At 36.1% G+C, this 144,179-nt stretch overlaps 5 protein-coding genes and 1 pseudogene across 11 annotated transcripts; 1 reads left to right on the forward strand and 5 right to left on the reverse strand.

Moving 5' to 3' along the window:
• The first annotated feature begins 4,254 nt into the window (after positions 1–4,254).
• Positions 4,255–13,559, forward strand: LOC115985602 (annotated as a pseudogene).
• A 3,590-nt stretch (positions 13,560–17,149) lies between these two features.
• Positions 17,150–19,492, reverse strand: LOC115987006. The gene is made up of 3 exons (XM_031110444.1): positions 19,001–19,492; positions 18,402–18,525; positions 17,150–17,445 (listed from the first exon to the last, which is right to left on the reverse strand). Exons 1-2 carry the CDS (start codon positions 19,355–19,357, stop codon positions 18,415–18,417), a joined length of 468 nt encoding a protein of 155 aa, XP_030966304.1. The 5' UTR covers positions 19,358–19,492; the 3' UTR covers positions 17,150–17,445; positions 18,402–18,414.
• A 6,179-nt stretch (positions 19,493–25,671) lies between these two features.
• LOC115985180 lies at positions 25,672–79,369 on the reverse strand. Of its 7 annotated transcripts, none has more exons than XM_031108143.1 (48): positions 79,256–79,369; positions 78,849–79,016; positions 77,739–77,825; positions 76,564–76,676; positions 76,237–76,330; positions 72,881–72,918; positions 72,717–72,785; positions 71,833–71,894; positions 70,916–71,123; positions 68,044–68,112; positions 67,860–67,939; positions 66,245–66,394; positions 64,493–64,556; positions 63,736–63,837; positions 63,356–63,553; positions 62,803–62,930; positions 61,055–61,205; positions 59,171–59,266; positions 58,925–59,026; positions 54,988–55,046; positions 54,738–54,840; positions 53,033–53,206; positions 52,762–52,878; positions 49,216–49,496; positions 47,360–48,942; positions 46,073–47,256; positions 44,873–45,001; positions 44,629–44,784; positions 43,443–44,015; positions 43,243–43,314; positions 42,674–43,135; positions 42,362–42,545; positions 41,510–42,272; positions 41,303–41,419; positions 39,943–40,216; positions 39,334–39,447; positions 39,162–39,245; positions 37,349–37,399; positions 37,084–37,263; positions 36,682–37,007; positions 36,228–36,602; positions 36,064–36,127; positions 32,773–32,919; positions 29,915–30,019; positions 29,730–29,840; positions 29,539–29,643; positions 27,184–27,253; positions 25,672–27,002 (listed from the first exon to the last, which is right to left on the reverse strand). In XM_031108143.1, the coding sequence occupies exons 2-48, from the start codon at positions 78,943–78,945 to the stop codon at positions 26,308–26,310; spliced, it is 10,566 nt and encodes a 3,521-aa protein (XP_030964003.1). In that variant the 5' UTR covers positions 78,946–79,016; positions 79,256–79,369; the 3' UTR covers positions 25,672–26,307. The 7 variants fall into 7 exon arrangements, with proteins under 7 accessions (XP_030964003.1, XP_030964002.1, XP_030964004.1 ...); XM_031108142.1 differs by having other exon boundaries at positions 39,943–40,219; XM_031108144.1 differs by lacking the exon at positions 77,739–77,825 and having other exon boundaries at positions 39,943–40,219; positions 79,256–79,353.
• Positions 79,370–119,060: 39,691 nt separating this feature from the next.
• On the reverse strand, positions 119,061–120,034 carry LOC115988119 (50S ribosomal protein L7/L12-like). The gene has a single exon (XM_031111762.1). It carries the CDS (start codon positions 119,390–119,392, stop codon positions 119,078–119,080), a length of 315 nt encoding a protein of 104 aa, XP_030967622.1. The 5' UTR covers positions 119,393–120,034; the 3' UTR covers positions 119,061–119,077.
• A 7,740-nt stretch (positions 120,035–127,774) lies between these two features.
• LOC115985603 lies at positions 127,775–128,723 on the reverse strand. The gene is made up of 2 exons (XM_031108531.1): positions 128,496–128,723; positions 127,775–128,423 (listed from the first exon to the last, which is right to left on the reverse strand). Exons 1-2 carry the CDS (start codon positions 128,721–128,723, stop codon positions 127,896–127,898), a joined length of 756 nt encoding a protein of 251 aa, XP_030964391.1. The 3' UTR covers positions 127,775–127,895.
• A 4,908-nt stretch (positions 128,724–133,631) lies between these two features.
• Positions 133,632–137,229, reverse strand: LOC115987180 (zinc transporter 8-like). The gene is made up of 3 exons (XM_031110680.1): positions 136,493–137,229; positions 135,144–135,293; positions 133,632–134,202 (listed from the first exon to the last, which is right to left on the reverse strand). The coding sequence occupies exons 1-3, from the start codon at positions 137,099–137,101 to the stop codon at positions 133,897–133,899; spliced, it is 1,065 nt and encodes a 354-aa protein (XP_030966540.1). The 5' UTR covers positions 137,102–137,229; the 3' UTR covers positions 133,632–133,896.
• Positions 137,230–144,179: the final 6,950 nt, after the last annotated feature.

Raw genomic sequence — 144,179 nt, forward strand, 5'->3', positions numbered from 1 at the left:
GAACCAAGTATTTAAAAAAAAAAAAAAAAACTTTAATTAACAAACCAACGTTAGCGTGCATGTTATTAAAGAGAAGTTAAAATTTTTAAATTTGATAGTAAAGCAGTTTCTTAGGAGTAAAACATAGGAGAGTGGAATTCAAACAATTTGTTAGGAGTAAAATGTGGGAGTGGAATTCAAACGTGTTAAGGCTTATTTTTTATTTTTTTTTGAATTTGAAAAATAAAGAAGGGTCGGCTAGAGTTTTTTTTTTTTCAAAATAGAGACGTGGTAGATAATTTTTTTGATACAACGTGGCTTTTTTCATTAGGTTTTTTGTTTTCAATTTTTATCAATTTAAGATTTTAAACCATTTCTTATGATTTAGAGATAAAGATAAGTTTATTAAATTAAGGATATTTCATTAGGGTTTTTTTTTTTTTTTTAACTGAACGTGAGGTTTTTTCTAAGAATAAAATATTAGAAATTTTACTATTTAGTTGTGTTTTTTTTTTTTACTCAACGTGAGGTTTTTTTTAAGAATATAATATTAGAAACATGTGTTAGAATAAGTGGGTTAGTAGAAGTGTTCCTATTTTGTAGGTAATGTTTTGTCAAATTTATCTAAAATTTAGGACTCTTTAAATTGATAATTTTACATGTCTAACCCTACTATTTTACGTGTCCATTCCAATGACTCCTCAATGCAATCCAAAAAGTTTGTGCATACGTGAACCTAAGAGAGATAAAAGAATTAGGGAACCAAGTATCATTTTTTTTTTTTAAACTTTAATTAACAAACCAACGTTAGCATGCATGTTATTAAAGAGAAGTTAAAAATTTTTAAATTTGATAGTAAAGCAGTTTCTTAGGAGTAAAACATGGGAGAGTGGAATTCAAACAATTTGTTAGGAGTAAAATGTGGGAGTGGAATTCAAACATGTTAAGGTTTTTTTTCTTTTTTCTATTTTTTTTTTTTTGAATTTGAAAAAAAAAAGGGTCGGCCAGAGTTTTTTTTTTTTATTTTTATTTTTTACAAAATGTAGGATTTTTTTTTTTCAAAATAGAAACGTGGTAGATAATTTTTTTGATACAACGTGGCTTTTTTTGTTTTCAATCACCACCAACATTTCAAAATTAAATTTTTAAAAAAAAAGAAAAGAAAAAAAAAAGAGAGTTAACGTGATACATATATATAAAAAAAATAAAAAAATAAAAAAAAGTAGAACTCAAGGTTGCTACATACCTAAATAAAAAAATTTAACGCCAAAAACATATACATTCAGTCACCACCAACATTTCAAAATTACATTTAAAAAAAAAAAAAGGATAGTTAACGTGATACATTAAAAAAAAATGTAGAACTCAAGGTTGCTACATACCTAAATAAAAAAATTTAACGCCAAAAACATATACAATGATGGTAAAATATATATATATATATATATATATATATGAAGAAGGAAAAAAAAAAAGAAGTGAAGTGAGGAAGGAGAAGGAAATAGTAATTGATCATTTATATGAAACTATTTTTATTTCAATTCAAATTTTTTAAATAAAATGTAAACAAAGGCTATTAAAGGAGATAAGGGAAGTCATACTGTTTAACTGTTTACGAATGATTTTGAATGCTTCTTTTGTAGCATACGGCAGCCCTGTCTTTAGATCACAATACCTACAACATGAAATGACAATTCATTAAGAAGTGCAATGGTAGAGTATATGAAGGAACCATTTATTTCAAAATTACATTTTAAAAAAAGAAGAAAGAAAAAAAAAAATTTAACGTGATACATATAAGAAAAAAAAAAGTAGAACTTAAAGAAAGTCAATCATAAACAAAAGAAAAGAAAATAAAGAGGAACTTGCAAAAAATAGAACCTGAAAATTTGTTGAAGCCTCTGACAGTAAATGTCTTTAATCTGAAGGAAAAGGAAGGAGGATGTAGAGCTAAACTAAATGTCTTCAATCTGGAAAAAAAAAAAAAATGAGAGAGAGAGAAAGTGAGATAGAAACTGCAAAGTGTACGTGAATTTGTGGTTTTAAAATGTAGGAGTTTTAATTTACATATCTATCCCCGGTAGTTGAAAACTTGTAAGTGGGTATGATGAGGGTATCTTAGGCATGAAAAATGTGGAATCCAAACAGGGGAAGCCCCTTAAATAGTAGTATAGATAATATTAGAAACATGTGTTAGAATAAGTGGGTTAGTAGAAGTGTTCCTATTTTGTAGGTAATGTTTTGTCAAATTTATCTAAAATTTAGGACTCTTTAAATTGATAATTTTACATGTCTAACCCTACTATTTTACATGTCCATTCCAATGACTCCTCAATGCAATCCAAAAAGTTTGTGCATACGTGAACCTAAGCTCTATAAAAGAATTAGGGTTAAACCAAGTATTTATTTTATTTTATTTTTAAAAAAAAACTTTAATTAACAAACCATCGTTAGCATGCATGTTATTAAAGATAATAGTTTAAGTTTGTTAGAGTTTGTGTTTGATTTAAATTTTGATAAGATCATTTTTCATGAAAATCCTATTAAAATTGTTCAGAATAAAGATACATATCTAACTCCCTACAAAATAGGACAACTTTCTGTTAGTTTTCAAAGCAAACCCACCTCATGTTCTCTCTCTCTCTCTCTCTTCTTTTTTCTCTTTTCCTTTTTTCTTTTATCCAGATTTATTTATTTATTTTTTTTAAACTTCACTTTCCTTACTCACGTTTAAAATTATTCAGTCACCACCAACATTTCAAAATTAAATTTAAAAAAAAAAAAGAAGAGAGAGTTAACATGATACATATATATTAAAAAAAAAAAAAAAAAGTAGAACTCAAGGTTGCTACATACCTAAAACAGATACATTCAATCACCACCAACATTTCAAAATTACATTTTTTTTAAAAAAAAAAGAAAAAAAAAAAGGATAGTTAACGTGATACATTAAAAAAAAAAATGTAGAACTCAAGGTTGCTACATACCTAAATAAAAAAATTTAACGCCAAAAACATATACTATGATGGTAAAAAAAAAAAATTATGAAGAAGGAAAAAAAAAAAAAAAGTGAAGTGAGGAAGGAGAAGGAAATAGTAATTGATCATTTATATGAAACTATATTTATTTCAGTTCAAATTTTTTAAATAAAATGTAAATAAAGGCTATTAAAGGAAGTAAGGGAAGCCACACTGTTTAACTGTTTACGAATGATTTTGAATGCTTCTTTTGTAGCATAAGGCAGCCCTGTCTTTGGATCACAATACCTACAACATGAAATGACAATTCATTAAGAATTACAATGGTAGAGTATATGAAGGAACCATTTATTTCAAAATTACATTTAAAAAAAAAAGAAGAAAAAAAAAAGAGTTAACGTGATACATATAAGAAAAAAAAAAGTAGAACTTAAAGAAAGTCAATCATAAACAAAAGAAAAGAAAATAAAGAGGAATTTGCAAAAAATAGAACCTGAAAATTTGTTGAAATCTCTGACAGTAAATGTCTTTAATCTAAAGAAAAAGAAAGGAGGATGTAGAGCTAAACTAAATGTCTTCAATCTAAAGAAAAATGAGAGAGAGAAAATGAGATAGAAACTGCAAAGCGTACGTAAGTTTGTGGTTTTAAAGTGTAGAAGTTTTAATTTACATATCTATCCCCGGTAGTTGAAAACTTGTAAGTGAGTATGATGAGGGTATCTTAGGTATAAAAAACGTAGAATCCAAATAGGGGAAGCCCCTTAAATAGTAGTATAGATACCAAGCCCAACTTGTGATACGATTAGCTTTTATTTGGATATATATCTTGCTTTTGTTAAGATTATTGATGAGAATTAGCTATAACTTGTTCTACATTGTCCAAAAATTAAAAAAAAAAAACTCTAGTCATCTATGTTTATTGCTTCCTCTATTGGATGATAGGATAAGTGTAATTTGATGGAATTGTTGATAAATTCACCGATCATGTCCCATGTCTTAGCTGGTTGATAAATTTTCTTCATCGTAAAGGACCAAAAGAGACTGAAGTGAACCGGATTGGACCAAATATACCAAAGAAGACCAAATTGGATTGAAATGGACCGAAATGAACTGAAGTGGACTGCTGTGGACCGATATGAACCAAGTGGACCGAATTTGATGGAAATGGACCAAAGTAGACCGATTAGAATAAGATAAAGTGCTGTTGGGTGAAGCTAACGGCAACGGCAAAAACACATAGGATAGGATCACAGAAGATTCAGATTTGAATTTGGGTTTGAGATTGAGATTGAGAACAATGGCAACGACGACCTTCATAGGAACAACGCCATCCTGGATTAGTATAATTCCTGAGGTTGCTTCTGCTGTCTTGTTTTTTTCACAAACGCTTTCGCAGTAGCAGAAGCAGCAGGAGTTTCTCAATCTCGGCAGAGGACAAGTAGCCCGTGTGCGTTTTGCTCCTTCGCCAACAGGGAACCTCCACGTGGGTGGAGCTCGAACTGCGCTCTTCAATTACTTGTTCGCAAAGGTGGCAAATTTGTGTTGAGAATTGAAGATACTGACTTGGAGAGATCCACTAAACAATCTGAGGATGCCCTCTTGCGAGATCTCTCTTGGCTCGGTCTTCACTGGGATGAAGGTACGTACCCCCTTTTAACACTTATTCGCTTGTTACATCTATGCTACTTTTATTACTAATCATTCATTTCTATTCTATTCTTCATTATAGTTTTTAAGCAATGCTAGAAAGATAAATACTTCGCCCATGTCTGTGCATAGTGTCATATATTTTGTTTAGGGTCTGAGGGTTGCGGTAGAGTAATGGTAATTATAAAATTTAGTTACTCTATTATGAATGTCATAATACATTAGATGGCCCTGAAATTCTGAGACTAATAACCTGTAGTTGTTGTTGTTGTTGTTGTTGCGGCTGTAGTTATTTTTATTATACACTAATCACAATTTGTCACCTTAACAATTGTGAAAAAAGGTGAATTTTTATTTTATTTTTTTTTGTCTCACAAGACTTAATTGTATTTATTTGTTTATCTTGCACACATTCTTGGCTATGATAGACAGTTGGATACTGAGATGGAGTTGGAGTTGAGCGATAATTCTCTACTCATAATTAGCATTGCTTGTTTTCATTTGGTTTTTATACAATTCTATCTGTGTTTTTGACTTGCCGGCTTCTATATTAAATTATATGTAGTAGAACATTGATGCAAAAAAGTGAATGAATTGATTAAGATATAAACTCTTAGTAATACTGTGTTTATACTTTGAAGGTCCTGGTGTTGGTGGAGACTATGGTCCATACCGGCAATCTGAAAGAAACTCTCTGTACAAGCAACATGCTGAGAAACTTTTAGACTCTGGTTATGTTTATCGTTGCTTTTGTTCCAACGGGGTAGTCGGCATTAAACTTTGAAGCTTGTGTTGGTATTACTTATGAGTTATGACATTGGAGTAATGAAAAAGTTGTTTTTGATGAAAAAATGAACTTGTAATCATCATTAATAAAGACTTACTGTTGATAAGTTACTCATATTTTCTATAATGTATAGCATGGCTAAAATCTTGATTTTCATTCTTAGCTCTCTCTCTCCTTCACTCACATTGGTTGAGAGCATAAACCTTTTTTTCCCCCCTTCATTATGCTGTTTCAGCAAAGCTAGTACCTTTTGGTTTTAATTGTCAGGTAGTCATTTATTTGGACTACAAGCCTTATTAGCACAATCTTTTTGCGTTCTGGAATGCATCTTTTTTGGTTTTTAGTAGTTTCCATCTTCTATCTCAACTTATCCTTTCGTTCAAAGTTTAGGGGGTTTTGTGAAAATCTATTTTCTACTTATAGGATCTTATCATTATTTTCTTCAGGAACTGGAAAAAATGAAGGAGATTGCAAAACTAAAGCAGCTGCCTCCTGTATACACTGGGAAGTGGGCAACTGCTACTGATGAAGAAGTACAAGAGGAGCTGGCAAAGGGAACCCCTTATACATATCGGTTTCGTGTGCCAAAGGATGGGAGTTTGAAAATTAATGACCTTATTCGAGGCGAAGTTAGTTCTTTACATTTTTTGGGCTCCCTGTAGTCTTCTTATATTACAATTTTTTTTTTTTTTTTTCATTTTCCATTTTCTTTGGGGCTTTTCAAATTATCAGATGGCTTTTGCACTGCCAGCCATCAACTTTAAGTAAATAATCTAGTGGATGTATCTAATAAAATAATGTTAAATCAAGTTGTGTAGGATGTTAACTTTGTTTGATAGTGAAATAAAGGTTAGTTGGAACTTGGACACACTTGGAGATTTTGTAATTATGAGGAGCAATGGGCAACCTGTTTACAATTTTTGTGTCACAGTTGATGATGCTACCATGGCTATATCACATGTTATAAGGTATTACGTTCAACCTCCTTAAAATTAAGGGAAATTTGCTATTTACTTGTCATTAAACGTAGCAAGTTTACCATCTCTAATTTTTAATTTTTCTTTACCTTGATCATGGTCCATGTTATGTTAAGACATCATATTCTTTCAAAACTTGCATTTTCAGGGCAGAGGAACATTTACCAAATACTTTAAGGCAAGCACTGATATATAAGGTACTGTTTAAAAATCTGAACCTTTTTCCTGCTTTTCCATGCTTTTTGGGTATTTTGTTTTTTAACAACAGAGAAAAACTAATTGTGGTCTCTATACATTATTCTACTACAAGCTCTGGGATTCTCAATGCCTTATTTTGCACATGTTTCCTTAATTCTTGCACCTGATCGGAGTAAGCTGTCAAAACGGCATGGTGCAACTTCTGTGGGTCAGGTAATTAATCTTTATTGCTTGAATTTGTACTTCATGCAGAAGTTGGGGTATGAGTTGTTCTTGTGCTCTCCTTTTTGGTCATTAGCCTTTTCTTGTTAGCCTATATTTTTTTAAGGATAAACATTTCCAGCTTTACTACCATCTAACAGTTCAGGGAGATGGGGTATCTACCCCAAGCAATGGTGAACTACTTTGCACTTTTAGGTTGGGGAGATGGCACTGAAAATGAATTTTTCACCCTTGAGCAACTTGGTTAGTGATTTTGAATCCTCTCTCTCTCTCTCTCGAACCATGCTGATAGGCTCATGTGGATAAAAAAAATCTAAAATTTTTGCTTGTGCATTTATTTTTCTTTTGATCAATTTCATACCTGAATATCTTTTTGCAATTTACAGTGGAAAAATTCTCAATTGGTCGTGTCAACAAAGGTGGTGCTATTTTTGATTCTACTAAGTTAAGGTAAATATGGCTTTTCAGTTATCATATGCTGAGAAAACCTATTTGTTTGTTACGCCCAGCAAGCAGTCCCTTTGACTTGAAGATGTAGAGTTTCAAAAATGTTATGCAACGGATTTATCAAAAAAACAAAAAGAAGTTACGCAGTGGTATGTTTGTTTACATTTTCTGATGGTTGCATATTTTGTGTAATATTCCAAATTTCAAATTTTTATTTCCACGATTTGATTTTGATCGTTTCTCGATAATTTGGGCTGCCTATCACTAAAACAAAAGATGGTTTATTATATTTTTGAATGAGCGAGACTATTTCTAAATTGTGGATGTATTGGAGGTTAACTGTCTAATAGTGTGCAAGTTATTATTGTGTATAGTAGCTGCCTAATAGGTTCTCGTATATGTTCAAATTAAAGGTGGATGAATGGTCAGCATTTAGGAGCACTACCATCAGAGGAGTTGACCAAGCTTGTTGGTGAGCGCTGGAAAAGCACTGGTATCCTCACAGAGTCGGAGGGGACATTTATCCTAGTAAGACTTTTTAGTATTAAAATCTTTTGATTGCATTGAATTATAATTATAAACTTCAAGTTAGAGAATTTCTTTTTTCTGTGTAGATTTAAGTTGATCTTATAATCCTTGGTGTTAACGTATATTATGATTGGGCTTTAGGCCCAACTAGGTTACTTGTATAGCACACTTGTACTTGTACTACACTTTACTTGTACTGCACACATATGCCTCCTATATAAAGGCACTGATGTATATTCTTTGATTTGAGAAATACAATTCAATTACATTCAGTATTTCTAACATGGTATCAGAGTCATTGCTCTAACCTTCTTATGTCTTGCAGTCCTGTCTTTGTTGGTATTTTCCGCTGCCTCGACTTCTTCGATCAGTAAACCTTTTCTGTGCCCTTAGAGGTGCCAAGGTTGAATCTTCACCGTCAGAAGCTCGATCACCGCCACTAAGATCATTGCCTCCGTCAGGTCTTCCACATCGGACCTCCGATTAAGACATAAGAAATATCAAGGTGTAGATTTTCAACCGATCTACAAATAACCGCCGGAATCATCATCATCTGACCTCTCACGCGCCGCCACGCGCCGGTCAAAGATTCGGCTGCTTTTCCACGCGCCATCTGTGCTGCTCCGATCATCACACCGCCGCATTCATCAGAATCGTCTTGCTCCGATCTACATCACCGGCGAAGAATCGGCATCATCAGTCGTCCCACGCGCCCTCACACGCCGACAGAAGATTCGGCGAAGATTGACCACGCGCCTCACGCGCCCCACGCGCCGCTGGTCACCTGCTGACGTCATCGCTGACGTCATCTCTGCCACGTCATCATCTACGTCAACCCTAGCTGACGTCATCCGACAACGTCATCTTGCTGACGTCATCACTGGAGTTGACCGTTGACCGTTGACTTTTTTTCCCCCGAGTTGACTTTTTGCAGAACAGGTGCTCCTTACCCAGTTTTTCCCGTAGATTTCATTTTTGCAGTCTATTTTTGCATATTTTGCTTCAAAATGAAGAATAAGGACAAGTCTTCTTCCTTTTGCAACAATCGTCGCCGACAATCCAACAAACGTTTTTGCAATTTTTGCAAACGTTTTGGTCATAATATTGAGACTTGCTATCATCGCAACAAATCAGCTGTGTCAATTTCTGCTGCTAATGTTGCTAACACTGAGAGTGACTAACCAATGGCTCCTGTCTTTGCACAGTCTCAGTCTTCTGGATCCACTTTTACCATTTCCAGAAATGACCTTATAAACATCATCGCTAATGTCATTCGTATGGTTGGTAATGCATCTTATTCCTCTTCTCTCTCAGCTTTATCTGGTATGTCTCCTACCTCTTGGCTTATGGATTCTGCTTGTTGCAATCACATGACACCTCATTCGTCTTTATTTTCTGAACTTAAACCTGCACCACACCCTCTTAATATTCGCACAGCAAATGGTTCCACAATGTCTGGTCATAATATAGGCTCTGTTTCGACCTCTAACCTCTCGGTTCCTGGAGTCTTTAATGTTCCTGACCTTTCTTACAATTTATTTTCTGTGGGACAATTAGCTGAATTGGGTTATCGCATTATCTTTGATTATTCTGGGTGTATTGTGCAGGATCCAAGGACGGGACAGGAGCTTGGGACCGGTCCCAGAGTTGGGCGTATGTTTCCCGTGGACAACCTTCGTCTTCTACTTGTTGCTCTTGTTTCTGTTGCTGCAGCTACCGTAGTTTCTTCTGTTCCTTCCCTTGCACTTTGGCATGCTCGACTTGGTCACGCATCTTCCTCTCGGGTACAACAATTGGCTTCTAGAGGTTTGTTAGGTTCAGTGTCTACCGAAAATTTTGATTGTGTCTCATGTCAATTAGGAAAACAACCAGCTTTGCCTTTCAATACTAGTGAATCAATAACAACTGATATCTTTGACCTTATTCATTCTGATGTTTGGGGGCCTTCCTCTGTCTCTAGTATTGGTGGGTCTCGATATTTTGTTGTCTTTGTTGATGATTACTCTCGCTATAGTTGGATTTTTAATATGAAACATTGTTCTGAATTATTGCAAGTATATTCTAATTTTGCAAAAATGGTTGAAACTCAGTTTTCCAAACGCATCAAAATTTTTCGATCTGATAATGCTCTTGAGTACACTCAATATGCTTTCCAAACTGTTTTGCATTCCTATGGCACTGTTCATCAACTAACTTGTCCAGGTACCTCTCAGTAAAATGGTAGAGTCGAACGAAAACTTCGTCATATTCTTGACACTGTTCGTGCTCTCCTTCTCTCTGCCAAAGTCCCTGCTTCTTTTTGGGGTGAAGCTGCTCTTCATGCTGTTCACACTATTAATCGCATTCCAAGTCCTGTTATCCAAAATCAAACTCCATATGAGCGCCTTTTTGGGTCACCTCCAGACTATCACCACATTCGCTCCTTCGGTTCTGCTTGTTTCGTTCTTCTTCAACCACATGAGCATAACAAACTTGAGCCTCGGTCAAGGCTTTGCTGTTTTCTTGGCTATGGCGAAACTCAAAAAGGGTATCGGTGTTATGATCCTGTCTCTCATCGTCTTCGTATTTCCCGTAATGTTGTCTTTTGGGAACATCGCCTCTTTGTCGAGCTCTCTCACTTCCGTGCCTCCCTATCTTCCTCCTCTGTTTTAGATCTCTTTCCAGATGAGGCACCTGTTCCTTCTGTAGCTGATCCTGATCCTCCTGTGGTTGCTCCTGATTCTCTTGTAGACTTCTCTGTCCAACCACCAAATACCACTGATCCCTTTCCTAGTTCACCCTTTAATGAACAGGTGGAAGATGAACAGGTTGAAGACGAGCTACCCAACCCCAACCTTGAGCTTGGGTCCCCTGCTCCTGCTCCGCCTGAAGATCTTGCACAAGACATTCCACCTTGTCACTCAACTCGGGTAAGATCTATTCCTGCACATTTACTTGACTATCATTGTTACACTGCTCTTGCTACACTACAAGAGCCTCACACCTATCGTGAGGCTTTCACTGACCCTTTATGGCAGATTGCAATGAAAGAAGAACTTGATGCATTATCTAAAAACCATACTTGGGACTTGGTGACACTCCTCCCCGGGAAATCTGTGGTTGGTTGTAAGTGGATCTACAAGATTAAGACTCGCTCTGATGGGTCCATTGAGCGCTACAAATCTCGTCTTGTTGCAAAAGGTTTTACACAGGAGTATGGGATTGATTATGAAGAGACTTTTGCTCCGGTTGCTCGTATCTCATCTGTCCGTGCCCTCTTAGCTGTTGCTGCTGCCAGTAAATGGGATCTTTTTCAGATGGATGTCAAAAATGCATTCCTTAATGGGGATTTAAGTGAAGAAGTTTATATGCAACCTCCTCCTAGTCTCTCCGTTGACTCAAACAAGGTTTGTTACCTTCGTCGTGCTCTTTATGGCCTTAAACAAGCTCCACGGGCTTGGTTCGCCAAATTCAACTCTACCATCTCTCGCTTGGGTTACATGGCCAGTCATTATGATTTTGCTTTATTTCTTCGTCGCACTGACAAAGGCACTATTTTACTTCTCCTGTACGTGGATGATATGATCATCACTAGTGATGACCTCAGTGGCATTCAAGAACTCAAGGATTTTCTCAGTCAGCAATTTGAGATGAAAGATCTTGGACATCTCAGCTACTTCTTGGGTCTTGAAATCACTCATTCTACAAATGAACTTTATATTACTCAAACCAAGTATGCTTCTGAACTCTTGTCTCGAGTTGGACTCACTGATAGCAAGATTGTTGACACTCCAGTTGAGCTTAATGCGCATCTGACTCCCTCAGGGGGGAAACCATTGTCTAATCCTTCTCTTTACAGACGATTGGTTGGCAGCTTAGTTTATCTCACAGTTACTCGTCCAGACATCTCCTATGCTGTTCATCAGGTGAGCCAGTATCTGTCTGCTCCACGATCAACTCACTATGTTGCTGTTCTGTGCATTCTTCGGTACCTGAAGGGCACCCTCTTCCATGGCCTTTTCTACTCAGCTCAGTCTCCTCTTGTACTCCGTGCATTCTCTGATGCTGATTGGGCAGGAGATCCCACTGATCGCAGGTCCACTACAGGTTATTGCTTTCTCCTTGGTTCTTCTTTGATTTCTTGGTGAAGTAAGAAACAAACTTTTGTGACCCGCTCCAGTACTGAAGTAGAATATCGTGCCCTTGCTGATACCACATCTGAGCTCCTTTGGTTACGATGGCTTCTTAAGGATTTAGGTGTTTCAACATCCTCTGCTACTCCCCTTTATTGTGACAACCGGAGTGCCATTTATATTGCTCATAATGATGTCTTCCATGAACGGACTAAACACATCGAGATTGATTGTCATTTTATCCGTTATCATCTTGTCCATGGTGCTCTCCAGCTTTTCTCCATCTCCTCCAAAGATCAACTTGCAGATATCTTCACCAAGTCACTTCCTAAGGGACGCACTCGTGATTTAGTTGACAACCTCAAGTTGGTCTCACATCCACCTTGAGTTTGAGGGGGGCTGTTAACGTATATTATGATTAGGCTTTAGGCCCAACTAGGTTACTTGTATAGCACACTTGTACTTGTACTACACTTTACTTGTACTGCACACATATGCCTGCTATATAAAGGCACTGATGTATATTCTTTGATTTGAGAAATACAATTCAATTACATTCAGTATTTCTAACACTTGGCATTGTTGTGGATTATACTGTTATTTAAATTAAGTATGGGATTATGTGGTCTGCTGCAGAAAGACAGGTTACTGTAGATAATTTATTTCATTTTGGTTTTATGATGTTTTAATATCCTATAATCAAGCAAAGCAAGCATGTTGTAATAGTTGAAACATAATTATGTATTATAGGAAGCGGTTCAGCTGCTTAAGGATGGAATTGACTTGGTAACAGATGCAGACAAAGCACTCTCAAACTTGCTATCTTATCCTTTACCTGACACTTTAAACAGGTTATATACCTTGCACTTAATTCTGTTGTTTTATGTTGTCATATGTCATCATTTTTTCGGCCTGATAAACTCTTTCTTATTTTCTTAGTTGAATACACATTGTGTCATCTATAAATACGCTTTTCTACTGGATTTTATTTCACTTAATTATTGCTATAAGTACCGTTTGGGAGAATGTTAACTGTAATAAAAAAAAATGCTTCAGAATAGTTTGGCCCCTAAAAACACCACCATATCTAATAACAAATTCTTTTGCTCTCTGCAGTCCTGAAGCTAAACCTGTCTTAGAAGATAAGCTTTCCGAATTTTCAGCCGACCTCATAGCTGCCTATGACAGTGGTGAACTCCTGGGTGCTCTTGAAGAAGGGCACGCTGGCTGGCAGAAGTGGGTGAAGAACTTTGGCAAATCGCTAAAGCGCAAGGTGGTCTTTAATTAGAGAGCGATATGTTTATTTCACTTAACAGTATCTGGCCTTGAACTGAAAATCTGTCTACTTTCATCCTTATCACAGGGGAATCACTCTTCATGCCTCTGCGAGTGTTGCTGACAGGAAAACTCCATGGCCCAGATATGGGTGCCAGCGTGCTTTTACTCCATAGAGCTGAAACCTGTGGTGTTGTTGCTCCAGAAGCTGGGTTTGTGACATTGAATGAGAGGTTTAAAATGCTGAGGCAACTTGACTGGGAAGCATTAATAAAGGATCAGTCTCCTTTGTAATCTGCTGCTGCTATATCAAACTGAGAATTCACAGTTTTGACCGGCTATTTCTAACAATTAGTTCATCCATATATTTTTTCAGAATGTATTTTTTTTTTCTCCTGTTGTCAAGAGCAGTTGATTTGATTATGAAGGTTCCATCTTTAGTTTACTATCTACAATTTTATAATGTTATGAATGCAATAAGTCTCCTTTCTTTGGATTGGTCGCAGAGCATCTATTTTCTGTCATTTAAACGCATGGAATGGTTATGGATTTGAATCAGCAATATCAATCCTTAACCCTCAATGAAAGATGGCTCTAGGCAATTCTGTATGTAAGCATGAAAGCGATGACAAAGATATGAGGACTAGGTGTTGAAACTAATGATTCTGCAATAGATAAGTTTGATTTGATAGGAATTGGAATGTGAAATGTTGATACCTATGCGGCAATATCATTACCCTTTCTTAGTTCCAATTCCATATCTTTTGAATTTGAGTTAAAAGAACAAATACAAATCTGTCTTTTTAAGAAAAGAAAAATTGGTAGTTGGTGTGTTGTTTTGTTTGTAACATAATAACTAATTAAATAAAATCAGTATTACTAAGACATCTTTAGCAAACTAGCTACCAATCTGGAATGGATGTTGTTTATTCTGGCGTAGTCCATGTCATTGACCTTCCAACCGCCAGTTGGGTAGGTGCTATAGTTACCAAGTCATTTTTGTCAGACTGGGACGTGACTTGATGCATAGATGACAGTCCACCGGTTCCAATCACATTCATGATTGGAGGGTGTTTTTGACCACAAGCTTAGCTTTGCATTTGCATCGCAGACCATACGTTTATTTTGTAGTAGAAGACAGAAGATGATAGTCTTAATTCTAGAACACTCATGATGTGGTGTGTTGGCCATTAACACTCCACTCAGATTATTCTCTTTTGAATGGAATGGAATGGAATAATAACTCTTCTTTTCTTCTTCTTCTTCATTGTTTTGGAATTGGAGCCAGGCCTCAAACATGTCTCTAGTAGCTTCTATTCAGGATCATGCCTACCTAACGAAACAGGTAGAGCAAGTTTTATTTGATCTCAGAGTAGACAAAAAATCCGATTCTGCTTCACTTCCCTAATTGTTACTACCTGTCTTCCCTATGAGAGATCAATTGTTCATGTTCAAGGTTGAAACTTGAGATTGCCAATCTCATTTAGATCATTATGGTTAAGGGTTCAAAAGTTGAATTAAGACTTGAGATTTCAGACAAGGAGAAGAAAAAGAAAAATAATTGTGGTGATGGTTTTAGACAAGGTGTAAACAAGTCAAGTCGAGTATTAAAATTTCAAGCTTATTCATCTAGTTTTATTTCAAATGCGAGTTGAGATCAAACTTACCAAACAATATTACATATTCAACTTTGATTTATTTTCTTGTAGAACAAGCTCGACAAGAAAATGAACTCAAACTTGTTTATGAGTTACTTGATTAACTTATTTTTTTCTCATAAAAAATAAAACCATAACTATATTTTTTTACCCCATTCACAAATCTATGAATGTTTTTACTAAAAATAGATAGTTGATATTATCAATAAACTACAAATAGTAATTTAATATCAAATGGACATATTTACACACTCACACAATCCAATCCTCATTTTATATAATTAAGAAAAATTTTTAAACAATATCCATATAAAAATGCAATATTATATAAATTTGTTAAATTGAGCCCTATGTGCACAAACACATTATTTTATTTAAATTTTAATGTTTAAACTCATTTGCTAAACAAACAAAATTCTTTTTGATAAACAAAAATAACCTTTATCCCTCATGTTCATTTCATATATATCTAGTCTGATAATAAATTAACGCAATTTTCGGGTTCAGAGTCGTAGACCGCCAAACATATAAACAAATGAATTCAGAAGAATCAAAGAAAGGAAAATGAGTAGATGAAGAAGAATTAAAACGTACAGACAGAAAGACAGAACTAGAATCAAGATCAAGAATGTGGTTCCACTTTTGTAGACTTGTGGTGCATGTCTATGGAACAACTCGAATTGGGCTGCATCATCATCGGTATTAGCCGAGGCAAAGCCTAAGAAACTAGAAAATAATAAGAATGATTGCAAGAACCAAAGGAGGGACATGCTGAAAATGGAATGATTGAGAAAGACAGCAATGTTCAGTTTTGATTTAGCAGTATTTACGGGAACTTTTACATTTGGTGACATTAATGTCTTAGGCAATTAACAACTTTTAGGTTTTATTCTTTGACGGTCACAAATTATTTTAAAAATATTGATGTGACAAATTTTTACTAGTTTTATTATGGCTCTATAACTAACATCATTTTTTTATTTGTCAATAATTATTTGAAAAATGCTAAAATCACATTAGCAGTTTATAAAAATATTGTAAAATAGTTTATGTTTGTAGCATTACTCGTTTTTTTGCAGATCCTACATTCCTTGAAATTTATGGGTTGTGATCTGGTGCAATAGTGAGGGAATCCCTCTCACAACATTTTAACTTTTTCAAATTTTAAACTTTTTTTAACTCTCAATCTTTTTTATTTTTACATGTTAACTTTTTTGATCTAATGGTTAATGTCAAAATTCAACTTTTTAAACTTTTGATTTGAACCATTAAAAAGGTATTGGATGGTGCTATGCTATTACACCGAATCTCAATCCAAAATTTATGACGACTAAGTCCCTCAAGACAAATCAAATGATTTGGCAAAGTTTGTTTGAAAATCTATTCGGTCTGGGCTGGAACATTTTGGGATTTTAACAACACTTTTATAAAAAAATAAAAAAATAAGGACTTTAACAACACTTGATTGTATAAATAGCCAAATATAGATTTAACAAGACATGTATAAATAGCCAAATATAGATTTAACAAGACATGTTTGTTTTTTTATTTTTATAAAATACTCAACTAGACATGATGAAACATTTTCTCAAACAAAAATATCGGTAATATTATGTATTTGAAATTACATCTTATACTTGATCATTTTAAACCAACATATTAATAAAATTGAAATATATACATCAAGTGGGAAAAATTATCATGTCATACGTACTCTATATAAGTCATTTAAATAAGTTCGAAGATCCAAATTTTCTATCTTGATCGACGACATTGTTGAAATCCAAATCATTCTTTTTTTAAACACTTTTATCCAAATCAACCATTTATGAATTTTCACAGATTTTCACATTAATGTTTTTAAATTGAAATTGTATTAATCATGAGAGAAATTAAAGTTACCCGGTACACCATATGCTACTGGAAAACTAAATTAGTTGTAATGCATTGAATAATATGAATGGAATTTTCTAAAAGGAAGAAGTAATGAACATTTTACTACAAAGTATTTGGTGAAGCATAAAGCAGCTAGAAAGAGATAAAATTTTTTCCTTATTTACTTACTTATTTGGTCTCAAGTGTGTGTGTGTGTCTTTTTCTGTTCTTTTCCTTTCTTTTCTAATTGTAAGTATTGTTAATGCCTATTGTTAGTTGTGTTGTGATATTTGATCCAGCTTAGATTTTAATTAGCTTTTTTCTTGAAAATTTTAGTTGTAATTATTTCATATTATCAACTGCCAACAATCATATATGACAATTCATGGAAGATAACTTGATAAAAATGCTTGGAAGGCATGCAGATGCTGTTTTTACATAAAATAACAAAATTGACATCACCCCGAAAAAAAAAATTAACTATGTACTCACAAAATTCACGTCTTACATCAAATAAAGAACGACGAAAGATAAATTGCCCAATTGAGACACATAATATACATGGCAAAACCCAGTAAATGATGGGGCACATAAATTTGTCAAATTATGGGGCTTGCTGAGTCTATTGGCTCTAAGGGTTATAGAGCATCCAACTCTCCTTCAAACCCTGCTCTTCACCAGTCTTTTCATGTTGCTCTCTTGTATGTGCAATTACGGAAATCCCAACAGCAAATCCAACCCTTATTTATGCATTGAGACCATCTGCCAAGAAGGAAAGGCAAAGTCAAATTATAGAGATTGCTAGTTTATATTTCAAAATGAATAATCCAAGCTAGTTCAGGAAAAAGCCATAGTTGAGAGTATTGCTGCATGACAACAACATAAGTGACAGAAGATGAATTATGCAGATAGGTTTTGTTGCACAAACTGGTAATACCAAGCAACGAAAGATGAGAAATGGAAAACACAATAACAAGTAGAGAAAGAAGTGTTTAATTCATTTAGAAAATGAGATTCATTACAACCTTTGAATTTTGTGTGCTGCTCTTAGCATGCACATGCCGATGTGGAGGTAACTAACTAATAATGCAACTAACCTATAACAGATATTAGTTACAAATCCAGATATTTAACTAAGCTAACAACCCATAGAACCGACATGCTTTCAATAAGCTCACGTAGTAATAGCTAAAAAAATGGCAGCTTTCACCTTATTAAAATATAAAATGGCAGCTCAAGTCATGCTTTGTCATTGTTTTAAAACGAATCCAACACAAGTACAAGCATCGCATTCAAAAAAGTCTACTTCCATATTTTCTCCACATTTTATGGCTCTTGGAAATTATTAAAGCTAAACTGCGAACAATAAATGTCAGCTTGGTTTCTTCATTTCAAAAAATATAATAATTAAATGGCAGCATGCTTTCTGTTTATGTTTTTCATTTAATGATCATAAATATTTTCACCTACCAAATTCTTTGAAATTAAATTCAACAAAGAGAGTGAACAACCATGGCCACAAAACAAAGCACATTGAGAATATTCTTGCAAGAATGGAAGGAAAAGTCCCCATGAATAAGTAAACACATGCCATACATGTTGAAAACAGAACAACATAGGAAATGACACAAAGTTCACACAAAAAGGCTTTGGTTAGGTATTTTCACAAACAATTGGTAGGCAGATTACAAACGAAGTGACACAACAAGAAAACGTACCAATTAATAATCTTCAAATATTTTCGCTCATCAAATAGGTATAGAGCTTCACATGGGCCGTGGGATCTTTCCTCGTTTTCTTGAAATTTTTAGAGCCAGCTTTCAGTGCCTTAGTCCAACAAGCCTGTAATAAAAAAATGTAAAATATAATAAGAATACTGGTTCTAAATCTTATATGTTTCCCCAAAGGAATTCAAACAGGAGACATAATATATTCGTATTACAGAATCTACAGAGCATGTTCGTCTGTCCTGTTTTCAGACAGAGGACAAGAACAAACAAGAATGATGGGTTTGAATGCCAACAAATAAACAATGTATTCATTTATCAAATAATCATTCCCTAATAAAAATTAATTCCTAAATTTTGTCTCTCAAATGGGTTTATTAATTTCAGGTTAATAATCTCAAACTTGTTCAGATTGAAAAATATAAATAAATAAAACCCTAGAAAAAAAAAAATATATATATATATATATATATATAAAAGTATTTATTTTTTTTCTCTCAAAAGAGTTTATTAATTTCAGGTTTTTTTGCTAACCCTAAACATAAATAAAAAATAAAAAATTCTCAAGAAATAAACAGAAATAGAAATACCTTTGTGGTGGGTTTGAGAGGAGATGGGTAGAACTCAGAAGCCTTGGTTTTGATGTTGTTGTTGTTGTTGTGTTTGGCCTTGGACTTCACAAGATTGGCAGCAACTTTGAGTTTCTTCTTGATGTTAGAAGTGACTTTGTTGATCTTGCTTTTGCTGCCAAGTGATTGTCTCTTTGGTGTCACGAAACCAAAGTATTCAAAATCCAAATCTATGGCACTGTGAAGCCGAGGGACCAAAGGGGACCAGATTGAACTCTGAGACTGAGAGTAGTTGAAGTCGAAAGCAGAAGACTTGTCAGGAAGAAGCTCTTTTGACATCAATGGATCCATGTAGTACACCACTTTAGTAATGCCCATATGAAGCTACACCTTCACTCCTCTTTCTTCTTCTGCTTTGGATCTTTCTGTGATATTTTGTTTACGTTGTTGATGATTGAAAGCTAATAATAAACCTTTTTTTGTGGGTTTCCTTTGTGCGTTCGGTTTGTTTATATAGTAGAGGACATAAGCGTGGAAAGGAGGGCAAGTCTCAGAAATTGTAACCGTTGATTTTGAAATTATGAGGCATTGTTTCTCGATTTTACCCCGTACTTGTCTGTCTGTCAATCTATGCTACTTTTCCTGTTTGGGTCGTTTTTTTTTCTCCTAAAATACGCTTATTTTTCTAAGTTTAAATAAAGGCAAAACTCAAAGGAAAATTAATAATTTATAAAATTACATCTTTTAATTTTTGCTAAAATATTGTCCTATAAAATTGAGAATTGAAAAGTTCCAATAACCCACCGTTCCCATCAAAAAATAATTCCACAAAAAAAGAAAAAAAAAACATTCCCACAATCCAGGGACGGATCTACATTGGGGCCTTATATATATATTTGACTATCCTCCTCTAAAATATTTAGATATTGACCTATAAGAAAATAAATAAATAAATAAAATTCATACCCCTTTAAAAACAAAAACAAAAACAAAATAAATAAATAAATATGGACTAAACAAAAACCGCACACAAAATAAGAAACACTTATTTTGTATGTTATACTTTATTAATGTGTTTTATAATATGGAATGTTTAAGAAACACTTATTTTATATGTAGTATTTTGTTGAATATGAAATAGATGTTAGTTTTTATTTTCATAAATTTTTTTTTTTTTTTTTCGTTTTAAGCTTTGCCCCCCAGGTATGAATCTTGGTTCCGTCCCTGCCACAATCCCAATTCCCGCTACCCATCTTTTGAAGAAAAAAAAAAAAAAACCCACATATAATTCAAAACATACAGCCAATCAGGTATTCAATCTTACCACCTTCACAGTTTCAAAAAAAAAGAAATCTTACCACCTTCACCTCTCTCAAAAAATAAAAACTCAAATCCATCCACAAATTTTTTATGGGCATGGTGTATATGGTTTTATTGTTTTTTTTTTAATTTTTTTTAATGAGATTAGAATTTGATGGATAAATTTTGCCAATTGGATCAGAAATAATAATAAAAAGTCTAAATTTAGAGTTTTTTTTTTTTTTTTCTTCTTCTCAAAGAGGTGGGTTAAAACTTTAAAACGTTTCTTAATTTTAAGGTAGTGGGGTTGTGTTTTAGCAATTAGAGGAAGAGTTTTTTCAAAAAAGTAGGTAACTATGTAACTGCAGGGTTAATGGAAGACAGTTTTTTTACTCCTTTTTAGGAAGTGGGGACAGTTCCTAAAAACACTACATATAAGACCATGTTAATTCTACTTCTTACCAAAAACATAAACCGTTCCTATCAAAAAAAGAAAAGAAAAGAAAAGACTTAACTGTTCTTCTGCATCTACATCTTTCAGTGACAATTGAGACAAAGTGTGTGTGTGTTTGTATCAAAAATAAGAATGGCTGGTGAAGAAGAGGGTCCTGCAATCAGTATCGATCTCGGGACGATGTACTCATGCGCGGCAGTGTGGCAACGTGATCGCGTGGAGATAATAACCAACGAGTAGGGCAACAGAATGATGCCTTCCTGTGTTGCCTTCACTAACAATGAGTGCTTGATAGGTGATGCTGCCAAGAACCAAGTTGCTAGGAGTTCTACCAACTCCATCTTTGGTACTCTTCTCCATACATTTTATTCTTTTTTTTTTTTTTTTTTGGTTGAAATAGAAGTAACATACATGTGTATGAATTAAAGAAGCAAATTGAAAGTATGACTTCAAATATAGAAGATTACGTGTTACAGACTCTAACTAATTTATTGAGAATTCATGTTGTTGTTAGATTTTCCACTGCATCCTACTCATCAACTTGACAAAATTGACTTAAATCATTTTTTAAAATATTTTATTTTATGTTGGCTTGATTTTTTTTTTGGTTTTTGTTTTTGTTTTTAGCCTTGACATATACTATTTCTGCATATGATATGTGGTCTGACTGCATGAGAAAATAACAATGAAATCAACTTGACAAAATTTACTAAACTAAAATTTTTTGTGGATTGATGAGTTAGGTTGGGTTGAATTTTTTGTTTGTTTGTTTGTTTTGTTTTTAGCCTTGACATATACTACTACATATGATATGTGTTTTGACTGCATGAGAAAAGAAAAATGAAATTAACTTGACTAAATTTACTTAACTCAATATTTTTGTGGATTAATAATGGGATAAGTTGGGTTGATTTTTTTTTTTTTAGCCTTGACATATACTGCTTTGTGTTTTGGTTGCATGATAGAAGAAAAATGAAACATTGGTTAATTTTTTATTCTCATCCACCAATATAAGAATATATTTATACACACTTTTTACATTTTCCATTATAATGCATTTGTGGGTGAAATAATTTTTTCATCATACCCCTAGATTTTTTGTGATTGAAAAATGTAATAATCTCAAATTATAATGGATGCAAATTATTAAATTTTGAAAGAGATTAAATAGTACTCTACCGTTAATCCACCCTCTCACAAATCACGATTAGGTAACTCTCTTTCCTCTCATGCTCTCTTACTTTTACTTTCATTTTCAGTTTGTGTGGGTTCTTTTCTTTTTTTTAGCAAATAGGCCCAGGTAGAAACAAGGATCCTAGGTCCAATTCTTATTGTTTTAAGGGACTGGGCTTGGTTCACCGCAACTAATTGGGCTGATTTTGAACCAGGTGGTGCATAGAGCATGAATCCTACAACACATACATGCTAACAGACAAGAAATATATGCATTGAACAAACAAGAAACAGCAAAGGAATGAAATGGTAAAGAAAGAACACAAAATAAAGTGTTAGGGATCCTTAAAATAATGTAAAGTACTTTGTTATTTTCTTGATTGTGTAATACACTCTGCTCACTAGGACGTGTTACAAGGTCCAAATAAGTTCAAAAATCACAAACTTAGATAACTCTTCAGGCCCCTAAGGCTTGCAAAGTTTAAATCTCTTTGAATCCAAGTGTGTTCTCTAGTGGTTGTTTGAGGATATCGGACAGTATTTCCCTCTCTTTTTCTCTCTTTTTTTGGATTCTGATAGAGTTTTCTCAATGATTTTACTCTAATTCCTTGTTTCTGAATGTCTTTCACCATTGGTTACTTCCCCTTTTATAGTGCCATCCTAAGGTTTCCACACTCTCCCACTAACCCATTTCTTCAAAGCAACTATATGTTTACTATTTTTTTTTTTAAATATAAAAGCAAGTTCAACAACCCCACGTTGCTGGTTTTTTTTTTTTTTTTTTTCTTTAATAAAAAATACCCTCACATTTATCTTCCTATAAATTTTTTTTTTTAAATCCTCAAGTTTATCCAAAAACAAAAACTAAATAGATATATATGTTTATCTTCCAATCAATTTTAAAAAAAAAAATCCTCAAGTTTATCAAAAAAAAAAAAAAAACCTAAATAGATACTAGTCTTTGAGCATGCGCATGAAAAACTAAATAGATACTAGCCTCTAAGCACGCGCTCATGCGCATACTTAAAGACTCTTCTATTTTTTTGGATAAAGATTAATAATTTGCATCTATTATAATTTGGGATTACTACATTTTTCAATCACAAAAAATCTAGGGGTATGATAAAACGCATAATACTTATCACACCACAAACACATAATACTCATCACATCACAAACGCATAATTTTGTAACTAGCCTCTGAGCACACACTCATGAGCGTGCTTAAAGGCTCTTCTATTTTTTTTTGTAAAGGTTAATAATTTGCATCTATTATAATTTCGGATTACTACATTTTTCAATCAAAAAAAATCTAGGAGTGTGATGAAACACATAATACTCATAACACCACAAACGCATAATATTCATCACATCATAAACGCATAAATTTTGTAAGTGAGCGCGTGTTCAGATGCTTTTCTATTTTTTTGGTAAATGTTAATAATTTGAATCTATTATAATTTGAGATTAATACATTTTCCAATCACAAAATATCTAGAGGTGTGATAAAAAAATACCTAGAAATGTGATGAGTATTATATGTTTGTAGATGAAATCTGTTTTCATCACACTCCCAAGTATTTTGTGATTAGAAAATGTAGTAATCTCAAATTATAATGGATTCAAATTATTAACATTTACCAAAAAAATAAAAAAGCCTCTGAGCACGCGCGTGAGCTCATGCTCAGAGGCTAGTTTCCTTTAAAAAAAAATCATTCTCACATTTATCTTCCTATCAATTTTTTTTAAAACATCCTCAAGTTTATACAAAAAAATAAATAAATAAATACTAGTCTCTGGGCATGCGCATGAAAAACTAAATAGATACTAGCCTTTGAGGATGCACTCATGCACGTGCTTAAAGGCTATTCTATTTTTTGGGTAAAATTTAATAATTTGCATCTATTATAATTTGGGATTACTATATTTTTCAATCACAAAAAAATCTAGGGGTGTGATGAAATGCATAATACTCATCACACCATAAACACATTATACTCATCACATCACAAATGCATAATTTTGTAACTAGCCTCTGAGCACACGCGTGAGGCTTTTCTATTTTGTTTGGTAAAGGTTAATAATTTGAATCCATTATAATTTGGGATTACTACATTTTCCAATCACAAAATATCTAGGGGTGTGATGAAAAAAAATACCTAGAGGTGTGATGAGTATTATATGCTTGTAGATGAAATCTTTTTTTATAACACTCCTAGATATTTTGTGATTGGAAAATGTAATAATCTCAAATTATAATAGATTCAAATTATTAACATTTACCAAAAAAATAGAAGAGCCTTTGAGCACGTGCATGAGCGCATGCTTAGAGGCTAGTTATAATTACTCATTTTGGTCCACAGTCTCAGGGTCTGTTTGGATACCGCTTATTACTGAAAATTGAAAACTGAAAACACTGTAGCAAAATAATTTTAAATGTGTAAATAGTATCGTGAGACCCAGTTTTAACTTAACATTTGCGTTTTTTCATACTTGCGGGTCCCATGAACAGTGCATGGGACCCACCCACAGAAAAAACGGCAAACGCAATTTTTTTTTTCCTTTTCAATGCAATCCAAACTCAACCTCGGAGTCCACAAATGCTAAAATTTGGGCTCCCAAGTCCATAGTTTTGTATTGGGCCCCAAAACAATTATTAAAGTCTCTTTGGGACTAGACGCGGTAAAACTAGCAAGTTCGGATCAAAATTAGCTCATTTTACATGGGTTAGAAATGGGTTGGTTGACCCATATTTTTCATATTAATTTTTTTTCTTTTTATATTTTGAATGACGTTTTAAAATTTTGATTTTTTTTATATAAAAAAATAACAATCACATGTATTATATTTATCAATTGATTTTAAGTTGTACATTGTAAAGCCTACAACAGATGTGTAAACCAATCGGGATACTAGAACTTATAATGACTCGTTTATTGGTCTACAAACAAGCCAAATTTAGCCAGAAGACCAAGTATGAAAATCCACCCCATGGCCATTAAGAAGAGGAATGTTTGTCAAACAAATACCTTCAAAAACCTCTAACCCATCTTCAATTGTGTTCCTTTATGGTCCATTTGGTTTGAGGAGTAGAGTAAAATAGAGTTGGCCGAATATTAGCATAATTTCGAGCCAACTTTACTCTACTCCTCTTTGCACTCGCTTCCTCTCCTTCAATCTAAATAGGTCTTTAATGAGAATTTAGGATGAATCAACATTTTAGCCTCATCAGATCAAATTTCAAAAATCAAATCAAGAGAGAAAATTTATGATGATTAAAATAAATGGCTTAAATTTCTCATGGAATAAATACCAAATCAAAAAATCAAATTTGAATTTATATTCTAAGGAGATAAAAAAGGACCAAGAAAAAATAGGTTCACATCATGTACTGGCCAAAATCACCATAGCAACTAAATTTAGCAAAATGGATCGGAATGGACAAAGGAACTAGATGCACTAAAGTTTAGACTAAGATAGAAGAGGGGTAATTCATACCCATTAACTAACAAAAAAGGAAATTTTCAACTATTCTAAACAAAGAGGAAAGAAATTGCTAACTTTGAAATATAATTAAGAGGATTACAAAGATTTAAATCATTTGAATAAAAGCAAATCACATAATTTAAGAAAATAATTTGATTCAATATTAAAAGAGTAAGAATCACACAAACTCTATTTAAATTATGTATATTTTTTTCTATAAATCCTCTAATTGAATTTATTTAATAAAACTTAGTAAATAAATATGTATCATGTATAAATATTGATCTGTTAAACTTTCTTGTGTATTACATGGATTACTAACTACTTTACATGTATACAAGGGTAAAAAATTACCCAAAGTTTAAAATGATGCTGTACATAACTGTTAAAAGAAAAAAGGGAGCCACTATACATAATGTACACAACACAGGTTACACGCATTTTACATGAGAACATATGACCCAAGTTTATCTAAAAAAGCATTACTTAAGCCAATGAGCTCAAGCTTAGATATCACGTCAGTCCAAGGGAGATGTGGTGTGTTTAGTGCAATTGGGGGTGTTTAATTACCAATCAGCAAAAAATAGGCCCCAAAGGAACTTTTTTTTAATAGGTGCTCCCTCGCTCACTTTGTATGGGGGGCCAACGCAAGGGTGGAACTAGGTGCCAGGCCTTGTGATGAATCCAATCCTTCAGTGCAGAAAATAAATTCCAGTTTTCAGCTATTTGAAATTACCTTGATGCAGGAGATGCCCCTAGCCCAACCTCACTCTTTCCTAAGTTCAATTGTTGTCAACAATATCTGTAACAAGTTTTCTGCATCTTCCTTGCTTGCTAGGCAAGGGCGGTAGCAGGAGCCAGGCATTGTGATGAATCCAATCCTTCAAATCAGTAAAAAATGTACTCCACTTTTATGCTACTTGATATTTCCTTGATGCAGGAGATGCCCATAGCCCCAGCCCCGCTCTTTCCCAAGTTCAATTGTAGACAGCAATATTTGTAACAAACTTTCTGCATCTTCCTTGCTTGCCAATTCCAAGTTTGTCTGGAAGAGTGGGAGAGTAGTAGGATTGCTCCATCGCACTGTCCTTGTACCCACGCCTTTTCTGGGATGATGTTGGTTTTGCCTCTGTATGGTATCTGGACTGCTTCCAACAATATGTACCACTTCTTGATCCGAATCAGCATGTATAACACTCTCCAAACCAATTTCCGATTCTATCACCCATTCTGGATCAGCAGAAATGCCTCGAAATTCAGGCTTACCCAACTCCACCAAACTAGGGCAACTAACAATCAATACAAATCTCTCTGTGATGATGACAAATTTACCAGCTTGTTTAAGTGCTTTGCACATGACTAAGACCTCATCCTTGAGCTTTAAATCATTATCAGCCTCCACAAGTACTGATGTTCCAACTGCTTCTTCCCAAGAGTAAGGTCTTAGAGGAAGTTCCCTGCTTAGAGGCCTTGGAAGACGGGCCCTAAAGCGCTGCGATCCCATTTGGTATAGCCTACTTCTATTTCTGATACTCTGTGCAGTTTTTCCAGTAACTTCAAGGATACTAGCTGCTGGTTTCGCCAAAAGTCCTGTGACTCCCAATGCTATACCTGCACCAAGGGATATGAGCAAGAAAGCACAGTCAATAGCTATGCAAACACCACTAACCATCTCTGCATCTTAAGTGACAATGTTCGTGTTGCTGATCCCTTAAACGCTCATAATTTTGAGGGAAATTATACTGATCATAATGAGACGTATACAATTTACAGCATCCTAGTAGTTCATTACCTGAGAGGACACCAGGAAGGCCATGTTTCTCAGCTCCTTTAATTGGTGACTGGAGAAGACCAGTGAGTCCCTGGAATTAAACAGGTTACACAATTCAACACATTAAAACATAAATAATAGAGTGCATATAATTTCCCTTCAAAAGAGAAGCATGATAACACATGTTTTCAAGTTATGCTTCAAAAGAGAAGCACGATAACACATGTTTCCAATCAAAATATTTTCTAACTGAATTTTTTTTATATCTATATTCTATAACATTATCTTCAGTGAGTTAATTATTGATAACAGAACCTCCCATCATATCAATGATTTGCTAGGCGTATTGTAATTATAAGAAATCTCTTGGTTTATTTACTTGTAATGGAAATCATAGAACAATAATATCAATGGACTAGCTACATGAATCACTTTTAATACAGGAAGATGGACAGATTGATTGGTCTAGATGAAGAGGAAAAAAAAAGGATTGAACTTATACATGAATGAGAACTTCATTTGATTAGTTTAATAAATTATTAATATTATTATTATTATTATTTTATATATATATATATATATATTTTTGGTAAAGTAAACAGGCCAGAACTAATCTTTCATTCAAAAATGGAATAAAAAATTCCTCAGTTAGAAGAAGCCCTCTTCTGGGAAAAAAAGTGATTTTTTTTCTGCAATTTTGGTAAACCATATGCATCAAAAAAAAAAAAAATTAACTTTAAGCCACTAAACAAAATGAAAGTGCAAATCAAATAAATAAGTAGGGAATCAAATGGATTTTCAAAATATTAATCCAATACAAGTTTACTATGTAGTTTAATATTACCATCGAAATACACCAAGTATAACCTGATCTAACTAACTTAATACCAATCTGAACAAGCAAATAGAACTTATGTCTGTACTAGACAGTAAGAACACCTATAAAAATATAGTTATCAATTATATTGTGTATATTTGTTAGGTCTTCTTTATATACAAATAAGCCACGTTGCAATTTTTTATAGTCAAAATTTTACTTTTAGTTCCCAAAGAATGACTTTTAGACACTAGATAGACCTTAATTACAGACTATGAGACTTTTTGCTTAACTCATAACATGACCATATTGAAACAATTTTAAAACTATAATGTAAACATTTATAGACCTAAAACTTCAGAGTTTAACATGAAAACAATATCAAATTCTTGGGTTTATTATATAATTCCCAAATTTTATTGCTTATTCACTGATTTTTATGAACAAATGTAGATATTACATGAACAATTTGAACTCCTATTATAACTCTTTTATCACTTTTAAAAGGTAAAAGTAATTTCTTTTTATTTTGTATTTTTTTTTCTCTTTGATCAAAATTTAGCTTCTTTATTTTCCCTTTTTTACCACCCATGTTTTCCATTTATTGCTCTTAAAACTTAAGAGACATAAAAATATGATAAAATACAAAAAAAAATCTTTCTATTACTTTAAATAATTTTTATTTTAGAATTTAAAAGAGATAATAGCCATTAATAATATAATAAAATAAAATTGTCAAAAGGGAATTCAAAAAGAAAGGTATGTGCAACTTAATTTTTCATAGTAGTTCTGAGTCGGAGATGCAACCCTAGCCCTCAACTGATAGGTGGATGCATGATTTTTTGAAATCATGTAAGTAAATGAATAAACAAAAAAAATAAACACCTATAAACAAACAACTAAAAAAAAGAAAAATAACTTCATTTTTGAATGATTCAATTGTCACAACAAATGGGGGAGTGGGATTTGAATCATGGTTCTTCTTGTAAAAGAGCACATGCAATGCCATTGAGTTACAAGGCTCTTGGGGGAAAGAAGTAGAGGAGAGAAGTAACTATTAACTATCAATTGAGCAATTTATGAACTATATAATGATTTTCACTATTTTTAAGTTTATATGCAATAGCCACTCATTTATTGAAAACATTACTAGCTGTTTGAATTCTACCCATAGGTTTGGAACACATCATTCTAGTTTCATCTTGTTAGAATTATGATTAAAATTACCACTTTCTAATAGCTGAAATTTTTGAGACAATTGGAATTTATCATTGTATTATATCAAGTGGTCTTGAAGCATTGTCTTCTCTCTGCTTCCCGTTTAAAAAGTTAAATTCCCATGAGTTGGGCCCCATGTCTTAAGGGGGAGTTCAACGATTAAATTTTACTATTTCCCAACCGTTTAAAGTTTTGGTACAATTGGTAATTTATCGCATCTAATTTGAAACTCAACTTTTGTGAAACGTATAAATTTGTCCCATACAATGCACCAACGGATCCACTTCTATAAACATCTAGGAGGCTCTTACAATGAGAACTACTAAATATGACTGACATACCTCTAAGACTTCATTTATCACACCTTTACTTTGTGAAGCTGCACTCATCTGTTGCTTTTCCATACTTGAAACAGCTTGGTCATCGAAGGTCAATGCAACAATACCCTACAAGCAGAAATTCAGTTCATATTTAAATATATATAGAAACTGATCTCTGAAACCATTCAAATGCTTATGATGAAAATAGATACCTTGTGTGCAGCTTTACTGAACTGAGTGGCGGCGTCACTTATAGCATAGACTGTGTTACTTAAAAGACTAGTGCTGCCTTGTGCCATGCCAGTAATAAGTCCAGTAGGGCTCTGCCAATAGAAAAAACTAGTTTTCAGAGAGCTGATAAAAGGAGCAAGCTTTGGCCATCTAATAAACTATGTACCTGCAAAACACTCCTGGCCGGCATTGATAAGAAATCCCTCAGGCCAAGCCCCAAACTCCTAGCAAATCCCATTGGATTACCAATAACACCAGCGGAACCAAACACCTGCAAATAAAAAGAAACAAGGAGCATGAGAAGAGTGTGGCACAATGTTCATTCTAGAGACTCAAATAAACTAGAAGACTAAGGAGAGGCAATTCAAATTTAAAGGCTCCATCTGTTTCACAGAAGACAAGGAGATGATTTTTATAACATAATGTAAAGAGTATGTGGTTAAATGATTAAATTTATCATATCCCAATTGCTTAAGTTTTTGGAAAAATTGGTAATTTAACATGGTATTAGAACAGGAGATCCTAAGTTCAATCTCAATTTTCTCCACTTTACCTCCCATTTAGAATCCCCCATATTGAGTCTTACCTATTAAAAGTGAGTGTGAGCCCACGTGTAAGGCGGAGTGTTAAAAATATGTGGTTAAATAATTAAATTTACCTATCCCAATCGGTAATTTAACACAACAATTATGTTCATGGTTGCTAAACATTCCCTGACGTATAGCTCATTTACATCCTTCCACCCACGTTATGAATGGCCCAATCAGCCACATTAGCTGATGTAAAGTTAATTTGCTATATATATATGAATTCTACTATTGATATACATAAAAATGATCACATCTTCATTCCACGATATATCCAATCTCATAGTGAAACTTTCATACTCAGTTTATTCTTCAACTAAACAATTTTCATATAAACTGCATCTCAGTTGCTTGTAATTTCTACCCACAAAGTCATGAGTCATATCAGTCTTAATGTCATCTCAACATCTAACAGTAGCATGATGTGATTGTTGATATTTTATGAAACAAGCTCCCTTTTCCCTATTCAACCTTCAAAAAAATAGCAGGTTATAAACAATACCACCTGAACAAATTCCCTATGTGATGCAGCCATGGAAAAAGAGATTTAGTTGCTGTTTGCATAGAATTTTGGTAATACAGGGTTTTTTTGGTGAGAGACCCTTGTTCGTTGTCCGATGGATATGAGATGAGTGGATTAATAGGTTGCATCAAAGCAGTACAGTGTTAATTGTGTATTTATTTGGAGTTTTTATTTTACAAGGTATGGTTACTTTTGTGAGAACGGTATGTAATTTTTTTTTGCTAAGCAATTTAAGGGTATTTGGTAATTGAGTCAAATATAGAATTTCTTAGGATTTTATAGGCATCTAGGGTTTATTTTCTTGAAGTCCAAGTTAGTATTTGTTTGCCTTTATTACATTTTTGCCATGTGAGGCCCTGTACGACGTTCGATGGATATGACATCTGCATTGTTTAATAGAATGCATCAAAGTGGCATAGGGTCAAATGAGTATTTATTTTACAAGTTAAGTTTATTTTTGTTCGTAATTGAGTCAACTCTATTTTTTTAATTACTAGGCAAATTAGAAAGTCCTTCTAGCAGATTGTGGAAGAAGTCAAAGATTCTTACAAATATGTCCAAGTTCAAGAAAATTGGAGTTGATTAATATAATGGTGAGCGTTTGAGTATTGAGGTATATTGGCCATAGTATGTTTTCTTCTCTCTCTTCTTCTTTGGCACACTTAGTACTGTCATGGTATACACAATCCCTGAACACAGAAAACTTTCTCTTTTCTTTCATCCTTTACAGCCCAAATCAGATCCATTTTCCTATATCCTCTGTGAAACCTGCAAACCCTAAATTTGTCACACCCTTGTGACAGCAGCAACCAACCTTAAACACGCTAATTTGCTACTGCCAGGAAATTTCCAACAAACAGTTTTTTCTTTTCCCCTAAAGCCATAACCCACCAACTATTGTCACATAAGACATCCCTAAAATGAAAAGATAAAGGTTAATATCGGTATCAAAGTCTCTACTCTCTTATGATTTTGAAAACCACACCTCTACTCACTTGTCAATTTTGAATATCTCCAATGAGTAGAGGCGAGATTTTCAAAATCACGAGGGAGTAGAGGCTCTGATAGTTTTCAAAGAGAAATATAAATTCCACAATAACACTCTTAAGCATAGCTTGTAACTATGAATCTCAATGCAACGTGACTAATAATAGGAATATCAAATGCTATTAAAGAATGAAAATAAATTATCAAAATAATCCCAACCTTAAATCTAAGAAATTGCAACTAATAACCTCTTAAAATATATCCTTCAACCTTAAATTGTATATATCAAGTGAAATCTAAATGGAAGAAATCAGAAAGGACAACAAAAGTCCACAGTAGTTTACAGCTATAGGAGCATGGACAATACCTCCTGTATTTTATATAAATAGTTATTTCCACTGCATTGCTAATGGAAGTCAGTGTTTTAGCTAATCTAATATGAAAAAGTTTACATACTTAGCCAATTTAAATATTAAAAATTATTAACAATTAATGTATCATTAGAGTCAAAAAGAAAATAGAAGCAGGCATTAAATACTGTCCCACAGTTGGTGGAAAGAGAATATTTGGGCCAAAAGCAGTAGAGGTTGAATACATACTTTGTCCCACATGCGTTAAAGAAAAATCTCATTTATTTGATTCTAGAAAATTCTAGGAATTTAAAAAACAAATTAAATCAGGAAAAAACTTAAAAAGAAAAAATACACAGCAAGGGTTGCAACAAAGTTTGAAGCATGCATATAGAAACAATTTCCAAGCTGGACATACAGTCATTTATGCTCTTAATTACCCTGGATTCTTCTCACTCATTGCCTTAATGAACAAAGCTATTTTTTAACTTATCAATCATGAATAAAGAAATGAAAATAATTAAGAAAACCAAATTGTAATAAAAATGAGCCGGCTAGATAACTACAGAAAATTTACCTTATACATCTCATGAAGAAGTTGCCGAGTGTAATGCCGGATGAGGATCTCCTCAATGGATTCCCAGCTAGCCATGTGATGTACAATGGTCAATTGCTTCAGATGAATACGTGCTCCCTCAACATCAGCAAGGGCCATAATACCTCTCTGTCATTAATTATTACCAAAAATATTTATTAAAATAATGATTAAATTCACAATTTCTAACACCTTAAGTTTTCAGGAAATTTTTAGTTATCATGATATCAGAGCAAGTGGTCATGAGTTCAAACTCTATCTTCACTTTACCTGCTATTTAAAAACTTAAAAAACACATGTTGGTTCCCACTTAATAGGTGAGAGTTTTGGCCTACATGTGAAGGAAAATGTTTATAATGATTAACCTTTTCCTAACTGCTTAAGCTTTTAAGACAAGGGGTAGTTTCTCAGTATCCATGATTAACATGGATAGCAATGTAGATATATAATCCAAAGAAATCATGGCCATAAATGAAAGAAAATAGACTATTTAAAACCCGTGGCAACACTAGATTTTAGCTTTTGTGAGAAATTTTATTAAAAAATAATGACAATAAAGCGACAAGATTTAATGATCATAGATTTAAAATACCAAAGCAATTAGAGACAAGGTTTCTGACATATGAGTTATTAATTCATATCAAGGAAGCTTTTTACTTTCAAGTAGAAACAAACATGGACAGATAAAGGGCGCAACTAACATTCTCTCAGCCATGGTACATAGCTAATGCACCGATTATTGTTCGGACGGATAAGCCCAATTTTTATTAGGATTGATGACATAAAAGTGTTTTCCCATCCATCTTGCCAACATATTTGCTTTCCCATCTTTGCTAACTACCTCACCAAGTCTGAGCCTGTGCATTTTCAAAGTCTTTTGCCACTGGCCCCAAGAGTAATAGTCGCTGTGCTGGTCTCAGACCATGAAGAATCTATTCTACAACTAATTTCGCTAAAGAGGTAGGGAAATTGTCTGTGTGAAAGAGAGTACAGTAGCTTACATGGCAGACCAACCAATTACCACAACGAACACCACAATGGCAGACCAACCAATTACCATAATGAACACCACCATGGCAGGTTGCTTGGTTGCTATAGGAAATTCCATTCTGCCCTTCCTCTCACAGCATCTCTGATTTCTTCCTTCCCTACATTATGGATATTTCTGTTTTTTTTCCCCTTCCTGGTAAATATTCATTAATGAAACAAAAAATTTAAAAAAATTTAAGGGTGGTGAAAAGTAAGGATGGCTGCTTAATCTGACTAAAATGGTGATTATGGGAAGTTGCAATACTATAAGGTTTGTAAAGAGAGTACAAGGGGCAGAGTTGAAATCCAGGAATTGAAGTGTTGAAGTGAAAATTTGAAGTCTCTGGTTTGCTGTTGTAACAGAGTAAATCTTTATTCTCCTTCTGTGTTGTTTAGTTGGCAGCCTTTAGGCTCAAGTGGTCTATCATCTATGGTGTTTTGTACTGATATTCAATCAATAAAACTGGCTGAATTATAAATTTCTTTTTCATAATAAGATATCCCTTCTATATAAGATAAAACAACCACAGTTCCTTATCACCTTAGCCTCATTTCCCATTGCCATCATCGACATCTCATCTATCTTTTACCTGGAAGAGTTTGTGGAAGCCAAAAGTTCAAACAAAGGTTAGCTTTTCCCTTTGGACAGCAGCTTTGGGAAAAAATCTCACTACAGATAAACTTCGAAAGCGGAGATTAGTTGTAATAGACTGGTGCCACATGTGCAGGAGGGAAAATCTTCACTATTTAGGGTTTATTGGATCATGCCAAAAGGTGTTATGGAGCTCTTACAAGTTGGAAAGGCAAGTTGGCCTACTTTGTCAAGCTATCTCCAATTTGAGGCAGGGGGTGGATCTAGAGTGGAGTTTTAGCAGGGTCGATGGTGCAGTAATAATTCTCTGGCTATGTGCTATCTTGATTTATTCAGTATTTTCCGTGAGAAGGAGGCAAGTGTGTCAGATCTTATGCAATCCACTAATGGGAGATACTCTTTTGGGATGTCAATTTCACAAGAGCCATGCAGGATTGGGAGTTGGAGTCTTAGTCAAATTTCATGGATGTGCTTATGGTGTATCAGTATAAGGAAGTGGGTGATAGATTTATTTGGAGTTTGCTGGGTGATGCTAAAGACTGTTGATGAGTTGTTAGCTTGTTGGCTAGGTTGTTTTCGGCATCATTGGAATGGTCAATTGTGGATTGCTACCTTGCATTGCTTGATGTGATGTATATGGAGGGAGAGGAACAATCGGAATTTCGAGGACAGAGAGAACTATTTTTTTTTTTTTTTTTTTTTTTTTTTTTTTTTATAAGTAACTAAAATTTAATTAAAAAATAAAACAGACCCAAGTACACTATAAATGTACTATGGGGCAATACAGTCAAGAACCCAAACTACAATAGTCAAACAAAACATGTAAGGAAAAGCATGAACATGTTTGTAAGGCTAAACTCGCTTAAGCAAATTATGAAAGAAAAAAGACCATCTCAAGAATATATTGTTCACATCACTCTAAATTCTAGCATTTTATTCCCAATAAATACACCACATTAAGCAATGTGGCACAAACCTCCAAATAGCTATATTGTGATGCCAATTGAACTTGCCCTACCATGAAGCTAACAACTCAATGACCCTTTGCAGCATAACCCAATGGAATTCAAACAAGTTGAACACACAGTCCACAAATCATACACTATAGGGCAATGAAGAAGAAGATGGTCCACAGAGAAAACTACGCCTGAACTCAAATTATTTTTCTTAAGGACTTTGTTGGATTGGATGTCAACTTTATGGTCTGTTAGTGTTTTGACAGATTCATGTAATTTGCATGTTTGTTTGTATGGTCCCCAATTGTATACTCCCCGCATACTCGGGTGATTCTCTTTTTTTTTTTATAGCAATAAAAATTACATTACTTATCCCAAAAATTACATTACTTCTATGTGTATTCATTATGACGTCTAAACATAGACCAAAGCTGACTCCATGCGTCCTTTCTACAAGTAGGAACTTTTTACTTTTTGACAGAGTTGACACCTATATGCTCTCTACACTCCTTTAAGTAGCTGAACTCTACATGATCTTTAGTTTTTTTAACCTACCTTCCTAGTACATATCATGTTCATTAAATCTCACAGTTCTATGCTGGCTGTAAACATACTGTAATCCCCTTCTATTTTAGCTTGGAAAAAAAATAAATAGCATATCTTAACATCATTTTTCAGAGAAAATATGCTACTTACATGGATAAGAGATTCTCCTGATGTAAGAACCCCATTTCTGAGCATCCACGGAGAGCTGGAAAAACTGTTGAGGAGATATTTATCATAATAATGCTCAAGTAATAGAGTTAAAGATAAACAAGATCTTGCAAGTGCATTCCTACTGTGAGGGATAACAGATTCACCTTAAGGTCAACTTGATGGGAGCCACATCAAACACTTCAACATATATTTTCTGCTGTCTTCTGGCCAAAAGGTATATATGCTGCCAAGGAGCTCCGATTGGAACCACTGAAGGTAGTGATAGGCTACCTCCATTCTTTTCATTGAAGGCAGGTACATTCACTGAAAGAATTAGGTCCTCCCTTCCATTCAAATACTCACATGTCTGAACCTGGCCTGTGGATTCCATTACCACACCCATATCATTGATATGAGAATGCAGTAACGGATCTGATAATGGCATGATCCTAAATTGGAACCTTGAATAAACATTTTTGAAGAAGTCAAACAAACTTAATATCACTTCTTGCTCAAGTTCAAGGCGGAATTCTGCCACTCTGCAAGCATTAAACAGTACAAAATAAGCACTGACAGTATTAAACTCTGAAAAATGTACTAATTACAGAAAATAGACACCTTAAGCTTATATATTCAAAAGAAACCAATGAAATATCTTTCTTCCTCCACTTTGACACAGCTAGGTAGAATACAGGTTCACAAGAGTTGTCAGATGCCATTGGGAAAAATCTTTCAGTTCTTGTTTTTGCACTCTTATCCTTGGTTCTTATTTGGCTGGCTGAGCTGTATCTGTATTCATGATCAAAGGACAACATAACGGGATATGGGGTAGTGCGCAGCTGGTTGTCTATTTGCAATGATGAGATTTGAATGGAAAGCTTCTGTTGATCCAAACTCTGAAGCAGATCAATTGTTAAGTTTTTCACACATGCAAAAAGTAACTCCTGCAAAAGAGTAAAATGATTAATAGAGTTTAAAACAGTACCGTGGAAAATGGGAAGACAATATAATTCCATATACCTGTGGGTAAGAATTAATCAAGGAGATACCAATATGTGGAATAACAACAGATATTTTTTCCTTGTAATCAATAAGCTTGTCTTGTTTCTGAGCATGTTTCCCTTTTTCTCTTAAGTGATATGCACTTGAATTCTTCATGTCATTCAATATGTGGAAACTTGAATCAATGACGCAGAGGACCTGCAGCAGCAAAAAAGAAATCATTAAACTATCAAAATAAAACACCAAATATGTTACTGCATGTACCAAACTAATAGAAATGCACCTTGGTTGCTCCTTCAGCATTGACTGATAATCGCAATGTTCTCTCAGGCTTCTGCAGAAAAAAGGTAGTGTAAGCCACCAATGAAATGATGTATAGAAATTATGCTTATAAGGTGGACTATAATTACAAAATTAACGGGAACTATGGTCCACAATATGATGACACATTGTTTCACCATGAATTGAGCATAAGAAAATTAGTTCATGCTATAACTACTTACATATACTATGCTAAGATGCAAATAGAGCTAGTTTCAATTCCACCTCATTAAGAAATCAGTAAAATAATAAAAGATGTTTAAAATTTATAAGGCTGCTATCATTTCATCGAAAAATTCCATGGATCTCTATAGTTAAAGTGAACCCGTTTTCTTTCTCCTTCCTAAGACAAGCTTTTCTTCTAGAACATCCAAGGAAGCAATGGGAGTGAATATGTTAGGTATATTTCTGTTCACTCATCCATCCATTTCTATGACATCCAAATATGATTAAAATATCCAAGAAGTTCTCCATCCCTCTATGATCTAAAAGATATTAAGCACGGACACAAATTCGGGCTTGGGTACAGGACATGACAATTTTTGTAAAATTAGGACACAAGTACGACGGGGATACATATAGTAATTAATTATTAATTTAAAAAAAAATATAGTTAAGCATTTCTTTTTTCATATAATGTTAAAACACATATCAATTTAAGAGCAATAAAGGACGATAAAGTGAATTCATGACTAATATATGATGTTTAAAAATTAGAATACAACCAAGAATAAGATCTAAAAGAGTATACAAAAGATAACAAGATAAGTTTTTTGATAAGTAAAAGATAACTAGATAAGTGTCCCTCACATTTCCCGTAAATTTTCAACAAAAAAAAAAAAAAAAGCACAGGTGCAAAAGTGTCCCAAGCATGTCTCCTGTCAGACATGGGTATGGTTTCTAGTCTAAAATAATTAGGTGATAGCCATATAAATAAATAAATAAACTCACACTCAATTTTTGCTCTTTTTCCCTTTTCATAGCATAAGATTTTCCTTGCAACTCTGGTGAAAACTTGATTAAATGCAGTGTCATTAAAGTATTGTGGTAATGTTCTTTCTCTTTTCATACAACATTCAAGATATGAACAGAACTTTATGCACAATTTTTTTTCCTTTTTTATAATTATTATTTTGCCTCTAGGACCAAAAAAAATCAAGATGGAAGAGCAGAAAAACAAGAAATGACAACAACAAACTCTCAATATTTAGGTAACTACAACACCCGAACTCTCTCTATCTCATTTAGTACAAGTATTCTGCATCCATATCTATATCTCAATCTATACATACGTGTGTGCATGAGAGAGGGTGAGAGAGAGAGAGAGAGATTGTTGACATTATAGTCCTAAGTTTCTTTTCATATCTTTGGACTTTCTTTTATATGAATAACGTACTTTATTGAAGAAAAGAGACAATGTATACAGGGAGTATGCTAGAGACCACCATAATCATGTGTAGAGTACAATGATCAATGAAATCCAAAAGAGACGTAGAAGAAAATGAACTCAACGAAGACAGCCAACCAAACAAGTAAGAAAAAAACAACTTTGAAATTAAATATATGAATCAAAATATAAAACAAAATTAAGACCTTCAAGAAAGAGTATTCCATTTTCATTAAAATGATCTAGTGAATTAAAGAAAAGGATCAGTTTAGAAACTTAAAACGTGCAAAGTTAATGCAAGCAAAAAAAATTTAACATACCAACTTTTCGCAAACCATCAAGTTGACTATTTTAAGTAGAATAATGGATGAGATTTCCAAAATTATACCTCAGAGGTTGAAGGCAAATACACAGGCATGTAGTCTTTGACATCATCAAGAGCATATGACCCAAGAACCCGTTCTCCAAGTACCTTATAGATCCAAAAACACCAAATAAACTTTCCTCAGTAAACATCAGAAAGAACCCATCATTTTAAACAAAAAACCAAGAAGGATTACCTCTACAGTCAAACGATGTGGGTAGCAGGGTTCATCCCATGCATAAGGGCAAGATGTGTAAGAGTGGACAATAGTCTCAAAGGTTTCACATTTTTGCTGGTAGATCCGTAGCCTCTACAAAAGTGGCAAGCAGCTCACAAAATTTAGTCAATCAAGCTTTCAACATCAAGAATGTATATGTACAGAGAATAAAAAATTAAGACCACGCATTTTTTAATTTGACTGATGGATTCAAGCTACATGTAAAAGACCAAAGAAAGCGCCACTTCAAACCAGATAACTATCAATTACTAATGCAAAGAATACACAATAAGGGCCTAATGTTAAAAATACACAATAAGGGCAACACATTAGGCCAATGAGCTTTAGCTAAAAGGGCACTTCCTTCTATGATAAGAATGAGTGGAGGGTGACATCATGTATTGAAAATCCATTAGGTGCATAACTTACCATTCAAAAAAGAAGGGAACTTGGTGTGTAAAACAACAAGAGGCCACTCAAAAACAAGATCACAAGAATAGTAACAAAATGAACTCCAAATTAACCATTAAACCTATTAAGGGATAGCATGTAGTCTAGTGAATATATTAATTGAACAAGGGCACCAACCTCCTTTGAGAAATTATCAATTCTGTATGGCATATACCCTGTATCATCATCTGATAAGAGAATCAAGTTTGTCCCAGAATTTCCATGCAGGCTTCCAACTACCTTTTCATCTTGAATGGAAACATCTGCATTCTGCACTTCAACTCGTACCATATTTAATGCATTGGAAACATAATTCCGTAATTTTACTTGAGTGTCACCAAGATGATCTGGCAAAAAACTGCCTGACCATTGCCATCCAGGTTCATTATAACGAATGGAAACCAGTAACTCCCTGCTACAAGTAGAAATGTAAACTAACAGGGACAGTATAAAAATAAGGAAAAAATATAGATGGAAGATATACCTCCAAGTAATGGGAAAAATAATAGAACAAAATGGCTAGAAACATTCATTCAGATTATGAAATTAAGTATCAATATTGACACTAGTAGAACCAACCAAGTTCATTCAACTTGAATTTTACAATCTAATTTGTTATTTTTTCAAGCACATACTTGTCCAACTCTCTCACCTTTTAAGAATCCCTCATGTGATAGCCAAGGTTGCACAAATTCATTAGGATATATGGGGGAAAAAATATTTCGGACAAAAAGAACGGCACAAAGGATTCTAGTCACTGTTATTAAAGTGTGCCTAGGTGCATATGAGCATGCAGCATAGAAGGACATATGTAGAACCTCACAAAGCTCCTTCAAACAGGCTAGGGTAAGCACAAAAGTACAGGCTTCTTTGAAGTACTTCACACCCAAATTGCTAATGAGCTTTAGCTCAAATGGCAGCTCCCCTTGAATTTGAAAGAAAATGGTGAAGTATGAGGTCCTGGGTTCAAAACCCATTGGATGCGTTTAAAGTACCAAAAATGAACAAATAATTATTCCATATCCATATTGGCTGAATAAAACCATATCAAAGCACTATGCACCACATATTACATACAACAATAACAACAACCAAACCATAGTCTCGAAATTTTGAGGCCGGCTATGGATCCTAAAAGCTAGGACACATGTATTCTTTTTTGTCATTTTATTCTATTCTATTCGAAATCATACTCTCTGTTACCTCCTTAAATGACATTTCCTTTTTTTACTACTACTATTAATGTTATTTTTCTTCCACCACCATTTTCTATTCCTTTCCTTGAATCAAATCACTCTTACTTGCTGGTGCATATGCATCACGTGTGAAAAAATAAAACTAAAACAATAGGACTTGATAAAAAAATAAATATAATCAAACCATGATATAGAGATGAATTCTTGTGACCAATATGCATAAGAATCACTGAAATATGCATTTCATATATGGATATGTGATTGAAAATCTGTACATGTAAGCAAATATAAACGTGAAAAACCTGGTTGTATCTGTCCAATGAAGATGAGCATGTTCTCCTACACCCAGCTGGAAAACAAAATCAGTTCCCTTCTGCTTATAACATAAGTCCTTGCTGCATGCATTACTGATGACATATCTGCCAAAGTAAGGAGTATTAAAAAGACTAAGAGACAGGACTAAAGGAATTAAAAAACAGTGTTTGCTGTAGTTCTGCTAATTTTTTCACCTAGGCTGGAAAGTAATGGCATTTGTCCTCCCAGCAATCGGTCCAGCAACTGCACTAGATGTCACAGATATCATGGATGCAGAATTTGATGATGATTTAGGAACAAGAATGGTAGTTGAACCACTTGGTGGAACGAGATAAAAAGGGCTTGACCATGAAGAAAGTGGCATGCTTTCTGAAACACATTCGGGCAAGCACCTACTTACTCTAACCATAACATCATTTGTAGAGGAAATAGGTCTAGGACAATACATGCATGCCTTAACCCTTCCAAGCTCATGTCCTTCAGAGTTGGAATTCCTTGAAGCCAACGGACTGCTTGAACTCAAGCTGTTCTTTGAACCATTTAAAAATGCTTTCTGACTGTCTAAATCAGTTATGTCTGAATGCTTGTGAGAATTTGTGATGGATTTAGATGAAATCAAGGGTTTGCTTAGAAATCTCGCAGAGTACAAATTTACATTCTCCCTAGTTGAGACAACAAGATTTTCAAGGGAAGAAGTCCTTAAACTGGGTGGAGGTTTAGCATGTGAATCAAGGCTAGAAGACAGCAGACTCAGACCATCTTTTTTTCCCACTAGTTGTTCATCCAAATCATAACAGGAAGGAATCATGCAGCCCACTCCGTTCATTTCATCAGAAGATTCTGAAATCATGAACGGAAAACCAGTGCAATTATATAACAGAAAGGGAACATAAATGAAGAGTTCCTTGGCAGCGGAGAATGCATCGATCCTTTTTTCCACTGTGACATGTATTGGACCTAGAATAAGGCAACACAATTACTATTAACAGATTTATCACACATAAAACACGTTGAATAGCAAATTTAATAGTACATATATCAACTACCATTTGACAAATCTGCATAAAAGGTCACGGTTTCAGACAGTGAAAACTTGGTCCCACTGAACTTAGCCATTGCACAGAATTTTTCAGTACGAGGGAACCTCAAATCTGATGGTTTAAATCCTTGCATATGGATTTCCAGACCCAGGTCATGTGAAGGATCAATATGATGAAAGGAAGTTTCCACCTGTTAAAGATTAGGACACAAAATTTCTTAGTAATTATATGCTCAATAAAACTAAAGAAAATAAAAGGCAGTACAGGACTCCATACTCAAATTAAGATACATCAGCTACAAGATATTACATCACAAACCTCTGAAAGAATTGCAGTACGAGTAACCCCACCACTTTCTATTCTCAATGAGACTGACTCAGGAAGGTAGTTGTTCACCACTAATGGAGTAGTCAGGGTCAGTTGGTGAACAAACCGCTTCTTTGACTCATCCAAATTATGCAATATTTGACCACGACTTTCAAAAGACTTCTTTAAAGTACCCTCATGCAGAGAACCACTCTTCCTTGGTCGACTAGATGAATGCAAACTGATATTTCTAACTGACATGCAACAGCGAAATGGATCACCACTTGCTTGAGGTGAATAGCAAACAAAGGATTTAAGAAATCCAATTTTGCTCTCCTGTGAGAGTAGACTTGAGAGGTTATAATATTCACTCCACAAATATAAATTTCCAATTGGGCGCCAACTCATGCGACCAGCTTCAGCCAAATGTAAAGGTAGCGGTAACTCCTGACCGGGATATATTGGGTCTAATATCTGAAAAAGGAGAATGCATATTAAGTTTTGTAACCCACTGCAACACAGACAAGAATAGGTACCTTAGATTAATTACAGGAGTAAATAATTTTTTTTCTTGTTCATACCTTTGGGGATACGCCAAATGGAATATCAAATCGCAGCTCCAATGGCACTGAAGTTGCATTTGAAAGTACAACCTAAGTATATTAACTATGACTTAGCGAGAAAGACATATATGGGGGGAAAAATGAAAAAGCAATACAGGAAATGTAAGGGAACCTCATTAGCATTAAAAACTAAAACAAATATTGGACTCTGTACTTACTGTTGAGTATAATTTTATTAATTTGCAATAGCGCTGCACTGAAACATCAATCACAACTGGAACAACAAAACCACTGCTGGTATATGTTCCATTATCTTCAGTGTCATCATTGTATGCCTTAGAAAAATCAACCTCAAAACAGGTAAGTCCCACAAAATCCATTGAAATAGGAACAGAAGGCACAGATGTTCCATCAAGTTGAATGGTAATAAAATGATGAGCAACCCCATTTGATTTCTGCTCATTAAGTCTATCAGAAGAATGGGCTGTCCTATAACGAGAAAGTTGTTCTTCAGGAGTTTCCTTAATATAAATAGGAACAGAACAACCTGGAAGCACATGATTTCCATCTCTCACTTCTGAGACATCAAACTCACCACAACCATCCAGCCCTTGATAAACATGATATTTTAGTGGCACAGAAGTCAAATTTTGAAGTATATAAGGAGCATATCTCCCATCAGACATATATTTAGTAATTGGAGAATTTAAGAGTTTCTGGCTTTCAGGATGATCATATGGTTCTATCAGATCCCAAGCATCATTAATCATCTCAATTGTCCTGGAAAGACACTGCAAGAGAACACCCAAAAAAAAAAAAAAGTTACTTAGCAACAGATTTTATGAAAATAATAAGAACCAACAAGGTGAAGCTGCACAAAAGAGAAGAAACGAAAGGTTAATGTTTTTCTTTTTTTTTAAAAAATAGCATCTAGTTGTGCCTGAACCATTAAAAGAATTAGAGACAAGATCAAATGATGCATCTACTTCTACAACCACTATTCATCATACCCAATTCCCAAGGCTCTAACATCTATAGGGTCTGGAGAGGTGGTTGGTAGGCACCTTACCCCTCCGCAACCACTGTTACTACTCGAATTTATTATTGCACATAAGATGCCACCTAGAATTTAAATGCAGCATTGTGTTTCTCAAATGCATTTAAGGGAGTTGAACATGTTTCATCAATATTAAGGCCAACAAATTAAAAATAGTCATTGATAGAAAAACCACAATTTTTCTGTGCCAATGTCTGATAAGACTGCATATATTTTCATTCAATCACCTTCAAAATTATATATATAAGATTAAAATGACATTTATATTGTCAAAATGTACACTTGAAAAATTCTTTTAGGTAGAGAGATGATCTTGGAAGCAAATGAAATAATAAATCATAATATACCTCAATAAGGGATTCCGTAAAGTTCAAGTTAAGCTGCCCTATCGATTTCAATTGGATATCTGTCATTATGAAGCTGTTCAGCAAAGCACTCATCTCATTCTTTCTAATCACAACCATCTGAAATTGCCAAGGCTCAATAAAGGGTTCCCACAACACCTGCAACCATTGTAAGCAGATAAATCAGCAATGAGCATATCATTCATACTGGAAAAATTAAGAGATACTGATCCCAGTGAACATATACCTTGTGAATGTTATTGTAGTTCACTTGAAATTCAGCTGTGACTGAACCCTCAATGTTGTTTTCAGTCACTTTAGCACGCAAGGTGATGTTCCTCAAAAGAATTTCCATCAAAGGTCCACTACAACTCCACTACATGGAAAGCAACATGAAGTACAAAGGGTAAGAGCCAACTCCTTTACATCAGGTGATCAATAAAACATAAATTAAATGCCAAATAAAGAACAAATCCAATGTCCATATACAATGAAATTTAAGAATGGGACTGAATAAAAGCAAGCAATATTGATAATCAGTTACCAAGGAAAAAACTAGTAAAAACAACCAAATAGAACCAGAAATACAGCTCCCAAGTAGCATACCCCTTGATGGCACAAGTTGTTGAACAGGCTAAATTAGAGAATAATGTTAAAATAATTACACAAGTGAGATAAATCAGAGCATACAATGAACCTTGGTCGCACGGAAACTTTTCTTTATGTAAGTAATAAATTTTATTCGAAGAAAACACAAATAATTAGTATGCAGAAGGATTATAATTCATCCCCTCATCAAGTTACACCAGAAAAATTATAATAGCAATGAAATCCAAGAAAGAATCACAATGCGAATTTCCAAAAGCATGCAACCAGTCATACAGAGTGTAAAACAAAAATGCTTTTCAGCAAGTTCCCATTTAGATCTGAATCATTCAAAATATAATTATTCCTATCACACTGTATTTTCCACATAATTGCAATACATACATACATTTTATATATATATATATATATAATGTATATAACACTTCTATCAAATTTAAAGATAATCCTTCTTAGTCTATAGACAAAATTAGTAGATTTACAATAAGGTATTTTAAAGAATTTCACTAATCCCTCTTTTCAAAGGTTCGATGGCTTTAGAGAAAACTTGATGTAAATCAAAACACCAACATATTGACAGAGAATTCTTTGAAAGATTCTACCAATATATTTGTCTCACTAAACCATATTAGAATTTTGAAAAGTTAGCTCTAAAACTCATCTCCACCATCTGCTAGAAAAAATTGACTCTGTATAGAAGATAAAATTCATTGCAGAGTTCACTGCATAAACACAAGGTTAAAAAAATTTCTTTGCACAACTCTATCTCCATCTCTCACGATTGAGTAAATGCATATACAAAAATTTTAAATAAGTAGTCATAAAGGCCAGGCCAACATACCCTTCCATCACTTAGCAGAAGTGAAACCTTCCTTAAATTGGCCTTAAAATCAATCTGACCAAACCCAAATTCAGAAGACTCTACTTCAGGAACATTGAAACATGCACTGTGAAGGAAGTAGAACACACGATGTGAAAGCCACACATCTGAACGATCGCAATGAATCTCCACTTCAACATTCATGAGTTCCATCTGATTATTACTAATCTGAACCTCCACATCAACCTGATATATCTGGAAAAGAGGCCAAGATGGAACACTCTTTTCCTCACATATAACAATCATGCCACTCAATTTTTCCAAGTTGGAGTTAAATTTTATATTTCTGCCTTCTAAAAATAATCTAATACTTTTAATACACAAACTCACAGCAATAAATTTACAGTCTTTTTCTCTAAGGACATTATATGAAACATTCTGAGGTGCATTCTTGTAATCGTTGTCCAGTTGAAGTTGCTGGCATGCTTCTTTGCTGACCAAAACAGGGAAGTAAAATGTAATGCCAACATCTTCAGACCTCACAATCAGAGTAACAGCATCCCGCTTCATGTTCACTGATGAAAACTGAGTTGACATGTTTGCAGAATGAAGAGAATTCGGAGAAACATCAACTGACACATTTTTTGATGGATCCAAAGGTATTGTTTTGGTCAGTTGTCCAGCATAAGAATTGATAAGGTCAACAAGCTTAACCAAGTCAACCAAATGTAGCCAAATATCAAGAGAAGGAAGAGAAACACAAAACTCATTTTCTTCATGAATTGACTCAGAAAAAGAAATGTCAAGAACAGATGCGGATGAGCATGTGGATGAGCATTGTGCTAATAAGATAGAATTAGGCAAAGAATATAACTCCAAGGAAGAGAAAGTAACTCCCAAGCTTAAGAGTTTGTCATCTTTCAATGATGCAGAGCATGAAAATTGCACTTCAGCCTTAGCAACCATTTCCGTTGAATCTTTTCCACAGTGATGCAAGTTTATTAACATTGAATTAACATAACACTGAACTTCTGTGAATATCGTGCTTGACCCAACAGATGGAACTGCACTAATCTCTTTTAAAAACTTCCTTGACTGAAGAAACTGTAGAACATCAGATTTGAATTCTTTTGATTGATCAAGTACAGTGGAAAACTGATCAATAACATCCTGTACAGCCTCAAATCCATTAAAAAAGTGACCATCTGTTAACAAAGAGAAGGCATGCATTAATTCATAGATGAAACATGACAAGATAAATTATTTTGATTCTAGTAATAAGTGACCCATGAAAGATAAAGCTCCTACCATCAGCCATAATTTGACAGTCTCGGATCCTTGTCATGACACATGTGATTGAGGGAGAGCTTCTACAAAGGGATTCACTCTCACAAGGTATTGTAACCCAAACATCAGCACTTAGGGGTGCAACTAAACTAACATAAACAGAGTCAGTATCTTGATCAAACATTGAGCAACCATGTCCATCATCCTTGAACAATACAAATGATAGGAACAAATCCTGTCCGAAGACATTTAAACAGTGATTTCTTCTCGCAAGTTTATGCACTGGTACCAAATATTCATGAGGGATTTCCTTCAATGCATCATCTGAAATTCTCTCATGGATGAAACTACAGTATAGTTGTCGAATTTCAACCTTCAGAAACTGACACTCATTGCTTTCCACAGGCAAAATCAAAGTGGAGTCCAGTATCTCAAACTTATATATAAAGGAATCCTCATTTGCATGATTAATGTACTCGTGGCCATCAGTGACAGGTTGATCATTTGAATTTGAATTCCAATCAGACAATGCAAAGTAACCTATTATTATGGCCAAATATTCAGCCGGTAAAATGCAATGTACATGCTGAATGCTGATGCTTACTTCAAAGTGAGAACTCAAATATTTATTCTTTCCTTTCCTCACACGTATGTTCAAAATCGGAGATAGATTTGGTAATGAGGGGCCCCATAAAAACTCACGAAATGTTTTTGTCCACCAAGATGAGGTGAGAATCAATCCCTCTATAGAGCATAATATATCCATAGAATCTTCAGTAATAAAGAGTGAAGATTTAGAGAATGGTACTGTAATTGTTCCAACAACGCACAAGGAATCATGAAAATGCACTCTGATTTGACGGAGATGCAAATCTATAAGAAATTGATCACCGACACCAGGGGTCCCACACACACGAATTGCTTCTGTACCAGACGTGGATAATAATTTTGGAGAATGAAATAGTTTAGATCCCTCCTTTATACTGAACTTTGGACTTCTTATTTTTCTGTCCCTTAGATTCAGATATTTTCTCCACTCATAATTGGGATAAAGAAGTGAATTCTCAAGGCTAGCAAGAGAACCAGAGTTGCAAATAGTGACAAATGGGAAGTGATCTAAAGGTATACTCGCATATTCGGAGGACCCAGTTTCAAAAAAGTTGGAAAAACCAAACCTTTGAAACTCAAAACCAGATGCAGTATTTGGAACTTCAGTATCCACCGTGGGGCTATAGGTACTGTCAGAAGATGTACCATATATAGACAGTCTATCAAAAAATCCAGTCAGCAATCCAATTACATATGGGTAGCAGTGGACATCAGCATCATTGAAGTGAAGTGTAAACTTGTGGCAAACCAAATCTGTTCTAAGAGATTCATAATGTAAAATAAAGCATTCTTCAGCAGACAAATTTATGTCAGTATAACTATCACCTCTATCATTAAGACCAATATCAGTGTCATGCTGATACATAGAATTAGTAGAAGATGCATTCCCACATGAGTACAGAACATGGCTCTCTCCTTCCCCTCTCAATGGATAGGTTGTGATGTTCAATGCCTTCATACAGATCCAGCACTGCTCAATTTTCCCAAGAGCATACCTGCAATTTCACAACAGAGCATGAACTTCATTTTTTCTGGGCAAATTTAATCTAAAGCAACAACTAAAGAAAAGCCTCTAAAAAGACATTATTTATCCCCCCCCCCCCCCCCCCCCAAAAAAAAAAGCCTCTAACCATCACACTGCAAGTTTCAATAATCAATTTAAAGCCACACGAAAAAAAAAAAGGAATTAAAGTACATAAAGTTGTGGTTTCAAGAGTACACCTATGGAGGTACACAAACAAGTATTCAGAAACACAAAATCCACTTACCACAAATCCAAATCTTTTAGAGCAAGCATGAGTGCAGAACTGTTATCTCCATTATTTGCAAGATCAATTTCTAGACAGACCAACTCCAAATTCGCACTGATAGATAAACCAAAAACCGGATTCCTCCATTCATTTGATGTGATACCATGTGGATCAAGAGTTTCTGATGATGCAGATTCAGACTTCGAATGCAGAGTACCTAGATGTGCAATCAATTCCAGAACTGCACCATATATTGATGGAGACAAGTGTGCATGAAATGAGGGTACAATAATATAAACCTGCAATCAGAACAACTAAACCTGAGAAATTAAATTCTACTTGTCCTAAATGTAAGTATATAGAAGCATGGATATAAACAGATACACAAACACAAGAATATACATACAAACAAACAAGCCGTCAGTAGCAACTCAACTCTGTGGCTTCAATTCTGAAAGATCTGAGTACCACAAAGAAATTGCAATCCAGCACCTCCCACATCTTCCATTAAAAAAAGATACAAAGCCAACTGCTACATCCCAGTTTTCTATATAATACACATACTTTGAAAATTCAACCAATTATACTGAGTCTTCTTACCTCTTTAAAGTTTAATCCCCCCCCCCCCCTTCTCTCTCTCTCTCTCTCTCACATGCCAAAACAAACACTCAAATAAAGCTTCATAGCCTCTAAAAATTTAGAAAAAATATTCTCTCCCCCTATTGAATAAAAACCATTATATCATAAAAATAAATGACTAATACCTAACTTTAATAGCACTTGACCTCCTTGGGCTTTGATAACTAAGCCCAAACTAAATAAGTAACCTCACCAAAAAAAAAAAAAAATTATATAAGTAAGAAGAAGATACATTAATGACACTACTATATGCACTACTATATGCAGAAAAATTACATAGTAGTCAAATACAAAAAGAAGAAAGTAAAAACAGAAAACTAATTACAAAAATGAAGAGAACTAATGAACAAAGGAATGGAGACACAAGATGTGAGTCTCCAAGCCCGAGACCAATCAAAATAGTAACCACTGAAAGAAGTGAGCAACTGGTCTCCCAAACTATCCACATCCTTAAATGTACGCCTATTCTGTTCCCTCCATATGCACCACATCAGGCACAATGGTACTAAGTTCCAAATATCTGACGAGTGTTTCCCCAACCAAAGAGAAGATCAATCACCGTTTTTGGTATGACCCAAGAAATCCTAAAAGATTGAAAGACAAAGCACTATAACTGATGAGCCTTCTCACAATGAATCAATAAATCATCACCAGTATCTTATTCCGAGCCGCAGTCCAAAAAAAAAAAAAAAGAAGAAGAAACTCAACCTAGGTGCCTTCACTCCCCAACAGAGGCCTCTTTATCAATGGCTATCTCATACAAAACCGGGAATGTCACTCGAAGAGGTTGATCCCCACACCAAAAATCATGACATAATCTCACTCTATTTCCCACCCTAATCTCAAACCGAGTATTTTAACAAAAATCCCCCAACCCATACGAATACCTCTCCACAAACCACAACCTTAAACACCCTTGCCAACTAAGAGGTACATCCCCCCACTCTTCCCCAAACTTCATAGCTACCACCCTCCCCCAAAGGCAATTCTCCTCAACCCCAAAGAGCTATAGCCATTTACCTAATAGGCCATTATTAAAGGTAGTCAATTTCCTTATCCCCAAACCACCGTTGGCCATAAGGGCGCACACTTTACCCCATCCTACCAAATGTTGCTTTGATTCACCCCCATACCTTCCCAAAGGAAGTCCCTCTGTATTTTTTCAATCTTGTTGGCCACACTAGTAGGAATGTAAAGAGTGATAAGTAGTAAGCTTTTCTGAAAATACTCAAACCGTTTGTGTCGTAGACAAGAATTCTGAAATTTTCATTTGTGAAAATACTCAAACTAATGAACCGTTTGAGTGAAAATTTCGAAAGAGTTTATCTGTTTGTGTCAGACTAGAATTCTCCACCAATCTATGGTGTCTATGTTGATGATGGTGATTTAGAGATGAGTACTTTAATGCATTTTAAAGAAACTATTCAAGAAAGTGATGCACACCGAGTGTTTGATGCAAGTCCTAAGAGTGTTCTTTTGGACATGAAAGGTTTGCATACACATGTTGATTTAAATAACCCATTAGTATTTGATGAAATTCACAAGAGAAACATTTTAATGGATATGGATAATTTCACTTGCAAAGATGTGATTTTTAGCAAGGCTTTTACCAGTCTAATTTTGAACCATGAGAAGCTTTACTTTTATGAAAATAAATATACAAGCCCCAAGAGGAGTTGTGACATACCCTTGGAAAAGTATTTTGAAGCCTAAAGTCCCAACAAGAATGACATTCTTTCTTTGGGCCGCTCATTGGAGAAAATTTTTACAACAAACAATTTGAGGAAGTGTAACTTTGTTCTTGTGAGCTGGTGATGTATGTGCAAGAGGACTTGGGAGATAGTGGATCATTTGTTGCTATAATGCTCTATTGCTAGGGAGTTGTGGGATATGGTTTTCGTTCTTTTTGAGGTTCAATGGGTGATATGCCAAGGAGGGTGGTGGAATTACTAGCTAGCTGGCAAGCCAATTTTGGGTGACACCATTAAAGTGAGATTTGGAAGGTCATTCCTCATTTTTGATGTGGTGTTTTTAGAGGGAGAGAAATCCCAGAAACTTTGAAGGGTATGAGCACTCAACCCCATATTCAAAATTGCATTTTTGAGGACCTTGTTCAACTGGTTATCCATCTTGGGGAAGGTTTCTTTCTCAAACTTATTGGAATTTCTTGATCATTTACTTTTACAGTTTAGTTGATTTGCATCTGGTAGACCCCCTGGGTACTTGATGTTCATTATTTTCTAATAAAACTTATTATTTATCAAAAAAGAAAAAGAAAATAAACATATAAGATTTGATCACGTCTGGAAAGAATTTATGGTGAAAAACTCAATTTGACAAGATTCAAGAAATGCAAGGAAGAGATTGAGCCAATCTTTGGAAGAAAGTTGTGTGGTGCCAGATGATAGTAATTAATGCACAACAATAATGTGGGATAGGAAGAGAGCAAAGAAGAAGCAGTCATTAGCACATTACCCACTTCTAGCTTAGTCAGAAAGTAGGAGGAAGTTTATTGGTTAAGAAGGATGAAGAAAAAGCAATCTGAAGCATGTTAAATGTTTAGGAGGAATTATTGATCTTGTCAGAATTCTGCAGTTAAGCATTGACAGGAATAGAAGCCTTTCCATGTGAAAAATTTTCTTAACTCCATAAAAGCTCAGGAGTTGGTTTCCATGGGAAAGAAGCCATTCATCAGTCTAATAACCAAGTTTCCACCAGTGTAAAGGTCCTCAACAGGTTCTGTTTTCAACAAAGTCACGCAGATTATTCTAGCCTAGTAAATGGAAGTCCCATTAGAGTCTTCACTAGATTTAGTAGCTAGGAAAGATTGTTTGGGTCAAAGCAGGGTAGAAGAACATGGGCAGTCCCCCTCCCCCCACCCCCTCTTTTCCCAGAAAGTAATAAATAAATGGCTTTAAAATTTACCTCCAACTGTCTCAATATAGATTCATCCAGGATCACACAAGATGCCAAGGTAATAGAAGGACAAAATTTCTCCAAAACACTGACTGTTTGAGTATGATGTGGCACCATTATCTTCATCTGCAAACATCAATCTGGGTCTTAGTTTTATACCAAGAAATTTGAGTAATATATGATCTTAAAAATATATTACAGATATTAAATAGAAAATATAATAACAGGAAATTTAATTTAATTTATATATAAAAATAAAAATAAAAATAAAACAACTGACCTCAAAATCATTCAATTTGACTTCAAAGTGATCATAAAGATCTTGAAGATGAAAGCTATGGTTGGAAATTGAATTAAACAAATTTCTCAGATTACAAGATTGTTCCTCAAATTTCGAAGAGGGAAAACCCAGATCAGATTTGGATACAAAAGAAAGGGCCCCGAATTCCAATACCTGTCAAAAAAATTGCAACAAAAATAAGACATGAAAAAATATAGAACTTTAACATGTCAAGGTGTAGCCTAGTGGTTGGAGGCTTGGGATGAACTATAAACCCAGACATCTTGAGTTCGATCCCTACTAGGAATTCTCCTAGATTACCTGATACACAGTCTTGGAGAGTGGGATCGCATATCCGTGGTTTACTCCCTAGAGGTGGGTCCAAAGGGCCCTGTCTTGGTGAGGTTCCACATCATCAAAAAAATATATAGAACAACTTTTTAATCTATTTGCAGACAAGACTACAGGAAACATTCATCAAGTACAACAGAATAATTATCACTAAAAGTGTTACTAAAAGCATCTTCTACCATGAAGTATTACTAAATTCTAGCATCACTCTTATTGCCAAGTATACAATTATAAATACATTCGTAACTGAAAAGAATTAGAACACTTCAATTCTTCAACATAGATATATCCTTTTAACATGGGTAGGAATCACTGTCAAACAACCACCACCAAATCTGTCCCAAAATTCATGGATCCTCAACAAACCAATCAAGGTTGGCCACATCTATTATTTTCTACCATTCTAATCTATCCCAAGTCATAATCTTTGTTACGTCTTTATTGACGCATCATTTTTTACTACTATTAATATTATTTTGGGTCCTCTTCAAAAAAATTATTTTGGGTCTTCTTCCACCCTTCTTCATTTCCTCAACTTAAATCAATACACTCTTTTCTCACTGGAGCATTGATCACTATCCTTTGAACATGTCCAACCATATCAAGTGACTCTCCCTCATCTTTTCATCAATAGAGGCCACATCTATCTTTAAGCAAATTTCCTCATTTAGCATCCTATCTTTCATTATATTTCCACCTATCCATTTTGACATTCTCATTTCAACTACACTCATTTTATGAATAAGCTGTTTCTTAACAACCCAACATTCTATACCATAGAGCATAGCTGGTCTTATTGAAGCCTAATAAAATATTCCCTTTAACTTAATACGTTTTATACAATCAAACAATACTCTTGATCCCATTCTCCACTTCATCTACCTTGCTCTCATCCTATGATTCAAATTTTTTCAATCTTTTCATTGTTATGAACTATTGATCTAAAATATTAAAAACTCTCGAGACTTCCTCTGCATCACTATCAAAGTAAAACATTTATTAAAAAAATGGAGGTTTCTTATTTTTCCCATTACAGTGGCCCTTCATCATGTATTCATGGTTTACTCCCTAGGGGTGGATCCAAAGGGCCCTACCTTAATGAGGTTCCACACCATAAAATAAAATAAAAAAGGATAAAAACAGAGATTGTTCATTTCTGTACATGGCTACATTATCTTTAGCATGGGTGATATCAATAAACATTTAGATTAACATGAAGTAAAATCTAAGTTGCAAACAGAACAAAACATCTCAGCAATGAATTGTTGAAACTCAATAAGGACCACACACACACAAAAGGACTTTGTTGAAGCTACACCATGATTAGTGGAGTCACAGTAAAAGAAGGAAGTACCAAGTTAAATTGTTCGGACACTGCATTTCTCCAAGGAACATTTAGGATGATATTGATGATACTGACATCCCAGATCACTTTCTTTCGACTTGATAAAATGTATCTGCCAAAGTACAATATCACCAATCAGTTATCACCAAAAATTCTAATAGCACAACACAAAAATGTATGTGCAGACACAAACCCACATAGATATAGCTCTTAAATCATAAAAGCAATAAAATATCTCAATTGGCAACAAGAAACTTACTCAGCTTTTGATAACAGTCTAGCATTGACATTGTTGATACCATTCAGTGACGAGAGCAGCTGCAGTAGGTCAGATGTTACTGTTAACATCCACATACTAACTTTTGAATCAAAATAAATTGAACAATGGATGACAGTGAATCTTTCAAAATTTTACATTAATAACTTATCTTTTATAGCAGGTATTCCAACTTGCATACAATTACTCGTAAAACTACAGAAATTTCAAGAAATATCAAAGTTAAAAAAAGACAAATAAAACAATAAATAAAGAGGTTCGCTCATACTATACTGCTCTCAGGAGTATCACTAGTTTTTCTTTCCTGTGGAAGGGTATTTGGATGGCTGAAGTCCCACGAAAGGTGGCGTTCTTTGTGTGCACAGCAACCCTTAGGAAAATTTTGACAATTGACAACCTTCGCAAGAGGCACATTTTGATAATCAACTGGTGTTGTGTATGTATAAGCCATGGGGAATCTACAGATAACTTGCTACTACATTGGCCTTTGATATCAGTAGTATTTTCTTTTGTCTTTACTTTGCTTAGGCTAGCCCATGTGATGCCCAAATCTGTGTGCACTCTTATGGAGTGCTGGCAAGGATAATTCAGTGCTGTTAAATTATCAATTGTCCCAAAAGCTTAAGCTATTGGGATATGGTAAATTTAATCATTTAAGTATTTAATCAATACTTCTAACAAGCGCCATAGAGCAGCAAAGGTGTCGCGAGCCATGCCTCTTTGTGTCATATGGAACTTGTGGCTTCAAAGAAACAAGAGATTTTTTTTATGGATTTGAGCTGTGTGGAGCCTAGATAGCGTTTGATCTGGATTATGACCTGACCAAATATAGAAGTGTTATGGTTTTTTATTGGGAAATTTTTGGAGACTTAGTCCATGGAAATTTTTGGCTTTAGCCCATTGAGGATCTGTTGTGTGGGATATAAATAGTGTTGCTTCAGATTAGGGTTTTGGTGTCTTGTTGAGAGGGAAAAAACTGAACTGCCACATCTTGTATAATTTCCATGAAAATAGTGAATCACAACAACTCCATGGACGTAGGCAAATTGCCAAACCACATAATTTCTTGTGTTGTGTGATTGCCTCTGTGTGTTAATTTTCTTCTGTTTTTTGCATCTCACAAATCTAGGAATTCGTGAATATCCCCAACGCAGGACACTGATATTTTAACACCTTAGTTTCATATTTCCCTGTACTATTCATTGACTTTCATATCCAAATATTAAATGTGACCAAAAAATGCACATTTAGTGTGACAAAGAAAGAAAGCAGCATCCAACAAACAGGAGAGAATGAAGAAAATAAGGTTCTGGCACAAAGCAGTCATCGAGAACTATATATACTTCTTTTCAACTATAAGCATACCAAGGAAACAAATCACCATAATACCTATACATACTAGACTACTAGTAATGGAAGATCACAAAATTTTCTAACTATTATGCAGATTATTGGTTCTGGCCTAATGTGGAAAGGTCTAGAGGTGAAATCTCTGTGTGGTCAATTTTCATGGGAACAAATGATCAAGTTTAGAGTAAAATACCTAGGACTGCATCAAAATCTGATTCATTTCAGGTATGAATGCTGTCGGGCAGTGAATTAGATATTTTAATTTTTAACAGGTAGTAAGATGAGAGGAGGAGAATATGACAACAATACTAGGTTTGTTGTTCAGATGAATCCAGTTTACTTATCTTTGAAAGGGGGAATTTATACCTGTTCTAACAATCAGGAATGACCATCCATGTCTCACATTGACAGGTTCTTAGTTTCCACTTGAATGGGAAGCAAACTTTGGTGATGCAATTCAAAAACTACTTCCGATAACAGCCCTTTATTATTGGATCATGGTGGCCTGCATGGGTGGTAAGCACCATTCCATTTTGAAAATAAGTGGATGAAATTGGTCGAGGGCTCTGAAAGATTACTTGCGAGCATCAAATGGAGACGTTTTTGACATTGTATGGTTTAAAAATAGCATATGTTGGAGAAGGTAAAGGGCCTGATGGGAAGGAGGAGATGGTGCTATCTGCCAATGATAGAATGAAGAGACAGGAATTCAAATTTGAATAAGGCTGGCCCACTTGGAGAAACATATTTGAGGAAGACATCTAGGGGACTATAGTTGAAGGAAGGAGATTCCATTAAGTAGTTTTTTCATTGTTTGGCCAATTCCCATAGAAGAGTCAACTTCAAAGGTAATTTTAAGGGTGATAGAGTTGTCCATTCAGAGGAAAATGAAGCAAACGCGGCACTAGTGGGGTTTTATAAAGGGCTTTATACCAAACAATCCAAGAAGAGACCATAGGCAGAAAAGTTGTAAATTTTATCCATTGATGAGGAGACTAAGGATTTTTTCAAGACTAAGAGTTGAGAGTCGGGTATAGTTTCCATGATTTGTTACTCTCAGTCTCCTGAATGCCAAGTTGGAGCCCAGATTTCTTGGGAGTTTTAAGAATGGGGAAGTTTGAGATTTGCTCTTTTTACAAGTCTTAGAGGATCTACAAGATTTCAGTTCCATTGGAGGAATATGTAGAATGTTAAGGTACATCAACCGTGTTTGGTAAAATTATGATAGTGGATAATTTTTAAAAACGATCCCAGCTGATTATTAATTAACGTTAAAAGTGAAAGAGTAACAGAGAGCCAATGCCTGACAGATCATCTTCTTCATTGCTCAGTATTGAGTAACTTGTGTGCTTTTTTATGCTTTTTTGGGGCTGCTTGGGTTATACAAAAAACAGTGATTTAGATGTTGGAATGTTTACAAGGACATCATCACAGAAACTAGAAGATTTGGATGGCTATAATGGACTATTCAACAAGAGAGGAATGGTAGAACGTTTGATGGTTGGTGTTGAACGGTCTATTCTTGTACTTCAGCAATTAATGTTTTTTTTTAGTAGATGACTATTCTAGTTAGCATCCCTCCACCCTCTATTTTAGACATTTTAGAACTTTTTTTTTTGATAGGTAATGTAAATTATTATTAAAAATCATAGCCAACCCAAGTACATTGGGAATGTACTACAGACTCAAACTCAATTCAAGGAGAGTATGAAAGAAAAAAGATTTAAGCTCTAGCATAGACCGCACACATCCCTCGAAACTTCTGGCATTCATTTCTTGCCAAACACACCACATCAAGCAATGCAGCACAAGCCTCCAAAGAGCAATATTGCGATGTCACTTGAACTTACCCTACCTGAACAACACAATGACCTTATGCGGCATAACCCAGTGAATTCTAAGCTTGAGATTGTAAGTCTTTAGGAGTAGGTCAATTCGCATATTGTAATTTGATCTATTTCCTCTTTTTGAATAAAATTGTTTACTTAAAAAAAAAAATTCAACTCATTTTTTTACACTTGTCCGTTGCAATGCTATTATTTGGTTGGAGAAATTGGTTTGGGAAACGATCCTCAGCTGTGTGGAATATGGTGCTGGCATGCTTGATGTGGATAGTGTGGACAGAACGGAATAGTCAGATGTTTTGGGATGTTGAGAAATATCTTGATCATTTGAAATCCTTGTTGATTTGCTACGTTTTTTACTCGGGCTTGGGGTTTTTTACAAATTTTTAATTCCATTTTAGAGTTCCAATACTGTTTAAGATTTTCAACTTGATGCTTTTGTAATTTATTAAGATACTTTGTGTTCATCATCATGAACATAAAGCCATCTTCATTTTCAATAAAATTTTCATTACTTATCCAAACAAAAAAAATAAATAAAGAAGCAAAAACACCAGTTAGAACTGAAGGCAACAAAATGGTGTTATAGACCTTCTCAAAGAATGCCCATGAGCTTTGGCTCAAATGGCAATGTGGAGGGTACAGCCCTAGATTGAAGACCCACTTAGTGCGTTTGTAATTAATAATAAAAAAGAAATGAAAAAGACCAGCTAAAAAATGCTTACCCTATCATGCTGAAAACTTGAGGATTTTAACACGTCAAAGAACTCAGTGAAACTCAGGAAGAATTCTACATCAAAAGTAACTTCAAGTGGTTGAAGCATGCCCTGAATCAAGAAGGTAAAATATAAAAATTGTCAATTAGAAATTCAATCATTAGAAATATGTACCAAAATGAAGCTAGATATAAAGACTGAGCACTCATTTTCTTAGATTACTAGGAATACAAGAGCAAAAGATGGAATAATTACCTTTACTGACAACTCAACCTCGCAGTTTGGAGACACATCCACTTGGATGCTACAGGAAGGTTGCTTATCATACAGTAAACCTTCCTCAACAATGGGCTGCAAATAGAGAAGGTCAATCACAAATGGTGGCTCCAATTAGTAGATCATGAAAAGCAATGAAAACCAGAAAAGGAAACTCGAATATAAATCACAGATTTCATAAGATGTCATTAAATTACTTCAGGCACAAATGGCTATTCATATGGGTGATTAAAGGGTTCTTGCATATATCAATATATAGCTTTAGAAGTATCCGATCAAAAAAGGATGTAAATGGAACAGAATCATAACACAAACTGGTTTGTGTTTCAAATGAGATCACATCAACTTCCAGAAAGATGGAAAACTGCATTACGTATAACAGTACTATTCTGCAAAGCAAGAAGCCATAGCAAGAGGCAAAGTGCGCTCAAGAGCAGGACAAGGGAAATAGTTTTCAGATAAATTTCCAAGATTTGGAGCAAATGCAAACATGATAAAGATATCCTCAATATTAAAAAAGGAGTCAAAATCACAATGAATATTTTGTAAGAATTTACAATTGTAGAACCGATTATCAACAAAAAGCAATCTTGTTCAACTGATTATCAACTAACAGCAATAAAACAATGTAGTGTTAAATAACTAGGGGTTTTATCTTCTATATTTTCTGGGATTAGTATACACAAAGACCTGGTGGTTGCCCATGACTTCATGCTCAATACAATTCTTACACAGGAAAGAGGTGCTGTTTAAGCTAGAACTCATTGGTGTCAGATGTAGGTGTAGCTTCTGGTCTTTTACTTGAAAAATTAATTAGCAGCAGCTGCTTCTTCATAATTATCATTATTTATAGCTTCCATGTGGCAAGTTGTTTGAGAGTTTCAAAATGTCTCAGAATTTATCTATTTCTTCATAATCCAATAGTTACAACGGAGGAGGGAGAATTTGAACCCTAGATGTCTTAAAAATACCAAAAGGTGCCAACCAATTGGGCTACAGCCTACAAGGCTCTTGGATCTCAAAATTCTATCCCTTTTCCTTTTATAAGTGGCTCTCAGAATTCTCTCTATCAAGGTAAGTAGAAGATAAGGTCCTGTGAAAGTGGCATCACTGGCATGAGGAATCACAAGTTTCAAAAGATCATAAGAGGAGAGCATAAAATTTGGGTTCCAGAGTTGTACATTGCTGAATATATGAGATAAGTTTAAGTTTCAGAGTTCATGATAAATAACAAAAATACTTCGGTAAAAGCCATTGATTTCACTTAATGGTTCAACCAACTTGGAAACAACGTTAGTTGCTACGGAATTTTTATCCAATCAATTAAAGAAAACCAATGTAACCAACAAAAATAAGCTGTGTTGCAACGAGAGACTAAAATTTTCATTCAGCTTAACTTCTTCTTCTTTTTTGACAAGATAACTGATGTGCTCAAAGACCTGTGACAATATTATTCTTGGGAATTGACTTCCCATATTTTTTTTCCTCTACTAGAAATATCCTTTACCATTCTTCTACATGTAAGCCAGCTTGTCCACCAAAGTAGTGTTTTTATACTTGAAATTCCTTTTTTTTTTCTTCTTTCTTTTTATTGTACTAAAATATAGCAGATCTCAGGTTTTACAAAGCTAGGGCTTAGCCATTCAGCAAAATAGACTTTTCTGGAAATAAAAACTTGGTACCACATGTACTACCTGATCAAGTGACGCAGTAAAATAAATGTTGAAATATATATTAAATTTAAGTCACACAATGAATGATGAATTCTTAGGCCAAACCCATTTGCTGCAAGCAAATGAAACTTTAATAGAGTGCGTAAAGAGAAATACAGACCATTTGATTCATCAAGAAAGAAATACAAACCATTTTCATAAGTAGAATGACTTTCTTGCTACATGGACAAACCATCTCCCCTGACTCAACTAGAGCATTGATGGTTGCAGACTCTTCAAAAAGCTTACACTCAATAGTTACCCCAAGAAGAACCAACTCAGCAATTTCTTGTCCATACTTTCTGGGGGGGGAAAAGCACAATGTTTTTGAATAAATTCAAATTAATAATATGCTTACCAACAAATAAGCAGCAGTACAAGTGCAAGCATATTTATATTTAGTCAATAGATGAATCAGTAAACCCAGATGTTAGCAACAACTTAGCCCAATATGATTAATACAAATTAGAGAAACTAATAAAATAGAAAACAAACAACCACATATGACATGTGCCACTTTTTTTCTACATTTTTAGCCACCAAGCAACAATGCCCACAGCCTCCAATCCATTATGGCTGCAAGTTCGGGCATGTTTTTTTTAAAAGCCCCAAAAAAAGCTGTAAAAAGTTCTGCAACCCATTTATTTAGTAATTCAGTCCATATTAGTGAAAAGGCACAATAACAAACCTAGACGAAGACAAATAGTTTAAAGCGAATCTTATGCCCAGGCTTGGCTCATTTATAAACTGTGCCTGACTAACACCTTAAGTTCTGGCTCATTTGCTAAACCATCTGGAGCCCAAGCTGCAGCAACTTCAACTCATAGGTTAGGGAGCACAGATATTTTTATACATCTTAATATTATAAAATAATTTATACAGAATTACCAACATACCCTGCTGCTATGGTTCTCAATTACAGACTTTACAACCATTGACATGAGATACTGATGGTCTAGGAAAGGCAAAAAGATCAGTGAATTAGATGAGAGATGGTGAGTTTGTACAGATTGGATCATGTATATCAGAAAAAGGTTAACTTCTATCATCCCAGATATAGAAACATAAGAAGGAATATATCATTGTGCCTGCATTTCAACAATTACCCGGGAGTAGAGATTGCAATTCATATGATCCTCTCCTTTTCTCCTTTCTTTTCTTATTTTCTTTCTCATAGTTTCCTTATCAATTTAGAACAAAGATTCATACAACATTTCTAAGTTTAACATCAAACCTTTATTTTCTTGAGTTGCGTTTTTGGTGTCATAGATTATGATATAGTGAACGTTTGGATAGAGCTGAAATGATTTTTCAGCTACATCCAGCGTTTTTTAATGGGTCCCATGCACTGTTTACGAGATCCGTAAGTACTTTTTTCAGAAAAACAACTTTAAAACTGGGTCCTACGGCACTATTCACACATTTAAAAATTATTTTGCTACAATATCTTCAGTTTTCAGCAATAAGCGAAATCCAAATAGACCCATAGTTGTCAGTTGATTTCATCTGCTATTTATTTTCCATCTATCAATTTTCTAAAAGATGATAAAGATTATATAGGGGCTGACGTGAGACTATGCTTAATTTTCTTAGGTTTTACTAATCTGATCCCAAGAATGAAAGTCAAACGTGCAAATGATCTACAAATAAGCAATTCTAGACCTCAGCGGCTCAGCCAAATGATGATATACCAAACTTTATGCATCCAATTTCAACTTGGGCTCAGCTCATGCAAGCTCAAGCAGAATACCAATTAATCAAGCAAGTGCAGCCATACAAAACAAACCTAAGTGGTTTATTGAAAGCAGTTAGAAAGGGAAGCTGTTGATTTCACTATCATGCTCAAGAAATAACAAGTTAAAGCATTATAAATTGCAGAAGAGAAGCATCCATCCATACATGCTCTGCAGTGTTGCAGAAATTTGATGAATGCTGAACTTGATTGCACATAGATAGATCTTATCATTCACAACAATGTCTCCATTGGATAAAACTGGAGGATAGAATTCTGTTGCTTCATAAATATCCTGTACAAAAAGTCAGTAATTAGTTTTTGAGAACTGATATACTTGTCCAAAAAAAATTTAAAAAAACTGTTATAAGTATGTGATAAGGATACAATTGTAAAATTGTGATATCAGTGTAATTACCTACATATAAATAATATACATGTGTGTTAACAAGAACAATTTTTTTTACCATTTATAAACCATTTCTTGTCCTAGAAGCTTAAACTAAAAGGAAACGGTGAATTTAATCACTTAATAATTATTTTAACACTCTCCCTCGCATGTGAGCAAGACACCACCTCAATAAGTGGGCCAGCACATGGAATTTTGAACATTAAATGGGAGGTAAGTAGAGACAGAGTTCAAACCCAAGGCCACTTGCTCTGATATCATGAAAACTACTGCTGGTATTCTAACAACTAGCACTCAATTGGCACATGTACCTTTATAACTTCATCAGAAACAACACCAGAAAATTGACTTGAATCGTCTGTCCCTCCAGCACCAAGCACACCAAGGGACAGCCAATTTAGCCATCCTCGGGACTTGCTGGCTGAAGAGTCATCACTTCGTGACTTCTCCACAGCAACACTAGAACCATTTGTTCCCATATCAGACACTGAATACTTTGAGGAAAATTCCTGCACGAACATCAAACAAGAAAAATTAAGATGAAATGTGCAGCTTGCAGGAAACATAAAATATAGCTAGGAATATCAAAGTTTTACCTATGTGTGCTTCTTTTCACAAATGATTACAAAGATCAACTGAAAAACAACATGTGGATTTAAATTCCTATTCTACACATCAGTAGAACTCATACCTGTAGCTCATGTTCAGCAGCAGACCTATAGCTTAAAATATCATCTACATCTGATTCTTTCTCCATTTGCTCTAATTCTCGAAGAATATCTTCATCAACTGACTGGTAATCATGAATTGAACATCAGTGCCACTAGCAGATCAGATACTAAACAAATTCTAACTTAGATGTTAATGCCATATAATAATGATATATGAATCCACATATGGAACCAATAAAATTTCAACAACGGTCCATGTTGAGAACCTTCCATTATATTAGAGGAAAAGCATCAGATAAGTTGAAGGAAAAGAAAATCAAAGCGTTATTTGGATAAGCTTCTATATTTACAACATTGGAAGAAGATATTATGGCTGATTGTGTGTCAGTATTACTATTACTACATCAAATTGCATGCTTAAGCAATATTAAATACTCAACAAGATTTGGTACATGATGTAATTGTACCACAAAGGACATAAGAGACATCATCACCAACATTTAAAGCATCAAACCCTTGGCAAATGTGAGAGCCATTTGGCATCGCTTGAAATGTGAAATTCAAAGGACAATCATATCTGCACTGCTATCATTTACAGCCACAAACCCCAACTCCAAACCATACAAAATGGAATGATAGAAGTGCACTGAAAGAGGATAGGGTACAGATAAGACACAGACATTAATACAAGTCAAAATGTTCTTTTGGCAAGAAAGTTGAAGCATATCTGACATATGTATCACTGTATATGTGTTTATCAAGGAAGAAGAACATCACATGTTCTTGTCGAAGAAAATCCAGCTTGGTCTTGTACAAATTCTTATACTTCCGACGATAACTTCTGCATTGAGGAATAAAAACTAATTCATAATTAATATCTTAGCAGGAAAATTTATAATTTCAAGGTCAAGGCGTACTAGCACTTCTATTGTCATTAATAAGAAATAAAATTCATTAAATAAAAGATAGTGAACTCCTAGTACATAGGAACTATATGAGACAAACCTCATACAACAAAAGAACAAAAAGTTGCTCTTACAGCTTGAAATATCCAAAACAAAAAAAGAAGAAGAAGAAGAAAAATACAATAAAGTTATTGAACTGATTAGGAAAGTCCAATTGACAAAGCATCTACCCATTGACTCCAATTAATGTCATGACTCATGAGTAACCAATTTTACCTAACTCCACTACTATAATGCAATTGGCCATATAAATCCAAAGTAAACTTCTCGCCTAATATCAAAATCTTTAAGATCCCAAAGACCCATTCAAAATCTCCTTATTCTTCGTACCACTTTCTTTTCTTTTCTTTTTTTGGATAAGTAAATAAGATTCATTAATAAATAAAGGACATTACACAAGCACAAGGAAAAATTGTTTCCGCATTCCAAAAGAATTTCAAAAATAGGAACACCAACTTAGGCAAAAGAAGCTCAATGCTGTCAACTGTTCTTGAATTCTCTCTCTCCAAGGCACCACATGAGACAGAGGAACAACATTCCATATAACACTGAACCTATGCCTACAAAACTGCCCTTCCAACAAACAATAAATCCAACACTTTCTTGGGCATGACCCACATGAATCTAGGCAATGAAAACAAAGAGATCACCAATAACTAGCAAATCTTCATAATCATTTCCCTAGGAGAGCTTGATTAAATGAGAAGAGTTTGATTACATGTACTCAGTTTACAAATCCCAATCCACCCTCCTTTAATGAAGAATGCACCAGCCCCCCTAGCTATGTCACATCTATTTTAATTTTAATACAAGCAAGCTGAATAGAAAGAAACTCAAATACACACTCACACATAACTAAAAAAAATGTAGCATAAATTTGGATAGGCCTAAAATAAATGCACATGTTTATGAATCAGACTATACACTGATTCGGAAATTCGATATGATTCATACAATCCATACACATGTATTGTATGATACATGAGTATATCCTTGATACAACCATATGATACGTATCTTTTTGCCCTTGATTCAACATGTGCATTAGAGATTACATTTCACATACCATTTGACACTAACAGAAATGAATCAGTCTGATAAGTTAAACGGATGGAACTGGCTATGAAGACCCTACTACAAATCTACAGTTATTCATTGGTCACAACGCATGCAACCTTAGAGGAATGAACTTCTGACCTCACCCTCCATATATGAGAGAAAGAGATGTCATTTTTAGTAAGCAGCTATTAATTGAAAGTTTTGAAAGTAGATAGACACTACGATGATTTGTCAAAAAATTTACCACATATATGCCCATTTGTAGGATTTTTTTTTCTTCCGAATTAAACCCAGTTGTAATATGATTCATTGTGTAAGACAGTTAAATTCAAAGTAAGATTACAAACAATAAAGAAATATAATATATTAAAAATGTGCAAAGAAAGAACACACATACACATTACATATTAAAAATGCGCAAACTAAGAACCAAATCAAACAAATCACATGCTTGTTGACAATGTGTAATGTCTAGAAATTACATCTCAATAGAATGTATACTTACAGTCGCTGTCCAAGGTATCTCCACGAAGTTTTCTTTAATTTATTACGAACATCTGATAAGACAGATTCTTGCGCATAGTGCCACCACAATATCTGCCAACCATTGAGTTTTCTTGATAAAGGACTACACCAGGGACGATAACGTCCATACCTACATAATTCAATAATAACAGATCAAATATATTCCACTCTTGAGCTTCAGATGTTGATGACGCAACCATAGCATGGTACAAAAAAGAATATCCTCTAAGCCAAAGCCCAAGAATAAGTGTCTATGGTAGTTAATTAGGTTTTGTTTTATATTTTATTTGGTTATTCTAGAGTCAAGGCTATTTTAGTAATTTTACAATTGTTGGGTATGGGCCATGGGTTTTATTTTATTAATAAGTCTTATTTAGTTTATGGGTCTCTATGTATGGGCTTTGGTTTAATTCAATTAGGTTTTGATTTACTAGTCAAACTAAGAGTTGCATAATACTACTAGTACAAGAAAGAGTCTTTTATATACATACATACATATATGTGAGGAGTGTGGAACTCAATGTACATGAAGGAGAGAGTTGATTATTAAAATTATTGAGTGTTTGAGAATATAGGCACGTTGGCCTTTGTGGTTCCCTTCTCCTTTTCTCTTCTTCATTCCGTTTTCTTCTTCTTTTCCTTCTCTAATTTACTGTTCACGGGTACCTGAACATCCTAAATTTCTCTCTCTAATTCCTCTTCTTTACAAACCCTAAACCCACAACAAACACACATAGGCAAATCCCAGTTTGTCTTACATCATGTGTTTACTAACACTTGCAAGTTACATCTACAAATGTCACCAAAGTATGGTCAATAAAGCAGAAATGACAAAAACAAAACCAACATTTCTATTCCTGATCTTCCCTAAAGTGTAATTTGTGCATGTTATGTATGTGTATCTCTGCAAGTATATATGAGTGTCAGGCATAAAGAATTATTACCAAAAATAAAATAAAATAAAATAATTAAGAGGAAGGGGGGAAACCCCTTAGTGATGCAGGTGATCCTTGACCAAACCCAAATGTATTAACCTTCCATTTCCATGCCTTCCCACGCTACAAGAATTTTTTTGATAAGTAATAATATTTATTCAACAACAAAATTTAGGTACAGTAATTAGGTGCTATTCCTTAGATTCCCCTCTTAAAATTCAATTATGTGGCTTTTTTCTCATGGGATGGAAGTGTATTTTTAGTTAAGTACTACCACATGGCTGAATTTTTAGAGGGAAACCTAAAAAACAGCACCTAGGTTTTTCTTTTTAATAAATCAACTTATTTATGAATCTGAAAAAAGACATGCAAACATACAAAGTTAACTTCTAAGGTGTAACATGTCCATTATTAGCATACATTTTTTTAAAACAAATCATGTCATAATACCAAAACCAACATAAGATGTCAAACCAATCATAAGCAAATCAAGTCAAATAAAAATTTTGCAGTGATGCCAGCTAAAAGCAAAAATCTAAATAAAGAAAAAAAATTCCAATTTAAACTGTTAAGATAGACAATCCACACTGAATAACTTCTCAATAAAATTATTACAAAAATGTAATACAGAAAACAATATAAATGAAATAATGAACTTACCTCTCTCTCAAATGACATGTGCCTAAATAATCCCACAACACCAAAATTTGCTGCAACTGAACCTCATTCAACGATATGACCTAATAAAATCATAAAAAGCAAATTACAAAGAGTAAAATGCCAATTAAAATTATTGTAAGCTTTTTCTAATTAAAATTTAGAAAAAAAAAAATCAAAAACCAACCAAGCCAGTTAACTCAGCGGTCATAGAATATTGTGGTGCATTGTTATCAAGCTTTCCTGATCTGTTAACCTACATGAAAGAACAAACATTAGTATCATCAATACAAAAATAATTATCAATATATTTTTTATATAATGAGAAATGAACTTCTTTTAAAGACTTACAAAAACAAAGAGACAGAAAGGGAAGAAGAAAAAACAAAAATAAAATAAAATGTCAATATTCCCCAATTGAACAAAGCAGCTCTTTTTTTTTATCAATAAGTTAGACACACACTCAATTGGTTTTGAACCCACGACGGCACCCTCCACCCATTCTCATAAAGGGAAGAAATGCCATAGAGCTCATTGGCAACAAAACAACCACTTAATGGTGCCACAAACTTGGCCTTTTGTTTTGTTAAGTATCAAAGTTCAACTGAAAACCCCAAATGGGGGCAACCCACATACAGAGGAAGTATACTCAATGGCGCCACCCATAAAAAGGAAAAAATGATGATTGCATATAAAATTCTTAAAGTTAAAAATGTCAATTAAATCTAAAAGAGAGATTGAGAAACCATGTAAAGGCCTATAGAGAATCCATCTTGAAATGCCTGTTATTACTCTACAGCCATACAGACCACATCAAACAATAAGAAATTGCTCACCAAACAACTAGGCTCTTTCCCATTCAAACTTTATAAGCCAAGAAACCAACAAGTCAACCATAAACTCAGGCATAACCCAATGCACTTAACAAAAGAAAAGACTGAGGAGCCAAGATTCCGTGCAATGATCAATGGAAGTAGCAAATGATCTATGAATTATCCATCCCTTCTAAACATATAAATAGCAAATAAGAATATAACGAACAGTGTTCTGTTTTTACAAGTTATCAGCAGTAAAGTAGCAATCTAGGGCTGCGTTCCAATTAAAGAAAGGGACCTTAGAAGTGGTTCAAAGTCCGTATGAAAGAACAATCTGTCCAACCGTCCAACTTAACATAGGAACTTCTGAACTTCCATCGCATCTTATACTCCCCAACACCACCCACTTGTGCCCAATATACATCAGCCCTCATAAGAAATCAACCCCATGCCTTACCCCCAACTCAGACACACAAGCAGGCCCTCAATCATTGATTACTTTCTTGTGGGAGAGAGTGCAGATTTCTATACAGATAAAGTTTAGCTACAAAACTGGCTGTAGCTTAATGCTACAAACTCACTCAATAAAATAAATATTACTACATATTTTGAAAATCTAACCATTGAATTGCATGTTCTTTAAGCTCTTAATACATATGTCAAATTTTGTGTTAATCGGATATTATTTATTATATAATCTATAAGTTTATATTTTATGCATAATTTTAAATTACAAAAACTTGCAATTTAAAATTTTTATTGATGATATAGCTATTGATATTTAATTTTCTTGAAATTTTACAAACATGGAAGATATAAAAAGAATAAGTAATCTAATGGTGAATTTATCAAAATTCACCTCTTATAAAAAGATATTGAGTAAAGTTGTAACTTAAAGCTACAACTAATTTTGTAGCTAAACTTTGTTCTTTCTATACCATGGGCATTATCATTCACTATAAGGGTATCAAACAAGTTATGCTTCCATTGTTATCAAACTATTTGCCTTTTTTTTTTTTTTTTTTTGATAAGTAAGAAAAATGTAAATTCAAAAAACTGCTCTACGCAGAAAAAGCATAAAGCAAAACAGAGAGTACAAAAAAGAGAAAAACAAAAATACAAAAAAACTTAATTACAAAGGAGAGAGCTAAGGAACACAAGGATAGAATCACTAGATGTGAGTCCCCAAGCCTTAGACCAATCAGAAAGAGAGCCACTAAATGAAGCAAGCAGCAAACTGTTTGCCATTTTGATATCTCCAGGTCTTATTTTAATCTTTGGCTTCTATAGCATTGGTTGTCCTACCTTATCTCAGCAATTTTTATCCTTATTTTTTTTTTCCAATTACTGCATTATGCTACAAGAATCAAAACATATTTCAAATAAAAAATTTGTAATCAAAACCAAGATTTGACCACTGAGAAAAGTCTCAAAGGCAACTTAAAAAAACATAAATAAGAGAAGGGTCATATTAACGAGTGCCCTTATGACAAGGGTTAATAATCCATTTTAGAGAAGTTTTGACACCACTTTTATGGGAAATGAAAAAAGCTGTCAAAACATTAATTGCTTTTTTTTTCTTTTGCTATAAAAATTTTCTTTAAATGGATTGTTAACCATTACCCTTAAGGCATCCGTTAGCATTTCCCATAAGAGAAACACTAATGTCAAACACCAAACTACCCCTTCATAGAGTATCCTAACCATCACCTCCACTTCTGCAACCAAATGGACCAATTTCAAGCAAATTGATCAAGGAGAAACTAATAATCCAATACGAAAGGAAATAAAGCAAACAACTTCAAATTAAGTAGTAAATAACAAAATTATATAGAGATATGTCAAAAAAGGAAAAACTAAAAACAGTTACAAGGATTTTAAGCTAAGATCAGTTTGAAATCCTACTGCATCAAGTCTGGACACCCAACTTCTTACTGTGCCTTGAATAGGCTGTCTACCACAGACACATGAAGTATAACATACAAAAAACCAGTCGTATAAAATAAAATTAATGTCCTCCAAAAAAAGGAACAATAGGACTGCAAGGATGTCTAAAACCACTTAAGAGGAACATATCCAACAAAAAAAAAAGGAACAACAGGACTGCAAGGATATATAAGTCATTCAACAAACAAATCACAAAGCCAAAAACAATCTTCTAAAGTCCAAGTTACAACTATGGCCCAAAAATACAAAATGGACAAAAATATAGTGAATGAAAGATTGTAAATCAAATTTTCATACCAAGAGAGACAATGATACATCACAAGGTGCCAATAAGGAGTCACAATTTTTCCCTCCAGATTCTTCATTTCCCCGTAATTTGGAGTTTCCAGCATTTTCCAGAGTCATCAAGTCCATTGTTCCGTGAAATGTGCGGCAATAAATTTCCAAACCAATAATCTCCACAATTTTGTTGACTTGGTCCCCCCTTACCAATCCATTATATGACCTGACATTTGGAGAACAATAAAATTAACTGCCAATTAACACTAATACTAAGCACATATCATGAAACTATAAAAGATTCTCAGCCATCCCTAATCTTCTTTTTTTTCGGTATCATGGAACCTCGCTAAGGCCAAACCCATGGAGAGTAAACCCCAGGTATCAGGAAAGTGAGGGTATGTCATGAGGAATTGAAACAGGGCGCTCCTAGTTGGAGTGGAATTTGTCCATTACCCCTGACCGTTCCACTCAAACCCTCGTGGGCGCCATCCCTAGTCTTTTCCTAAGATTAAAATAAATAAAGAAAGAGAGAAAGAAGAAACAAAGTGATGAAATTTAAGAGAACATCAAAACTAGAATACAAAACTAGGGCGGCTAAAGCTAAGGTAACCAATATGCACATCAACAAAAGAAATTAGAGAGTTTCATTGATTCTTTTTTCAACAAATACTTCAGATCCAACATTCTAAGCTTTATGTTTAAGCCGTAGCACTAGACAAACACAAAGAATGGAGCTAAATTTAAATCCATGAAATCCAATTTATCAAAAAATAAATAAATTCATGAATTCTAGAAGTAGGACTTATCAGCAATTTCAGTAACAGAAATAGTCAAATAGCATGGTTCCTCACTATACCGTTCAGTCAGGTGAATGTTAGCATCTTAAATAAATGATACAACTACCAGAAAACATAAGAAACGAAAAAAATTACCAAACAGGATTTTGCTTCATAATCGTCAAGCTGGAAAGCTTTAAACCCAAAGTAATATGTTCCTGGGAAACATTTTTCAACATAAAAAATTGTACGTGATTAATCATGAAGAATTAGTCAGAATGGTAATTTATAAAGGTTCACTTCCATTTAAATATACAAATAAGATTGTTGAGATACAAATAAGATTGTTGATTGTTTTCTTTAAAATAAAAAATAACTAAATAAATAAATGTGCACCATCAATTTCACCTTCAATTGCTTCCATGTTTCATAACAAGAAATATGAGATAAATCTTCTCTTTTTTTCTTTTATTATATATATGAAAGTTGTTGATAAATAACAGATCTATGTATACACTACCTATATGTTATATACAGTCCGCATATCCAAATCATATTAAGGAGACACTAACATTGAACTACATTTAAGTAGTTATTGTTGACATAAACTATGGTACTGCAACAAAATAAAACAAATCTTAACACTTAATCAAGAAGATTGAAATTCTCAACCCAACTTTTAAGTAAACTATATATATATATATATATATATGCAAAGAGCAATTTTTTTGGATAGGTATATATATGCAAAGAGCAATTAATGCTGAAACTAGCAATTTAAATGGTAGCATTTAAACAAAACAATAAGATTGCTCCAACAAAGCCACTAATGAAACTAATATATGACTTATAACCAAAAAGGTAGCCAAGAGCCTTGTAGCCCAATGGCATTGTCTGATCTCCTTTATAAGGAGGATTGGGTGGGTTCACATCCCCCCACCCCCATTTGTTACATTTGAACTATAAAAAATAAAAATAAAAATGCAACACAAAAAAGGTAAAGTGAACAAACAGGGAATATGTCAAAGAAATAGATTTACCAAGTCATTCTGCGTATCCTGGTACACAACATGAAAATTTCTGATGGTGACTCGGATGCTGTCAAGAATCTAGGGTGGAAAACAAAGGAAATCATAAATATGAACTCACAAAATTTCAGCCCAAGTGGAAAAAGAAATAACAATCAGACCAAAAGTAATGTCACCTTTGCAGTAATGTATGAACTAAACCCAGCCTGATTATCTGCATAAAATAAAACAACAGATAAGAACTGAATGTCAAAACTACATTGAGAAACTACTTCCAAAGAAAAGCTCACATTATCATGTCCTCTCCTAAGGTGCATTAGCATAAAGTACTCTTTTGGGAAGCCTAAGAGCAAAGCAAGCACTCTAGGACATTCAAGAAGCCTTTTTGGTTCAAGACTAGGTGTTCAAGGTAGTTAATTAGGCCATTATTATTTTAGTTTATTCTACATTTGGATTTCCTGTGTGGGTCAAGAGTATTTTCATAAACCTAGTAACTGTTGGTGGTGTATTATGATCCTAGTGTCCCACATGGATTAAGTATAAGCTTAACCATGTATTTATAAGCTCTTAAGCACCCTCCCCTTGCAAGCCGATTTTCAAGGGTGAGTTCTATCCATAGGTTTGAAACATTTGGTATCAGAGCCAACCACCACCCCGAGTAATTGAGTGTAACTCATTGAGTATGGGATCAAATGAGTTGCAGCTTTGTGCTTGGATCCCAGAAGGGGTGAGACCTAGAGGCTTAAATTAAAATAACTGATAGGTGAGTGGAGCCACCTAAAAAGAAAAGCCTACCATCGGGTCAATCTCGCTATAGTGAGCCGTGGACGTCAGCTGTGGAGCGTAGTGGTATGTTATGATCTTAATGTCCCACATGGATTAAATATAAGCTTAATTATGTGTTTATAAGCTCTTGAACACCCTCCCCTTGCAAGCCGGTTTTCAAGAGTGAGTTCTGTTCATGAGTTTGCAACATTTGATATCAAACTACGGGCTATGGCAAAGTGCTTGGAAGTAGTTGATGTGTTCAATTTTCAAGATACTTTGGAGTATTGGGTTAATAGCCGATTTCCCCTCATGAAGGTGTCATTTCACAACAACACCTCGTGGGCAAGGTGTTTTGAAGGGGGGGGGGAATGTTAGGAACCCCTATAGGTATATAGACAATAATTGTTGTAATGTTGCATTTAGTTATTTAGTTGGTTAGTTAGTTACAATTCCAAGCATGTTAATCACATTTAACACATGTTGGAATTATTAATGCATATGGGGGAATAATAGGACCATTAGGATAAGGTCATGTGGGCCAATAGAATAGTTTTATGGTTTTATAAATACCTATTTGTAATCACATTTCCATCATTGGAAAATAAACCAATTGATTACTTAGTGAATTTCTTTTCTCTCTCTCTCTTAATATTTCTCTATGGAGGGTGACTACCTCGAATTAAGTTAATTTCCCACTAGGTTCCTAACATGGTATGCTGATGTTCAACACCACAAGTCTTATTGTATTAGTATGTGTCTTATTTAGTTGATTAGTCTGTATATTTGGCATTTAGGTTAGCTTAATTTCTTGAAAGTTGTTGCCAATGAGCTCTAACACAGATATCACCTCCTCCCTGGTCAAACTAGGTTGGAGGGAGAGGTCATGGATTCAACAACCATCAAGTGCGTGTGTAACTTACCACAACAACAAAGCCTTAGTCCAAAAAATTTGAAGTAGGCTATGAATCCTCAACAGATTAGTTAGGATTGGCCACATGTATTCTTTTCCTCTATTCTTTTCTATCTAAAGTCAAACCCTCTGTTACTTCCTTAATTGACATGTCATATTTTATCACTTCTACTAATGTGATTTTTGGTCTTCTTCCACATTTTTTCACTCCCTATAAGGCTGTAAATATACCAAGCTATTTATGAATAGCTCGAATTCAGCTCAGGAAAAAACTTGTTTATGTTCGTTTGTTTAAATAACAAGCCAAGTTCAAGCCTTAGATTTAGGGTTGATTATTAAATGAGCCAAACTCAATCATAATAATGTGTTCGTGAATAAGCTCATGAACATAAGGGCTTGATTTAACTATATATAATTTTATATTTTTAAATGTATACTTGTCTAAAAATATATTTGTATAGACTTGAAATTGAATTGCATAAGTTGTTTAATAGGTTCATATATTAGTAAATTATTATTATTCGTAACTTATTGATGATATAAACAGTCTATTTGTAATAAAAATTCATCAAATTGCGAATAAGTAAAACATTTTAGTCATGGTTTCACAATATATAGGAAAATAATAAGTTAATCAAGTAGCTCGTGAGCAAGCTCAAGCTTGCTCAACAAGAAAATGAGCCAAGCTTGAACATAAAATCATGTTTGGTAATGAGCTCTAGCTCGGCTCATGTTTTACAACCCTAAATTTGTCCCTCACTGCATTTTTTTAATAAGTAATAAGTTTTATTGATATCAAAAATGGAACACCCTAGTACATGGAGTGTACAAAGGGTCAACAATTCAAGTACAAAAATTACAAGAATCAAGGAAATCAAGAAAAGAAAAGAATGATTGGTTTCGCATAACAGCCAACCAATCCAATAAAGTTCTAAAGAAAAATAACTTGAGATCTGGTATGGATCTCTCATTATCTTCAAAACACCTACTATCTCTCCCTCCAAAGACACCACATTAAGAAATGGGGAACAATTAACCAAATATGACAATTTTGATGACGACCAAACCTGCCTTGCCAACAAGCTAGAAGCCCCACAACAGATTGCGGCATAGCCCAGCTTACTCCAAACACCATAGACCACAGATCCATAGCAACCGAACAATGCAAAAAGAGATGGTCAATCGATTCACCATTACATTTGCACATGTAGCACCAATTTAGTATCCAAACCTTCCTTTTTCGTAAATTATCAATTTGTCCCTCACTGCATGTGTAACTCTCTCTCTCTCTCTCTCTCTCTCTCTCTCTCATATTGGCATTGCCTTTGGTTTGTTAGTTCCTTAGGGAACTCTAGGATTTTGCTTATTTGAGCACCCTAAAGAAATTCTCCATTTGTTTCCCTCTCTTAAATTTATACTTTGTGTGATAATCAAAAACTAAAATTTATCTATGGCTAATAATTTCGTTGTATAATGTATGCATCCAATTGTATTATGTAACTAAAAAATAAAATATTAATGTGGTATCACATTTATACAAACCAAATAATTTTTCGATAGGTATGTAAAAAGATTATTTAAAAAATAAAATACTACAAACAAGTATACAGAATGTTTACTAAAAGGCAAGAAGTCAATTAAAAGTACAATAATCTAGAAACTTGAGTAAATTTGAGAAGGAAATGGCCACTAAATTTAGTCATCCAATCATACAAAGCATTTTAAAAAATTAGCTTAAGCTCCACTTTAGTACGTTTGACTCCTTCAAACATCCGATGATAAATTGAATGTTGTACCATATCTATAAGAACCAAATAATTATGGAAACTTGAGACTGAAAGTTAAATAGCTCACCAAATACACGTCTTGATAATTTTGCCAGCTCTGCTGCAGCAAGTTTAGCCTTTTTTCCAGCAAATTCTCTTTTTTCGACTGCATCCAAATTCCACTACCACAAAGGAAAAATGACTGCCCCATAGGAATTTTATTTTAAAAATAAGAGTAACTAGCCCCATAAAAATATAATAATAAATTAACATCTTCCATGAGATTTTTTTTTTACTTTATTTTAGAACTTAGAAGCTAATAAGAAACATAGTATTACATGTAACATCAGGGCTTCTATTTTTCCCCATATTGTCAAAAAGAGCCTTTTTTTTTCAACAAAAACATGGAAATTACCTCTTGATCATCCCGCTGGGATGCACAAACAAATACGTCCTCTAAAGTAATAATGATGGATTCTCGGCCAAGCATTGTCCATGGAATATTAATGCTTAACTTACCAACCCGACCTAAAAAAGAAATCCATGGTTAGATGTAATTACAAATAGCTAGTACAAGTTGCAAGAAGCTTTGCTGAGGGAAACTTTTTAAAAAATTAGAACATATACATCAGGAAAGCTGAAAGAAAGATAGCTAACATATATATACTACCATTTACCTTTCATTTGAGCCCCAAAAAAAAATGAGAAGTAATGTAATCTTTATTGATATCAGAAAAATTGAGTCACCCACATATACAGTGGTATAGGAGTATACCACTAGGGACCATAAAATCAATAACACAAATTACATGGATCTATCAATTAATAACTGAACATAAAGACAGACTATGTAAAACTGACATCTAATCCAATAAGGTTCTAAAGCAAAATAATTTGAGGTCAGGCATAGTCCTCTCTATGTCCTCAAAACTCAAATTGTTCCTCTCCGTCCTTATACACCACATCAAACAAAGCGATGAGCATCAAACCAAAAATTAAAACACATCAAAAGCTATTTTTATATTGGTAATTGAAATTATGTAGAAGGCATGAGGAGCTGTTTCTAGGTTAAATAAAGGTTTTAAATGCATTTCAGTCCAATATTCCGAATATGTTACCTGCCACTTAAAATCTAATTAGCCAGCAGATTCATTAAAAAAGTAGGTTTGCAATTACTTTGCAATCAAGTCACATCTCAAAATATTTTCCACCCTCAATGTACTTCCTTTTAATTGTAATTTCATACATCTGCCTTTCCCTTTTTTTTATCATTTTTTCTCTCACTGCTACCTCCATTATAAAACCACTGAAATCTCCTCAATTAGAGTAAATATTATTCTCTAAACTCTGATTTCATTTTTAATGTCCCACTGCTAACTTTGGTTGAAAACCACCAAGATGCCCTCATGGTAGAAGAATTATTCCCTTCCAAATGCATTCATCTTCATTCTTAATTTTTTACATTCAAATGCTCAACTTGACATTAAAAAAATAAATAAATAAATAAAATAACATACTTCAGTTCCCAATTTGAAATACATTCAATTATAAATGTGATACTGTGATGGTAAGAGGAGGAGGTTACAATACCTTGCTTTAGGGCAAAAGGCAACTGGAGATAATCGAAGGCTTCAAGATTAAGCTCTACATTTTCTAATTCCAACGAGAATACTTTCCCTACACAAGAAGAAGAATTCTAATATTAATGGATAAAAACTAGATAACAATATTTTTTCAGGTGATACAAGAATATACTCAAAAAAAGAAGGAATATACAAATGGTATTTCAACGTTTGCACTGTTCTCTGATACTTGGTAGTAATACACAATAAAAACGTATCGTAGTAAACCCCCAAATGAAGGAGTAAGTATATGCAATAAAAAATAAAAACAAATAAATAAAATAAAATAAACTGAAATCGATGGAGCTTAAAGTAGGAGTTACACTTGGAATGAGACAGCAGATTTTTATTCCAATAAAAGCATACTGTAGTAAACTCCCAAATGGAGATAGAAAATTGCAAGAGTTCATTTTACAATTATGATCACCTAAACAACCCAAATGCCAATATTTTTTCACGTTTGATAAAGTAGACAACTTTTCTAAAGAAGAGCCCTCTGAACTCGCCTCTAGCAAGTAACTAAAACCTACAGGCAACTAACCCCACTTGCCAAAACCAATTATTGGGTAATCCAAGAGCACTCACCCCTGACAAGGGCCAACATTTTTTCTAGTTTAATAAAGTAGAAAACTTTTTCTAAAAAAGAGCCCTCTGAACTCGCCTCTAGCTAAACTCGCCTCTAGCTAGTAAAACCTACAGGCAACTAACCCCACTTGCCAAAACCAATTATTGGATAATCCAAGAGCATTCAACCCTGACAAGGGCCAATATTTGTTTCTCATTTAATAAAGTAGAAAACTTTTTTCTAAAAAAGAGCCCTCTGAACTCACCTCTAGCTAGTAAAACCTACTAGCAACTGACCCCACTTGCTAGAACCAGTTGCCATGTAATTCAAGGGGAATTCATTCACCCCTGACGGGCTAAGCCGTTTATGCTAATGCAAATGCCAATATGTTCCAAATATGCCCAAGAAGTGTCCCAAAATGTAATATTGCTTTGTCCACAGGAAAAACCAAACACAGTTTAAAATTGAGATTGAAATAGAAGTAAATGTAAAATGGAGAAAAAGAAAGAATACCTTTCCAAATGTCGATTTTAAGCTGATCAATGGGGATATCTTTGATGTATCGGCCAATATATCCCAACAGAAGTGGCCGAAATACTTTCTCAAACATTGCTGGGTCGTAGTTTCTCTTTTCTCACACCATGAAATCAGAATCACATGATAATAATAATAATAATCACACTGAGGAAGAAAAGGGAAATGCATGAATTAACATAGGTACATACAAACATAGAGATAAGCCGAAATTGACAAAAGAGAACCGTGCCCACAAGAAACACACGCACACAGAGACAGAGACAGAGAAAGAGAGATTTTATAAGTACTTCAATTGATAGATAGCGTGTATCAACAAAGAAAGGTTTGTTTCAAACAATAAATAAAAGAAATATATCTATATAATTTAGAGAGAGAGGTTTTACCCAGAGAAGAGTCGAAAAATAGTGAGAGAGACAGAGAGAGAGAGTAGTTGAGAAAGTCCAAAGGCAAAGGGGGTGGCGTTCTTATTTGAGCGACATAATAACACACTATTCTATAAGACTCTGTTTCAAGGTTTCAAGTTTTTATTTAGGACTCTTCCCTTCTCAAGAGAGAAAAATAAGGGCAATTTTACTTTTACATACACGCCCCTAAACTTTGAGTTTAATTTCTTCTCAAAAAAAAAAAAAAAAAAACTTTGAGTTTGTTTCTAAGATACCCCAAATAAATTTATAATCATTTTTTTATAGCATTTATAATCATTTTTTTAAAATCATTTTTTATTTTGAGATGTAATCAAAAAAATCAGTTTAATTACAAAATTAGTCATAATTTTATAGTATTTGGTTACTTAATCCAATACATATTGTTTCTTTCACGGATCTAAAAAAACAAAATTTTAAATGAGAAAAAATATATCAAAATTTAAATAAAAATAACTAAAAATATTTATTAAATATATAAATATAATAGAAGGCCCAACTTAAAATGTTGCATTAGACCCCATAATGTATTGAGCCACCCTATATACTATTATTGTAACCAAATTTATAAATGATTGAATTATAGTATTTTTTATAACAATATACATTAATTATCGATCCTTGAAATTTATTAAGTGAGCCATTTTTGTTCCTAAAGTTTCAAATAAGCATTATTAACTCTTATGTTAATTCTCATTAATTTGCTTCCCTATGTGGCTAAGAAGGCAATCATGTCACTTTTTCAAGTGTCAAGAGTCTCCTGACAACATTTTTAATATTAAAAATTAAAATTAAAAAACATGTCAGTATTACCGCATAGAAAATCCATGAACCTACCCAAACTCATTACAAACAAGTTTTTCCCCTATTCAAAATCAAATCAAAACAATCCCACTAAAACCCAACCCTCATTTGGCCAATGGCAAGACCAACCAGATCTGATAGGGAGCACTTTGATTGATTTTTATGAGGATTTATTCACTACTTGCAGTCCAGAGTCGCAACTTGAGTCACTATCCCATATTCCTTAGTTGGTAAGGGTTTTTGGGTGGTATTAGAATTATGGCTAGTTAAGTTCAATTTTAATGTTTTTTGCAAATCCTTGGCTTCCCCATCTTTAGAATGCTTCAAATTTATTTCAATGCTGCTTGATATAAAGGAGGATTATTGTGTTCTGTACCATTAGAAGTCATTTGGATGGAACTTAGAAAATAGGTCTTTGTGTAGAGGCTCAAGTTGCTGATGTCAAAGTTGCCATATTTACAACTTTGACATCTTAATACAATGTGTGAGCAGGCCCTAATGTTTTAGTGAAGATCTTCATTAAGTTAATTGGCAATTCTCCGAACACAAAGTATTTGAGGGTCTAGAGGGAAAGAGTTTGAACTGTGGAATTTGTAGCATATTGTAACTATCTCAAAAAAATAATAATAAATAAAGTTATCCAAACGAAACATACACATTTAACTCTTGGCGTATTGATTTTCAAAAATCACTTAATAGAAAATGAAGTAGCTCAAGGAAATGGTAGTGATTTCATTATAAGTTCTAGAAACTACCATTGTATTGTATGTCAAATTATACCCGTAATAATTTTACATTATACATATTATGTTTCAACAAGAAAATAATACAATAATTTTACATCATACATATTAGGTTTCAACAAGAAAACGATAGTGTAGACTATAAAGTAGATTAAGAGGATGTCAATCTTACATTGTAATGGCATATTAGTACATAGCTCCAAACAGTGTGGGGGTATTAGCGCCCATCAATTTTAGTAATTGTCATTTCATTTATTGAATTAGCTCCTTCACTAGTTGATATGTCTTTACTATTGCAAGCACTCTTCAAAATAAATGCAAGTTGTTTTGGAGACAAAAGAGGTGTGTCATTACTTAACATGAAAACAATTGTTGACATAGTTGGCCGATCAATTGCATGTTCTTGCACACACAAAAGTCCAATTTGAACACATCTCGAAACTTCATTAGCAGGGTATCTCTCAGCTAGTAATGGATCAACTATTTCCATGACTTTGCCTTCTTTCCATAGGTCCCAAACCTACCAAAAATATATTCATCATATTAGGCCAAATAAAACAATGCTAGTTGTACGGCACCTAACACCCAAGTTCATTTGGGCCTTGGGCCATGAATTAATGATATGGACCGGGGGTCCAACCTTCTCACCAACAAAAGCCCCTGCCCAAGCCCACAATAACTACTAGTCTAAACTGGATGTTGTCCGGATACTTAGAAAGCGGACTGCGGACGCCCCGCTCGCATGCTACCCGGGAAACCATTTCCGAGCTCTATACACGTGCTCGGTCACATCGCCATTTAAGTGCTCAGTAGAACCTTAGGAAACTCCATTGCCGAACACATTTGCTACAGTGGGAACCGTTCCCAAAGCCACTCGTACCCAAAAATCCACTTAAGTTTATCGACATTGGACCTTTCTTTGCACTAAGGGAGAAGATAATGATGATCACCCCATTAACAAGGGCTATAAATAGGAGAAATGAATAAATGGGAGGATGATGCAATTTTGGGAAAAGAAAGGAGAGAGAAAGAGAGGATTTGAGAAGAAGAAAACGTAGAGGAAGAGAGGGAAGTGCCCCCATTGGGTCCCTAAGCCTAGAATAACCCAAGGTAGGATATCCAGACCCACCACACAAATAGATTGTGAGCCCAAATAGCGGTTTGGCCCAGCAAGCCTGTCTTTGGAGCCTACACTAGTATTGTAAGCCATTGTCTGCACATCTACTTACATGCCCAATCAAATTAGAGGATAGATCATCACGATAATAAGTATTATTCTTTTTTGCAGTAATGATCTCTAGTAGCAACACCCCGAAACTAAATACATCAAACTTTATTGAAAATAATCATTGCATTGCATACTTTGGTGACATATAACCACTACCACAGAACAATGAAAAAAGGAAACTATTAAGCCTTGCTCATTAGTCAATAAAAATGATCAAAGATGGCCCTTTGTGGACTAACATAACATAAAACAATTAAAGTAACACAAGGTGTAAAAGTATTACGAAGATATTCTTAGCATTTTGTTTTAAAAGACCTACAGTTATACCATCCTAGATATAATAATGATTGTCTAGTAATCCATTGGAAACTGTAAATATATTTTTTGGGGCACACTTACTATGTTCCAACGTCACAATTTGTATTTTTTTCAATTTGGTCCCCTCTAAAGATTCTTGCCATACCAAAATCTGAAATTTTTGGATTCAATGTGGTGTCAAGTAGAACATTGCTAGCCTTTAAATCTCTGCATATAATTCTTAATCTTGAATCTTGATGAAGATATAAGATCCCTTAAGCAATTCCACAAATAATCTCAAATCGCTTTCCCCAGTCTAACCATGACCTTTTGGTTTCATCAAAAAGAAGAATAGAGAATTTGGATTAGATTGCATTTGTGACTATTTATATAATATCAATACTAAGAATTGATATTTTTGTAATTAGAGGACCATTTTGTAGTGATGATGCCAAATTTTATGTGTACGGCACCAAGATCCCAGGCCCATACAGGCCCTGGGCCCAGTCCCAATTGTACGGCACCGAGATCCCAGGCCCATACAGGCCCTAGGCCTAGTCCCATACCGGCCTTGGACCCAGGCCCGGTAGAAAGGTCCAGTTATCCTGCGCCCTTCTTGAAGCTTCCTTAATGTACAGACAAGTGTAGGGCATTGAGTTCCAAGAGGTGATTGGTCAAACGTTCCCAGTCAAGTATATGAACCGTTCCCGGGAAAATGTGGTATGCACAGGAAACTGAGTTGCTGAACATAATCGGTCAAGATGAAACCAAGTTCCAAGATCATAAATGCAGCACCGCCCTCTCACCTAAACATCCACTTTAGTCAAATAATATTGGACCTTCAGTAGCACTAACGGTGGCTGTAATCATAATCTCCCCACTAACCTTGGCTATAAATAGAAGAAAGTTGGAAGAAGAAAGGGTTCAGAAAAATTGAGAGAAAACAGTCAAGTGAGAGTATATCAACTAAGCGCTACTTTGAGTCTCTCTGCCGAGAACGACCCATAGTAGGAAATTCTTAAACCCACTACAAATAAATTGTGAGCCCAAGTGATCTAAGGCCCAAAGGTCTCATACTCGGTTCTTACAATTGGCGCCCACCGTGGGGCTCTCCTACAAAGCTGTGGTTCGACTGAGACTCAAACGACAGGAATGTCTGAGGAGCGTTCAGGAGAGCGTGCACCGAGCGGCTCCATGGGATCTTCTCGGGGGTCAACGTGGAGGGAGAGAAGGCAGAAACGGTGGGAAGATAGGGAGCACCTAAGAGGGGAGGAAAGGTCCGGATTGGGAGAGGGGTCGGCTCAGACACACTGGACGGTTTCAGACGTCTCGGCGCATCGGCAATATGACGAAAGAGACCGAGAGCTGGAGCGGTTACGCAAACTGGTAATGGATTTAGAGCTGGAAGCAAGGGGTCGGCGACATGAAAGGAATCGCAACCCCCAGCAAAGGAGAAACCAGAGCGAAGGCTCCAGCAGATCTAGTACGCAACGATCCCGAGACCGATCGCGTTCCCAAGAGTCACACCGGCAACCACGGGAACCACGTCATCGACGGAATCGTTCACGGTCGCATGGTTTCGATCACCAAGGATCAGAATCGCCGGAGGAACGACTGCACCACAATGCCGTCATGGACGCCATGAGCCGAGCCTTGCGGATGGCGGCCCGGTCACCATTCTCCGATGAAATTGAACGGACCCCAATACCGAGCAGATTCACACGACCACCATTCAATTCGTATGAGGGGAGGACAGACCCTGTGGAGCATGTTAGTCATTACATCCACATGATGTCTTTGCATGCGCACAACGATGCATTGATGTGTAAAGTATTCCCCTCTAGTCTCGGCTCTACTGCACTGAGATGGTTCAATGGGCTGCGGAAAGGTTCTATACATAGCTTCGCCGAGCTGATTCAAGAATTCGGCAACAGGTTCGTGACATGCAGCCGAGTGCAACAGCCGGTTGACGCACTACTTTCCATGAAGATGAGGGTCGGGGAAACCCTTCGGAGTTATGCCAGCCGATACTGGGAACTCTACAACGAGATTGGTGAAGGAAACGAGAAAATTGCAGCAAGCACCTTCAGGATGGGGCTCCCTGAAGATTCTGAATTACGGGAGTCACTGACGAGAAGACCCCCCGAGGATATGAGGCAACTGATGAGACGCATAGAGAAGTACAAACGCTTGGAGGATGACCGGCTGTAAAGCAGGGGGAAAGCTCCTTTAGTGGGGAGATCTCGGCAAACCATTTTGCCGACGAAACCGAAAAGAGACTTCAGAATGCAGGAACCAGAGGTGCAGATCGAAGGGGTTGGTAAAAAGCAGAATTGAGTCACAGCACACCGAAGATCTCCGGGGAGTATTCGAGATACTACGTCGGCACAGATTGCGCCTGAATGCCGAGAAGTGCACTTTCGGAGTGGGGGCTGGTAAGTTCCTAGGATATCTGATCTCTACTCGGGGAATAGAAGTTAACCCCGACCAAATAGAAGCCGTGAACCGCTCAAACCACCAAGCAATCCCAAAGAGGTGCAAATGCTCACTGGAATGTTAGCCGCCCTAAACCGATTTATCTCCAAGTTTGCCGATCGCTGCCGGCTGTTTTATCAGCTTCTGAAAAAGTGGAAGGGGTTTCGATGGGACGAGAGCTGTGATAAAGCTTTTTGAGAACTAAAGAAATATTTGGCAAAGGCGCCGAGGTTGATGGCCACGGAGCCCGGGGAGGATCTGTTTATGTACCTTGCAGTCACCGATCATGCCGTAAGTGCTGTGTTGCTAAGGGACCGAGGAGTGCAAATGCCAGTGTATTACGTTAGCAAAACCTTAGTCGATGCCGAGACAAGGTACCTGCCCCTTGAGAAGTTAGTTTTGGCCCTGGTGCACGCCACGAGGAAGTTACCACATTACTTCCAGGCCCACATGGTGTTCGTCCTCACCGAGTATCCATTGCAGTCACTGTTAAAGAGATCTGACTTCACCGGGCGAATTGCCAAATGGAGGACTCGGTTGGGATCGTTTGACATAAGATACCGACCTAGAAGCTCGGTGAAAGGACAGGTTCTCGCTGATTTTATCGCAGAATTCACACCCAAGAATAAAGGCAAGGTAATCTGTAGTGCGGAGATTCGCCCGTGGAGGGTATTTGTGGACGGCGCATCGAATGCTATGGGGGCCGGGGCTGGTATTGTCATAATCACCCCTGAGGGTATATGACTGGAACACTCCTTCAGGTTGGGGTTCAAAGCCTCGAACAACGAAGCCGAGTATGAAGCCCTACTGGCCGGGTTGAGGGCAGTATTGCATCTGGGCGCAAAGGATGTGGAGATCCACTCGGACTCTCAGTTGGTTGTTTATCAGATCACTGGGGACTTCGAGGCTCGGGACCCACGAATGAAAGCTTATCTAAGTACGGCAAAGCAGATTATCGGTCAGTTTGGAACGGTAAAGATATCCCAGGTAGCCCAGTCACAAAACAAGCACGCTGACTCTCTTGCCACGTTAGCCTCATCGGCCACCGAGGACACGCCGCGGCTTATAACGATAGAACTTATAAGGGAGCCAAGCATCTGTGTGAAGAGTGTTCCCAATCAGGCCGGAGTAGAGGTCACGCAGGTGGCAGTAGCTGGTCCATGTTGGATGAACTCGATCATAGACTTCCTTGCCGAAGACAAAGGTCCAGAGGATGAGGCCGAGGCCAACAAGATTCGCCGGATGGCTCCCCGGTATTGGCTGTCTTCGGACCGAAAGTTGTATCGAAGGTCCTTCGCAGGCCCTTACCTCTTATGCCTACATCCCGAAAAAGTCAAAGAGCTTCTGACCGAGCTGCATGAGGGAGTGTGTGGCGGGCATGCTGGGGGACGATCTTTAGCACACAGAGCGATGACACAGGGCTTTTGGTGGCCACAGATGCAGAAGGATGCCACTGAATACGTTCAGAGCTGCGAACAGTGTCAAAAGCACGCCCCAATGATCCATCAGCCTGCAGGACGACTAAATCCTGTCAGCAGTCTGTGGCCGTTCGCACAATAGGGGCTTGACATCCTCGGGCCATTCCCCCGAGCAACGGAGAACCGCCGTTTTGTATTGGTGGCTGTAGATTACTTCACAAAGTGGGCTGAAGCTGAAACCTTGGCTAATATACGGGATACTGACGTGAAAAAGTTTGTATGGAAAAACATAGTTACAAGGTTTGGGGTGCCGAATTCGCTAGTAACAGACAATGGGCTACAGTTCGACAGCAACGCTTTTCGGACCTTCTGCAGCGAGCTTGGCATCAGGAACAAGTATTCAACCCCGGCATATCCACAAAGCAACGGCCAAGCTGAAGCAGTAAACAAGACTATACTGAACGGGCTCAAGAGAAGGTTGGATGGGGCGAAAGGAAGATGGGCAGAGGAGCTACCCAGCGTATTGTGGGCTTACCACACGACCCCTAGGAGATCCACGGGGGAAACCCCGTTTTCTTTGACATACGGAGTAGAAGCAGTGATACCAACCGAGGTGAGCTTATGCAGTGTACGGGTCGCCGGGTTTGACCCCGTCCAAAACGCCGACCTGATGATGGAAAATTTGGATTGGCTAGAAGAATGCAGGGAGGCCGCGACCGTACGGCTCGCCGAGTATCAGCAGAAACTGGCCCAAAGATACAACCGAAATGTAAAGGGGAGGGAATTCAGTGCCGGGGAACTAGTGTTAAGAAGGGTAGTGGGGAACATGCGGGACATGGCTGCAAGGAAGCTTGCTCAGAGTTGGGAGGGACCATACAGAGTCACAGCCATCGCGGGTGCAGGGGCCTACTACTTGGAAGACCTTGACGAGAGACCACTCCCCCGACCATGGAATGCCAACAACTTGAAGAAATTCTACGCATAATCATCAGTGTAAGCCAGAACTTGTATTCCATTGAAATTAAGAGCATGATGAACTTTTTTTGTATATGCTGTTTTTGACTCCGTAACCGCACACCAAGAGAATTGCAAATGAATCTCTAAGGGCAGAAACCTAACCCTCGGCTGGATCAAAATCGCCGAGCAGGTGGAAACCTTACAAATAAATTTCTAAGGACAGAAACCTGACCCTCGGCTCAATCAGAATCGCCGAGCAGGTGGAAACCTTACAAATAAATTTCTAAGGACAGAAACCTGACCCTCGGCTCGATCAAAATCGCCGAGCAGGTGGAAACCTTACAAATAAATCTCTAAGGACAGAAACCTGACCATCGGCTCGATCAAAATCTCCGAGCAGGTGGAAACTTTACAAACAAATCTCTAAGGATAGAAACCTGATTCTCGGTTAAACTCAAATCTCCGAACAGGTGGAAACCTTACAAACAAATCTCTAAGGACAGAAATCTGATTCTCGGTTAAACTCAAATCTTCGAACAGGCGGAAACCTTATAAGCGAATACTCTAAGAACAGAAACCTGATTCTCGGTTAAACTCAAATCTCCGAACAGGTGGAAACCTTACGAGCGAATACTCTAAGGACGAAAACACTATTCTCGGTTAAACTAAAGCTTGATGAAAACCTAACCCTTTTACAAATACTAAGTCCATTAGCGCTCTCATATTACCCAAAGCGCCGCACAACAGGTTTTCGGGGGTACCATTCTATTAAACGGCCACAGCACTTGCATGATTCAAGCAAAACACACAAATAGATATAAATTCATTCAACAAAATAAAACGGGAAAAGAAAACGGTCTACTAATTAAACAAATAAAGGCAATTGTTCAGTCACCACATCCCGGTGACGTAGGCAAATAAAACCAACAAATTAAGGCAATTGTTCAATCACCACATCCTGGTGACATAGGCAAATAAAACCAACAAATTAAAAATAAGCTAGTAAATAAAAGTAAAATCAGCTGAGAGGTTGGGTCGGCGGTGTCACTTCCTGCTGGACGGTCAGGGGGAAAGGCGGGTCCTCACCGAGAAGCTCCTGCACAGTCGGGATGCTGGTGGCCTCCATTTCCTCGGGCTCGGCGTGAGCATCGATTTGCTCAACCAGCTCCCTCATACTGGCCGTCTCCTCCTCGTCAATAGCAACCGGGGCGTCCTGGACGGCAGGTACAGGGTTCGGAAATGGAATCTGGCCGGGGTCTTTCAGCTGCAAATCTTCAGGAACTCCAATTGCTTGGAGAGCGGCAAACCACCCGGCCTCGAAACCCATATTCCGAGCCTGAGCCACCACCGGCTCTGCGGAATTTTCGGCATCAACGAAACCGACATCGTACCATTTTTACTCCGCGGCCGCCAAGCCTGCCCTGAGGTCGTCTATCTCCTCGGCATTGGAGGTGTTAAGGCTGATAGCTTTGGCTAGCTTGACCTCCGTCTCATTTTGCTTGGTCAGGAGCTCCGCATACCTCTTTTCGGCCAGTGCCCGGTTCTTCTCCGTAGCAGCAGCCTTTTTCTCAGCAGACTCAGCAGCCTTCAGCTTTTCCTTAGCCGTTTTCACCGCTGACTCCCGCGCCTCCTTCTCGCGCTCGTTTTCCTCGGTAAGATCCCGTGCCCGGGCAGCCACAATGTGAGCCATTTAAGCGGCCTAGCAAGCACAAAGGTTAGGAAAGAAGCAAAAGGAAATCCATATGAAGGAGTAAGATAGACAAAAGAATTACCGCAATGGCGTGCCACTCTAACCGGCGCCCCACAGACTCCTCGGATTCCTCCTCAAAAGCATGCACGTCTTCTGGAAGTAGGAGGGCTTCAGCCAAAGTTTGGGCAATACGGCCACCCTCGCCCTTCTCCCACATCCGAATACAGGCGGTTGAGGGCAATGGCTTGCCGTCCAAAAGGAACTTTGGCTTCCACGCTGGAGCCACTTGGGAGGAGGACGCGCCCGCCGTGCCAGCTTCGGTTGGCGGCTCGCGGATAACGATTCCTCCTGTTGGTCGGGGAGGAGTTTGGACAGCGGCATCTCCCGGGCCCGTGGAAGGTTGATCGGTAACTTTTTGTTTCTTTCGGGCACGTTCGGCCTGCGAGGGTGGGGGCTGAGGCACTTGACCCCGGCCTTGGGAAGGCGGGGGCTGATTGGGTTGCCGGGCACCGGGCATGAACTGTTCTATTGTCATCACCTTCCTTGATACCATCCTTCCACTAGGTTGGATAGCTTCAGCTAGCAAGGCAGCCGCTTCTATCACTTGTTGTTGAGGCACGGCGGCTGGATTCTCGGGAATGGGCTGCTCTTGCGCTTGGTCTTCTTGCTGTATGGCTTCGTGGGCTATCTCCTTGAGGCGCTGGGATGCTTGTTCTGCGGATTCGTCTCGCAAAGGGGCTAGCTCGTCCGCGCAAGTAAACCGCCGACCAAATTCCCTCGCTTCCCCGGTTGTAAGCTTCGGCGGCAAAAAGTTTACGTACCGGACGTCTATATATGATAGCAGGGGGCTGTCAACTATCAGTGCCTGCTTGAAAGGCTGCCAAGTAGAATAAACCGGCTCCACTCCGAGGATCAAGTGCGAGGCCCAGAGTTGTCCGTCCCAATGCATGTATATCTCGGAACAGAGGACGAAGTTTAAATCCTTGGCGTGGACGGCTCTGAGGTCCTGCACAAACACTTTGCCGTCTGCAAAAGAACAGGTGACGCATTAGTCTCTAATAATAAAAATTTTTTATAAAAAGAAAAGAAGAGGTGGAGGAAAGCAATTATATGAAGGGGATGGTACGAACCCACTTCACGCCGTGTAAGGGGGCAAGGGATCTCCCCGGCAAACCAATTGCCGCGCACCCTAACAAACTCCCCGACGGAGTTCCTGTTCGAATCAGGTAGGCATGATATCAGCCGTACCCGAGCATCTCTTGTCTTTAGATAATAATTGGTGGCTTTGCTCCCACAGAGGCTATACATTTGGTTAATGTCATGGTGGTCTAACTGTAAGTTAAAGGTGTGGTTCAACTTACTGACACAATTAACTACCCGGTAAAAATTGGGGGGAAGCTGGTCAGGGCACAGCCCATAGTAAGTGAGTGTGTTTATCAAGAGGGGATCTATGGGGAACCTGACCCCACCTTCTAAAATGGACATCAAAGGAAAGAAGGCTGTACCCTGCCCTCGGTGGAGTTCAATATCACTCTCATGGCAGTAAGCCACGTCCACGTCATCGGGAATGTTAAATTTATTCCTAAAGGTGGCCAAAGCATCCGGGGATTCTAGAAGGTAAGAGTAACCCATCTATAACGCCTAAAACTACAAAAGTGAACTCAAAGAAATAAAGCTGAAGGAACAGGAAGGGGAAGAAAAACTTACTTTGGGTTCTAAGGAGGAAAAGAACATTGGGCAAGCAAGCACACAGAAATGTGGTCGGCAGAGAGTAAGCACTAAAGATTAGAGGCGAAGGAAAAATGGAATGGTGTTCAGAGGAGGACTATTTATAGAGCCAAAAAGAAATGGGGGAAGAAGAAACGCTTAATCAAGCAATAAATGGGCACAGTTTACGAGCGACCCAGCGAATGCCAAGCGTAACCGATTCGCGCGCCGCTTCGGTTCACGAACCGTCAGGCAATAATGATGACTGCGCCTAGCGCCGCGAAATGGTGCGTCTTTTGAGATGAATATTAATAAGAAGTAACAGTCATAAGTCCCAGGCTAGAAGATTCCCGAGGTCAAAAGGCCCAGGCAGCTCCTTGATTCTTCTCGGCGACCGAGTATGAATCAAGGGGGGGTTATTGTACGGCACTGAGATCCCAGGCCCATACAGGCCCTGGGCCCAGTCCCAATTGTACGGCACCGAGATCCCAGGCCCATACAGGCCCTGGGCCTAGTCCCATACCGGCCTTGGGCGCAGGCCCGGTAGAAAGGTCCAGTTATCCTGCGCCCTTCTTGAAGCTTCCTTAATGTACAGACAAGTGTAGGGCATTGAGTTCCAAGAGGTGATTGGTCAAACATTCCCGGTCAAGTATATGAACCGTTCTCGGGAAAATGTGGTATGCACAGGAAACTGAGTTGCCGAACATAATCAGTCAAGATGAAACCAAGTTCCAAGATCATAAATGCAGCACCGCCCTCTCACCTAAACATCCACTTTAGTCAAATAATATTGGACCTTCAGTAGCACTAATGGTGGCTGTAATCATAATCTCCCCACTAACCTTGGCTATAAATAGAAGAAAGTTGGAAGAAGAAATGGTTCAGAAAAATTGAGAGAAAACAGTCAAGTGAGAGTATATTAACTAAGCGCTACTTTGAGTCTCTCTGCCGAGAACGACCCATAGTAGGAAATTCTTAAACCCACTACAAATAAATTGTGAGCCCAAGTGATCTAAGGCCCAAAGGTCTCATACTCGGTTCTTACATTATGCAAAAAGAAGACATACCAAAAATAAAAGAGTCCAAACTTTTGTTTGGCAAGTACTCATAAATTAACATCTTCTCTTCTCCTTGAATGCAACAACCTAAAATTCTTACTAGGTTCCTATGTTGGAGTTTAGCAATTAGTGCAACTTCATTTTTTAACTGCTCTATTCCTTGTCTTGAGTATTTTGATAATCTTTTGACTGTTATTTCCATTCCATTTTGTACCAAACCCTGAAATTAAATTTAAAATTCTATTATGTTAGAGAGGCCAACTTGGTGAATTACTTGGGAAAGCCCAATTTCACATAATGAAGTCCTGCTCTTTGAAATATGAATGCCCCTTACAAATTTGAGAGGGAATTTCTAATGCATTAGCACACATGAAATGAGATTAAGCAATTTTTGGGATATTTTCAAAGAGCCTACCTTATAAACTGAGCCAAAACCACCTTTGCCAAGCTTGTTAGCATCAGAGAAGTTATCTATGGCTGCAATAATGGTCTCAAGATCAAAAAATGGCAAATTTGAATTTCTAGTTCCATCAAACTCCTTTCTACTTGGAGAGTCTTCAAAGTATGGTAAACTTGGGGCAACAGTAAATGAATATGTGCGTTGCCTCTTCCCTATCATAAAATAAGTAACAACTCACATGGCCCTTAAGGTTGGTAAGACTTTTTTTTTTTCTAAAACAAACACACACACAAACGAGGGGAAGAAAAATATTGTTCTAATACAAAAGCACACCACAAACTTCACTTGATAAGAAATGTTTAACTAGTTTCAACTTTCAAACATGATTAATATAATTTTAATTAAGTGTGATGCGAGAGAAAAATTTTAATTTTTTGTAAACTTTAGAATCTTTAAATTGTGATGGTTGAGGTATCCCGAAATTTTCAAATTCTCACAATATTAGTTAGAGATCAACCATAATTTGAAAATCTTCAAAATTTCTACCAATCAAACACCACCTTAATGAAAATGTGGAAATATACTAAAAGAAAAGAACGAGACAGAGGAAAATAAGAGGAAGAATTTAAGTTTATTATTTTCAGTTTATCATTGACTGGAAGTCCATTTGGTTCACTTTTATTAACTTCTAACTAGTTAAAAAAACACTTTTCTAAGAGATAAGTGCTTCTAGGCTATGAAAATTCGTCGAGGTAGTTGATTGGACTAGAGAAAAATCATAAATGTTAGGGAATTGACTAAGTCATTCGTCAAGTTTTTAGTTGAAACTCGACAGAGGTAAAAAAATTATTCTTGTAGAATAATAAATGACGTCCTAAAGGTGTTTTGAATCTTTTGATCCCTAAGTTTGGCTATAGAGTGGTGCATGATACTGCAAGTTCTATGTTTGTAACATTCAAGTATTTAGAAAGGAGGGCAGTGGCATTTGAAACTTATTGGATTAGAAGATTGTTGAGGTTACTTTTGCACATCTGTGGGTCTGTGAAAACTCATATATATATATATATATATATATATAATAAAAATAAAAAGTAGACAAATCCCAAAATGGAGCAGGGTATTTCAAAAGCTGTTTACATCTGTTGCTTGTCACAAACTAGACATGGATAAACAGGTCAGAATTTTCTAAACCAACCCGATTGACTCGTTTAAAAATGACCCGTTTTAACCCGCGATCCGATTGACCCACAAACTCGATTGACCCGACCTAACCCGCTCATTTTGCCACGTCTACCAACGTTGAGTAGATTAAGATTGAGGTGTAATTTTTATAAAAATATTTACTTATTCTTCTTTACTTAATATGTTATGTACTTCATTATAGTTTGTCATTCTTTACTTGCCACCTTCATTTTCTCTTCCTACTTTAAACAGATCGAAAATTATATCAAGATTAGCTTCTAAAAAGCTGGAACAAGAGTTACACCAAATTTGGGTATCAAGTGTTTAGTGGTAATTGGTAAGTGGTACAGTATCACCAGTAAGAATCTAATTACAATTAAGGAACTCATAAACAATTAATAGATTGCATCTATTTAAAAAAAAAAAAAAAAAAAAACTTGTTTGAAAAATACGGGTCAACTCGACCCGGCCCGCGACTCGACTCGACCCGAGACCCGCAACTTGATTGACCCATTTAAAAATGACCCGTGACTCTATTAACCTACAAACCCGATTGACCCAACCTAAACCCGATCCGACCCGCCCGTTTTGCCATGTTTACACAAAACCAGGCTGGATCAAGGAATTATGGAGCCTAATTAAAGTGACTATTTTAAGTGGTGTCTATTATTATATTTTGAATATTGATAAAAAATTTATTTAATTTTTGGTTTTTTTTTTTCATTTAAAATCTATTTTTTAAATGCAAAATAAAAAATTATAACAAATCTATTATATAATTGAACGACTATACAACTAAAATAAACACTATTTATTGAGTGAAGAACCAAATACTAAAAAATTATGATTAAAATTTTTAATAAAATTATATAATTGATATCTTTAAATAAAATTTGAATAAAATTTGGGCAAGACTTAGGTACAGTACTTAAGTGCTACTCCTTAAGTTCCCTTCTTAAAATTCTGCCCTATGAATTTTTCCTCATGTGATTAAAAGTATATTTTTTAATTAAGTAGCCACACGACTCAATCTTAAGTGGGAAATCTAAGGAATAATATTTAAAGTATTGTACCTAAGTTTTATCCAAATTTATTTACTAGTGGGAGATTAATGAGTTATTTCAACATCTCTATGAGGGAGATTAAATGAGTTTTACACTCTAAAACTCACATCCAATGAAAAGATTTTTCTTTATCTAATTTTTCTTTCATAAAAAAAAACTAGAGTAAATTGCAAATTACACTCCTAAAGTTTGGGGGTGATTAAATTTTACACCTTGAAATTTTAGATTTTGGATTTTACCTCCTGATGTTTGGGGGTGTTTGGAGTTTACATCTTGACCTTTCAGAATTTGGATTCTACCCCCTATATTTTAAGTGTGATTGAATTTTACTTCCTAAAATTTGGGAGTAGTTGGCTTTTACATTCTAAAGTTTCAGAATTTGGGGATGTAAAATCCAAACACTCCCTAATTTTAAGGGGCAAAATCCAAAGTTTGAAACCCCAAATTTTAGGGGGTAAAATCTAAAGTTTGAAATTTCAGAGTATAAAATCCAAATATCCCAAAATTTTAAAAAGTGCAATTTGCAATTTATCCAAAAAACTACTTTGGAACATCCCTATTGGTAAAAATTTAGCAAGACCTCTTTTCATTAGGGGCCTTAGGCTATTACCTATTTGCTTCACTCGTAGAGCCACTACACAAAACCAAATAGCATTAGTAGCTAAGAGCATTTACATCAATGGTGCTAAAAATCCATATTGGTATTTTTAGCACCTCAAATACCTAAAAACCATTCTGTAGCAGTGGAGTTATAGGTAAAATTTTTACCTCTTCAGCTACAGTGCACAGCTATAGATGGTTGTGCACGGTAACTCCAAAGCTTTTAAAAAAAAAAAATATATATATATATATTTATATATTTAGCTTTTCTCTCTCTTTTCCATTAAAATATTCTCTTTCTCTCTCTCTTCCTTCTCTATCTTTTCTCTCTTTCTTTTCGTCGGACTCAATGTCTCAGCCCTCTCTCTTCCTTCTCTATTTGTTCGCTATCTTTTCTCTCTTCTTTTCGCATGATCGGCGATGGCATAGGTCGGTGGGTTTCGTGGATGGCGTGATTGGCGATGACTGGTCTGGTTTGACGATGGTCTAGGTTTGATGATGGGTTTTGTGCCTTTTGTTCTTGTTTCTTCTCTCTCTCTCAATCAAGCTTAGATGGTGGGTTTGATGGTGGTCTGGGGTGCTAGCTCAACACTCTTGGTTTGAAAATCAAGCTCAGATCTATTGGATTTTTGGCAGTGGTTATGGGTGGTCTTGGCTTACTAGTTGTTGTTGGGTGGTTGTTCTTGGTTGGCAGTGGTTCTGGATTGTGCCGTTTGTGGTGTTTTTTTGATAGTAGGATGTATTATTTTATTGTAGTAAATATATTATTTTATTGTGTTGAAAGCTAAAATAGATTTACTGCTGCAGCATGTGAATAGGTAAAATAGATAAAGTAACTTTTTGTGGTGTCAAATAGCTAAATTTTTAACTCCATTGCTGTGGATGCTCTAAGTCAACAACCACCCTAGTCTTCGTGTAACTAATTAGTTAGTTAATTAGATGATTGTTTAAGTATTGGTCAATAGAATTTAGACACTTATCAATCATCTAGAAAAATGACAATGCTAAACAACTTGTATAAGTGATGAGGACCTGTTACTTTAATCATTAAAATTGACTAAGTCAGCCCACAATCAATAAACATGGCCCATGCACTTGGCAAAATCAATATCTGAAGTTTGCTTAATTTGGGCCCACAAATCAGCCCAAAACCATTATTATAGTCCATAAAAATCACAAAGCTGGCTAATGAAATTGGCCGAAGCCAATAAAAGAATCTAGTGTTGGACAAACAAAGGGCCACAGCTGGGCTGAAATTCAGGTTACTCAAGTTCTTATTGTTCCTGATATGGACCAAGCCCATGTGTGAAAGAGAAGGCGAGCAAAAGGAAAAATAAGAAGATGTGAAATGAAGGGCAAAAACAGAAAGGTGAGAATTATTAGCTTTCATGAAACTTGCTTACCACTTTTGGTCCTTATTATTAAGCAATACACAATGGAGACCACAAGAAGCAACATTACAGCAACAGAAACTCCAATAATTGCCCATGTCCTCTTTTTCCAAGTAAGACCATTTTTCTTAGCATATTGAGCTGAGTTAAAAAAAAGAAAAAAAAAGAGGGAAACGGAACAGAAATATTATTCATAACGTCGTTATAAATCAAAGAAGGTAATAGAAAATAAATAGTTAATATTGATGCGGTTTTACAGGGAAAAGAAAGTAGGGAGGAAAGAATGGGTAAATCTATTTGTGATTCTCTCCAACAACATTTTATTGTTATTTTTCATTGAGAATATATTTTTCTTGTTTACTTTATTCACATATGGCCTTTTATTTATTTATTTATTTATTTATTTTTACTGATATATGTTATGTTATGATGAAGACTTATATTTATTTTACAATATATATATATATATATATATATATTAACGATAATATTGAAATGGTACGTCAGCTAGCATTGAAATATTCTGTACCAATTGGTCGCATGGGGTTTAGTCGATATGATATCAACAATAGGTAATAGATGAAGACAATTATGCTTGGGGATGAGAAGAAATTTTGGGATTTCAGATTCACCAAAACCTTGATCTAGCTGTACAGGGTGGCTAGCTAATAGCACTGACAAGAAAGGAGATTGGCAATGATTGCTCTAGGAATTGGTAAAGGCCATAGAGGCGTAGCTTTGCTACTACGTTAGGAAAGGTATCAAGACATAGAGATGATTCAATGTTAAGGACTTTATAGGCCAATATTTTGGAAGTGTACATATGGATATGGTCATATCATAAAAAATTTTAAATGATGTAGGTATGGATATACCTTTAAGTTAGTCATATTTAATCAAAACCAAGAAATGAATCTATTTCAAATACAGAGAATCATCCTAACGTACATAAAAAGAAAAAGACTAAAGAGAAAAACCAAAGAAAAAGAAAAAGAAAAAAAACCTAAATTGATAGGTTTAGTCTTTTTCTTCGTATGGAGTTTCTTCTCTAGTTTTCTCCCAATTTTTGGATAAAACATTTGATGGATCATGAGAGAAAACACTCACGCCCTCACCAATTTTTTTCTTCTTTTCCTTCAACTAAATACCCATTAAAAATATTTTCTATCCACTTTTCTCTCATTTCTTTTATATCCTCCTTGTTCTACCTTACGGACTCTAAATCTACCAGCCCAACACCCACATCAACATTCAAACCCAATCTGAAAAAGAGGACCAACCAAACTCAACTCCAGCCTTACCCATACGCAAAACTAATGCCCGTACACAGTTAAATTTAAATCCAATACACATTAAACTCAAGGGCATTATGTAAAAGTCCAACAAAGCCCAATCTTAATATACACTCCAGCCCATTCACAACCAAAACCCAACCTACAAAATCCATCCAATCCCAGCCAAACCTTTAACCTGCAAACCCATAAACACCATCCCAATCCGAAACTCTTAAATTCCAACCCTGTAAATAAAACTCACTAAATTCATTTCAAAATAAAATTACCCTTTCCGAGCCCAATTTAAAATAATGAAGTCAAAACTCAAAAGCAGATCTTTCCAAATTTCCAACTTCACCCCTAAGCTTTCCCTAAATTATATACATCCCAAGGCTTTCCCAAAATTACCCTTTAGCCAAAAAATCGCAGGAAAGCCCCCCGATATCACAAATATGCTACTTCAATCCTAGATAAGCGATACATGAACAATTTCTCAAGCACTCTTTGCTCAACACTCTTTCAAACTCAAAACTTAAACTCATATTCGCATAATGCAATTAACATTCCTTTTTAAATCTCCAGGGCTAGACTTTGTAAATTTGAACATCACGTTTCGGATACTAATGAAATTAATCACACAAAATAAAAGCATATAATTCTTGGTGTATTAATTTCAAAAAGCAATTGATAGTGAATTAAATAGCTAAAGGAGAAATAGTTATTTTCATTGCAAATTCTAGAGTCTAGATTGTAGCATTAGTGTAGTATTAATGTATTATACATTATCTTATTTTTTGTAATAATTTTACATACTGTATTATATTCATACGAGATAAGTAATGGTCTATCATAGACTTAGAGGAAGTCAATATTATGTTGTAATGGCAAATTTGTACACTACTCCAAACAATTTGGAGGGTCAATTTTAAAAATTGTTTTTTTATATACAGAATTAGCTGCTTCGCTAGTTAATTTGTCTTTACTATTATAAATACTCTTCTAAACAAATACAATTTGTTTTGGAATAGGAAGATGTGTGACATTATCCAACATGAAAACAATTGTTGAGATGGCTGGCTAATTTGTTACATGTTCTTGCATGCACAAAAACCCAATTTAAATGCATCTTGGAACTTCATTTAGAGGGTATGTCTCACCTAGTGATGGGTTCTATTAAAGTATTAGTATAGTTTAATGAATTTTTTTTTTTTTTTTTTTTGTTTGCTTAATTGTCTGTCTTAGTATTGTTTCATAGTTTTTGGTTGCATAAATCAGTTGAAGACCAATCACGGATTCTATTTTAGTAAAGTGGTGGTTGTGAATGATAGGAGAATTCTATGAAATTTCGTGTAGGACTTGAGATCACTGTTTCAGTGGAATGCATTTTGTTGTAGATTTTATTTGCTCTTTCTCTTTTCCTATATCATTCTTTGATCATGTAATTTTTTGGGATATTTTTTTTTTTTTGAATAAGTAAGAATAATTTCATGAAAAAAGATATAAAATAGCCTAAAGAATTATATCACGAAAAAATATATTTTTTGGGATAATTTTTGTTAATGATTAAAAAAATTCATGTAGCGGACTCAATTGCTAACACGTGTTAGTCTTTGTCTATGCCAGGAATCAAAGTCCATCAAAGGGTCTTAATCCGTTGGTGAAAGGAGCCATTTATTAATAAATGAGAAGCAAGAGCGATAAAGAGGTGATTGTGGACACTACTGTATCTTTCAAAAGGTATACATACTGTTCTTTGATTTTGAGCTTGTTCCGTTAAATAGTCAAGTATGATCATTTCTACCTACATATGAAACTTTATGCACCTAATTGATAGTTCCAGACTTCCAGTAGTGTTGCATTTAATATGACAATGTCTTTTTGGTGTTGGAAACTTGGAATATGGTTGGTCAGTTGTCTTAGGCTCTGAGTAGGTCTTATTATGCCTAGATGCTTTGTGTATATACTATGACATTTTAATTGTTGCTTTAGTTATTAAAGCATCATTTGGGGCTCATGATTGCTTGCATGCTAGAGTTTTCAAATTTCAATGTTGTCATTTTCTTTGATTAAGGGTATAAGTACTAATTATAGTTAGGAAACAACTGTTAGGCCGTCGTCTTTTTGGAAAGGAGTTTGTAGCTAATGCCTTGAGATTTATGATTGGTTTGCTTCTTTTTTTTTTTTTTTTTTTTTTATTAGTATGATTGGTTTGCTTTCTTAATATTGTATTCGTTTTCCAAAGTAGGATGTGAATTCAAAGAGAGAGAGAGAGAGAGAGAGTAACATCTCAACCTGTACACAGGAATTGTATGTGGGCCGTTTTAAATATTGGCAATAGAATTTTTCAAGACCTGTGAATGATTGGGAGTTGGACTCTACGTTGTCATTCATGGACTTTATTTATTCTTTCCCAAGAATGGGAGTGATGGGTGATGTCATTGGTTTGAGTTCCACATGTGTATTAGTTGCTTGCCAAATCAAAGCAATCAAAGGTGGTATCTTAAGAATTTCTTCCAACATTGGTGGTTGTTATTTGGCGTGTCAATATATTACACCATTAAACAAAAGTAGCAACTAATTTTTTTGGGGTAACAAGTGATTTATTTATAACACTTACCACAAAAGTTTAGATGATTACTTCGTTCACATAGGTAAGATCACCTTATCATCATTATTATTGAATGTATCTATTGAGAGGACCACAATTTGACTCTCTACAAGTCTACTGTCATTCTAAAAACAGACCTATGTAGTGTGATGTTAAAGGCCATAAAAGATTTTAGTGTGTCTTCCTCATCACCAATTGGTTTTGAGGTGAAATGACATATCTCATAATCTGACAAATGGTATCAAAGTGAAGGGAGTCAATACCGTACCGGAGGCTGTATTGGTTTGGCCAGCGGTACGATATATTTCGGATACCGGTCAATACCGCTATTTTTTATATTTATAAATAAATAAATAAATATATATATATATATATATGTATGTATGTGTGTGTGTGTATATATATTATAATAAATATAAAAGTTTACCATAAAATATTTCCTCAATTCAGAACTAATTATTTATGGTTTTAGACTTTAGTATCAATTAAAAGAAAAAAGAAAAAAGAAAAAAAAATACAATATAAAAAATAGAAAGCTTAAAAGTTACCATTGTATACTAAGAAAACAAATAATACTAATAAGTTAATGTAAATAAGTTATCATTCTACCTTAACAAAAATTCAAAAATTACAAAACTTAAAAAAAAAAAAAACATTTTTCCAGTGCCAGCCGGTATTGCCCGAAATTGGCCGGTATGGTCGGTACATGGCTGGTATTTAAACCGGTACGAAATGTTGATATTTCGATACCGGTATACATATCAGTATGGTACATACCGGTCGGTACGGCTGGTACCGGTATGGTATTGACTTCCTTGATCAAAGTCAAGGTCATGGGTTCAAGTTATGAGAGTGTCATTATGAGGGAGGAATTGTTGGGGGAACCATAATTTGACACTCTACAATGACTCTAAAAACAGGCTCACGTAGTGTGATGTTGAAGGCCATAAAAGATTTGAGTTTGTCTTTTTCATCACCAATTGGTTTTGAGGTAGAACGACACAGCTCATAATCCAACAAAATCCATGCGTAAGTATGGGTTACAATATAGCATTTTTGATTGATTGAGATCTACTACACATTTAACTTTCTAAGTTTTCCACATGGTTTAAATTGTGTGGAAGGAAAAAGTATAAGTACATGTTTTGAGGAGAAATAATTTTGTAATAGTCGATTCTCATATATAAGTGTAGTGATTTAAAAAAATATAAATTGTTGTGGTTAGTTCTTACATAATAAGATGGAACCAAAACTTTGTAACATTCTCATTAACTTCTCCAAAAATGCATATAAAAAACTTTTCTCTAAAAAAGAAAATAATGTAAGTTTCCCTATGAAATAATCAAGATTCATTGCACGGTCTAATCAAAATCATACATTCTTTTTTTTTGTTTTTGTTTTTATACATATCTCACTATATTATAATGTAAAATAAATTATATTTCCATGCAAAAGAAAAAAACTTATAAAAATTTAAAATATAGACGGCTTAACTCAATATATATATACATATATTATACTATATCAATTATACTTTGTCGTTTTCATTGGGATTTAGGTTTTTATTTTTATTTTTATTATTATTTTTTTATATTTTAAATTTTATACTTTAAATTTTATACTTTGTTGGAAAATAATCACATTATTTTGAGATGAGATTGAGACTAATACTTATAAAGTCTCAACTACCATTAACTTATAAAAATTTAAAATATAGATGACTTAACTTACAAAATATATATATTATACTATCAATTATACTTTGTTGTTTTCACTGAGTTTTGGAATCAAAAAAATGTTTATACATTGTTAGAAAATAATCATGCGATTTTGAGATGGGATTGGGACTAGTAAGTATAAGTCTCAACTATTATTATCATTTTTCACTTAACAAAAAAAATGATGTCAAAATATCTAGAACTAGTGAAATAGAATAAGGGAATCAAGCATAATAAAATAAAATAATTTTCTTTAGCAAATAATAATTTTTTTTTTAAATGAAGAAGAATAAGATATCCACCCATCATTAATCCTTGGATTGAGACTTACACTCCACCTCAAATCAAAATAAAGTGTAAACCCAAAAAATTATGTTGTACTTAGGCCCACATATGTTGGTGACCACAAAAGTAAATTTGTGCCTTTTAATCCAAAACAATAAAAAAAAAAAAATTATTGTAACTTTTGTGACCTATTTCTCTCACACTTCACCCTGCTAATAACTGTATTATACTGCAGGTTAATTTTAATTTTAATTTATAGGTTTTATTATAATCATGATGGAATAACCATCTTTTTTGGATTGTGCAATTGCAAACTGCAAAGCCTTTTGAAATGCTCTCTTATGGCTACTATATATGTAACTTTTTTTTATTCATTTTTTCGGGAACCGGCTAATGTGTGATTTTAAAAAACACCAAAACAACGTTAGCAAATAAATTAGAACAAAAATAGAGTAAACTAGTCGCTAACCCGTGCGATGCACGGGATTATTTTAAATCAAATGTTAACATCTTTATGTTTAAACATTTCTCAAATTTCAATTATTGAAAGCTAAATTGGTTCTAATATAAGATGAAACATGTAATATTATGAAGTAATATTAAAAATGAGATAAATACAAATATTATGAAGTAATATATTACAATAATCATAACGTGCTCTTACATTTGGTTTAATAAGTATTACAAAAGAACCAATAAATATAATAAATATACAATTGTGCTTACATCTTCAAGCTTTATCCAATGCTTTTTAAGAATGTATTTCCTCCATTTCTTAGACTCTTCTCTTTTCTCAACTTCTTCAAGCTACTTAATTTTTCGCCAAATTAGTATCAAGTATAACACCAAATTATACCAATTCATCAAAAATTTAAAATGTAAAACCAAACACTCATAATGTCAATAAATTTCATAATAACCCCACCCCAATTTATTCTACAATTTGACATCCAATTCTCTTTTAATAGCATCCAATGATTCATTGTATATTAATAATTGATGGAAATTTTTAAATGATAATAATAATTTATATCAATACCTGTAAGCTCCTTTAACAAAATCACCAAGCAAATCCAATTGCTTCCACTAACAGTACTAAAGAGAGCCTATAAAACTATAGAGAAACACATAAAAGAACTAAATAAAATTTATAAGCCAACAAATACCAAAAAAAAAAACAAAAAAAAAAACTAATCATAGTTCTACCTTTTTAGTCTGAAGGAATAATTTCAATTTGATGATTTCATCAATAAGTAAATAAATAAATAAAGAGTAAATTCAACTATTGGTATTTTCTTGTCTTCATTAATGCATTTAATTGTTTTGATTGTACATCACTAAACTTCTTTGAGGCCTATCAGCTGAATATAACAAAGTGAAAAAAATAAATAAAAAATAAAAAATCTGTGGAGAGCCTTATTGTTACCTGAGGATCCATTCACATATCAAGAGGTCCATTACCAAGGACACTGAACCCTCTTTCAGGATCGTTTACCTGTCCGAAAGAGAAGGCATTCAAAACGGAATAATATTATGTAATATGTAATACAAAGGAATTAGACTTCCCCCCAAGGAAAGATCATAAATAACACCATTTAGAACAAATCAATTAATCATCGACACAACCAAAAAAGACAGGGCACAATTTTTAGTTCTTGGATAGCCATATCATGTTCTTGGACAGCAACATCCTTCTCAGCCACAATGGTCATGTACGTTTGCATCAAATGCTCCTTAATCACATTATGAAAAAAAGTCAGTACAAATTTAACCAATCCTAATCCACCCAATTGTAGAAATCATAAATAAAAATATCAAAAAACTTAGAAATAAAAAACAGGGCACAATTTTTAGTTCTTGGATAGCCATATCACGATCTTGGACAGCAACATCCTTCTCAGCCACAATGGTCATGTACGTTTGCATCAAATGCTCCTTAATCACATTATGAAAAAAAGTCAGTACAAATTTAACCAATCCTAATCCACCCAATTGTAGAAATCATAAATAAAAATATCAAAAAACTTAGAAATAAAAAACTGGGCACAATTTTTAGTTCTTGGATAGCCATATCACGTTCTTGGACAGCAACATCATTCTCAGCCACAATTGAAATGTACGTTTGCATCAAATGCTCCTTAATCACATTATGAAAAAAAGTCAGTACAAATCCAGTTAATCATGTATTCTAATCCCATTTGTCATAAATCAGAGGCTGATATGTAAACCAAAAGCTCACTCAGCTATAAACAGCTTTCGTACAGATTGAATTTTTACATATTTCAAATTAGGAAGAACTTCCATGTTAACAACGGTGATAATTTTGAAAAGCACTGACCGTATTTGGAAGCATATATAAGAACCAATACAGGGAAGTAAAGATCATACCAAAAGGAAAAAGTAGAGAATAGAGAATAGAGAAGAGAATAGACATACCCTCTGCCACGGCTGGGACAGTGGTTTGTTCGGTGATGCCTTCTTTCTATCTCGGACCTGACAGTGTGGGGATGGGTTAGGGTTTTAGAATAGAGAAGAGAGAGAGGAACGGCAGAGCTGGGTTAGGGTTTTCAAATATATATATTTGCGTTTATTAGGTTTTAGAATAGGTTTTTTTTGCGCTTATGTTTTTTTTTTTTTTTAAATTGTGCTGATGTGGAAAATTGTGGGAGCTTCAAAGGCTTCGGTTTTATATATATATATAGATTTGGACATCTTGTTTGGAAAACCAATGAAGCTATCCATACAAAACATACACGTATAATTGTTGGTGTATTAATTTTCAAAAAGTACTTGATACCAAATTAAGTAACTAAAAAAAGATGGTAGTGATTTCATCATTTCATCGCAAGTTCTAGACTATACTATTTTGTGTAGTAATATAAATTATCTTCTTCTTTTTTCTATATATATATATACATTTTTTTTTTTGTTGGCAATAATTTTACATTATAGGTATTATATTCATACTCACAAAAAAATAGAATAGAGAAATCTTAGAGGAAGTCAATCCTACGTTAATGGCAAAAAATTAGTGCATTGCTCCATATAGTCTGGGGTTTTAGTGACCATCAATTTCAGAAATTGATATTTCATTTACAGAAGTTAACATGTCTCTATTTTTGTTAGTGCTTGTTGAAATAAATGCTGGTTGTTTTGGAGAAGGAAGAGGTGTGTCATTACCCAACATGAAAACCACTGTTAACATGGTTGGCCGATCTCTTGCATGTTCTTGCACGCACAAAAGCCCAATTTGAATGCATCTCAAAACTTCACTTGCAGGATATGTCTCACCTAGTGACGCATCCACAATTTCTTTGAATTTTCCTTCTCTCCATAGGTCCTAAACGTACAAACAACATATTCATTATATTAGACTAAATAAGATATGCCTAATTTTGTAGTCATTATTTGCACATGCACATGTACTTACATGTTCATTCAAATATGGGGAGGGACCATCATGGTAATAAGTACCATTCTTTTTACCAAAAATTATCTATAGTAGCAACACTCCGAAGCTATATACATATGATTTTATTAAAAATATTCCTTGCATTGCATACTCTGGTGACATATAACCATTATCGTAAAATAATAAAAAGGAAACCATTAAGCCTTGCACATTATTAAACAAAAAAAAAGGGATCAAAGATGGCCCTTTGGGCACTAACAAAGCATATAATATTAGAAGTAACGCAAGATGAAAAATGACATGAAGACATCTCATGAGGATATTTTGCAATAGAAATTCGGGAAATTTGGAAGTTAGCAAGAATCAAGGAGATGATGGCAATCTGCAGTCGAAGTTAAAGAGAAAAATTAGCAAGCCAATATATCTAAAAGATAATGTCCCTTAATTAAGGCTAATCTGTCAATCAAGTACATATTTAGCAGATGAGCTATTAGTGTTGATTTGTTGTGAAAATGTTGTGCATGAAAAATTATTAGATCCTTTAGGAGGATTGCTGACGTGGTCCTCCAAACTAATGAGACAATGTCATCTATGCAAATGTGTGAGTGAGCTTTCAATTAGCATAAGGAATAAAAAATAAAACTTACCAGGTGACGTCACATTTACATAAATAATAGCATTTTATTGGTTGAAAGGTTAGGGAGGATCATGTCAGCAATCCTCCTATAGTGGACCTAATAATTTCTGGTTATGAAGATAGCATTTTTCTTCAATTTTAGTACATTCTATATTAATTCTCCTAATTTGCGGCAAATTGGAGTCCAATGAAAATCAAAATGACGGAAAATTATTGTGTACTCCCGGAGTACCATAAATGCATACTCCCCCTCTCTCACATAAATGGTGGGTCCTACTAATTAAATTTATGGTGAGACCCACCATTCATGTGAGAGGGGGGAGTACGCATTTATGGTACTCCTAGAGTACCTAATAATTTTCCCAAAATGACAATATCTATCTTTAGTGAAGTAAAAAAGTAAAAAATTTGGATAGCAGCAAATCATCTCCTTAGAGTCCGTTTGGCAAAGATTATTTTTGCCAACTTATTTTACTATTTAATTTATTTTTGCTACTATTCATAGGTCCTACTGCACTTTTTAGTACTATTTATGAGTTTCACTATACTATTTTAGCTAACTTTACTTTTATCTACAGTACTTTTAGTAAAACGTTTTCAATTTTAGTTTTAGCAAAATAAGCGAATCATAAATGGACCCTTAATTGATTTCCTTTCGCTTATTTCTCTTATCAGCATTTTAGTTGACTTTGGAATATAAAGATATTCTTGAAATTTTTCTTAGAAAGACCTGCAATTTGTAATCTTCTTTAAATATGAAAATGATAGTCAAGAAATTGGATAGAAAATATAAATATATCTTTGTTTTCTAGCACACTTACTATGTTCCAAAAACATGATTTGTATTTACTTCAATTTGGTCACCTCCAACAATTCTAGTTGTGTGCGTCGGAAATGAAATTATTGGGCCTAACTTTATTTGGGCTCACAACTTATTTATGAGGTGGGTTTTAGGATTTCCTACTTTGGGTCGTTCTCGGCACAGAGACTTAAAGTGATATTCCTTCTCTCTCTCTCTCCCTCTCTTGTTTTTTTTTTCTCCTTGTTTTCGAACCCCCCTTTCTTCCCCAATTTCTACTATTTATAGCTCTAAGTTAGTGGGGAGGTCATGATTACTGTCATTGTTAGTGCAATCAAAGGTCCAATATTATCTGTTGTAAGTGGGTGTTTAGGTGAGAGTGGAATGCTAAGATTATGGCTTTGGAACTTGGTTCCAACTCAAGCTAATATGCCCGGTAGTGATGTTTCCTGGGAATTGCCGAGCACCCTATGGAACGTCTGGATAAAAGACTTTCTTAGTTGTTCGGGAAATTTATGTTGAGCATCGGTTAGGGGACGAGATTTGAAAAATGGGGCCGTACTATTGGGCCTGAACCTAGGGCCCAGTTAGGTCTGGGTACCTCGGTGTCGTACACTAGCCATACCAAAATCTGATATTTTTGGATTTAGAGTATTGTCGAGTAGAATATTGCTAGCCTTTAAATCTCTATGAATAATTCTTAATCTTGAGTCTTGGTGAAGATATAAGATACCTCGAGCAATTCCACAAATAATCTCAAATCACTTTCCCCAATCTAAACATGACCTTTTTGTTTCGTCTGAACGAAGTCATTTAGATTAGATTGAGAGTGTGTGTGTGTGTGTGTGTATAATCTCATAATATGCTTGTAATTGGAAGACCACTTTCTAGTGATGATGAGTGAATTTTATGTGAAAAGAGAACATACCAAAAATAAAAGAGTCTAAACTTTTATTAGGCAAGTACTCATAGATTAACATCATCTCTTCCCCATGAATGCAACAACCTAAGATTCTCACAAGGTTCCTATGTTGGAGTTCAGCAATTAGTGCAACTTCATTTTTGAACTGTTCTACTCCTTGTACTGTGTGTTTTGATAGTCTTTTTACCGCTATTTCCATTTTATTTTGTAGCAAACCCTGAAATTAAAGCCTAAATTTCATGTTGTCATAGTGCATAATTATTGAGAGAAATTCAACTAAGTGAATTATTTGGGCAAGCCCAATTTCACCTAATGAATTCATGATCAATGAATCCCTTTAAACATTTTGGATGGAATTTATGATGCATTAACAAACTTGAAATAAGATTGATCAATTTTCAGGACTGTTTCTAAGAGACTACCTTATAAACTAAACCAAAACCACCTTTGCCAGGCTCGTTAGCAGCAGAGAAGTTATTTGTGGCTGCAATAATGGTCTTCAAATCATATACTGGAAATTTTGAATTGCTTTTAGATCCATCGAATCCACTTCTACTTGGAGAGTCTTCGAAGTTTGGTAAACTGGAGTCAGTGCTTTGCCTCTTCGCTGTCATAAAACAAGTAACAAATGAAGTTACCATATTTTTCCAATTATGAATTCCCATGCAAAAGCCCCATTTAACGAAACTGAGGAAACACACTAAAAGGTACTGTTCGGTTGGCAAGAATTTTGATTCTTGAGAATCTAAAGATTCTCGTGAGTTTAAACTTTTGGCTTGCTTAGATTTTTTATTAAGGAAATATTCTGGATGTTCCTGTGAATGGGAAACATTTATACATACATACAAACATTCAATTGCATCAATAATAGGAGAAAAATTATAATTCACATAAGCATAATTATGGAAAATGCTAGGGACACAAAAAATCCAACAATTATTGCCACAACTTGTCACATGGCAAGTTGTGAATGGTGGAGGTCAAATGGTGGGTCCATACCTCCACTACTCACAACTCGCCACATGATAAGTTGTGACAAAAGTTGTGAAATTTTTTTTGTGTCAATAGCATTGCTCAAAAATAAAATTAGAGGAAAATAAGAGGAAGAATTGAAGTTTGTAATTTTCTATATCATTGACAGGATATCCCACTGGGTTGCTTTTATTGAGCCTTAACAAGTATTACTCTATCCTAAGAAATAAGTGGTTCTAGGTAATGAGAGTTCCCCAAGCCTAATGATGGGATTGGACAAACATCCTATGGCCAAAATGGGCATTTTCCCCTTTCGCCTAAAAGATGTAGCAAAATGCCCCTGTTTTGAAACTCAATTTTTAGAAAATCGAGTTTCAATGAAAACTTGATTTGATGAAAATCGAGTAATGTGAGAAATTTTACAATTTTTTTATAAAGTTTGATTTCACATAACTCGATTTTCTAAAAATCAAGTTTTTCATTGAAACTTGATTTTTAGAAGATCGAGTTTAGAACAGGGGTATTTTGCTAGATAGTTTTAGAAATGGGCATTTTGCTAGAAAGTTTTGGGAAAAGGGACAAATGCCCATTTTGGCCAACATCCTATATGTTAGTGCAAGTTCTGATTGAAGGGTGAAAAGTAGTTCATGTGGCTTGGTAATTGACAACTTGAAGGTGTTTTGATCCTTGAATATGGCCATAAGGTATCCCAAATTTAGCAAGAGAGAAGTTGTTTATGGCAGAAAGTATTGTGCTAATGTTGAAAAATAATAAATCTGGTTTTCTTCTACCTTCAATAAGCTATTGAGTCTTTCTTTGTTGAACTTGCAGTAATATCATTAAACAATGTGGGTCATCCTCCCTTTGCTGTTCTCATGCAAGAACCATTACAAATGATGGTTAAACTTGTTATCAAGACAAGTTTCATTTTGAGCATATCCAAGTCCATCCAATTTCCATTTCTGACGGGGCTGTGAAATTGCTACAGGAATATCAGAAGCTAAATGAGGTTGCGTAGTTCGTAGAAAGTTTTGTTTTGTTGGCTTTCTGTTCTTTGTATGTGTTAAGTTTTGATTTTTCATGTTAGTTTTGTTGACTTTAATTCCATGCCAATTTGATTGTAATTCTTTCAATCATTCACCTATATTTATGTGGGATTAATTGTAATGGGTTTACTCTACATTTTGGTGAAGAACTGCTCAAGGGAATTTTGCGGCTTGCTCGTGACTAGCTTGCGACTACTTTAACTCGCAAAAGGTTATGTAGGGAGTACATGCATGAAGTTCAAACGTCTATTGTGTCAGGCTGTCTTGCGACTTGCTTGCGACTTAGCTAACCCACGGAGACTCGTGAAATGGACTAATAGCTAGATTTTGGTGTATATGTTTCCCTTCTTCACCCACACTATATATACTCTTATTACCCACTGGGCAGGGGTGTTCATGGGTGTGGTTTATGGGGAAGTATCCGAAAAGGTTGGGAGGTGTTTAGCAAACACATCCGATTTGAGGTAGGGGTGGGGTTTAGAGTGAAGCTTTGGACGGACCAGTGGTGTGGGGACTCACCACTCCATCTATCTTTCCCGGTAGCGTATGGGATTGCTTCTAATAGAGAGGCATCGGTGGCCTCGTCTCTCGAACGTTTGGGGACTGAGGCTCGGAGAAGTTGGAAGGTTCTTCTACTTAGAAATGCAAATGATTGGGAGACGGGTGTGGTGGATGATTTCCTTCAAACCCTGGGTTCTAACTTACCTCAATCTGAGCAAGGAGACCACATGATTTGGAAATTGTCGAAGAAAGGGGTTTTTGACACGCCTCTTTCTTTGTTTGGACTGCGACTTGGGAGAAGATTCTTACAGGGGATATTTTGCGGTGTAGAGGCTTGGATTTTGTTGATTGGTGCATTTTGTGCCGTTGTAATGGGGAGTCGGCGAATCATTTGCTTCTCCATTGTGATAAAGCTTATCTGTTGTGGAGCTTGGTTTTTAGATCCTTTGGGATTTCTTGGGTCTTGCCAAGATCGGTTGCAGATATGCTTTTCGGTTGGTGGAATTGGTTTGGAAAGCACTCATCTGGCGTTTGGAATCTAGCTCCATTGTGCCTAATGTGGTGTATTTGGAGGGAGCGTAATTGGCGTACTTTTGAGGATAGGGACAAATCCGATGACCAGTTGCTCGCTTATTTTAGTGGCTCTCTTTTTGATTGGTCTAGGGCTTGGGGACTCACCTCTAGTGATTCTATCCCTATGTTCCTTAGTTCTCTTCTCTGTAATTAATTTGCTCTTTGTTGCCTCCGTTTGTTTTCTTGTTTTTTTTTTTTTTCTTTTTCTTCTCTCTTTTTGTTTGTTTCCTTCTCTGTATTCTCTGTTCTACCTTGTGTTTTCATGAGGTAGCTTCTTAATATATATCTTTCTTACTTATCAAAAAAAATCTATACATTTCTCTTAGTTTTCTTCACTCTTTTCCCTCCCAATTTCCATATCCTACGAAAGGAACTTAGCCCAAACACAATCTACACACATTCTGAGTGTAGAGATCTGTTTTGGTGTATTTGGGAAGTATTCAATTTTAACAAAGCTCCTAACTTTGGCTGCCATATGTCATTTACTGGCTGAGCAAGTCATAGAATGCAACTAGGGGTGTCCGAACAAACTCGTGACCTAACCCACTCGCCCAACTTGTCCCGAGAACTGGCCAACCAACACTAGTTATGGTTAACGACAGGTTTCTGCCCCCTAAAACCTGCGAATGGCAGGTTTGAGCATGAGAAACTGATTTTCAACCGTCTATACAACGGAAAGTTGTTGTTCTCTACCAATAATAGTAGTTTGCTGGTGTTTTTTGTTTGATCTATCGAGATCTGTTGAGATCTCGTTGAGATTTGGCCTAATCTCTTTGAGATTCGGCAGCTTTCGACAAAATCTTCTAGAATTTCACAACTTGAATTTGATCGGTACTCAAGGAAAATCCAAAAACCTGAGTTGACTCCTTTTACTATTCGGCAGCGAGTCTAGGTATGGGAAACCCAAAGTGATCGGGTCGGTTCCAAGTTAGGCACAAACTCGACTTGGAATGACTCGTGAACAGCCCTAAATGCAACTTTGACCAAAGTTGACCAGGTTCAAGTACATTATACCCCAAATACAATTTAGCCCAAAAAAATTACATAAAAAATGGGAAAATACATTAAAAAAAAAAGGGAAAATGCATAAAACATTGAAGTTGAATAGCCAATAAAAACATAGACTCAACAACAATCCTCTCCTTGAAATTTTTTTAAAATGCGATAGAAAAAGTTATGTATGACTTTTCTAATAAAAAAAAAAAATATATATATATATATATATATATATGGGTTCTCACTCATTTATACAAATATCAAGGGAGGAGTGTCACGGGTCCACAAACATTAATGAGAGAGTATAATTTTGTCCATAGTATGGAAATGAATATATATATATATATATATATATATTAAAAATGAAGTATTATGTTAGAAAAGTCATAGTGTTAGAGAGCTTTGATTTATTTGTTGCATTTAGGCCCTTTTGGATATACATCATTATCAGTTTTTTTAAGACCTTCTCTTTTCTCTGTGTGTGTGTGTGTGTGTATATGTGTGTTAAAATACTTAGGTTATGTTTGGTAACAATTTTTGTTTTCTATTTTCAAAAATTTGTTTTTGGGAATATAAAGAAAAAAAAAATTTCTTATATTTTTTAAATAAAAAACATGTTTGATTAGTTGAAATTAAAAAAAAAAAAGTTTTTTGAAAAAAAATAGAAAATATTAAAATATGTTGTTATTAGGATTTAAACTCTAATGTTAACTCATTAAATGAGATAGATTTATTAAATCAAATGCATGTTTTCATTGACTTTTGAAAATTAGAAACTGAAAACAGACATTTATATGTTTCTAGTTTCCTTCACAAATTGAGTTTTGAGAATAGTTTTTGTTTTCAATCCATTTTGGGTTACCAAACAAGTTTTTTAGTCTCACAAATAGAAAATTGTTTTTGAAAACAAAAAATAAAGGGAAAAAACAGTTACCAAACGTACCCTTAGTATTCTTAAAAAAAGAAGAAGAAGATTTATTTGTTGCATTTAACCAAATCTCAAGGGGGAGTCTTATATCTTGAAACGTTTGGGAAGTGTTATGTTGTAAATCCTCAGAGGAAGTTGATGTAATTTTCACGAGGGTTTAGCATACCTCCAATATTTTTTTAAGGACATGTCCTTTTGTTTTACATATGTAATGGCAAGTGGTAGTAGGTTTTTGTAAAGTTGTAATTTACAACTATTTGTTTTGTTGGCTTTAATTTCATCCCAAATTTAATTGCAATTTTATTCCATCTTTTATACCCTGTATTTATTGTGAGATTCAATTGTAAGGGTTGTGAGTGAGAGAGAGAGAAAGAGTGTGAAGACTTAAGCAAATTGAAGACTGAAGAGTTTTCGTGGGTAGCTTGCGACTAAGTATCCCTCGAAATGATGCATGTGCCTTGCACATGACTGGAATGCAAAGAGTCAGGATAAGATGGAGACAGCTGTGTTTTTCGAGTAGCTCACAGGTAAGGCTTTCCCGCGAGACACTAGCGAAACATTTTGTTTTGCTAGATTGTCCTATCTAATACACACTTTCTATACCTACACTATATATACCCACATTATCCACAAATGTTGAGGAGTGCTTCTGAGAGAAAATCCTAACAACAAACCTTGAGAGTTAGAGATTGTTATACCCAAATATCTCTACACAATTGCTTGTGGATTTTCCTCAACTCCTACTTCTCAGTTCCATACCATTGAGAGATTGATAGTCCAAACACTTATCACATCCTTTCAGAGTGTCAAGTAAGGATTTGGTGTTGCTGGGAAGCATTGGAAGAAGCAAGGTTTTGGCAGATGCAATCGGGTGTATTGCGGGATCTAGAGAGCTAGACAAGACATGATTTCGAAAAGCCTTGTTGGAGTAGGAGTTTGGAGGGCTTAGGTACAGTGGGTAGATTAGGCTTGGAGGGTCTCTTGCTAACCCATGTATCCCAACTGATTGTCTAGTGAATCGATTACCACTTGAAAGGCAGCGGAGAGGTTTTTTCCCGAGTTCTTTGGTTTCCTCTTTAATAACACATCAGCGTATTATCTTGTGTTTGCATCTTTCTTCCTTACTCTTTTATCTTTCATTTTACTGCTGTGTTATTATGAATATGGGTTAGAGTAGCTTGTTTGTTTATACGTTCGCATTTTCTCTTTTCTGCACTTAGTATAAGTTAGAGTAAAATTTATCGAGCTGTAATTTTAATTTGGGGATCTAAATAACTCTTGTGTTTTCACACATTTTAGAGCATTCAGTTTTAATCCCTACATTTTATTTAATTAGTGGGTGATGTGACAGTTTCTCATTAAAACAAAAGGAGATTCCTTTTAAAAATTGCTGGAGGTAAGCCAAACCTTTTTCCTGATAGAGCTTAATGGTTATTCAACTATGACGGTGATTTCGAGATAAAAAAAAGAAGAAGATGAATTTCTTGTCTTTTTAGTTGTAATGAAAACACTAATTATGGTTGAAGATAAGACCCTAAGTTAATCCTTCAATTTCTTTATTAGAAATATTAGGAGGTGTCAATTAAGTTAAAAAACTAGTCTCTTAAAAAAAAGAAGTTAAAAACTCTCCCATCCAAATAATGATTTCTATATACATATAATGATACTACATATCTAGGGATTTAGTTCCTCTAGATTTCCTGGGGTACTCTACCAAATAGATTTACTTAAATCTTAACCATTCTTTAATGATTTAATGGTCTAGATTCTGCCATGTCAACATTCTACTAATAATAATTTTAATTGTTTTTTTTGCAACATTATTTTATTATTTTAAGAATATTGTTAGTGGAATACTGATAAGTCAGAATTTAGACCATTAAATCATTAAAGAGTGGTTAGAATTTAAGGAAATATGTTGGTAGAGTACTTCAAGAAATCTAGAGGATTTGAATCCCATATCTAGTACCTCCTTACTTATCAATTAATAATATCTATATTCTCTCTCAAAAAAATATTAATGATATCTATATACCCATCCAAATTTTGTTTTCTTACCCTTTTTTTTTAAAAAATTTTCCAACCAAATATAGATTTATTCCTAGTAGATTATTCATTATTTGTGAAATGTCATGATTCCGGCAAGCAGTTTTAGTAAATTGGCTTCAACAGGCAAACTGATATAATATTAATTAGCAACGTTTTCCAAAAAAAAATATGTTCCTTACTAATTCATTATAGTTTGGAAAATGATAAAATTATAACTGATTTTTTTAAATAAAAATTAAAAAATAGTGTGACAATATATATAGCTTATTTTTTATTAAAAAAATTATATAAGAATGCAAAAATCTCATTTGGGAGACCATGATCTTTCATGTCACATGTGGCACTTTGCTAAAGTAATTTTTCATTTAACCTTTTACCTCACCTTTTTTGCACTCTTCTCCCCTAAAACAAAAAGTTTTAAGTTTATATCATTCTTATTTAAATTAGCTCTGGTGAAAAATTTTCCTTCATAAAGTCGAAACACATTAACTAGTTGATCTACTAATAACATACTCTAATAACATAAACATGACATCACAAAAATTTTATAATATTTTCATAAGTCAACTAAGCATTAAAATGATATCATAAATATCTAATACTAACTTTAAGACATTAAAAAATCACTCGGGCCTTGTGGCCCAAGTGATACCCGGTTTACCATGAAACTGCTAGCTCGGGGGTTCGAGCCCCTGCAATAACCAATTGCCTAGCCAAAAAAAAAAAAAAAAAAAAAAGACATTAAAAAATCAAAAACTATAATCAAGCAAACAAATAACTTATCACGCCACCACCGAACACCATTGGCATGATGGTCACTCCACAAGTATAAGTTCTTATGAGGTGGGAGGGATAAGTTTCAGGATCCAAGTTTCTAAGAGAGAACTTTACAAATACATACACTTTTTATTTTTTATTTTTTATTAAGGACATATACACTTAAATTATGTTAAAATAACCTTTTATCTCAGATAAAATAAAATAAAAAACTTATTACGCCACATAATAAACTCAATAATATTGAATGTATTAAAATGCTTTATCATTATTTAAACTGCAATATTTCTACGTTATTTTTTTATCCATTAATTGCTCTTTACTTTAAGTAAAAAAGTGTAAGGGACATTCGTGTTCAATTTTAAATTTTCTCTTTTCATGATGAGTTTGTTACTTCCACTAATTTTTATGACAATTAAGCTATAGTCTAAATTCTTCATCCCTTTGAGATTTAAATATATATATATATATATATATATATTTATCCCCTTAATTTCGTATTACTTTATTTCAACAAAAACTTCTTTATGTTATCACGACATTACTTAGTATTATTACTTCCAACATATTTTGAACATTCTTTGTGACATTTTCAGATGAGAGTTGAAAACATTATTTGTGCATCACGTGGGCCCTTTGCTAATCTATATGTATAATAATAGGTAAAGCTTAGTGAAAATCCAATTAGAATCTAATTTTGCATCACATGTTCCATTTAATCTAAATTTTTAAATTTTTGTGCTAAGTGAGTTAATTCAATGTAAAAATTGAATTTCAATTAGAATTTAATTTTATGACATGTGTCCCATTTAATCTAAGTTTTTTAATTTTTATAGCAAATGAGTTAATTTCGTGTAAAAAAGGAGTAGTCCAATATAAGTAAACCATAAAAAACATAATTTTTGAATGATTTTATATTTATGTGTCTTTTTTTTTTTTTTTTGGTAGAACTAAAAACAATTCAAGTTTATAAGTCATATATATATATATATTAAAAAGTAAAATTGAGAGAAAATCCAATTAGATTTTAAACTGAAATTCAATTAGAGTCTAATTTTGCACCACGTGTCCCATCTAATTAAAATTTTAAAAATTTTGAACCAAGTTAGTTAGTTCAGTGTAAAAATTGGATTTCAATTAGAGTTTAATTTTATAGCACGTGTTCCATCTAATCGAAGTTTTTTTAATTTTTGTGCCAAATGAGTTAATTTAGAGTAGAAAACGAAAAATCCAATATAAATAAATCATAAAAAATATAATCATATATCTAACACTATATATAAAATTAGAGGAAGAGAGAGTTTGAATGATTTCATATTTATGAGCCTTTTTAATAACTAAAAACAATTCATTTAGCACAAAAATTATACATATATATATATATGTATGTATATATATATATACACACATAAACATATACAAAAACCAAAGAGTTTAGAATTAATGAACATAAACATATTTTAAAAATTGACAATTTACATTTTTTACCTAATAACATTCTTACATGACTTTTTAAAAAGTTAAAAAAAAATTATAAGAATGACTATCAATAATATTTAAATTATATATGTAAGATTATTATACTATGCATCTTAATGTGAATCTTAATGTATTTTTTTTTTAAAGTATATATATGCATATGCATGGAGTTACAAGTTAGTTTATAATAAATATAGCATCACTCTATAATTCGCACATGTTGATTTATTAAAATATTCAACATGTCTAGAGTTACAATGCACTGGAAATGTCTGGTACCAAAATATTTCGTTCAAATAAGCAAACTAGAATGATCACTGAAATGGAATTCATAACATTGTTATACATAACTTCTATGGTTATGCATATAAGCTATTCAAGAAGTGTGTGATAGTCCAATAAGTGTTGTCTCTACAAAAAGTAGCATTCAACAAGTGTAAGAGAAATAGTAAGAGAGAAATAGTGAGTGATGTGTGCAGGGACGGAACCAGGACTTAGAGTTAGGGGGGGCAAAAATATAAACAATTTTTTTTAAACTCCAAATAAACATTCAGTTAGCATTAACAAACCATCAACGAAAACAAATACACAAAATCTTTGTATTTTAATGCATTAAAATGCATTAACAAGCACTCATTACACACGGCAGACAAGCCTCAACAACTAATTAAAACACACTAATAGGCAAGCAGTATATACAAACAGCTCAAAAAAAAAAAAAAAAAAATACAAACAAAATTTAACATTGTCAAACGCAATGCATAGCACATGGGTGATGTGATGTGTTAGCCACAACTATTTTTTTTTTTAAATTACTTTCACTTTATTAAAGAGAGAACTCTACCCCTCTCTCTCATATTTTCGGTAAGTGTAGACTGTAGAGAGTTTTCTCATCTCTCTGCCTCTTTTTTCTATTTCTCTTTCACAACTCAGGTTATCAACCAACAAAAATTTAGCAATTTTTTGCACTAGAGATTCAGACATGAGAGAGAGATAAGATATTCATATTCCCATAATAAGAAAAAAGAAGAAGAGAGATTAGATATTATACCAAATTTGGGGGTAGTGGACTGATGGTAGTGTGGTATTGATCTATTTCTTGCTTCTGCTATTGCTCTGTTGTGTTGTACCTGTGCTTGTTGTGCTGCTGCTGCCCAGCCCTTCCCACTCCCAAGTCTCACTTAGAAAGTTAGGGTTTTGTTTTGTTTTCTTTTTTCCTTTTATTTTTTTGGGTGTCTTGTGTGTGTAAATTGTAATGTCAAGTGTGTGTGGGTGTTCTCCTAGGCTAGTTGTTAGAATCGGCATAGGCTTTTTTTTTTTTTTTGGGTAATTACACATAACCCACCTGTGGTTTGGGCAAAAATCACTTTGCCTACCCGTGGTTTGAAAAGTATCACTTAACCCACCTGTGGTATGTTTCCGTCAATCTCCGTAACCCACCTCAAGCCCAGCCGTTACAAAAACACCTTTTAACCCCAAAACACAACATAACACGAATCAAAACACCCAAAACTCAGAAACTTTTCTAGAGAGAGACCTGTGTTGAGATCAACATGTTCTTCATGGTTTTTATATCTCTTTTTCGGCCTGTCCCGACCCGGTGGTTTCATCTCGTCACTGTGGTTCTAGCTCTCGATAAGTGGTTACAAATTTTCTCACCATTAATTGGTTATGGCTCTCCATTTGGTGGTTTTGTGTCACCATTTGTGGGTTTTGTTGGTTTTTTTATTTGGTTTATAAGTTTGCAACACATTAAAAAAAAAAAAAAAAAAAAAAAAAACAAAAATCAATCTTTATTCCAATACCACAGTGGCACCCAATTCCTTGAGCTTAGCGAGAATGGGATCAGCCTCTTCTTTGGTGAGACCTTTCTTCAACACCACAGGGACTTTCTCGACCAATTCTTTGGCCTCCTTCAACCCCAAATCCGTGAAAGTTCTCACCTCCTTTATGATTTTGATCTTCGCTGCCGCGTCATACTTCTCCAGCTTCAAATCGAACGCGCTCTTCTCCGCGGCTTTGGCCTCCTCGCCCGACCCGGCTTCGGATCCAGAAGCCGAGGATGGGTCGAGCCTGGAGATTGCTGGGCCGTACTTGTTGAGGCCCATCTTGTGCCTCCAGAGGACGAAGTAGTCGTAGCGTTCGAGCTTGGTGAGGTCTCGGATCTCGTTGGCAATTTGCTCGAGCTTCTAGGTGCGAGTCTTGGTGGCCGTGCAGAGAGTCTGAGCGAGTGGTTTGCCAGTGTGAGTGAAGAGATGCATTTGGGTTTTGTTGGTTTTTGCATTTGGTTATTGGTGGATTTGGTTATGGGTTCACAATAGTGAGAAAAGAAAGATAGAGGTTTTGGGTTTTAGAGAATTTGGTTATGGGTTCACAAACACCTGGCTTCTCTAAATTCTTCTCCAAATCGTCCTTGTATGTTGGTAAGCTTTTTTAAAATTTTTTTTTTTGAGGTTTAACACATACCCATTATTCAATTTTCTCTCTTTGTTTGGTTTCCAAGAAAATAAAAGGGAAAAAAAAAATTAGGTATTGTAGTTTGTGCTGTTTGAGCTTTATATTGCTGTGTAAAGTTGAAACTTTTGATTTGTTTTCGATTGGGAAGGAGAAAGAAATTCTGGGTTTTGTGATTTATGTTATTGAGGTTGTTGTAAAGATGAGAGACTTACTGAAAGTTGAGCCAAATGGGTGTTTAAGACTAAGATTGAAGAGTTTGATTTCTTTTATTGTTATATGGTTGCTAAGAAAATTTGAGAGAACTAGGGAATGTGAAAAAAAATAATTCTGGGTATGTTCTTCATATTCAAGATTTATGTGAATTGAGAAAGACACCAATGCCATTTTTTGATCTTGTTTCTCTTGCATTTTTGTGCTATTTTTTGTTTTGGGAGGAGAGAGACATAAAATTTTAGCAAAAATACCTATTTACCCCTGATTTTAACAGAGGTGGGTTACTGAAAACTAACGGAACATACCACAGGTGGGTTAAGTGATACTTTTCAAAACACGGGTAGGCAAAGTGATTTTCGCCCAAACCACATGTGGGTTTAGTGTAATTACCCCCTTTTTTTTTTTCACCTTGCGTGAGTTTGTTTTGGATGTTTTTTTTGGGCTTAAGTTTGCTCTGAGGCTAATATTTTTGAGCTTGTCAATAAATTTTTTTATAGCTTTTAAAAAGATCAATAATATTGTTAAGGGGGGAAAAATACAAATTTATTGAAAAAAATTGCTAAATTTAATACATTATATATACTAGCATTTTAAATAAAAAATAAAAATTTGGGGGGGGGGGTGGGGGGGCATTACCCCCCACGTCCAACTATAGCTCCGTCCCTGGTTGTGTGTAGCAAAGTGCGAGTAATGTATCAAGTATCAATAAAAATTTCTATTTTATTGATATCTCCTTTGCTTATTATATTTGGGTATGGTGAGATTTATCGCAAAATATATGACAAAATATTTTTCTTTTGAGTGTCAAATTTATTTTGACAAAACTTTGGATTTTAAGTTCTAAAGTGTTGTTGTGCGGCACCGAGATCCCAGGACCATGCAGGCCCTGGGCCCAAGCCTATGCAGGCCTCGGGCCCAGGCCCATATCGGCCTTGGGCACAGGCCCAGCAGAAAGGTCCAGTTACCCTGTGCCCTTCTTGAAACTGCCTTAGTGTACAAACAAGTTTAGGGTATTGAATTCCAAGAGGTGATCGGTTAACCGTTCCCAGTCAAGTATATGAGCCGTGCTCGGGAAAATGTGATATGCACGGGAAACTGAGTTGCCGAACATAATCGGTCAAGATGGAACCAAGTTCCAAGATCATAAATGCTGCACCGCCCTCTCACCTAAACATCCACTTTAACCAGATAATATTGGACCTTCAGTAGCACTAACGGTGACTGTAATCATAATCCCCCCACTAACCTTGGCTATAAATAGAAGAAAGTTGGGAGAAGGAGGGGTTCAGAAAAATTGAGAGAAAACAGTGAAGTAAGAGAGTATCAACTGAGTGTTGCTTTGAGTCTCTCTGCCGAGAACGACCCATAGTAGGAAATCCTCAAGCCCACTACAAATAAATTGTGAGCCCAAGTGATCTAAGGCTCAGAAGCCTTATACTTGGTTCTTACAATTGGCGCCCACCTTGGGGCCCTCCTACGAAGCTGTGGTTCGACTGAGACTCAAACGAGGGGAATGTCTGAGGAGCGTTCCGGAGAGCGTGCACCGAGCGGCTCCATAGGATCTTCTCAGGGATCAACGTGGAGGGAGAGAAGGCAGAAACGACGGGAAGATAGGGAGTACCCAAGAGGGGAGGAAAGGTCCGGACTGGGAGAAGGGTCGGCCCAGACACACCGGACGGTTTCAGGCGTCTCGGTGCATCGGCAGTATGATGATAGAAACCGAGAGTTAGAGCGGTTGCACAGACTGGTAATGGATTTAGAGCTGGAAGCAAGGGGTCGGCGACATGAAAGGAATCGCAACCCCCAGCAAAGGAGAAATCAGGGCGAGGGCTCCAGCCGATCTGGTACGCAACGATCCCGAGACCGATCACGCTCCCAAGGGTCACACCGGCAACCTCGGGAACCACGTCTTCGGCGGAACCGCTACGGTCGCATCGTTACGATGACCAAGGATCAGAATCGCCGGAGGAACGACAGCACCATAATGCCGCCATGGACGCCATGAGCCGAGCCTTGCGGATGGCGGCCCGATCTCCATTCTCCGATGAAATTGAACGGGCCCCAATGCCGAGCAGATTCACGCGACCGCCGTTCAATTCGTATGAGGGGAGGACAGACCCCGTGGAGCATGTTAGCCATTACATCCACATGATGTCTTTGCATGCACACAATGATGCATTGATGTGTAAGGTATTCCCCTCTAGTCTCGGCTCTACTGCACTGAGATGGTTCAATGGGTTGCAGAAAGGTTCTATACACAGCTTCGCCGAGCTGATTCAAGAGTTCGGCAGCAAGTTCGTGACCTGCAGCCGAGTGCAACAGCCAGTTGACGCACTACTTTCCATGAAAATGAGGGTCGGGGAAACCCTACGGAGTTATGCCAGCCGATACTGGGAACTCTACAACGAGATTGGTGGAGGAAACGAGAAAATTGTAGCAAGCACCTTTAGAATGGGGCTCCCCGAAGATTCCGAATTACGGGAGTCACTGACGAGAAGACCCCCCGAGGATATGAGGCAACTGATGAGACGCATAGAGGAGTACAAACGCCTGGAGGATGACCGGCTGCAGAGCAGGGGGAAAGCTCCTTTAGTGGGGAGATCTCAGCAAAGCATTTTGCCGACGAAACCGAAAAGAGAATTCAGAATGCAGGAACCAGAGGTGCAAATCGAAGGGGTTAATGTGGCGTTTAAAGAGCCCATGCACAAAATCTTGGAACGGATCAAGAACGAGCCATTCTTCACGTGGCCAAACAAAATGGGGGGCGACCCATCTCGGAGGAACCAAAGCCTATACTGCACCTATCACAGAGACAAGGGACACACCACCGAGCAGTGTCGGGTATTAAAAGATCATCTTGGACAGCTAGTGAAGGCAGGGTACCTGAAAGAGTTTGTAGCAGATTCCATTGACCGAGAAGCCGGGCAGGGCGCCCAACAGAAAAGGAATCCCCTTCCACCACCCCTGGGGGTAATCGAAGTCATCCATGCCGCACCAGGAAGAGCAGCAGCGGCAAAAAGGGTATTGACAGTGGCTTGCGCGGGGGAAGAATCATCCAAGAAGAAAAAGAAAGTTGGACGGCTGGCCATCTCGTTCGGAGAAGACGATTTGGAAGGAGGGCTTGAACCTTCGACCTTGTGGAAGCAGGGCTTGGAAGGAACGGTCCAACCTCACGACGATGCTTTGGTGGTGACAGCCCGGATAGGCGGATTCCTAGTGAAGAGGGTGATGATTGATCAAGGAAGCGGGGCCGACGTCATGTACCCAGACCTCTTTGAAGGGCTCGGGTTAAAGACCCAGGATTTGGCGAAGTATGACGCGCCGTTGGTCTCGTTTGACGGAAGAGTTGTAATTCCCGAGGGGCAAATCTCTCTCCTAGTGGACATGGAAAGCAAGGGAGTTATAGTTACATTCATAGTAGTCCGATCATTCGCACCGTACACTGCAATCCTGGGAAGGCCGTGGATTCACGCCATGGAGGCTGTTTCGTCCACCCTTCACGTGAAAGTAAAATTTCCTACTGAGTATGGAGTTGCCGAGGTAAGGGGGAACCAACAGGTGGCGAGGCAGTGCCTTGTCGCTGCGGTCAGATGGGAAAAGGAACAGCTCGGTCAAGCTGAGCATGCCGAGAAAGAGAATTCGTAGCAATTACAGAAACCCCAGGGGGAAACTGGGGCAGACGTTGCCGAGGAGGTGCTGAAGGTAAGAATTCTTCCTGATACTGACAGATATTTCCAGATAGGTACAAGCATGAATGATTGGGAAATGGTAGAGATGTTGTTGTTCCTGTTGCAAACATAGATGTTTTCGCATGGAACCCGTATGAAGTGCCCGGCGTAGATCCCGAGTTCATTGTCCACAGGCTCAACGTGGATCCATTATTCCCCCCGAAGAAGCAGAAACCGAGAAGAGCATCAAAAGAACACGTCGATGCAGTAAACCTGGAGGTACAGCGGCTGAAGGAGGCCGGAGTCATAAAGGAGATATTCTTTCCGAAGTGGTTGGCAAACACTGTCGTGGTGAAGAAGAAGAACGGCAAATGGAGAGTTTGTGTGGACTTCACAAACTTGAACAAGGCATTTCCCAAGGACCCATTCCCGATGCCCAAGATTGATCAGCTAGTAGATGCAACATACGGGCACCCGATGATGAGCTTCCTAGATGCCTTCCAGGGCTACCACCAGATTGCATTGGCGCCCGAAGACCGAGAAAAGACAGCATTTATCTCCCCGAATGCAAACTATTACTACGAGGTCATGCCGTTTGGATTGAAGAACGCCGGGGCCACGTATCAGCGAATGATGACGAGAATGTTCCGAGAAAAAATTGGATGCACGGTTGAAGTTTATATCGACGATATGGTGGTAAAAAGCAGGATTGAATCACAGCACACCGAAGACCTCCGGCGAGTATTCGAGATACTACGTTGGCACAAATTGCTCCTGAATGCCGAGAAGTGCACTTTCGGAGTGGGGGCTGGTAAGTTCCTGAGATATCTGATCTCTACTCGGGGAATAGAAGCTAATCCCGACCAAATAGAGGCCGTGAACCGCCTCAAACCACCAAACAATCCTAAAGAGGTGCAAGTACTCACTGGAATGTTAGCCGCCCTGAACCGATTTATCTCCAAGTTTGCCGATCGCTGCCGGCTGTTTTATCAACTCCTGAAAAAGTGGAAGGGGTTCCGATGGGACGAGAACTGTGATGAGGCTTTTCGAGAGCTAAAGGAGTACTTGGCAAAGGCCCCGAAGTTGACGGCCCCGGAGCCCGGGGAGGACCTGTTTATGTACCTTGCAGTCACCGAACATGCCGTAAGTGCTGTGTTGCTAAGGGACCAGGGAGTACAAATGCCAGTGTATTACGTGAGCAAAACCTTAGTAGATGCCGAGACAAGGTACCTGCCCCTTGAGAAGTTAGTTTTAGCCCTGGTGCACGCCACGAGGAAGTTGCCACATTACTTCCAGGCACACACGGTGTTCGTCCTCACCGAGTATCCATTGCAGTCACTGTTAAAGAGATCTGACTTCACAGGTCGGATTGCCAAATGGGGGACTCGGCTGGGATCGTTTGACATAAGATACCGACCTAGAAGCTCGGTAAAGGGGCAGGTTTTCGCTGATTTCATCGCAGAATTCACACCCAAGAACGAAGGCAAGGTAATCTGTAGTGCGGAGATTCGCCCGTGGAGGGTATTTGTGGACGGCGCATCAAATGCTATAGGGGCCGGGGCTGGTATTGTCATAATCACCCCTGAGGGTATACGACTGGAACACTCCTTCAGATTGGGGTTCAAAGTCTCGAACAATGAAGCCGAGTATGAGGCCCTACTGGCCGGATTGAGGGCTGTATTGCATCTGGGCGCAAAGGATGTAGAGATTTACTCAGACTCTTGGCTGGTTATTTATCAGATTACTGGGGATTTCGAGGCTCGGGACCCTCGAATGAAAGCTTATCTAAGTACGGCAAAGCAGATTATCGGTCAGTTTGGAACGGTAAAGATATCCCAGGTAGCCCGGTCACAAAACAAGCACGCTGATTCTCTTGCCACGTTAGCCTCATCGGCCACCGAGGACACGCCGCGGCTTATTACGATAGAACTTATAAGAGAACCAAGCATCTATGTGAAGAGTGTTCTCGACCAGGCCGTAGTAGAGGTTGCGCAGGTAGCAGTGGCTGGTCCATGTTGGATGAACCCGATCATAGACTTCCTTGCCGAAGATAAAGTTCCAGAGGATGAGGCCGAGGCCAACAAAATTCGCCGGATGGCTCCCCGGTACTGGCTGTCTTCGGACCGAAAGTTGTACCGAAGGTCCTTCGCAGGCCCTTACCTCTTGTGCCTACATCCCGAAAAAGTCAAGGAGCTTCTGACCGAGCTGCATAAGGGAGTGTGTGGCGGGCATGCTGGGGGACGATCTTTAGCACACAGAGCGATGACACAGGGGTTTTGGTGGCCACAGATGCAGAAGGATGCCACTGAATACGTTCGGAGCTGCGAACAGTGTCAAAAACACGCCCTAATGATCCATCAGCCTGCAGGACGTCTAAACCCTGTCAACAGCCCGTGGCCGTTCGCACAATGGGGGCTTGACATCCTCGGGCCATTCCCCCGAGCACCGGGGAACCGTCGTTTTGTGTTGGTGGCTGTAGATTACTTCACAAAGTGGGCTGAAGCTGAAGTCTTGGCTAATATCCGGGATACTGACGTGAAAAAGTTTGTATGGAAAAACATAGTTACAAGGTTCGGGGTGCCGAATTCGCTAGTAACAGACAATGGGCTACAATTCGACAGCAACGCTTTTCGGACCTTCTGCAGCGAGCTCGGCATCAGGAACAAGTATTCAACCCCGGCATACCCACAAAGCAACGGCCAAGCTGAAGCAGTAAACAAGACTATTTTGAACGGGCTCAAGAAAAGGTTGGATGGGGCGAAGGGAAGATGGGCAAAAGAGTTACCCAGTGTTTTGTGAGCTTACCGCACGACCCCTAGGAGATCCACGGGGGAAACCCCGTTTTCTCTGACATACGGAGCAGAAGCGGTGATACCAACCGAGGTGAGCTTATGCAGTGCACGGGTCACCGGGTTTGACCCCGTCCAGAACGCCGACCTGATGATGGAGCATTTGGATTGGTTAGAAGAATGCAGAGAGGCCGCGACCGTACGGCTCGCCGAGCATCAGCAGAAGCTGGCCCAAAGATACAACCGAAATGTAAAGGGGAGGGAATTCAGTGCCGGGGAACTAGTGCTAAGGAAGGTTGTGGGGAACATGCGAGACATGGCTGCAGGGAAGCTTGCTCAAACCTGGGAGGGGCCATACAGAGTCACAGCCATCGCGGGTGCAGGGGCCTACTACTTGGAAGACCTTGACGAGAGGCCATTCCTCCGATCATGGAACACCAACAACTTGAAGAAATTCTACGCATGATCATCCGTGTAAGCCAGAACTTGTATTTCATTGAAATTAAGAGCATGGTGAACCTTTTTTTGTATATGCTGTTTTTCACTCCGTAACCGCACACCAAGAGAATTGCAAATAAATCTCTAAGGACAGAAACCTGACCCTCGGCTCGATCACAATCGCCGAGCAGGTGGAAACCTTACAAATAAATCTCTAAGGACAGAAACCTGACCCTTGGCTCGATCACAATCGCCGAGCAGGTGGAAACCTTACAAATAAATCTCTAAGGACCGAAACCTGACCTTCGGCTCGATCACAATCGCCGAGCAGGTGGAAACCTTACAAATAAATCTCTAAGGACAGAAACTTGATCCTCGGCTCGATCACAACCGCCGAGCAGGTGGAAACCTTGCAAATAAATCTCTAAGGATAGAAACCTGACCCTCGGCTCGATCAAAATCGTCGAACAGGTGAAAACCTTACAAGTAAATGCTCTAAGGACGAAAGCCTGATCCTCGGTTAAACTAAAATAACCGACCAGGTTTAAAATCTTATAATTAAATGCTCTAAGGACGAAAACATGATTCTCGATTAAACTAAAGCATGATGAAAACCTAACCCTTGTTACAAATACTAAGTCCATTAGTGCCCTCAAATTACCCAAAGCACCGCACAACAGGGTTTGGGGGTATCATTCCATTAAGCGGCCATAGCACTGGCATGATTCAAGCAAAACATACAAATAGATATAAATTCATTCAACAGATTGAAACGGAAAAAGAAAACGGTCTACCAATTAAACAAATAAAGGAAATTGTTCAGTCACCACATCCCGGTGACGTAGGCAAATAAAACCAACAAATTAAGAACAAAGATAGTAAATAAAAGTAAAATTAGCTGGGAGGTTGGGTCGGCGGGGTCACTTCCTGCTAGACAGTCAGGGGGAAAGGCGGGTCCTCACCGAAAAGCTCCTGCACAGTGGGGATGCTGGTGGCTTCCATTTCCTCAGGCTCGGCGTGAGCATCGATTTGTTAAACCAGCTCCCTTATACTGGCCGTCTCCCCCTCGTCAATAGTATCTGGGGCATCCTGGGCGGCAGGAACAGGGCTCGGAAATGGAATTTGGCCGGGTCTCTCAAATGCGAATCCTCGGGAACTCCCATTGCTTGGAGAGCGGCAAACCACTCTGCCTCAAAACCCATATTCCGAGCACGAGCCACCACCGGCTCTGCAGAATTTTCGGCATCAGCGAAACCTACGTCGTACCACTTTTGCTCCGCGGCCGCCAAGCCTGCCCTGAGGTCGGCTATCTCCTCGGCGTTGGAAGTGTTAAGGCTGATGGCTTCGGCTAACTTGACCTCCGTCTCATTCTGCTTGGTCAGGAGCTCCGCATACCTCTTTTCGGCCAATGCCCAGTTCTTCTCCGCAGCAGTAGCCTTTTTCTCAGCAGACTCAGCAGCTTTCAGCTTTTCCTTAGCCGTTTTCACCGTTGACTCCCGCGCCTCCTTCTCGCGCTCGTTCTCCTCGGCAAGATCCTGTGCCCGGGCAGCCACAATGTGAGCCATTTGAGCGGCCTAGCAAGCACAAAGGTTAGAAAAGAAGCAAAAGGAAATTTGTATGAAGGAGTAGATAGACAAAAGAATTACCGCAATGGCGTGCCACTCTAACCGGCGCCCTACAGACTCTTCGGATCCCTCCTCAAAGGCATGCACGTCCTCGGGAAGAAGAAGAGCTTCAGCCAAAGTTTGGGCAATACGGCCGCCCTCGCCCTTCTCCCACATCCGAACACAAGCGGTTGAGGGCAATGGCTTGCCGTCCAACAGGAACTTTGGCTTCCACGCTGGAGCCACTTGAGAGGAGGACGCGACCCCCATGCCAGCTTTGGTTGGCGGCTCACGGATAACGATTCCTCCTGTTGGTCGGGGAGGAGTCTGGACGGCGGCATCTCCCGGGCCCGTGGAGGGTTGATCGGTAACTTTCTGTTTCTTACGGGCCCGTCCGGCCTGCGAAGAGGGTGGAGGCTAAGGCACTGGACCCCGACCCTGAGAAGGTGGGGGCTGATTGGATTGCCGGGCACCGGGCACGAACCGGTCTATCGTCATGACCTTCCTTGATACCATCCTTCCACTGGGTTGGATAGCTTCAGCTAGCAAGGCAGCCGCTTCTATCACTTGTTGTTGAGGCTCGGCGGCTAGATTCTCGGGAATGGGCTGCTCTTGTACTTGGTCTTCTTGCTGTATGGGTTCGTGGGCTCTCTCTCTGAGGCGCCGAGATACCCGTTCCGTGGACTCGTCTCGTAAAGGAGCTAGTTCGTCCGAGCAAGTGAACCGACGACCAAATTCCCTTACCTCCCCGGTGGTAAGTGTTGGCGGCAAAAAGTTTACGTACCGGACGTCTATGTATGATAGCAGGGGGCTATCAACTAATAGTGCCTGCTTGAAGGGCTGCCAGGTAGAGTAAACTGGCTCTACTCCGAGGATCAAGTGCGAAGCCCGGAGTTGTCCGTCCTAATGCACATATATCTTGGAACGGAGGATGAAGTTCAAGTCCTTCGCGTGGACGGCTCTGATGTTCTGAACAAACACTTTGCCGTCTGCAAAAAAGCAAGTATTGCATTAGTCTCTAAGAATAAAAATTTACTTCAAAAAGAAGAAAAGGAGGAGTGAAGGAAAGCGATTATAGCAAGGGGATGGTACGAACCCACTTCACGCTTTGAAAGGGGGCAAGGGATGTCCCCGGCAAACCAGTTGCCGTTCACCCGAACGAACTCCCCGGCGGAGTTCCTGTTCGAATCGGGCAGGCATGATATCAGCCGTACCCGGGTATCTCTTGTCTTTAAGTAATAGTTGGAGGATTTGTTTCCACAGAGGCTGTGCATTTGGTTAATGTCATGGTGGTTTAACTGTAAGTTAAAGGTGTGGTTCAACTTACTGATGCAGCTAACTACCCGGTAAAAGTTGAGGGGAAGCTGGTTAGGACACAGGCCATAGTAAGTAAGTGTGTTTATCAAGAGGGGATCCACGGGGATTCTAACCCCACCTTCTAAAATTGACATAAAAGGAAAGAAGGCTGTACCCCGCCCTCGGTGGAGTTCTTTATCGCTCTCATGGCAGTAAGCCACATCCACGTCATCGGGAATATTAAATTTACTCCTAAAGGTGGCCAAAGTAGCCGGGGATTCTAAAAGGTAAGAGTAACCCATCTACAACGCCTAAAACTACAAAAGGGAACTTAAAGAAATAACGCTGAAGGAACAGGAAGAGGAAGAAAAACTTACTTTGGGTTCTAAGGAGGAAAAGAACACTGGGCAAGCGAGTAAGCACACAAGAAATGTGGTCGGCAGAGAGTAAGCACAAAGAAATCTGAGGCGAAGGAAAAATGAAATGATGTTCAGAGGGGGACTATTTATAGAGCCAAAAAGAAATAGGGGAAGAAGAAACGCTTAATCAAGCAATAAATGGGCACGATTTACGAGCGACCCAGCGAATGCCAAACGTAACCGATTCGCGCGTCACTTCGGTTCACGAACTGTCAGGTAATAATGACGACTGCGCCTGGCGCCGCGAAACGGCGCGTCTTTTGAGATGAGTATTAATGAGAAGTCACAGTCATAAGTCCTAGGCTATAAGACTCCCGAGGTCAAAAGGCCCAGACAGCTCCTTGATTCTTCTCGGTAACCGAGTATGAATTAAGGGGGGGCTATTATACGGCACCGAGATCCTAGGACAATGCAGGCCCTGGGCCCAGGCCCATGCAGGCCCCGGGCCCAGGCCCATACCGGCCTTGGGCACAGGCCCAGCAGAAAGGTCCAGTTACTCTACACCCTTCTTGAAACTGCCTTAGTGTACAAACAAGTTTAGGGTATTGAATTCCAAGAGGTGATCGGTTAACCGTTCCCGGTCAAGTATATGAGCCGTGCCCGGGAAAATGTGATATGCACGGGAAACTGAGTTGCCGAACATAATCGGTCAAGATGGAACCAAGTTCCAAGATCATAAATGCTGCACCGCCCTCTCACCTAAACATCCACTTTAACCAGATAATATTGGACCTTCAGTAGCACTAACGGTGACTGTAATCATAATCCCCCCACTAACCTTGGCTATAAATAGAAGAAAGTTGGGAGAAGGAGGGGTTCAGAAAAATTGAGAGAAAACAGTGAAGTAAGAGAGTATCAACTGAGTGTTGTTTTGAGTCTCTCTGCCGAGAACGACCCATAGTAGGAAATCCTCAAGCCCACTACAAATAAATTGTGAGCCCAAGTGATCTAAGGCCCAGAAGCCTTATACTTGGTTCTTACAGTTGTTAATAACATTTAGGTGCCCTTCTAGTTTAATGTACTCTTACAGTTTCCCTTCACTAGAATTCAGCATAAAGTAGATGTTTAGGGGCTGTTTGGATTTGCTGTTTTCATAACTCATAACTCAAAAATGGTGGGACCCATGGCTAAGAAGTCCGTTTGGATTCTCATAACTCTGTTTCCAGTTTTTGTTTCTATCACTCAATTCTCTGATTTTTGAGTTATGAGTTATGAAAACTAAAAATATATTTTAGGTGTTTACAGTTTCCATAACTTAGTTTCCAATGGCATTTTCGTAATTAAACACACATTCATAGGACCTATGGCCAGAGACAAGTCACGTCAGGTGTACCTTTTTCTTCTTCTTTCTTATTCTTTCTTTCTTTCTTCTTCACAGGCTCACTCCAACGGCCATTTTTTTCTTCTTCTTCATTCTTTTTCTTTCTTTTCTTTTTCATAGAAACACCAAATATATTTTATCAAAAAAAAGAAAAAAAAAAAAAGAAAAAGAAACACATGAGTATCGATTTCTAAAACGTGGAGATCAACACTGGGTTGAGAAGGTGGGAGATTAGCGCCGATCAACACTACTACACGTCGAAGGTGGGAGATTGGTGCCACCACTACACCGATCGACGCTGTTGCTACACTGATCAACACCGATCGTCTTCTATCTTACCTGGGTTCGGGTTTGTGTTGGGAGAGTAACAGGGCAATGGTGACTGAAGGAGAAGAAAATGAAATGAAAAGAGTTGAGGGAGGCGGGTAGGCTAACTATACTAACTAACATGGTGCTCAAGCAGTGGGTCCCACAAATAGTAGAAATATTTGAGTGATGGGAAGTGAAAACAAAAACCAAACAGGTGGGTATTAGAAAATTGGGGTATTTTAAGTGATGAAAATTAAGTGAGGAAAATTGAGTGAGGAGTGATGAGTGATGAAAAAAAAATCCAAACAGCCCCTTACTTTTCCATGCACCTTGACCTTTTCTAATTCAATGGCTGATTTATAATCTCAATTTTTTGAATGATATTGCATCAACAGGATCTCAATCCGTTCCCATAATAGAGTATCTAGTTAACACAAAATTTCACAAAGGGCAATTACCAATCTTACAAGTATTTTTAAGTACACAAGAGACTAATAACATCGTAAAAGTATTTTAGGCTTTACATGTTCGCTCCATTATTTCGTGTCGTGAACTAGCTTATGTTAAAAAGTTCCATTCCGTACGCCAAAGAGTAGAAAGAGGGTTAAAAAAAAAAAAATAAAACTAGCGAGAAAAAGAGATGGGGAAACTCAATATAGGATAGTCCTGGAAAGCAATGTTGACAGCAGAGCAATCGTACGTCAATCATGTTCAATTGATCTGCTGTCTTTTTTGGTTACTAGCAGAGCAATTGGACATGATTGATGTCTTTTTTGGTTAATAGCAGAGCAATTGAACATGATTGACGTACTTTGCATCTTTCATCTTGGGGTTCATAAAATAAGTGTTCAGAACGTCAACAAGCAGTAGCACCACAGAATCAGAGGGGAAAAAAACAATTAAACATTTTGCCCTCCGCATGCTCCATCAATCCGTCCGGTCAGCTGGACCAGTAACCTGGTGAATTGGGACCAATCTCTCAGACTAACCGACTTTCCATCCCAAGAAGGACATCTTAATTACAATCATGCCTTTTGTTGTTGGTGTGATATCATCAACCGGGTTCATTCCTCAAGCGCTTGACGTCGCTTTGTCTTAGTGAGAACCCGTGGGAAAATTTTCTGAGGTTTTTAGCCATGGTGTCCACAATTAGAACTTAGATAGTTGATGTCTTTGCGTGCTACTTCGTATTACAGAAAACCTCACCTCCACAAGGCGCTCAACATGGGATTTGAGATATGGAGAAGAAAGGAAAGTAATTTACACGTTCATACACATGCAACTCATGCTCGATCAGGCTTCTTTGGTTGACATTAATTCAGCTACATCGAGTCACATTGCTAGTGATTTGAATCTTTCGAGTTCTTTTTCTCTTTCTTAAGTAAACTGCACGTTTTGTCCCTGAAATTTCAAAAAGTTTAATTTTGTTCTTGAAATTTCAAAAAGATATTATTCAATATTTTCAGCCTTTTTAATTTTGTTTGGACTTTTAACAATCCTCTTTCTTTTCTCCATCTGAGATATAAATTCTACTTTTGGTGTACCTCTGGCACTTCCCATAGGGGAATGTTCGGGTTCTATCGAACTGTTGCATATATATGTCATATTTACTATATCACAACAAAAAACCTAAAATTGAGAGAAATATTCGACAAAATATTACAAGGTCAAGTTAGTGGTGAATCCAAGAATCTTTCTCAGAGTGTTTCTTAAGAAGCATAAATTATATAATTAAATAAAAAGAGAAATTCATATATTGATAACGACAATAATAAAAAAACATATAAATACATAAAGTTTATAATTGTTTTCTACGAGTTTTCAAATTTTGAAATCGTTACATGATAATCTTATTATCAATGCTACAAGCTGCATCTTTTTCAATATTCACAACCAAGCAATCATTTATTCACTGAATGTGGAACAAATTATGGAGCAAAATTTAATTTTATAGACATAAAAAAATGAGGGTATTCCCAAATTTTTTTTGAAGGATAGACGAATAAAAATTTTTAAATTATTATATATAAATTTTTTTTTTTGTAAGGTCAGGGTGGTCCTGGGACCACCCTGGCATTAAGGTGGCGTCGCCCCTAGGTCAAGCCCATTTGGCCAAGAGAGACATAAGACCGGCCCCTAGAAGAAGTGATACGTTTACTCCTATCTGAAGCCTTGCATTGCTTTGCACCCTTGGATTCATAAAATCAGCCGCAAGAAGATCTACAAGTGCCATATAGATTAAGATCCCAGCCGATGCCGCATTAAAAATACCTTCAAAAATTAGAGCATTGGGGCTGTTCTCATCGTAACCACTAGATATTCCTATTCCAATTGCAATCCCAACTGGGGTTGTAAGAGAGAAGAACGTTGCCATAACTGCAACAGCTCTGTTCTGAAATTTTGCCTATAAATGCACACGAGGAAAAGGACATGCATGTTATACGGATTAATTTAATACACCAACTACCATAGTACTCTTTTTCTTCAAAAGATTTCACTAATGCACTCATTAATAGTGCAATTAACAGATTAACAATCAAAATAATATTCATTAAGAATGTTCACAGGTTACGTGCAATATCTGACAGTTTGTTGTGGACATAATTTCTGTTTAGGTTGGATAGCTAATAATTTTCAACTTAGGAAATCATGATCGGTCTTCATCATTCATTGGTGCGGTTTGGATTTGCGTCCACGGCTGCGTTTTATGTTTTCACGCGTTTTAAGTTTTTTTTTTTTTTTGCCAGCCGCACCTTTTGACTAAGTCAGCAGTGAACAGTGCATCCGTCCACTGTTTACGGATCTCACAAATTACATTTTTCAACAATTTTTTTATTAAAAATGGGTCCCACGATACTATTCACACATTTAAACATTATTTTGAATTTATATAACATGGACTCCTAAAGTCTAATTTGATCAAAGATAAAATCAACTACTTAAAAATTATCAATGAAACTGATCATATAATTAATAAAATAAATGCCTATCATTACTTATTCAATACTAATAAAAATAAAATAGACTTGTACCTTGCTCAAAAAAAAAAAAAAAAAAAAGACTTGTACCAAAGTCGTGAGAAATATTTTTTTTCTCTCTCTTTTTTTTAGTAAGAGTCCTGTGAAATCAAAGCAAGGCAGCTTGCAAGACACTCGTAAAATGCTTCTTACCAAATATGAGCTGAAGACTTTGACAAACGAACTTATTCAATGTTATTCAAAAGGTGGATGAAAGTCAACAAAAACCAATAACCAAACTGAAAATTTTGTTTCTTTAAAGCGAATAATTAGATTAAGTTTTATAATTAGGAAAGGAATAATTGGTATATATACACTGTGATATTACCTGAGAGATGCATCCACCAAGTCCCATGCCCTCAAAAAATTGATGAAAGGTCAGTGCAGCTACAAGAGGCCTTATTGTTTTGGGACTCTCAGAAGCACCCAGAGAAATTCCAATTATGACTGAGTGTACCACAATCCCCAACTCTAAAACCTAATGTAATCAGAAGCATAATTAAACACTAATTCTTCCATGATCAAAATCAATACTTAATAGAATAAAATGTTAAACAGTATCTTCAATAGATTAGCCAAAGTCATTTTTTTTGGATAACAAACCCAAAAAATCAGCTCCAACATATTCTCTAAAAGCAAAACTTTCCCAAATTTTGTTTGAAGTTGCTACGGTAGTTCTCTTAATCTCTAGTTCTCTTGATCTAGAAAACACTTAAGCAATTCCAAAATATTTTTTTCACTTAAAATAATCGACACCTGAATAAATTCAAATAAAAAATTTACTACGGTAAATTAAAATTTTAGCATTTATCTCAACCTCAACGGCTAGCCGGTTACAAAGACACCAAAACACAATATAAGCAAAATACAAAATGCAATTTAATCACAGAACACAGTCTTTCTCATAAAACTAATAAAACTAGAACATTTTTTTTTTTTTTTTATAAGAATCTAACCCACAATATCGGGAGAGGACAGACGAAGTCTATTTTTCTTTCCCTTAGTGGAGCACAGTGGTGATTTTCCCTCTATGTATTGAGAAGATGCTGACATGCTTTAGTGTTTTTGAGAAAGTCTAGTACCACAGAAAAATGTGCCGCAACTTGTCATGTGACGAGTTGTGGTACAAATTGTGCATTTTAGTTGTGGTACTAGACTTTTTCAGTGTTTTTAGTCCAAGCGAGAGAGAGAGAGAGAGAGAGGGGTAGACCAAGAGGTAGAAAATGAAAAGCAAAAATGAAGATAAATAGGAGAAGTGTGGAGGAGAAAAAAAAGAAAAGAAAAAAGAAAGAAAAAGGAAAAATGTATGGATGGAAAAAATGAAGAGAAGAAAATCGGTGGACCACTAGTATAATACTATAATTTCCAAGGAAAATCGGTGATCATATTATATATTTTTACTTTGTGCTTTGTGCCAAAAATATCTCAAGTACGGTACCCTAAAACACACATAGAAACCCAAAAGAAAAAAAAAAAAAACAATTAAAAAATTTGAAGCTTCCTACTATTTGATGAAATTTTTTATTTATCCAAACAAACTAAATAGGCTGAAAATACTGTTGGTACTATATTTAAATGATTAATTCATTACAGAGAATATTAACCTTTCAACCATAATTCTAACAAATAGCACCAAAATTATAACAAATCAACCAAGAACAGGAAGAATCGAATCACCTGCGATATAACGCGATGCCGAATAAGGTCTGATGAAGCCGAGTTATCAACAAAGGAATTGGAACCATGAGCATGACCATGAGTAGCATGTGTGTGAACGTGTAAGTGGCCCTCATGCTCTCCTTCCATCACCACATCTCCAACCCCATTTTGAGCAGCCTGGTTGGAGTGAGACTTTCTATAATACGAAGTGGCAAAGGCATCAACCATCAAAGTCCCGATGGCGGATACCATCGCCACGAACCCCGTGAATGGAAAATCCTGCCACGGGCTGTCACTCAGGCACGGCGATGTCAAGCTCTCGAAAGCATCCGGGAGAACATGGATGAACCCGGTCGATAATATCACGCCGGCAGCAAAGGCCTTGATGATGAAGAAGACGTCCTTCTCGGGACGCAAAGCTGGTATGGTCTTTCCAAGTATTGGAATACAAACCCCAATTGCACCCGCTACAAGAATGGAAGCAATAGCAGCTAGTTTATATTTGAGAGCTTGGGTTTTGTCACGTCCTTCATCCTCGGTGTCACATGTGCAATCTCCGAAAGCTGAGGAAGGGAGTAGGAGGAAAACGCAAAAGAGTGTGAGGAGAAGAAGTTGAAGCTTGGCCATTGTGTGAAGGAATTAGAGAGAAAATGGAAAGGGTGTGAGGGGTTTGCGTGCGAGTGTGAATCAGTGAATTTGTAAAAAATACAGTTCCTTGAAAAGAAAAGAACGGTTTGAGGTCCCATAATTTGACTAGGCTACTCTGTCTTTGTCCTGTTTCGATTGTTGACTTATCATATAGCATTGGGAAAAGAAAACTCATAAGGTAATGTTATTTGTTTCAGCTAATAAGCTTGTTAGAGCATTAGCATTGGAAAATTCCAATGCTATTCTATTTTACCATTCTAAAACACTACTTTATCAATATACCATTCCATTTTATAATTCCTCCACATCCCAAAACTCTATTTTTATTAAAATATTATTTTTTTTCCTTTCTTTATTATTTTGTTTCCAACCGTTTTCCTGGGCTTTCCTAGGCTTTCCAACAGCAATTTTTATTCCTCTCTCTCAACCTCTAGCATCGGTTCAACACACAACACGCACACACCCATGATACACCGATCATCCTACCCAAACCCATCACCACACCCACACACACAAACACAAACACAAACATCAAACCAGCAACAAAGTGCCACACACAAACATCAAACCAGCAACAAAGAGCCACACACAAACACAAACCATCAACAGAGCCACACTCACAAACCATTAAACCAATCCACCGATCAGCAAACCCAAGCCACCGATCTGAAACCCACGCCGCCGATTTAAAACCCAGGCCACCGATCAAAAAAATCATCACTGGAGCAAGCCCATTCAAACCCATTAAAAAAAAAAAATCATCACCGGAGCAAACCCATCCAAAAAAAAATAATCTCCAGAGCAAACCCATTCAAAAAAAATCATCACTGGAGCCACCGGATCAAACCCATTCAAAAAAAATCATCACCGGAGCAAACCCATTCAAACCCATTCAAAAAACATCCTCACCGGAGCCATTGGAGCAAACCCATTCAAAAAAAATATCACCGGAGCCACCGGAGCAAACCCATTCAAAAAAATGAGAGAGCAGATGGAGAGCAAATGGAGAAGCAGAAACAGAAGAGAGAGAAGAGAACAGAAAAAATGAGAGAGATGAGAGACAGAGGAGAGAGAGTAGAGATACCGGAGCCTCCGGAGCAAACCCATTAAAAAAAATCATCACCGGAGAGCATAGAGAAGCAGATGGAGAGTAGAGCAAACCCATTCAAAAAAGTGAGAGAGATGAGAGAGCAGATGGAGAGTAGAGTCGAAAGAGCATAGAGAAGCAGAGACGGAAGAGAGAGAAGAGATCAGGAAAAAATGAGAAAGATGAGAGACAAAGGAGAGAGAGTAGAGATAAAATATTAATTTTTTTTTTAGAATACTGCTACAGTGCAATTCTAAAGATAGAATTGCACTGTAGCAAGTATTGGAAAAAATTTACAATAGTTGCTTTTAGAATTTTCTGATGCAGGTGATTTTAAGTCTACAAATGCTAAATTTTCCTTAGATATAGCATTAGCATTCTCCAATGCTAATGCTCTAATGGAGAAATTATTGGGACCTTCTGGAGGACCATTGATGTGGTCCTCCCGGGTCCCAACACCTAATAAGAAAATGCCATGTGTTTATTTTTAAAAACTTAGCTCCATTTCATCATTTCCAATTAACTTAATTACCGTTAGCAAAATCAAACTAAAGTTAAAACTCAGCTCCACTTACCTACAGTTAGAAACCCAAAATCATTTAACCAAAATCAAACTGGGTGAACCCAAAATCAATTAGCCACTTCTCACCTAATTTGAAACCCAAGAAAGATTAGGTTTATAATACCTAATACTAGATTTGAAACAAACTACTTACCATTATACAGTAAAAAGATTTGTAAAATTATATCAGAAATATATCTATTTAAATTCTGGGTTTCCATCCAAATCCTAAGATTTCGGACTACCTGATCTCCTGGAATCTGAATATTTATTTCTAAATGACATCTGGATCTAAATTCTTCATCTAATCCTAAAAGGATATTATTATATTCTTGGGTAATTTCCATGTTATCTAAATCTTTGGCTAATATAGTCTTAGTGTGTATTATCGTTCCTGTAGGGGATCTAATACTTAATTCTACCGGGTGAGTTTCTGGTAGAGTACTCATCTGGTATATCTAGGATCTTGATTTTCCTTACTTCTGTCAATTATTTGTTTGATAAGTTTTATTCTTTCTTCTACCCAAAGTTGTCTAAGGCTTTGAGTTCTATTCCTTCTTTGATTTTCTAATTCATTTTCTAAGGATCTAAGCTCTTCTTGAAGTTTGATTAATTCTTCGGGTTTTCTTCCTTGACTATTCATTCTCTAGTAATGGGTACATATTTTAATACTACTATTTTTACTTTGTTATTTTTTTTCTGGACAATTGTTTGAATAGTGTCCTAGTTGGTTGCAAACCCAACATCTAAGATCTCCTCTAATTTCTTTGTTAGGTCTTCTCTTTCTGAAATATTTCCTCTTCCTGGGAATCTTTTCTTCAGATTTTTTTTTTTTTTTTAACTGCTAGTAACTCAGAATTTTTTTTTTTCTTTTATTCGTGTTCTTTAATTTCCCTTGGTGAGAATCTGTCTTCTAGTTTGTAATCTTGGGTTCTTCCTTCATACTTTTGTTGTTTAACTAGGAAATCTATCCATCCTTGAAGGTTTTCTATAATCTTAGATCTGTTTTTAGATTGATCAAATCTGTTAACTATAGCTGTCTTAAAGTTCTTAAGACTTATTTCTAAAGCATGTGACTCTGAGTTATCTCTTCTTTTATTATATCTTCTATTGTTTCTAGTTTTAGATCTATATAGTTTAGGGCTATCTGAGGTTTCTTTTATCTTGTTAACTACCTCTTTAAGTTCTAAAGTCTGATGTTCTACAGACGAGATTTCTTTAGATATACCCTCCATGATCTATATAGCGTATGCCGGGACATGTGTGGTTAGAAGAAGAGGCAGAAGAAGCAGTAGCAGGGAGATAGGATCGTTGTTGTTGTTGTTGCTGTCGCCGGTGATGGTTTCTGAGGAAATTTTCCTGTTCTGATACACGAATCCGACGGGCCACCCATTTGGGATCCGCATCTCTGGCATAATCACAGAGTGTATTGGTTGGGTTTGCCCAATATCTTCTCTAGAGAGATATTGGGGAAATAGAGTTAGAAGGAGAGAGGAAGAAAGAGGCAGATAGGGTTAAGTGTTTGAGAAATTTTTTGAATATGTTTAGTTGATTTTGGGTTAAATCCGGCTGTGGGTAAGTTGGTAAGTGGAGCTAAGTTTTAACCTTGGTTTGGTTTTGCTAACAACAGTTAAGTTAATGGAAAGTGATGATGTGGAGCTGAGTTTAAAAAAATGACCGCATGACATTTTCTTATTGGGTGTTGAGACCTAGGAGGACCACATCAGGGTCCTCCAAGAGGTCCCAATAATTTCTCTTGTTAATGGTCAAGAAATAATGAGCTCATTCCTCTGATTTGATAGAAGTAATATGTTCACAATAATTTATATATTTTTACCTCATTAATAACAATTCTTAGTAACCTACTATATAGAATTAATTATAATAATATTATGAAAATATTATATATATAGCATTTCTTCTTCGGATTAAGAAGCAGATTAGTTTCTATTGTTCAAGAAGCAGATTTGTAATTTCCGAATATGCCTTTTTTATTTATTTATTATTTTTAATTTTAATAATGAAGGTAAAGGAGAAATCGAATTTTGAATTTTGATGTACTGACAAATACTAAAATTATGGAGATAGTACTAATGATAGATCTCTTTGGAAAAAATGAATCTAGATTCCTTCAAAACGTAAAAAAAGTGTTGAAAGAATGTCGACATAAGAACGACTGCCATAGGAAATAAATGTCCATTCACATCAATTGTTGTCAATTAAGTTGGCTACGTTCACCCAAAAGTGACTCTCTTATGTGTAAATATTTTCCACCATAAAAAAATTTTAAAAAAAGAAAGAAATTATGTGTTAATATTTCCTTAAGTTCTCTTGCCAACCTGCTAATTGGTAACATAGAAGAAAATAAATAAAATTATTTTATGACAATATTACTATTAGATCTCTATTTTAAAATAAATAGCTAAATTTATAGGAGCATTTTTGAAGTTTTAGTTAAAATATATTAAATATAACTTCATAGTGGTGGTTCTAGGAAATTTTTTTAGGATGATTACTAAGAAACTAAAATTAAAAAAAAAATTAATTAATTAAAAAAAACTTAAATATATCGACATCACAAAATATGCATGCAAATACATAAAGTTTTATAATTTCATTCTACGAGTTTTCATATTTTAAATTCGTTACATGATAGTTTCATTACTAATACTATAAGTTACATCTCCTAAATATACATAACTAAGCAATCATTCATCCAATATTATGTTTGTAGCATTACTCAATTAAGATGGGAATTCAAATCAACCTTAATATTAGTTATTGCATTATTTTTGTTGTAAGCATATCATTACGAATTTTTCTTAATACTTTAATTTTGTTTGTGTAACTAGTGTTACTCTATTAACAATTCAATGCGTTACTTTGAATTTTTTTTCCTTTAATAATTACTACCCACTCCCCCACATGCCCCACATGCCCCACTCAAGAGACAATTAGACAATAAATCAATGGTAAACAATTAAACATACTAAGAGTACTCACATAGGTTAATGCAAAATAGTTTAAAATGTTATTTTTTACATTTAATTCCAAAATTCACCTACATTAGATTAGCCAAACTTGTGTTTAAAAAAAAAAGAAAAAAGAAAAAGAAAAAAGAGCTACATTGCTACTATGACTAGGTAAATTGATAAAGAAATAATAAAAAAATGAGAAGAAAAATGATATATGAACTGAGAAAATAATAAAAAATTGTTAAAGAAATAACATTTTAAAGAAATGTAATTTGATGTGACGTATTTAGAAAAATGATTGTGTAAAATAAAAGAGAAATGCTATATTTATAATATTTTCACAACAAATCCTATATGGTAGATTGTTATTGGTTGTTACTAGTGGGAAAAAAAAGCAATTTAAGTTGTAAATTCAAATTAGAACCAATAACAACTTACTACCTAGGATTTGTTGTGAAAGTGTTGTGAAAATTTTGTGGATGTAACACTTGTCAAAATAAAAAGGCTAAACTTTTATGCTAAAATAGACTAAAACTTTTGCATAAGTTCAGGTGCATATTGACGAGTATCGGTTAAAGATTGTCCAATGTAAAGACAACCACAACCGCATCTAAGTCGGGGAGGAGAGAAAGGGCAAGAGGCTGTTCGTATAAATGAGACAAGCCAACGTATTTTAAAACCAGAAGTAAATCCCATCAAGCCAGCTAACAGGGAGTAAGTGCGCCGGAACGGTTACAAAAACAATGATGGCCCAACGGTGATCCATTACACATTAAACAGAGACTACATTGCCATTAAATGCCACATTTCCTTCAGGAGAAAAATGCCTAGAGGAGCATTAACAGGCACAGCTAATCTGACAGAAAGAAAACTATAAAAGGCAATGGAACTCAGGCAATGGGGCTCATGAAAAACGTAGGAGAAAACTATTATACTATCCTTTGAGAGGCATAAGCTAACTTAAGCATCAGAGTGTTCTCAACTGGCACTACGCCGGTGAACCTTCCTTTTCTTTCTTTTCTTGTACAACAGGTACCTAAGCTCGTCCATTGGCACTGACAAGGAGCATACTGACGAGGTTAACTTCCGACTTCATCAGTTTGGCACTGTCTATGGGAAACTAACTTTTCAAGCCATTGTGTTCCTACCAATAAAGCTCCTTCAGGTGAATGGAATTTGCAACAACACCACCCCCCGATCCTATAGTGATGGCTCAACAGATCCAAGCTTTGATAGCCAATATGTAAGAGTTAATGAAGCATAATGAAGAGTTGAAGCGTCGAACCCGTTCTGAGGGTAGCATCACATCGTATCATCAACGCAGTCGTAGCAGACATGACAAAGAAGTTAGCAGCCTTGAAAATAGCAAGGGAAAGGATGCTTCAGAGTACACTGAGCAGTCCACATATGACAATGATCACATGATGAAGAGCCTACAAAGGGAGTTGGATGAGATAAAGAATGCCATGAAGGGAAAGACAACGATGAATCTTGATGGCATGCTTAAACGAACAGATTCACCTTTCACCACTAGTGTTTTGGAGTGCCCCTTGCCTCCGAAGTTTAGTCTACCATAACTGGAGTTCTATGACGGCACAAAGGATCCTCTTGATCACATAGGGGCCTTCAAGACCATCTTGAACCTCTAACAAACCCCAAACAAAGTCATATGCAGATCTTTTCCTGCCACCCTTAGAGGAGCTACTAGGGTGTGGTTTAGTAAGCTACCAACGTCTTTAATTGTGAAATTTGAACAACTCAGTGACTCATTGGGGGGTAGCGTCACAAAAGGCCAACCTCTTACTTGCTAACAGTAAGGCAGCAGGAAGGGGAAAGCCTAAGAGATTACGTGAAGCATTTTAACAAGGTTGTGCTTGAGATTGACAAGGTTGATGACCAAGTGATAATGATGACCTTCCAGGCTGGACTTAACAATCCTGATCTTGTCTTTTCGCTGGGAAAGACGCCACCAACTTCTATGACAGACCTTCTGTTCAAAGCTCAAAAGTACATGAATGAAGATGACTCCCTTACCATGAAAGAATTTACGGGAAAACGGAAAAAGAAGGAACCTAGTGATTCCCAGGGTAAGAAGAAGGATTGTAAAGACCTTTCTTCGGAAACTAAGGCTAGCAAGAGCAGCTCAGACACCCCAAGAAGAAGGTGAACTTCACCCCGTTAGTAATGCCTGCAGACAAAATCTTGATGCAAATTAAGGATGAACCAGGCCTGAAATGGCCAAAGCTATTAAGCACATCCTCTCGGAAACGCAACTCTTGCTATTTTCACAAAGATCATAGACACTACACCGATGAATGTTGTGATTTGAAATAGCAGATTGAAGAACTCATTCAACAGGGGAAGCTACAGAAGTTTATTAAGAGGGATCACTAGTCTCGATTAAAGGCTAACGATAAACCTCATAACGATACC

This window comes from Quercus lobata, chromosome 4 (genome assembly GCF_001633185.2).
Source record: "Quercus lobata isolate SW786 chromosome 4, ValleyOak3.0 Primary Assembly, whole genome shotgun sequence".
Classification (NCBI taxonomy): Eukaryota; Viridiplantae; Streptophyta; class Magnoliopsida; order Fagales; family Fagaceae; genus Quercus; species Quercus lobata.

Excerpts from the sequence above, each read along its gene's own strand:
- LOC115987006 (XM_031110444.1), bottom strand. The coding sequence starts at position 19,357 with ATGGGCATTACTAAAGTGGTGTACTACATGGATCCATTGATGTCAAAA. Across the intron at positions 18,526-19,000 it reads CTCTCAAACCCACCACAAAG|GCTTGTTGGACTAAGGCACT; the intron begins GTATTTCTATTT and ends TTTTTATTACAG.
- LOC115988119 (XM_031111762.1), bottom strand. The coding sequence starts at position 119,392 with ATGGGCCTCAACAAGTACGGCCCAGCAATCTCCAGGCTCGACCCATCC.
- LOC115985603 (XM_031108531.1), bottom strand. The coding sequence starts at position 128,723 with ATGGGGGTCGCGTCCTCCTCTCAAGTGGCTCCAGCGTGGAAGCCAAAG. Across the intron at positions 128,424-128,495 it reads TAGAGTGGCACGCCATTGCG|GCCGCTCAAATGGCTCACAT; the intron begins GTAATTCTTTTG and ends TGTGCTTGCTAG.
- LOC115985180 (XM_031108142.1), bottom strand. The coding sequence starts at position 78,945 with ATGTTTGAGAAAGTATTTCGGCCACTTCTGTTGGGATATATTGGCCGA. Across the intron at positions 77,826-78,848 it reads TAAAATCGACATTTGGAAAG|GGAAAGTATTCTCGTTGGAA; the intron begins GTATTCTTTCTT and ends CTTCTTGTGTAG. Across the intron at positions 43,136-43,242 it reads CATTTGGCGTATCCCCAAAG|ATATTAGACCCAATATATCC; the intron begins GTATGAACAAGA and ends CTCCTTTTTCAG.
- LOC115987180 (XM_031110680.1), bottom strand. The coding sequence starts at position 137,101 with ATGGCCAAGCTTCAACTTCTTCTCCTCACACTCTTTTGCGTTTTCCTC. Across the intron at positions 135,294-136,492 it reads GGCATCGCGTTATATCGCAG|GTTTTAGAGTTGGGGATTGT; the intron begins GTGATTCGATTC and ends TGATTACATTAG. Across the intron at positions 134,203-135,143 it reads TTGGTGGATGCATCTCTCAG|GCAAAATTTCAGAACAGAGC; the intron begins GTAATATCACAG and ends GTGCATTTATAG.